The sequence below is a fragment of the Cervus elaphus genome, chromosome 28 (assembly GCF_910594005.1).
Source record: "Cervus elaphus chromosome 28, mCerEla1.1, whole genome shotgun sequence".
In the NCBI taxonomy this organism is placed as follows: domain Eukaryota; kingdom Metazoa; phylum Chordata; class Mammalia; order Artiodactyla; family Cervidae; genus Cervus; species Cervus elaphus.
In genome coordinates this window covers 63,116,118-63,260,296 of record NC_057842.1, presented here as the reverse complement: position 1 = coordinate 63,260,296, position 144,179 = coordinate 63,116,118, and the positions used below count along the sequence as shown (strand labels likewise).

The 144,179-nt window shown below is 41.8% G+C and overlaps 1 protein-coding gene across 1 annotated transcript; it reads left to right on the top strand.

The window, feature by feature from the left end:
• Window positions 1-47,093: 47,093 nt before the first annotated feature.
• Window positions 47,094-137,546, top strand: HTR1E (5-hydroxytryptamine receptor 1E). Its single transcript, XM_043890154.1, has 2 exons — window positions 47,094-47,205; window positions 136,025-137,546. Exon 2 carries the CDS (start codon window positions 136,220-136,222, stop codon window positions 137,315-137,317), a length of 1,098 nt encoding a protein of 365 aa, XP_043746089.1. The 5' UTR covers window positions 47,094-47,205; window positions 136,025-136,219; the 3' UTR covers window positions 137,318-137,546.
• The last annotated feature ends 6,633 nt before the right edge of the window (window positions 137,547-144,179 follow it).

Here is a 144,179-nt window from a genome sequence, read left to right as displayed (position 1 = left end):
CTCCTTCAGTTCTATTCAGTTCAGTCGCTCAGCTGTGTCTGACTCTTTGCGACCCCATGGACTGCAGTACCCCATGAATGTTGGTGACTGTCCATCACCAACTCCCAGAGCTTGCTCAAACTCATGTCCATCGAGTCGGTAATACCATCCAACCATCTCATCCTCTGTAATCCCCTTCTCCTCCTGCCTTCAAACTTCCCCAGCATCAGGGCCTTTTCCAATGAGTCAGTTCTTCGCATCAGGTGGCCAAAGTATTGGAGTAAATGCATTAATTCAAATAAATTCTTCTTAGGTGCATCTTTTCTAAGGATTCTTTTTGGCAAGATGCTCCAACAAAATAAGAGGACTAACCAAGAAAAAGAAATGGAAGGAGACCCAAAGTGCTGGTTTCGACCTAAAGGAAGTGGTGAATCAGAGTTCCCAAAGGGCAGATCTGGAGAACAATCAGGCCAACAATCAAGAGCAAAGAAGACAGGACACCAAGATGACTCCAAAGCCCTCAAGGAAAAAGGAGAGGGCGACAAATGGGACACAAGTACGGCAGAACATTTAGAAATTTAAACGCAACTGAGTGGAAACTGGGGAAAAGAAAAAAGAGCACTTTGAAAAATTTTAACTCTACCATAAATGAATACATTCTTACAAGCATTGATTTTTAGTCACTCAGAGTAGTACTATATCCATAGTGGGAATACTGGAGAAGAGGAGGTAGATGTCCTAAAAGATATAAACCCTCACCAATTAAAACAGGAAGTCAGTAGGTAACCTCTCAACTGGATTAATAAGACTATAATAGTATAAGCATATCACAGTAAATAAAAACAACCACTGAAAATAAAGCAAATAAAGACAATAAAAATGATAACTTCCTAAAAGTAATTTTAAAAATCAGAGAAATAATAGTAGAGAATTGCCTGAAAATGAGTGGTGGACATGTTCATACTGACAACACCCTCAAAGTGTCCAACACCTGGCAATATATATGTGCCAGTTTATAGCATTGTATAATGTTGCATCATTAAGGATTAAGGAGAAGATTCACGGATACCAAAAACTGTGTGCTGATTCCAGCTAATTTTCTAACCTACATTTTCTTTTCTTTTTCTTTTACTCAATAGGTAATTTTCCTGAGCATCTAGCAATGCCCGGCATCATCATTCTAGGTGAGTCTAGAGCAATGATCTAAAACCAAATTCTTGCTTTGTGGAGCTCTTTGCATGTAGAGAGGACAGACAATATAACTACTAAATATAGAAAGTGTCAGGCATGGTGAGTTTCAGTATGAATAAGCATGGGAGCATAATAATTTCATAGTAAATTTTGAATTAGTTATATATTTTTAATAGTTTTGTACCTTCATCAACCTGATATTTCCCAAATGTGAGATTCTAGCTATGCTTTCAGTTCAGTTCAGTCGCTCAGTTGTGTCCGACTCTTTGTGACCCCATGAATCGCAGCATGCCAGGCCTCCCTGTCCATCACCAACTCCCGGAATCCACCCAAACCCATGTCCATCGAGTCGGTGATGCCATCCAGCCATCTCATCCTCTGTCATCCCCTTCTCCTCCTGCCCTCAATCTTTCCCACATCAGGGTCTTTTCCAGTGAGTCAGCTCTTCACATCAGGTGGCCAAAGTATTTGAGTTTCAGCTTCAGCATCAGTCCTTCCAATGAACACCCAGGACTGATCTCCTTTAGGATGGACTGGTTACTTAAAAGTTGAAAGAAGAGGCCAATAATCACCACCTATATACCCTTTTCCTAAATTCAGTTGTTAAAAACATTATGCATTTGCTTGCTCTTACTTTCTCCAGGGAGGAAGGAGTGAAAAAGAGAGGGAGACAGAAACAGAAAGATTTACATTATTAACTTTTTTCTGAGCCATTGGAAACCATGTTATAAGCATCACGATCCCTACTTCATTCAGCATGTATCTCCTAAGAATAAGAATATTCTCTCACCTAACCACAATACCATTATTTCACCTAAGAAAATCAATGATGCGTGTTTGTTGCTCCTGGGATGTAACTGCCTCTGAGACATTTTAATGAAGATGGAAAGGAAAATATATACACAATTAGTTTATACCAGTATCGTCAATTCAAATCTAACATCCCAGGGTTCTACCTTAACTTTTCCCAACCCATATTTGCAGCTCCCTTCTCCCACAATGAAAATCATTTCCCCCCCCCCGCACATCTATATATTCACTCAATAGCTGTGTCCTACTACACAAAATAGTTTGAAAATTATACCACCAATATCATTAAAAATAAAAAATCTAATAAGAGTTCAAAGGTGTTTTGTAATTGTTTTAGCCCTGAAATAGTTTCTTCTAAGTGTATATGATCAAAGTACTGTATTCAAAAATTACTTGATTAATTTCTTCTGTGTAGTAGTGTGGATATCAACTTCATACAAAGTAAGGGTGCTTCTGTTCGTATTTAGTTTCAATGTTTGCTTTTTATTTCATCTGTTTTGTTTGCTTTTTTTGAGTATATAAAATATTTACATGAATATTACATCACAAAAGTCAAAACCATTTACAAGTTTATTCAGGAAATTCTAGTTCCCACATTTCTACCTTCCTCAATTCTCAGCTGCCTACTTATATAACCACTTTCATTGGTTTCTAGCTTGTCATTCCTGTGTTTCTATTTGAAAAACCAAGTTGTGTGTGTGTGTGTTCATATTTCTCCTTCTTTATTACACAAAGAGAGTGCACTATATACCCTATTTTGCACCTTGCTTTCTTTAACAATATACCCTGAAAATGATTCCATGTAGTTCCATAAAGATCTTCTTTGTCATTTTCGTGATGACAAATCACTCCATTTTGTAGCTGTTCAACTACTCTAAGAGGGGGTGTTTAGGCTGTTTGCAACATTTTACTAAGAATACAAATCATTCTGCCATGAGTAGCTTGGGGCATTTTGTTTTCTATATTTAAGATGTACCTTCAGAGGCTTAAAAATATTTTGAGAATTTGCCACATAAGATGGTTAAAGGCTAGAGATATCATTAGGTGTGGCAATTGTCTGTCCAAAATCCATTTTCTTCTCTCTACTCACAGAATCTTGGTTGAATTATAGACCTCAATGTGCCAACTAGAATACTATATTCTCCACCCACTCTTAGGCAGACTCAACAGAGAGGAGGTCCTTTGCCTTTCTGTCATCTGTTCTCTCTTTTTTTTAACTTTTTATTTTATATTAGAATATAGCTCATTAACAATGTTGCGATAGTTTCAGGTGACCAGCAAAGGGACTCAGTCACACATATATATGCATCCATTCTCCCCCAAACTCCCCTCCCTCCAGACTGCACATAACATTGAGCAGATTTCCCTGTGCTATACAGTAGGCTCTTGTTGGTTATCCATTTAAAATATATTAATAGCAGTGTGTACCCTACACTCTTCTTGTGTAAAATCTGAACAAAATGTCTGGAAGTCCAGATGCCATTTTGGACTATTTACTTAGTCACTCATCATGTCTCTTTGCAACCCTTTGGACTGTAGCCCGCCAGGGTCCTCCATCCATGAATACTTGAGTGGGTTGCTATTTCCTCCTCCAGGGGATCTTCCCAACCCAGGGATCGAACCCAAGTCTCCTGTGTCTCCTGCATTGCAGGTAGATTCTTTACCCGATGATCCATCAGGGAAGTCCCTTCGGATTATGAAGGGACTTCAAAAGCTGCAATCTACATACAAAGGATGGCATAGCAGATAAATAAGAGACCTGAGTTTCGGCCCAAAACTGCCTGCCTCTAGATTTCCTTACATGAAAGAACAATAAACTTCTCTATCGTTGGAGCTATTTGTTTGGGTTTTTCTGATAATAAGCCAAATAAAATAGTAGTGATACAGAAACCAGTACCTGATAGCAGAGTGACTTTAGGAACTTGAGTCAAAATATGCCAAGACTTAGCAGAGGCAAGCCAGCTGGAAAGCTGATGATCTTTATAGTGGGAGAGCAAAACAGGCAAATGTTTGCCTCTGCGTTGGCAGGATGTCCACATGCTGATGGACTCCAGTGACAGGTGAGATGGTTGGGATATTCATAATGATCCATGTGTTGGCTCTTTCCTGTCACTTTCAGTAAAGCCTAATAGGGAGAAATAACTCAGACCAGAGCTATCAAGTCTGCAAACTGAGATTAAAGGAAACCCTGTCTTAGTCAGGGAACTGTTCCCTGCCTGTGTTCTGTAATCTAAGTTTAATTAGAGACCCACAGTTTGAGGCGTCTGAGGTACAGGAGCAACCAGTGCTTCTGTGCTTTCAACCTATAACAGTAATAAGATGTGTCCGTACAAGTGCAGCCTTAACAAGACTTTAGATGGAAAGTGCTGCTGCTGCCAAAGGCGAGATCCAGGGTGCGCCCTCCCACTGGAGCCATTATTCCAAGTGTCCTCCAGGCTTCAGCCTTGAAGTTGAAAGGCAGCACTGGAGAGAACACCAAAGCCACAACTAAGAGATGAACCTCTCAGGCTTTAGAATTGTCTCTGTGAGAGAGCTGGAAGAGCACATCCTCTTGAGAATGGATATATCGCCACTGCTGCAGCCCAGGACCGTGACCGTGAAAACTGTCTCTGCCTCCGTGATTTCCACCTTCCACCGGAAAACCAGCTGCTCTTGATGCTCAAGTGCTGACCCTAAGGCAGTTATATCAGAAATACTGCAAGGGAGGAAATGTGTTATTGGCTTTCTTCCTCCTCAGACCAGGAGGGGACCAGGGGTTCTGACTACCATCGGATGGACTAAGGACAAGTTCGCTCAGTCAGGACATTCTTCTAGCTGGGTCCTGCTGACCACACGATGTCAACTCATAATCCCTGATTCCTTTTGAGCCAAAAGACTTGAATGCTGGTCTTTGACTCTTTCCGAGGGAAAGGGGAAAAAATCTGCAAAAAACTACACCTCTGCCAAGATTAAAGCCTCCTCTGCCTCTTTCAAACAAGTCCCCTAGGTGACAACATCATAAGATTAAATCGAAGAGATATCTCTTACAGACTTCATGAAGAAGCAAAACTTGAAAGATGGGTTGAAATATATTAACTCTGACTTACTTCAAGCAGAATAAGCAGCATGCACAAAGGATTAGGGCAGAGAAGGCTCGGGGTCCATCTAAAGAAGAATAGACTTATTTGGTTGAAGCTTCAGGCACAAAGTGAAAAGATACATTAGGACATGGCCTTGAGTGCAAAGCTAAGACACTTGAAAGTTGTCCTGTAGGTAAGAAGTGAAACGTTATGTAGGTAACATAGAAAACAATGGGGGATTTTACAAACACTGTTTTTCTACAAGCTACATAGCAATGCCCACATGTCAAGGAGTCAGCAAGGACCAATAGAAAAACAGCACAAGTTCAACTGCAAGAATGAATAAGCAAAATGAAGTGAACCCACATTAAACCAGCAAGTCCCTTTAGTGATCCCCAGCACAGGCAGCAATAGCAGAGGGGAAATGAGGTTAACTCTGCATATTTGGAAAAATTATTCCACCTGTATTTCTACGGAATGAGACTAACCAATTAGGGAACTTCGGTAGCCTATGACACATTATCTTTGCCAATTGAAACTTGGTAAGTCTTGCCTCGTTTCTCTCCATCATAATTTGATAGAGGTCAGCTTTGTTACTGAATCTAGGAGCATCAAGGGTGAGATTTATAACTCACCCATCTAGATTAAAATCTGTCTAAAGGCATGACCATTTACGAATACGTCAGAATTGCCTAAATGAAAACACAAAAGTTCTTCTAGGCTTACTAAGCAACCTTGATATTTTGCACCAATTTCTATAGTACACTCTCTACAAGCCTTAACTGAGCTAGGATACAAGATCAAAACGTCTTTCTTTGGTCTCATTTCTATCCATCGATTATGTTGCCTCCCTCTGGAAGTAGCTAAGAATTTCTCTGCATTCGAGACAACGTGGTCCTGAAAGGTGGTGTGATCTCAAGTCACTTGGTGAACAACCACTACCCTCACATCAGTGCAGTCATCTCAGCCTCTGAACTGTCAGCTCCAGACTATAAATCTGGTCTATCTACTACTCGTAAAGCTGGCTCTCGGGAGACAGATCAGGCCTTGCTTTGAAAGGGGAATGATTAGCAGCAAAGATGGATTCTAATGTAAAAGAGTATTTAAAAAATTATGAAACCAAAATACATATTATCAATGCCTCCCTACGCAACAGAATAAATCGTCCAAACTGAATGCAGCAGGAATGTTGCTATTTGAGTTTGCCTTTCTCTCTCTTTCTCTCTGGTTATCTTTTACCTCTCTCCTGTTTGGTACAGTACATTCTTTTAAATTACATGTTGCCAAGGGCAAACAGTGTTTGCTGGTAGTTTCCTATCTCTGGAGGGAAACAAGGGTGAGTGTCATTTGAAGGTAGACAGCATCTTATTTGTACTGTTGGAAACCTTGCGTCCTGCAGGCTTGATAAAAGCTCAAAAAACAAGAATCCTACTTCTACTTTCAGTGGTGCCATCAAGATAAGTGTCCTTGGTTATAATGAGAATAAAAATTTTAACTCCATACATGCAGAGACTGTGATCTCATAAACAAACAAAAATCCCTCTGTACTCAGGCACTTGACTAGCTAGATACAAGCTTATAAAGTGATAGCTCTGATGATCTTTTTCTCTCCATAAAATCATACTTTCTACTCCTAAAATGAAAGCATAACCCATCAATCAGAAGTTAACCACATATTTTTTTGCTAAAGTTTTTTTAAAAATTAATAACATTCTCTAAATTATGGAATTTTCTTCAGTGGACTAACACACTGTAGAATGGGGAGATAAAGATGATTGTCTGTCACAGAAACCTAAAGCTCTTACTGAGTTACCAGATAATGTGGTTGATTTGTGTCCCCCCAAAAGATACATTGTAGTCCCAGTCCCTTGTTCCTGTGAATGTGATTTCATTCAATAGAAACAGTTGTTTTAGATATCATTCAGTTAACATGAGGTCATTATGGTGGGCTCTAGTCTAAAATGACTGGAGTCCTTAAAAGAAGGGAGACAGATACACAGTCAGATACACAGACAGATACACACTCAGATACACAATCAGATACAGTCAGATACACAGTCAGATACACAGACAGATAGTCAGATACACAATCAGATACACAGTCAGATACACAGTCAGATACACAATCAGATACACAGACAGATACACAGACAGATACACAGACAGATACACAGACAAATACACAGTCAGATACACAGACAGATACACAGTCAGATACACAGTCAGATACACAATCAGATACACAGACAGATACACAATCAGATACACAGTCAGATACACAATCAGATACACAGACAGATACACAGTCAGATACACAGACAGATACACAGTCAGATACACAGTCAGATGCACAATCAGATACACAGACAGATACACAGTCACATACACAGTCAGATACACAGATACATACACAGTCAGATACACAATCAGATACACAGTCAGATGCACAGACAGATACACAATCAGATACACAGACAGATACACAGTCAGATACACAATCAGATACACAGACAGATACACAGTCAGATACACAGTCAGATACACAGTCAGATACACAGATACACAGTCAGATACACAATCAGATACACAGATAGATACACAGTCAGATACACAATCAGATACACAGTCAGATACACAGACAGATACACAGACAGATACACAGTCAGATACACAGTCAGATACACAGACAGATACACAGTCAGATACACAATCAGATACACAGATAGATACACAATCAGATACACAATCAGATACACAGTCAGATACACAATCAGATACACAGATAGATACACAGTCAGATACACAGTCAGATACACAGTCAGATACACAGACAGATACACAGAAAGATACACAGTCAGATACACAGTCAGATACACAATCAGATACACAGTCAGATACACAATCAGATACACAGTCAGATATACAGTCAGATACACAGTCAGATACACAGACAGATACACAGTCAGATACACAATCAGATACACAGACAGATACACAGTCAGATACACAGATACACAGTCAGATACACAGACAGATACAGTCAGATACACAATGAGATACACAGTCAGATACACAGACAGATACACAGTCAAATACACAGTCAGATACACAGTCAGATACACAGACAGATACACAGTCAGACACACAGATAGATACACAGTCAGATACACAATCAGATACACAGATAGATACACAGTCAGATACACAATCAGATACACAGTCAGATACACAGACAGATAAACAGTGAGATACACAGACAGATACACAGACAGATACACAGTCAGATACACAGATAGATACACAGTAAGATACACAATCAGATACACAGTCAGATACACAGACAGATACACGGTCAGATACACAGTCAGATACACAGTCAGATACACAATCAGATACACAGTCAGATACACAGATAGATAAACAGTCAGATACACAATCAGATACACAGATAGATACACAGTCAGATACACAATCAGATACACAGACAGATACACAGTCAGATACACAGACAGATACACAGTCAGATACACAGACAGATACACAGACAGATACACAGTCAGATACACAGATAAATACAAAGTCAGATACACAGTCAGATACACAATCAGATACACAGTCAGATACACAGTCAGATACACAGTCAGACACACAATCAGATACACAGTCAGATACACAGACAGATAGACAGACAGATACACAGTCAGATACACAATCAGATACACAGATAGATACACAGTCAGATACACAATCAGATACACAGTCAGATACACAACCAGATACATAGATAGATACACAGTCAGATACACAGATAGATACACAGTCAGATACATAATCAGATACACAGTCAGATACACAGACAGATACACAGTCAGATACACAGTCAGATACACAGTCAGATACACAGACAGATACACAGTCAGATACACAGATAGATACACAGTCAGATACACAGACAGATACACAATCAGATACACAGTCAGATACACAATCAGATACACAGTCAGATACACAATCAGATACACAGTCAGATACACAGACAGATACACAGACAGATACACAGTCAGATACACAATCAGATACACAGTCAGATACACAGACAGATACACAATCAGATACACAGTCAGATACACAGACAGATACACAGTCAGATACACAGTCAGATACACAGATAGATACACAGTCAGATACACAATCAGATACACAGATAGATACACAGTCAGATACACAATCAGATACACAGACAGATACACAGTCAGATACACAGACAGATACACAGTCAGATACACAATCAGATACACAGACAGATACACAGTCAGATACACAGACAGATACACAATCAGATACACAGTCAGATACACAGACAGATACAGAGTCAGATACACAGTCAGATACACAATCAGATACACAGTCAGATACACACACAGATACACAGACAGATACACAGTCAGATACACAGATAGATACACAGTCAGATACACAGACAGATACACAGACAGATACACAGTCAGATACACAATCAGATACACAGTCAGATACACAGACAGATACACAGACAGATACACAGTCAGATACACAGACAGATACACAATCAGATACACAGACAGATACACAGTCAGATACAGAGTCAGATACACAGTCAGATACACAATCAGATACACAGTCAGATACACACACAGATACACAGACATATACACAGTCAGATACACAGATAGATACACAGTCAGATACACAGACAGACACACAGACAGATACACAGTCAGATACACAATCAGATACACAGTCAGATACACAGACAGATACACAGTGAGATACACAGTCAGATACACAGTCAGATACACAGATAGATACACAGTCAGATACACAATCAGATACACAGACAGATACACAGTCAGATACACAATCAGATACACAGACAGATACACAGATAGATACACAATCAGATACACAGTCAGATACACAGTCAGATACACAATCAGATACACAGTCAGATACACAATCAGATACACAGATAGATACACAGTCAGATACACAATCAGATACACAGTCAGATACACAATCAGATACACAGACAGATACACAGTCAGATACACAGTCAGATACACAATCAGATACACAGTCAGATACACAGACAGATACACAGTCAGATACACAGTCAGATACACAATCAGATACACAGTCACATACACAGATAGATACACAGTCAGATACACAGTCAGATACACAGTCAGATACACAGACAGATACACAGACAGATACACAGTCAGATACACAATCAGATACACAGACAGATACACAGTCAGATACACAGACAGATACACAGTCAGATACACAATCAGATACACAGATAGATACACAGTCAGATACACAATCAGATACACAGTCAGATACAAAGACAGATACACAGTCAGATACACAATCAGATACACAGATAGATACACAATCAGATACACAGTCAGATACACAACCAGATACACAGATAGATACACAGTCAGATACACAGATAGATACACAGTCAGATACACAGTCAGATACACAGACAGATACACAGACAGATACACAATCAGATACACAGATAGATACACAGTCAGATACACAATCAGATACACAGTCATATACACAACCAGATACACAGACAGACACACAGACAGACACACAGACAGACACACAGTCAGATACACAGACAGATACACAGTCAGATACACAGACAGATACACAGTCAGATACACAGTCAGATACACAGACAGATACACAGTCAGATACACAGTCAGATACACAGATAGATACACAGTCAGATACACAGATAGATACACAGTCAGATACACAGTCAGATACAGAGTCAGATACACAGACAGATACACAGACAGATACAGAGTCAGATACACAGTCAGATACACAGTCAGATACACAGATAGATACACAGTCAGATACACAGTCAGATACACAATCAGATACACAGTCAGATACACAGATAGATACACAGTCAGATACACAATCAGATACACAGACAGATACACAGTCAGATACACAGTAAGATACACAGTCAGATACACAGACAGATACACAGTCAGATACACAGATAAATACACAGTCAGATACACAGTCAGATACACAATCAGATACACAGTCAGATACACAGTCAGATACACAGTAAGATACACAGTCAGATACACAGATAGATACACAGTCAGATACACAGTCAGATACACAATCAGATACACAGTCAGATACACAGACAGATACAGAGTCAGATACACAGTCAGATACACAGTCAGATACACAGATAGATACACAGTCAGATACACAGTAAGATACACAGTCAGATACACAGATAGATACACAGTCAGATACACAGTCAGATACACAATCAGATACACAGTCAGATACACAGACAGATACAGAGTCAGATACACAGACAGATACACAGACAGATACAGAGTCAGATACACAGTCAGATACACAGTCAGATACGCAGATAGATACACAGTCAGATACACAGTCAGATACACAATCAGATACACAGTCAGATACACAGATAGATACACAGTCAGATACACAATCAGATACACAGACAGATACACAGTCAGATACACAGTAAGATACACAGTCAGATACACAGACAGATACACAGTCAGATACACAGATAAATACACAGTCAGATACACAGTCAGATACACAGTCAGATACACAGATAGATACACAGTCAGATACACAATCAGATACACAGACAGATACACAGTCAGATACGCAGATAAATACACAGTCAGATACACAGACAGATACACAGTCAGATACACAGATAAATACACAGTCAGATACACAGTCAGATACACAATCAGATACACAGTCAGATACACAGTCAGACACACAATCAGATACACAGTCAGATACACAGACAGATACACAGTCAGATACACAATCAGATACACAGATAGATACACAGTCAGATACACAATCAGATACACAGTCAGATACACAACCAGATACATAGATAGATACACAGTCAGATACACAGATAGATACACAGTCAGATACATAATCAGATACACAGTCAGATACACAGACAGATACACAGTCAGATACACAGTCAGATACACAGTCAGATACACAGACAGATACACAGTCAGATACACAGATAGATACACAGTCAGATACACAGAGAGATACACAATCAGATACACAGTCAGATACACAATCAGATACACAGTCAGATACACAATCAGATACACAGTCAGATACACAGACAGATACACAGACAGATACACAGTCAGATACACAATCAGATACACAGTCAGATACACAGACAGATACACAATCAGATACACAGTCAGATACACAGACAGATACACAGTCAGATACACAGTCAGATACACAGATAGATACACAGTCAGATACACAATCAGATACACAGACAGATACACAGTCAGATACACAATGAGATACACAGACAGATACACAGTCAGATACACAGACAGATACACAGTCAGATACACAATCAGATACACAGACAGATACACAGTCAGATACACAGACAGATACACAATCAGATACACAGTCAGATACACAGACAGATACAGAGTCAGATACACAGTCAGATACACAATCAGATACACAGTCAGATACACACACAGATACACAGACAGATACACAGTCAGATACACAGATAGATACACAGTCAGATACACAGACAGATACACAGACAGATACACAGTCAGATACACAATCAGATACACAGTCAGATACACAGACAGATACACAGACAGATACACAGTCAGATACACAGACAGATACACAATCAGATACACAGACAGATACACAGTCAGATGCAGAGTCAGATACACAGTCAGATACACAATCAGATACACAGTCAGATACACACACAGATACACAGACATATACACAGTCAGATACACAGATAGATACACAGTCAGATACACAGACAGATACACAGACAGATACACAGTCAGATACACAATCAGATACAGAGTCAGATACACAGACAGATACACAGTCAGATACACAGTCAGATACACAGATAGATACACAGTCAGATACACAATCAGATACACAGACAGATACACAGTCAGATACACAATCAGATACACAGACAGATACACAGATAGATACACAATCAGATACACAGTCAGATACACAGTCAGATACACAGTCAGATACACAGTCAGATACACAGTCAGATACACAATCAGATACACAGATAGATACACAGTCAGATACACAATCAGATACACAGTCAGATACACAATCAGATACACAGACAGATACACAGTCAGATACACAGTCAGATACACAATCAGATACACAGTCAGATACACAGACAGATACACAGTCAGATACACAGTCAGATACACAATCAGATACACAGTCAGATACACACACAGATACACAGACAGATACACAGTCAGATACACAGATAGATACACAGTCAGATACACAGACAGATACACAGACAGATACACAGTCAGATACACAATCAGATACACAGTCAGATACACAGACAGATACACAGACAGATACACAGTCAGATACACAGACAGATACACAATCAGATACACAGACAGATACACAGTCAGATGCAGAGTCAGATACACAGTCAGATACACAATCAGATACACAGTCAGATACACACACAGATACACAGACATATACACAGTCAGATACACAGTCAGATACACAGTCAGATACACAGACAGATACACAATCAGATACACAGTCAGATACACAATCAGATACACAGTCAGATACACAGACAGATACACAGTCAGATACACAGATAGATACACAGTCAGATACACAATCAGATACACAGACAGATACACAGTCAGATACACAATCAGATACACAGACAGATACACAGACAGATACACAATCAGATACACAGTCAGATACACAGTCAGATACACAGTCAGATACACAATCAGATACACAGTCAGATACACAATCAGATACACAGATAGATACACAGTCAGATACACAATCAGATACACAGTCAGATACACAATCAGATACACAGACAGATACACAGTCAGATACACAGTCAGATACACAATCAGATACACAGTCAGATACACAGACAGATACACAGTCAGATACACAGTCAGATACACAGTCAGATACACAGTCAGATACACAGACAGATACACAGTCAGATACACAGTCAGATACACAGTCAGATACACAGACAGATACACAGACAGATACACAGTCAGATACACAATCAGATACACAGACAGATACACAGTCAGATACACAGACAGATACACAGTCAGATACACAATCAGATACACAGATAGATACACAGTCAGATACACAATCAGATACACAGTCAGATACACAGACAGATACACAGACAGATACACAATCAGATACACAGATAGATACACAGTCAGATACACAGTCAGATACACAACCAGATACACAGATAGATACACAGTCAGATACACAGATAGATACACAGTCAGATACACAGTCAGATACACAGACAGATACACAGTCAGATACACAATCAGATACACAGATAGATACACAGTCAGATACACAGTCAGATACACAGTCAGATACACAATCAGATACACAGACAGATACACAGACAGACACACAGACAGACACACAGTCAGATACACAGACAGATACACAGTCAGATACACAGACAGATACACAGTCAGATACACAGTCAGATACACAGACAGATACACAGTCAGATACACAGTCAGATACACAGTCAGATACACAGATAGATACACAGTCAGATACACAGTCAGATACAGAGTCAGATACACAGACAGATACACAGACAGATACAGAGTCAGATACACAGTCAGATACACAGTCAGATACACAGACAGATACACAGTCAGATACACAGTCAGATACACAATCAGATACACAGTCAGATACACAGATAGATACACAGTCAGATACACAATCAGATACACAGACAGATACACAGTCAGATACACAGTCAGATACACAGTCAGATACACAGTAAGACACAGAATCAGATACACAGTCAGATACACAGACAGATACACAGTCAGATACACAATCAGATACACAGATAGATACACAGTCAGATACACAGACAGATACACAGTCAGATACACAGTCAGATACACAGTCAGATACACAGTCAGATACACAGATAGATACACAGTCAGATACACAATCAGATACACAGACAGATACACAGTCAGATACGCAGATAAATACACAGTCAGATACACAGACAGATACACAGTCAGATACACAGATAAATACACAGTCAGATACACAGTCAGATACACAATCAGATACACAGTCAGATACACAGTCAGATACACAATCAGATACACAGTCAGATACACAGACAGATACACAGACAGATACACAGTCAGATACACAATCAAATACACAGATAGATACACAGTCAGATACACAATCAGATACACAGTCAGATACACAACCAGATACATAGATAGATACACAGTCAGATACACAGATAGATGCACAGTCAGATACATAATCAGATACACAGTCAGATACACAGACAGATACACAGTCAGATACACAGTCAGATACACAGTCAGATACACAGACAGATACACAGTCAGATACACAGTCAGATACACAATCAGATACACAGTCAGATACACAGACAGATACACAGTCAGATACACAGTCAGATACACAATCAGATACACAGTCAGATACACAGACAGATACACAGTCAGATACACAGTCAGATACACAGTCAGATACACAGACAGATACACAGACAGATACACAGTCAGATACACAATCAGATACACAGACAGATACACAGTCAGATACACAGACAGATACACAGTCAGATACACAATCAGATACACAGATAGATACACAGTCAGATACACAATCAGATACACAGTCAGATACACAGACAGATACACAGTCAGATACACAATCAGATACACAGATAGATACACAATCAGATACACAGTCAGATACACAACCAGATACACAGATAGATACACAGTCAGATACACAGATAGATACACAGTCAGATACACAATCAGATACACAGACAGATACACAGTCAGATACACAATCAGATACACAGACAGATACACAGTCAGATACACAGTCAGATACACAGTCATATACACAACCAGATACACAGACAGATACACAGACAGATACACAGACAGACACACAGACAGATACACAGACAGATACACAGTCAGATACACAGACAGATACACAGTCAGATACACAGTCAGATACACAGACAGATACACAGTCAGATACACAGTCAGATACACAGTCAGATACACAGATAGATACACAGTCAGATACACAGTCAGATACACAGTCAGATACACAGACAGATACACAGACAGATACAGAGTCAGATACACAGTCAGATACACAGTCAGATACACAGATAGATACACAGTCAGATACACAGTCAGATACACAGTCAGATACACAGACAGATACACAGATAGATACACAGTCAGATACACAATCAGATACACAGACAGATACACAGTCAGATACACAGTCAGATACACAGTCAGATACACAGTAAGACACAGAATCAGATACACAGTCAGATACACAGACAGATACACAGTCAGATACACAATCAGATACACAGTCAGATACACAGTCAGATACACAATCAGATACACAGATAAATACACAGTCAGATACACAGACAGATACACAGTCAGATACACAGTCAGATACACAGTCAGATACACAGATAGATACACAGTCAGATACACAATCAGATACACAGACAGATACACAGTCAGATACGCAGATAAATACACAGTCAGATACACAGACAGATACACAGTCAGATACACAGATAAATACACAGTCAGATACACAGTCAGATACACAATCAGATACACAGTCAGATACACAGTCAGACACACAATCAGATACACAGTCAGATACACAGACAGATACACAGACAGATACACAGTCAGATACACAATCAAATACACAGATAGATACACAGTCAGATACACAATCAGATACACAGTCAGATACACAACCAGATACATAGATAGATACACAGTCAGATACACAGATAGATACACAGTCAGATACATAATCAGATACACAGTCAGATACACAGACAGATACACAGTCAGATACACAGTCAGATACACAGTCAGATACACAGACAGATACACAGTCAGATACACAGTCAGATACACAGACAGATACACAATCAGATACACAGTCAGATACACAATCAGATACACAGTCAGATACACAGACAGATACACAGACAGATACACAGTCAGATACACAATCAGATACAAAGTCAGATACACAGACAGATACACAATCAGATACACAGTCAGATACACAGACAGATACACAGTCAGATACACAATCACATACACAGATAGATACACAGTCAGATACACAATCAGATACACAGATAGATACACAGTCAGATACACAATAAGATACACAGATACACAGTCAGATACACAGACAGATACACAGTCAGATACACAATCAGTTACACAGACAGATACGCAGTCAGATACACAGACAGATACACAGTCAGATACACAGTCAGATACACAGTCAGATACACAGACAGATACACAGTCAGATACACAGTCAGATACACAGATAGATACACAGTCAGATACACAATCAGATACACAGACAGATACACAGTCAGATACGCAGATAAATACACAGTCAGATACACAGACAGATACACAGTCAGATACACAGATAAATACACAGTCAGATACACAGTCAGATACACAATCAGATACACAGTCAGATACACAGTCAGACACACAATCAGATACACAGTCAGATACACAGACAGATACACAGTCAGATACACAATCAGATACACAGATAGATACACAGTCAGATACACAATCAGATACACAGTCAGATACACAACCAGATACATAGATAGATACACAGTCAGATACACAGATAGATACACAGTCAGATACATAATCAGATACACAGTCAGATACACAGACAGATACACAGTCAGATACACAGTCAGATACACAGTCAGATACACAGACAGATACACAGTCAGATACACAGATAGATACACAGTCAGATACACAGACAGATACACAATCAGATACACAGTCAGATACACAATCAGATACACAGTCAGATACACAATCAGATACACAGTCAGATACACAGACAGATACACAGACAGATACACAGTCAGATACACAATCAGATACACAGTCAGATACACAGTCAGATACACAATCAGATACACAGTCAGATACACAGACAGATACACAGTCAGATACACAGTCAGATACACAGATAGATACACAGTCAGATACACAATCAGATACACAGATAGATACACAGTCAGATACACAATGAGATACACAGACAGATACACAGTCAGATACACAGACAGATACACAGTCAGATACACAATCAGATACACAGACAGATACACAGTCAGATACACAGACAGATACACAATCAGATACACAGTCAGATACACAGACAGATACAGAGTCAGATACACAGTCAGATACACAATCAGATACACAGTCAGATACACACACAGATACACAGACAGATACACAGTCAGATACACAGATAGATACACAGTCAGATACACAGACAGATACACAGACAGATACACAGTCAGATACACAATCAGATACACAGTCAGATACACAGACAGATACACAGACAGATACACAGTCAGATACACAGTCAGATACACAGTCAGATACACAGACAGATACACAGTCAGATGCAGAGTCAGATACACAGTCAGATACACAATCAGATACACAGTCAGATACACACACAGATACACAGACATATACACAGTCAGATACACAGATAGATACACAGTCAGATACACAGACAGATACACAGACAGATACACAGTCAGATACACAATCAGATACAGAGTCAGATACACAGACAGATACACAGTCAGATACACAGTCAGATACACAGATAGATACACAGTCAGATACACAATCAGATACACAGACAGATACACAGTCAGATACACAATCAGATACACAGACAGATACACAGATAGATACACAATCAGATACACAGTCAGATACACAGTCAGATACACAGTCAGATACACAATCAGATACACAGTCAGATACACAATCAGATACACAGATAGATACACAGTCAGATACACAATCAGATACACAGTCAGATACACAATCAGATACACAGACAGATACACAGTCAGATACACAGTCAGATACACAATCAGATACACAGTCAGATACACAGACAGATACACAGTCAGATACACAGTCAGATACACAATCAGATACACAGTCAGATACACACACAGATACACAGACAGATACACAGTCAGATACACAGATAGATACACAGTCAGATACACAGACAGATACACAGACAGATACACAGTCAGATACACAATCAGATACACAGTCAGATACACAGACAGATACACAGACAGATACACAGTCAGATACACAGACAGATACACAATCAGATACACAGACAGATACACAGTCAGATGCAGAGTCAGATACACAGTCAGATACACAATCAGATACACAGTCAGATACACACACAGATACACAGACATATACACAGTCAGATACACAGATAGATACACAGTCAGATACACAGACAGATACACAATCAGATACACAGTCAGATACACAATCAGATACACAGTCAGATACACAGACAGATACACAGTCAGATACACAGACAGATACACAGTCAGATACACAATCAGATACACAGACAGATACACAGTCAGATACACAATCAGATACACAGACAGATACACAGATAGATACACAATCAGATACACAGTCAGATACACAGTCAGATACACAGTCAGATACACAATCAGATACACAGTCAGATACACAATCAGATACACAGATAGATACACAGTCAGATACACAATCAGATACACAGTCAGATACACAATCAGATACACAGACAGATACACAGTCAGATACACAGTCAGATACACAATCAGATACACAGTCAGATACACAGACAGATACACAGTCAGATACACAGTCAGATACACAATCAGATACACAGTCACATACACAGATAGATACACAGTCAGATACACAGTCAGATACACAGTCAGATACACAGACAGATACACAGACAGATACACAGTCAGATACACAATCAGATACACAGACACATACACAGATAGATACACAGTCAGATACACAGTCAGATACACAGTCAGATACACAGACAGATACACAGTCAGATACACAATCAGATACACAGATAGATACACAGTCAGATACACAATCAGATACACAGTCAGATACACAGACAGATACACAGTCAGATACACAATCAGATACACAGATAGATACACAATCAGATACACAGTCAGATACACAACCAGATACACAGATAGATACACAGTCAGATACACAGATAGATACACAGTCAGATACACAGTCAGATACACAGACAGATACACAGTCAGATACACAATCAGATACACAGATAGATACACAGTCAGATACACAGTCAGATACACAGTCATATACACAGCCAGATACACAGACAGACACACAGACAGACACACAGACAGACACACAGTCAGATACACAGACAGATACACAGTCAGATACACAGACAGATACACAGTCAGATACACAGTCAGATACACAGACAGATACACAGTCAGATACACAGTCAGATACACAGTCAGATACACAGATAGATACACAGTCAGATACACAGTCAGATACAGAGTCAGATACACAGACAGATACACAGTCAGATACAGAGTCAGATACACAGTCAGATACACAGTCAGATACACAGATAGATACACAGTCAGATACACAGTCAGATACACAGTCAGATACACAGTCAGATACACAGATAGATACACAGTCAGATACACAGTCAGATACACAGACAGATACACAGTCAGATACACAGTCAGATACACAGTCAGATACACAGTAAGACACAGAATCAGATACACAGTCAGATACACAGACAGATACACAGTCAGATACACAATCAGATACACAGATAGATACACAGTCAGATACACAGTCAGATACACAGTCAGATACACAGACAGATACACAGTCAGATACACAGTCAGATACACAGTCAGATACACAGTCAGATACACAGATAGATACACAGTCAGATACACAATCAGATACACAGACAGATACACAGTCAGATACGCAGATAAATACACAGTCAGATACACAGACAGATACACAGTCAGATACACAGATAAATACACAGTCAGATACACAGTCAGATACACAATCAGATACACAGTCAGATGCACAGTCAGACACACAATCAGATACACAGTCAGATACACAGACAGATACACAGACAGATACACAGTCAGATACACAATCAGATACACAGATAGATACACAGTCAGATACACAATCAGATACACAGTCAGATACACAACCAGATACACAGATAGATACACAGTCAGATACACAGATAGATGCACAGTCAGATACATAATCAGATACACAGTCAGATACACAGACAGATACACAGTCAGATACACAGTCAGATACACAGTCAGATACACAGACAGATACACAGTCAGATACACAGTCAGATACACAATCAGATACACAGTCAGATACACAGACAGATACACAGTCAGATACACAGTCAGATACACAATCAGATACACAGTCACATACACAGATAGATACACAGTCAGATACACAGTCAGATACACAGTCAGATACACAGACAGATACACAGACAGATACACAGTCAGATACACAATCAGATACACAGACAGATACACAGTCAGATACACAGACAGATACACAGTCAGATACACAATCAGATACACAGATAGATACACAGTCAGATACACAATCAGATACACAGTCAGATACACAGACAGATACACAGTCAGATACACAATCAGATACACAGATAGATACACAATCAGATACACAGTCAGATACACAACCAGATACACAGATAGATACACAGTCAGATACACAGATAGATACACAGTCAGATACACAGTCAGATACACAGACAGATACACAGTCAGATACACAATCAGATACACAGATAGATACACAGTCAGATACACAGTCAGATACACAGTCAGATACACAAACAGATACACAGACAGACACACAGACAGACACACAGACAGACACACAGTCAGATACACAGACAGATACACAGTCAGATACACAGACAGATACACAGTCAGATACACAGTCAGATACACAGACAGATACACAGTCAGATACACAGTCAGATACACAGTCAGATACACAGATAGATACACAGTCAGATACACAGTCAGATACACAGTCAGATACACAGACAGATACACAGACAGATACAGAGTCAGATACACAGTCAGATACACAGTCAGATACACAGATAGATACACAGTCAGATACACAGTCAGATACACAATCAGATACACAGTCAGATACACAGATAGATACACAGTCAGATACACAGTCAGATACACAGACAGATACACAGTCAGATACACAGTCAGATACACAGTCAGATACACAGTAAGACACAGAATCAGATACACAGTCAGATACACAGACAGATACACAGTCAGATACACAATCAGATACACAGATAGATACACAGTCAGATACACAATCAGATACACAGTCAGATACACAGACAGATACACAGACAGATACACAGTCAGATACACAGTCAGATACACAGTCAGATACACAGATAGATACACAGTCAGATACACAATCAGATACACAGTCAGATACACAGTCAGATACGCAGATAAATACACAGTCAGATACACAGACAGATACACAGTCAGATACACAGATAAATACACAGTCAGATACACAGTCAGATACACAATCAGATACACAGTCAGATGCACAGTCAGACACACAATCAGATACACAGTCAGATACACAGACAGATACACAGTCAGATACACAGTCAGATACACAGTCAGATACACAGATAGATACACAGTCAGATACACAATCAGATACACAGTCAGATACACAACCAGATACATAGATAGATACACAGTCAGATACACAGATAGATACACAGTCAGATACACAGTCAGATACACAGTCAGATACACAGTCAGATACACAGTCAGATACACAGTCAGATACACAGTCAGATACACAGACAGATACACAGTCAGATACACAGTCAGATACACAGACAGATACACAATCAGATACACAGTCAGATACACAATCAGATACACAGTCAGATACACAGACAGATACACAGACAGATACACAGTCAGATACACAATCAGATACAAAGTCAGATACACAGACAGATACACAATCAGATACACAGTCAGATACACAGACAGATACACAGTCAGATACACAATCACATACACAGATAGATACACAGTCAGATACACAATCAGATACACAGATAGATACACAGTCAGATACACAATAAGATACACAGATACACAGTCAGATACACAGACAGATACACAGTCAGATACACAATCAGTTACACAGACAGATACGCAGTCAGATACACAGACAGATACACAGTCAGATACACAGTCAGATACACAGTCAGATACACAGACAGATACACAGTCAGATACACAGTCAGATACACAGATAGATACACAGTCAGATACACAATCAGATACACAGACAGATACACAGTCAGATACGCAGATAAATACACAGTCAGATACACAGACAGATACACAGTCAGATACACAGATAAATACACAGTCAGATACACAGTCAGATACACAATCAGATACACAGTCAGATACACAGTCAGACACACAATCAGATACACAGTCAGATACACAGACAGATACACAGTCAGATACACAATCAGATACACAGATAGATACACAGTCAGATACACAATCAGATACACAGTCAGATACACAACCAGATACATAGATAGATACACAGTCAGATACACAGATAGATACACAGTCAGATACATAATCAGATACACAGTCAGATACACAGACAGATACACAGTCAGATACACAGTCAGATACACAGTCAGATACACAGACAGATACACAGTCAGATACACAGATAGATACACAGTCAGATACACAGAGAGATACACAATCAGATACACAGTCAGATACACAATCAGATACACAGTCAGATACACAATCAGATACACAGTCAGATACACAGACAGATACACAGACAGATACACAGTCAGATACACAATCAGATACACAGTCAGATACACAGACAGATACACAATCAGATACACAGTCAGATACACAGACAGATACACAGTCAGATACACAGTCAGATACACAGATAGATACACAGTCAGATACACAATCAGATACACAGATAGATACACAGTCAGATACACAATGAGATACACAGACAGATACACAGTCAGATACACAGACAGATACACAGTCAGATACACAATCAGATACACAGACAGATACACAGTCAGATACACAGACAGATACACAATCAGATACACAGTCAGATACACAGACAGATACAGATTCAGATACACAGTCAGATACACAATCAGATACACAGTCAGATACACACACAGATACACAGACAGATACACAGTCAGATACACAGATAGATACACAGTCAGATACACAGACAGATACACAGACAGATACACAGTCAGATACACAATCAGATACACAGTCAGATACACAGACAGATACACAGACAGATACACAGTCAGATACACAGACAGATACACAATCAGATACACAGACAGATACACAGTCAGATGCAGAGTCAGATACACAGTCAGATACACAATCAGATACACAGTCAGATACACACACAGATACACAGACATATACACAGTCAGATACACAGATAGATACACAGTCAGATACACAGACAGATACACAGACAGATACACAGTCAGATACACAATCAGATACAGAGTCAGATACACAGACAGATACACAGTCAGATACACAGTCAGATACACAGATAGATACACAGTCAGATACACAATCAGATACACAGACAGATACACAGTCAGATACACAATCAGATACACAGACAGATACACAGATAGATACACAATCAGATACACAGTCAGATACACAGTCAGATACACAATCAGATACACAGTCAGATACACAATCAGATACACAGATAGATACACAGTCAGATACACAATCAGATACACAGTCAGATACACAATCAGATACACAGACAGATACACAGTCAGATACACCGTCAGATACACAATCAGATACACAGTCAGATACACAGACAGATACACAGTCAGATACACAGTCAGATACACAATCAGATACACAGTCAGATACACACACAGATACACAGACAGATACACAGTCAGATACACAGATAGATACACAGTCAGATACACAGACAGATACACAGACAGATACACAGTCTGATACACAATCAGATACACAGTCAGATACACAGACAGATACACAGACAGATACACAGTCAGATACACAGACAGATACACAATCAGATACACAGACAGATACACAGTCAGATGCAGAGTCAGATACACAGTCAGATACACAATCAGATACACAGTCAGATACACACACAGATACACAGACATATACACAGTCAGATACACAGACAGATACACAGTCAGATACACAGACAGATACACAATCAGATACACAGTCAGATACACAATCAGATACACAGTCAGATACACAGACAGATACACAGTCAGATACACAGATAGATACACAGTCAGATACACAATCAGATACACAGACAGATACACAGTCAGATACACAATCAGATACACAGACAGATACACAGATAGATACACAATCAGATACACAGTCAGATACACAGTCAGATACACAGTCAGATACACAATCAGATACACAGTCAGATACACAATCAGATACACAGATAGATACACAGTCAGATACACAATCAGATACACAGTCAGATACACAATCAGATACACAGACAGATACACAGTCAGATACACAGTCAGATACACAATCAGATACACAGTCAGATACACAGACAGATACACAGTCAGATACACAGTCAGATACACAATCAGATACACAGTCAGATACACAGTCAGATACACAGTCAGATACACAGTCAGATACACAGTCAGATACACAGACAGATACACAGACAGATACACAGTCAGATACACAATCAGATACACAGACAGATACACAGTCAGATACACAGACAGATACACAGTCAGATACACAATCAGATACACAGATAGATACACAGTCAGATACACAATCAGATACACAGTCAGATACACAGACAGATACACAGTCAGATACACAATCAGATACACAGATAGATACACAATCAGATACACAGTCAGATACACAACCAGATACACAGATAGATACACAGTCAGATACACAGATAGATACACAGTCAGATACACAGTCAGATACACAGACAGATACACAGTCAGATACACAATCAGATACACAGTCAGATACACAGTCAGATACACAGTCAGATACACAGTCATATACACAACCAGATACACAGACAGACACACAGACAGACACACAGACAGACACACAGTCAGATACACAGACAGATACACAGTCAGATACACAGACAGATACACAGTCAGATACACAGTCAGATACACAGACAGATACACAGTCAGATACACAGTCAGATACACAGTCAGATACACAGATAGATACACAGTCAGATACACAGTCAGATACAGAGTCAGATACACAGACAGATACACAGACAGATACAGAGTCAGATACACAGTCAGATACACAGTCAGATACACAGATAGATACACAGTCAGATACACAGTCAGATACACAATCAGATACACAGTCAGATACACAGATAGATACACAGTCAGATACACAATCAGATACACAGACAGATACACAGTCAGATACACAGTCAGATACACAGTCAGATACACAGACAGATACACAGTCAGATACACAGATAAATACACAGTCAGATACACAGTCAGATACACAATCAGATACACAGTCAGATACACAGTCAGATACACAGTAAGACACAGAATCAGATACACAGTCAGATACACAGACAGATACACAGTCAGATACACAATCAGATACACAGATAGATACACAGTCAGATACACAATCAGATACACAGTTAGATACACAGACAGATACACAGTCAGATACACAGTCAGATACACAGTCAGATACACAGTCAGATACACAGATAGATACACAGTCAGATACACAATCAGATACACAGACAGATACACAGTCAGATACGCAGATAAATACACAGTCAGATACACAGACAGATACACAGTCAGATACACAGATAAATACACAGTCAGATACACAGTCAGATACACAATCAGATACACAGTCAGATGCACAGTCAGACACACAATCAGATACACAGTCAGATACACAGACAGATACACAGACAGATACACAGTCAGATACACAATCAAATACACAGATAGATACACAGTCAGATACACAATCAGATACACAGTCAGATACACAACCAGATACATAGATAGATACACAGTCAGATACACAGATAGATGCACAGTCAGATACATAATCAGATACACAGTCAGATACACAGACAGATACACAGTCAGATACACAGTCAGATACACAGTCAGATACACAGACAGATACACAGTCAGATACACAGTCAGATACACAGACAGATACACAATCAGATACACAGTCAGATACACAATCAGATACACAGTCAGATACACAGACAGATACACAGACAGATACACAGTCAGATACACAATCAGATACACAGTCAGATACACAGACAGATACACAATCAGATACACAGTCAGATACACAGACAGATACACAGTCAGATACACAATCACATACACAGATAGATACACAGTCAGATACACAATCAGATACACAGATAGATACACAGTCAGATACACAATAAGATACACAGATACACAGTCAGATACACAGACAGATACACAGTCAGATACACAATCAGTTACACAGACAGATACGCAGTCAGATACACAGACAGATACACAGTCAGATACACAGTCAGATACACAGTCAGATACACAGACAGATACACAGTCAGATACACAGTCAGATACACAGACAGATACAGAGTCAGATACACAGTCAGATACACAATCAGATACACAGTCAGATACACAGACAGATACACAGACAGATACACAGTCAGATACACAGATAGATACACAGTCAGATACACAATCAGATACACAGTCAGATACACAATCAGATACACAGTCAGATACACAGTCAGATACACAGACAGATACACAGTCAGATACACAGTCAGATACACAATCAGAAACACAGTCAGATACACAGATAGATACACAGTCAGATACACAGATAGATACACAGTCAGAAACACAGACAGATACACAATCAGATACACAGTCAGATACACAATCAGATACACAGTCAGATACACAATCAGATACAAAGTCAGATACACAGACAGATACACAGTCAGATACACAATCAGATACACAGATAGATACACAGTCAGATACACAATCAGATACACAGTCAGATACACAACCAGATACACAGATAGATACACAGTCAGATACACAGATAGATACACAGTCAGATACATAATCAGATACACAGACAGATACACAGATAGATACACAGTCAGATACACAGTCAGATACACAATCAGATACACAGATAGATACACAGTCAGAAACACAATCAGATACACAGTCAGATACACAGACAGATACACAATCAGATACACAGTCAGATACACAGACAGATACACAGTCAGATAGACAATCGGATACACAGATAGATACACAGTCAGATACACAATCAGATACACAGATAGGTACACAGTCAGATACACAATCAGATACACAGACAGATACACAGTCAGATACACAGACAGATACACAGTCAGATACACAATCAGATACACAGATAGATACACAGTCAGATACACAATCAGATACACAGACAGACACACAGTCAGACACACAGACAGACACACAGTCAGACACACAGACAGATACACAGTCAGACACACAGACAGACACACAGACAGACACACAGACACACAGTCAGATACACAGTCAGACACACAGTCAGACACACAGACAGACACACAGACAGACACACAGTCAGACACACAGTCAGACACACAGTCAGACACACAGACAGACACACAGACAGACACACAGTCAGATACACAGACAGATACACAGTCAGATACACAGACAGATACACAGTCAGATACACAGTCAGATACACAATCAGATACACAGATAGATACACAGTCAGATACACAGTCAGATACACAACCAGATACACAGACAGATACACAGTCAGATACACAGTCAGATACACAATCAGATACACAGTCAGATACACAGACAGATACACAGTCAGATACACAATCAGATACACAGATAGATACACAGTCAGATACACAATCAGATACACAGTCAGATACACAACCAGATACACAGATAGATACACAGTCAGATACACAGATAGATACACAGTCAGATACACAGTCAGATACACAGACAGATACACAGTCAGATACACAATCAGATACACAGTCAGATACACAACCAGATACACAGACAGACACACAGACAGACACACAGACAGACACACAGTCAGATACACAATCAGATACACAGATAGATACACAGTCAGATACACAATCAGATACACAGACAGATACACAGTCAGATACACAGATAGATACACAGTCAGATACACAATCAGATACACAGACAGATACACAGTCAGATACACAGACAGATACACAGTCAGATACACAGACAGATACACAGACAGATACACAGTCAGATACACAGACAGATACACAGTCAGATACACAGTCAGATATACAGTCAGATACACAGACAGATATACAGTCAGATACACATTCAGATACACAGATAGATACACAGTCAGATACACAATCAGATACACAGTCAGATACACAGACAGATACACAATCAGATACACAGACAGATACACAGATAGATACACAATCAGATACACAGACAGATACACAGTCAGATACACAGTCAGATACACAGACAGATACACAGTCAGATACACAGACAGATACAGAGTCAGATACACAGTCAGATACACAGATAGATACACAGTCAGATACACAATCAGATACACAGACAGATACACAGTCAGATACACAGACAGATACACAGTCAGATACACAGACAGATACACAGTCAGATACACAGATAGATACACAGTCAGATACACAGACAGATACACAATCAGATACACAGTCAGATACACAATCAGATACACAGTCAGATACACAATCAGATACACAGTCAGATTCACAGACAGATACACAGTCAGATACACAATCAGATACACAGATAGATACACAGTCAGATACACAATCAGATACACAGTCAGATACACAACCAGATACACAGATAGATACACAGTCAGATACACAGATAGATACACAGTCAGATACACAACCAGATACACAGATAGATACACAGTCAGATACACAGATAGATACACAGTCAGATACATAATCAGTACACAGTCAGATACACAGACAGATACACAGACAGATACACAGTCAGATACACAGTCAGATACACAATCAGATACACAGATAGATACACAGTCAGATACACAATCAGATACACAGTCAGATACATAATCAGTACACAGTCAGATACACAGACAGATACACAGACAGATACACAGTCAGATACACAGTCAGATACACAATCAGATACACAGATAGATACACAGTCAGATACACAATCAGATACACAGTCAGATACACAGACAGATACACAATCAGATACACAGTCAGATACACAGACAGATACACAGTCAGATACACAGTCAGATACACAGATAGATACACAGTCAGATACACAATCAGATACACAGATAGATACACAGTCAGATACACAATCAGATACACAGACAGATACACAGTCAGATACACAGACAGATACACAGTCAGGTACACAATCAGATACACAGACAGATACACAGTCAGATACACATATAGATACACAGTCTGATACACAATCAGATACACAGTCAGATACACAGACAGATACACAGTCAGATACACAGTCAGATACACAGACAGATACACAGTCAGATACACAGTCAGATACACAGACAGATACACAGACAGATACACAGTCAGATACACAGACAGATACACAGTCAGATACACAGACAGATACACAATCAGATACACAGTCAGATACACAATCAGATACACAGTCAGATACACAATCAGATACACAGATAGATACACAGTCAGATACACAATCAGATACACAGTCAGATACACAGTCAGATACACAGACAGATACACAATCAGATACACAGTCAGATACACAGACAGATACACAGTCAGATACACAATCACATACACAGATAGATACACAGTCAGATACACAATCAGATACACAGATAGATACACAGTCAGATACACAATAAGATACACAGACAGATACACAGTCAGATACACAGACAGATACACAGTCAGATACACAATCAGATACACAGACAGATACACAGTCAGATACACAGACAAATACACAGTCAGATACACAGTCAGATACACAGAGAGATACACAGTCAGATACACAGACAGATACACAGTCAGATACACAGTCAGATACACAGACAGATACAGAGTCAGATACACAGTCAGATACACAGACAGATACACAGACAGATACACAGTCAGATACACAGATAGATACACAGTCAGATACACAATCAGATACACAGATAGATACACAATCAGATACACAGTCAGATACACAGTCAGATACACAATCAGATACACAGTCAGATACACAGTCAGATACACAGATAGATACACAGTCAGATACACAATCAGATACACAGTCAGATACACAATCAGATACACAGACAGATACACAGTCAGATACACAGTCAGATACACAGTCAGATACACAGACAGATACACAGTCAGATACACAGTCAGATACACAGACAGATACACAGACAGATACACAGTCAGATACACAGATAGATACACAGTCAGATACACAGATAGATACACAGTCAGATACACAGTCAGATACACAGTCAGATACACAGACAGATACACAGACAGATACACAGTCAGATACACAGATAGATACACAGTCAGATACACAGACAGATACACAGTCAGATACACAATCAGATACACAGTCAGATACACAATCAGATACACAGTCAGATACACAGACAGATACACAGACAGATACACAGTCAGATACACAATCAGATACACAGATAGATACACAGTCAGATACACAATCAGATACACAGTCAGATACACAACCAGATACACAGATAGATACACAGTCAGATACACAGATAGATACACAGTCAGATACATAATCAGATACACAGTCAGATACACAGACAGATACACAGATAGATACACAGTCAGATACACAGTCAGATACACAATCAGATACACAGATAGATACACAGTCAGATACACAATCAGATACACAGTCAGATACACAGACAGATACACAATCAGATACACAGTCAGATACACAGACAGATACACAGTCAGATAGACAATCGGATACACAGATAGATACACAGTCAGATACACAATCAGATACACAGATAGATACACAGTCAGATACACAATCAGATACACAGACAGATACACAGTCAGATACACAGACAGATACACAGTCAGATACACAATCAGATACACAGATAGATACACAGTCAGATACACAATCAGATACACAGACAGACACACAGTCAGACACACAGACAGACACACAGTCAGACCCACAGACAGATACACAGTCAGACACACAGACAGATACATAGACAGACACACAGACACACAGTCAGATACACAGTCAGACACACAGTCAGACACACAGACAGACACACAGTCAGACACACAGTCAGACACACAGACAGACACACAGTCAGACACACAGACAGACACACAGTCAGACACACAGACAGACACACAGACAGACACACAGACAGACACACAGTCAGATACACAGACAGATACACAGTCAGATACACAGACAGATACACAGTCAGATACACAATCAGATACACAATCAGATACACAATCAGATACCGAGATAGATACACAGTCAGATACACAATCAGATACACAGTCAGATACACAATCAGATACACAGACAGATACACAGTCAGATACACAGTCAGATACACAGTCAGATACACAGTCAGATACACAGACAGATTCACAGATACATGTAATCACAGGGGCAACACCATGTGATGACACAGACAGAGACTATAGGGATGCAGCTATAAGCCACGGAATGTGAGGGACTGTTGGCCACCATGAGGAACTAGGAAAAGGCAAAGGAAAAATTCTACCCAGAGGTTCAGATGAAGCAATACTCTGCTAACACCTTGATTTTTAAACTTCTAGCCTCAAGAACTGTGAGGGATAAATTCCCACTGTTCTAAGTGATCTAGTTTGTTGTACTTTGTTACAATATTATAGGAGACTCATACTCTAGGGGATGAGCTAGTTGGGAGCAATGACATCCCCTTTTCCCACCTGGAGGGACTGCACCTGAACTGACGTCTCAGAGAACAGAACACCATAGAGATTCTAGGTGCTGGGCAGCTGACATTTCCCAACATGCCCTAAACAGGTGCTTGCCTCCTGTCTGTCTCACCGGGTGCTCTCACTCTCCCCTCGTTAAAAGGCTGGGCAGAGGGGGAGGAGTTCTCTGCTGCAGCACAGCCCCGTGGTGAGTGCCGCTGTGCCCAGGTCAAGCACAGAACGCTGAAGACCCAAGAGGTGAGCGTGAGCCCCTGACCTGCTCATGAGTGCCGGTCTGCAGCAAGCAGACACAGCCGGAACTTGCCCCAGGCCCTGCACAGGACACTGTATGAGTTCAGAGCAACGTGACATTCCATTTACATATCGAGTTGTAGATGGAGAGTGTGGAAATATAAAACCCATGTCCTGAGTCACGGTACTTGGCTTTGGAATTGACTCCTCTTCACTAGCATTGTAGCCTTGAGCAATGTATTAACCTCCTTGGCCTTAGTCTCCTTGGCTATGAAATGAAGATAAAGATAGGAAGAATTTCTTCTGGGTGTCCTTGAAAAGAGTAAATGAAAACAAAATCCATGTAAAGTGGTGAACACAATTAGATGCAAGTGTTCACTGCAGTGGTTGATAATTCTTTTACCTGCCCTGAGCACTGACTGAGAATTTATTTCTCATGACTGATGATGCATCTCCAGCCTCCCATTGTGCCAACCCTCTGTCTTCCTGCAAGTATCACACTGACAAATTTCACTGGCTCAGCATTTTTCCTTGCATGCAGCTGTTCTGGGGCTTCATGTCCTTAAAGACAGCCATGTTAACTGTTTCCATTATTTTTCCAAAATCAGTCAGCAAAACATTTAGTTAAATTTTGTACTGAAAAACAGCACAGTCTGAAGGACTCTGAGCTCCCTTGAATGAATGATGATTGTGAGTATCAGGTGCGTACTGTCACCACCGGCCATTCAGTTGCTTTCTCACTCAACTAAGAAGAGCGAGCCACCATACCCCAAGATGTGGTTACTTTTAATCCCATACGTGACTGGTGCTTGCTTTTAATCCCATACGTGACTGGTGCTTGCTTTTAATCCCATACCTGACTGGTGCTTGCTTTTAATCCCATACGTGACTGGTGCTTGCTTTTAATCATATACGTAACTTGCATTCTTCTAACCAAATTCCCATCAAAATGTCTATAATACAGCAAAAACTAATGTTTAAAAACTATAATATCATGATATTAGATCATTTTGGCTCCTTGTTTATTGGGAATGATGAGTCCCACCAGCACTGGGTCATTCACAGAGAAAAGGATTGCATATAACACCCCATATCCTACAACTGTGCTATAATTGCTCACTTATTCCTGGAGGATTTTTTTCTCTTCTCTTTTTCTGACTGATTGTTTTGGATTTTCTATATAGACAGTTGCATTATTTACAAAGACAGTTTTATTTCTTCCTTCCCAAATAACATATCCTTTATTTTCTTTCCTTGTCTCATTGCATTAGGAAAGACTTGCAGCACAACTTTGAAAAGGAGTGGAGAGAGGAGAGATCTCTGCGTTGTTTCTGACCTGAATGGAAAAACTTCTCTACAGGCACAGTGGGAGGGACTTCCCAGGTGGCGCTAGTGGTACAGAGCCCGCCTGCCGATGCCAGAGCCCTAAGAGACGTGGGTTTGAGCCCTGAGTCGGAAGATCCCCTGGAGGAGGGCATGGCAACCCACTCCAGTATTCTTGCCTGGAGAATCCCTTGGACAGAGGAGCCTGGTGGGCTACAGCTCATAGGGTTACAAAGAGTCGGACACAACTGAAGTGATTTAGCACAGTGGAAGGAGAAGGGCTTCAGTTTAGTTCCTCCGATTCACTTCAAATGGCCAGTCCTTTTCTTCAACCCACCTCTTTTTCACATTCTCACTGTTCTCCCCTTCCTTCACTTCCTCTTTGCTTCCCAACTGCACCCAAGGCAAATCTGTTTCCTTTTCTTCCCAACTTTCAAAGTAGGTCATGCCCATCTGGTTTCTCTTATGCATCTCTAGATGTGGCTGGAGGTAGGGGGGATGAAATGAGGGGAAAGGCCCATTAGAGTCAGGCTGGGTTATCTACAAGACCAACTGAACTTCCACATTGCCAAAGCAGACCTTTTCTTGACATACCCCCTGTTTTACTATTGTGCTACAAAACAAAATAAAGCCTCTGTCTCTTTTCTGGCACCTTTTAAGGTGCTTTCCAAGGCCCTTCTTGGTTATTTGTACTTTGGTATATTTCAAGCCTGAGAAATGGCAGGAGGTAAGAGGAGGGAGAACACAACCCTGCTATATGTATATTATGTTTATTATCACTAAAATTAAATTCATAAGAATCTTAATTATATGTTAACTAAAAATTTTTAACTTGAATTATAAAATAATTACTTTAATTACTTTAATCGCTGAACAAATTATAAATGTGTGTTATTCCAAGGAAGTGTTTCAAGAATTAAAATAATTGGACTATACATTCTGCTATTCTGAACACTAGGACTACTCTGATATGTCCTATCAAATAACTGATTGCATCACTTTGACACTTTCTAAAAAACGTTATTCCTTGATGTTACTGACCTTTTTTAATTTCTGCTTTGCAACTGAAACAGTGCAAAAGGAAAGAAAGTGGTAAAAAGCTGTAGTGGAAAGAAGCTAGAAAGCTCTGTGTTTGCATATCCTGCTGTCACTGCTCTTGGCAATGAGACCGGCTTTGCGTGCCATGCAGTGGGCCGAACTGTGACCCGCTGAAACTCACATGTTAAAGCCCTAACCCCTCACATGGCTGTGCTAGAGAAAGGGCCCCTAAGAAGTCAAATAAGGCTAAGTGGAATCATAAGGGGGAAGCCCTGATCCCACAGAACTGGAATCCTTATAGAAAGGGAGAGACACCAGAGATCTCTACCTCTCTCCACCATGTGGGGCCACACAGAAGCACGGCTGTCTGCAAGCCAGGACGGAAGCTCTCGCCAGAAACCAAACCCTGCTGGAACACTGCTCTCGGGCTTTCCAGAGCGGGGAGACACAGTCTTTGTTCCCTTGTTTAAGCCACCCAGTCTGTTATTTTGTTACGGCAGCCTGAGACAACTTAGACAATCCCTGAATAGGTGCCAGGAAAAGGAGGGCTACACAGTATGGACAGCTTGAGGAAACCTGTTCTGAGACAAAATTACCTTCATGGAAACATATTGTATCTGAGTCTCCAGCAATATTTTGGTTTTCTTTTTAACACATGAAGGAATCATCTGGAGAGGTTTCAAAAAACAGATTCCTCAGCCACAGCCTCCGAGATTTTGATTCAGTAGATCCACACACACGACACGCGTGGGATTCTCACGCTGACTCAGTCGCCCATGAATTCAAGAACTCAAAACCTACTAGAGTAGGTTTGGGGCCCTGTCAGACATACATGCTTTGTGATCCAAACTTAAAGAAAAACGGTTATGTCTCCTTCAGCTTTACTGCCCTTTCAGAATCCCTCTCTTCAATACAAGGTTACTCGTCTTCTATCTCCGAGGATCCTAAATTCCACCACATCTGGCTTTGTACGGATCTTTAAGGAAGAGGCTAATGACCAAAGGACAAATTCTGGGTTCAGGAGAACTGGGATCTAATCCAGGGTCTGCCTCTGACCAGATGTATGACTTTGGAGAAGGTCATACAGAGCTTTCTTTTTCCAGTCATGCCATCATCCGTACAAAATGAGGTGTGCTACATATTAATGTCTAAGGTGTCCAATTTTGTCTAAAATCCTCTGGGATCTAGTAAACAAATCTATAACAAACATGCCCGTGCCTGGAGGAAGAGAAACACATCCATTTATTAGCAACGGCCTTCAGTAAGCCAAGTCATCGAACTTCTCTGGGCCTCACTGTGTGTGCTTCGTCACTGAGTCGTGTCCGACTCTTTGTGACCCATGGACTGAGCCCGCCAGGCTCCTCTGTCCATGGGATCCTCCAGGCAAGAACACTGGAGTGGGTTGCCATGCCCTCCTCCAGGGGATCTTCCCGACCTAGGGATCGAACCCAGGTCTCCCGCATTGCAGGCAGATTCTTTACTGTCTAAGCCATCACGGAAGCCCTACCAGGCCTCATTACTGATGCCAAATTGTCCGATTTTAAACCCCAGTTTTACCACCTACTGGCTACAAAGATTTGGGAGTATCACTTAACCTCTTTGAACCAGTTAACCAACCTAAAAGATGAGGATAATAATGGCTCTTTCACCATAAGGCCATTGCAAAGATTAAATGAGTTAATATACTTAGCATGTTTAGAGAAGTGCTGCAAATAGTAACAGCACAATCAATGTCAGCTATTATTATCATCCTTGTCATAATAAAATGAGAATAACCACCTGCTTTGATTTCTTGCCATGATTCACAAGGACCAATTGAGGTATTGTATATCAAAGTGATTTTCAAATTTAAAAGTGCTATTTAAAGTGAAGAAATGATCCAAACGTTCAGTTACTGGTTACTGAATTTTTAAGATGTGTGCCATATACAACGACTATGGGGAACACTATGGAGGTTCCTTAAAAATATAAAAATAGAACTACCATAAGATCCAGCAGTCCCAATCCTGGGCATACATACAGAGAAAACTGTAATTCAAAAAGAAATGTGCACCCCAATTTTCACTGCAGCACTGTTTACAACTGTCAAGACATGGAAACAGTTTAAATGTCCATCAACAGATGAATGGATAAAGAAGATGTGGTACATATAGACAAAAGAATACTACTTAGCCATAAAAAATTAAATAATGACATTTGCAGCAATACAGATGGACCTAGAGATTACCATACTAAATGAAGTAAGGCAGAGAAAGACAAACATCAGATGATATTATATGTGGAATCTAAAAAAATGATACACATGAACTTATTTATAAAACAGAAACAGACACACAGCTTTCAAAAACAATCTTGTGGTAACCAAAGGGGAAACATGAAGAGAAGGCATAAATTAGGAGGTTGGGATTAACATACACACACTATTATATGTAAAACAGATGATCAACAAGGACCTACTTATAGCTCAGGGAACTTGACCCAATATCCTCTCAATGACTGATACACGACTCAGTCATGTAGCTGACACCTGAAACTAACACAACTCTAAATCAACTGTACTCCAATATAAAGTAAAAAATTAAATTTAAAATAAATGTGTGCCACATTCATACAACGGAAAAAAATTCAGCAATTGAAAGGAACTAGTGTTACATATTATATACTGACGAAGCCAAAGACATTCTGCCAAGTAAAAGAAGCCAGACACAAAATATTGCATATTTATTCTATGTACAGATCTGCAAATTTATAAAGGCAAAGCAGGTCAGTGGCTAGGACAGGTGTGGGGGGAGGGAAGTTGGCTGTAAACGGGCATGCGGGAAGTCTGGGAGTCACTGGAGATGTTCTACAGCTGGACCGTGGTGATGGCTGCACAACTCCATTAAGCTACTAAAACCACTGAGTTGTATGTTCACAGTGATTGAAAGCTACGTTGTATAAATTATACCTCAGTCAAGCTATTAAACTAATAAATACAAAGTGAAGGCATTACTGCCACTTAATACGTTGTATTGTAAACCCTGTTTCTTTCTTAACAATTGATTTGACATTGCTCAATTTTGAAGACAAAGTGCTTTGAAAGCTGTCATTCTCTACACAAAGTAATAATGTTACTTATAAAAATTAAAGTGACAAAAACATTTTAAGGCACTCTGCTATGCCCCATCCCCCACACACCCATTCCCACAGTCAAATACTCCCACAGGAGTCCCTGTTTCACAAGCCCGAGTTCCACAGTCCACTCACTCCCATAACTAAGCTTTCCTCAGAACTCCATCAGCCCATCTTGGGATCACACTCCAGTAGAATGAAAAAAGAAAAAACACCAAGCTTTAGAGTTAGTCATGGGTTCAAACCTCAGTTCAGCACATACCACTTGTACGACCCTAGGCAAAGTATTTACCCCCAAGCACCTCCTTTTCTCAAGGGCAGTAAGACAGGAACCAAAGCAGAGAGATCAGTCCTGCACTGAGAAAGCCACTCATCCTCTGCACATCTTTCCAAAACCAGCTGAGTCCTAACTCCTCCATGAGGGCTTCTCTGCTCCTTCAGCTCTTCTATGAAGTCATCCACGGAGGTTCCTTCACCAACCTTAACTCTGAGCTCCTTGAGGATAGGGATCAGGTCCTCTATATGTGCGTCAAACTTTTAGGTGGGAGATGTGCAAGATATATTCATTAAAAACCAACTACAGTATTTCTGCTCATCACTGAGTGAGCTGCTTCTCATGACCATTTTTCATAAGAAGGGGACAGACCATGAGTCCCTGTCGATATCTCTGGAGCCTGAGGTTTTATCCTTCTTAGGTTTGCCCTAACCCACCGAGTCTGCCTTTCTTATTTCTTCACGGGAACAGATATTAAGATGTACCAATATGTTAAAAATCAGAGACGTCACTTTGCTGACAAAGGTCCATATAGTCAAAGCTTTGGTTTTCCCAGTAGTCATGTATGGATATGAGAGTTGGACCGTAAAGAAGGCTGAGTGCTGAAGAACTGATGCTTTTGAACAGTGGTGCTGGAGAAAGACTTTTGAGAGTCCCTTGGACTGACAGAAGATCAAACCAGTCAATCCTAAAAGAAATCAACCCTGGATATTCATTGCAAGGACTGATGCTGAAGCTGAAACTCCAACACTTTGGCCACCTGATGTGAAGAGCCGCCTCACTGGAAAATTCCTTGATGCTGGGAAAGATTGAAGGCGGGAGGAGAAGGGGACGACAGAGGATGAGACAGTTGGATGGCATCACCAACTCAATGGACAAGAGTTTGACCAAACTCTGGGAGATGGTGAAGGACAGGGAAGCCTGGCGTGCTGCAGTCCATGAGGTCGCAGAGTCAGCTACAACTTAGTGACTGAACAACAACAACACGTGGAGAAAGAGCCAGTTTGTTGCCAGAGAGTGGAGGTTTTCCATAGTGCAAGGACAGCTCTTCCTATGATGTCTGGGTTCTGATGACACAGTCTAATCAGTTAAGTTAATCAACATATATTTACCAATTTGCTCCCCCATCCTAAGTTTGGTGAACATCATTAGCCAACAGACTCAATAAATAAAGATTTTTAAAGAGAAAAGCATGACTGGAGACTTGTCAATTGAATACTTTGTTGACAATATTTGTTACTCAGGCTCATTTACAGAGCCTTTCCCTGGAATCCCTCCCACTAAGAGGAAGTCAGTTGACATCAGACTCAGCCACGTGATTTGCTCTAGCAAATGGAATGTGAGCAGAAATGATTAACCTTATAAGTAAGCAAAAGCTTTAAGAACCATTGCAATGTTCCACCATCACCCTTCCCTCCACCTAAGAACAGTCTGGCTCCATCAGCCTGTGTCTCAGGACAAAGGTGTGCAGTGAAGCCACTAGTCCACAGTTCATATGTACTGGGGGTGAGACACAATCCTTGGCTGCAATAAGCCACTGAAATTTCAAAGTTATGCTTTGTTCACAGCGGAACCTCCTGAGAGCTGGCTAACACAGAAGCTAAGTGTACACATCTCATACTCTCTCTCTGGTTTTGTCACACCATAAATCTAGAAAGATTCAGGTGGTTGGATAGCATCACCAGCTCAATGGACATGAGTTTGAGCGAGCTCCAGGAGATAGTGAAGATCAGGGAAGCCTGGTGTGCTGCCATCTATGGGGTTGTGAAGAGCCGGACATGACTTCGCAACTGAAACACAGCAACAAATCTTGAAGGAACTGGAAGTTCATTTTTTTAAGTCAACAGCAAAAGAGAGAAGAACTGTGTCATCCAGCTGTTGGAACTGTTTGGTGGGCTAACGTATGGAAATCATCTGGGATTCTGTGAGCTCAGTCAACGTGAGCAGCTCCCCACCACAACCTGATCCCTTCTCACCTCATCCCTACTTCCACAGTAGAGGTAGGAAGTTACAGGTAAGTGTCTCCTAGGGTCTTAGCTTTCTCTGTACTGGTGAGATGAACAATGGTACACAGTCCCTACCTTAAGAAGCTTCTAGGCTAGCTTCTAGTAGGAAAATGTGCACACTTGCTTCCTCAGACACTAAAGCAAGGTTCCAGCGTCCATGTGGAAAGCTCATGGGTGCGACCGGGATGCGTCTAGGGGTCAATGCATTGTTCATCATTCTCCCACACCCCACTGCTTCAACCACCCTCCTCCTACACACACACAGCCACCACCCCCACCTCCAGCTGTCACTCAAGCGGGATTAGATTCCCCTCTGAGTTCCCACAGATCCCTGGACTTCCCTATTTGCCCAACTATTACTAAGGACTGGATTTACTTCTTTATGAATCAGTGAATGAAACTACATTCTTTAATGTATCCCCAGAAATTGGCTCAGGGGGTACAATGCTTGGAACAGGGTACTCATTCATCAACATGTTTGAATGAATAAATGTGATCAGTTGATTCCTTCATAATGACTTTTGAGCTCTCCCTACAAGTTGACCAATTTGTTATGTCATGGGCTCAGGGCGCCAACTCAGTCCTCACAGATGCTTTTTAAAATAACTTATAAGGAGTTCTCTATGTGAAATCAGTACATGATTCACATACACCTACAATGTTAAAGCACTCACAGAGCCTCGCGGAAATTCAAATGGGCAATCCACAAATTGAATTATCAGCTCCTAATTAGGCAGATGTTAACTTTCATTAAAACTGGTAAAATATATTCCAGAAGTTAATTAATCGCTTTGAAAATAACCATGAGCTTCACAAAGCTGAAATCTGCCAAAGCAGGGGTGTTCTGAGGTATGTTCAGCAGAGTTTCCAAGTGTAGGATATGTTTCCATAGTTGCCTACACTGCAATAATCAAAGAATAGATAAATTAACTTATCTAAAAAATTAAAAAATGGAATGAACTCAAATTGCCTTCATCTCCTGAAGGCCTCCAGAGTTGCCAGAGTAAGAAAGACCATGCCCTTACTTACTCCAGGGGTATCTAAAAACCTTTGCTTCTGTGAGTTCCTTTTTATAGATGAGGAAGGATTATTTTTCTGTTTATTTTTATGTAACACCTCTATCATCAACCATATTTCAAAATGATGATTTGGATTCCTGCAGCCACTGCGGAAAACAGCATGCAAGTTTCTCAAAAAACTTAAACAGACCTACCATCTGACCCAGCAATTCCACTCCTGGATATATATCCAAACAAAAACAAAGCACCTAGAGCAGGACATCCTGGAGTGCAAAGTCAATGGACCTTAGAAAGCATCACTATGAACAAAGCTAGTGGAGGTGATGGGATTCCAGTTGAGCTATTTCAGATCCTAAAAGATAATGCTATGAAAGCGCTGCACTCAATATGCCAGCAAATTTTGGAAACTCAGCAGTGGCCACAGGACTGGGAAAGGTCAGTTTTCATTCCAATCCCAAAGAAAGCCAATGCCAAAGAATGTTCAAACTACTGCACAATGACATGCATCTCACATGCTAGCAAAGTAATGCTCAAAATTCTCCAAGCTAGGCTTCAACAGTACAAGAACTGAGAACTTCCAGATGTTCAAGCTGGATTCAGAAAAGGCAGACGAACCAGAGATCAAATTGCCAACATCTGCTGGATCACAGAAAAAGCAAGAGAATTCCCGAAAAATATCTACTACTGCATCATTAACTACACTAAAGCCTTTGACTATGTGGATCACAGCAAACTGTGGGAAATTCTTAAAGAGATGGGAATACCAGACCACTTGACCTGCCCCCTGAGAAATCTGTCTGCAGGTCAAGAAGCAACAGTTAGAATCAAACACAGAACAACAGACTGGTTCCAAATTGGGAAAGGAGTATGTCAAAGCTGTATATTGTCATCCTGCTGATTTAATTTATATGCGGGGTTCAGTTCAATTCTATTCAGTCACTCAGTAATGTCCAACTCTTTGCAACCCCACGAACTACAGCACGCCAGGCTTCCCTGTCCATCACCAACTCCCAGAGCTTACTCAAACTCATGTCCATCCAGTGGGTGATGGACTCGGTGATGATGCAGTTGGTGATGATGTATCCAATTATCTCATACTCTGTAATACCCTTCTTCTCCTGCCTTCAGTCTTTCCCAGCATCAGATACATCATGTGAAATGCTAGACTGGACGACACACAAACTGGAATCAAGATTGCTGGGAGAAATATCAATAACCTCAGCTATGCAGATGATACCACCCTTACGACAGAAAGAGAAGAGGAACTAAAGAGCTTCTTGATGAAAGTGAAAGAGGAGAGTGAAAAATCTGGCTTAAATCTTGGCACTCAAATAATGAAGATCATGGCATCCAGGCCCATCACTTCATGGCAAATAGATGGGGAAACAGTGGAAACAGTGACAGACTTCATTTTCTTGGGCTCCAAAATCACTGCAGATGGTGACTGCAGCCATGAAATAAAGAGATGCATGCTCCTTGGGAGAAAAGCTATGACCAACCTAGACAGCATATTAAGAAGCAGATACACTACTTTGCAACAAAGGTCCATCTAGCCAAAGCTATGGTTTTTCCAGTAGTCACGTATGGATGTGAGAGTTGGACTATAAAGAAAGTTGAATGCCAAAGAACTGATACTTTTGAACTGTGGTGTTGGAGAAGACTCTTGAGAGTCCCTTGGACAACAAGGAGATCAAACCAGTCCACCCTAAAGGAAATCAGTCCTGAATATTCATTGGAAGGACTGATGCTGAAGCTGAAACTCCAATACTTTGGCCACCTGATGTGAAGAAGTGACTCATTGGAAAAGACCTTGATGCTGGGAAGACTGAAGGCAAAGAGGAGGACAGAGGATGAGATGGTTGGATGGTATCACCGACTCAATGGACATGAGTTTGACCAGGCTCCAGGAATTGGTCATGGACAGGGAAGCCTGGCGTGCCACAGTTCATGGGATTGCAAAGAGTTGGACACGGCTGAGCGCCTGGACTAAACTGAACTGCACTGAACTAAAAAAGATACGTGCACTCCAATGTTTACAGTAGCATTACTTATAACTTCCCGGTTATGAAAGCAACCTATGTGTTCATCAGCAGATGAATGGATGGAAACGATGTGGCACATATATACAATGGAACACTACTCAGCCATAAAATAGAATGAAATGTTGCCACTTGCAGCAACATAGATGGAGGTGGAGGACATTGTGCTGAGTGAAATAAGTCACAGAGAAAGGCAGATATTGTATATATCACTGATACGTGGAATCTACAAAATACAACACATCAGTGAAAAACACAGAAAGAGGCAAACTCACAGATAAAGAGAACGACTGGATACCAGTGGGGACAGGTTACCAGTGGGGAGGGACCATACAGTGGGGGAGGGGGGGACGAGTTATTATGGGATTATATAAAATCACGTGTGTGAAATTTTTGAACATTGTAAAGCACTACAGGATTTAAAGAATCTTTCTAATACTGTATGATATCACTTGTATGTGGAATCTAAAAAATACAACAAACTAGTGAATACAACAACAACAAAAAAGAAGCAGGCTCACAGACGCAGACAACAGCTAGTGGTTAGGGGAAGAGGGGCAGTGGCGATGCAGGGCTGGGGGAGCGGGACGTACAAATGACTGGGTATAACTGGGCTCAGGGATATGGTGTACAACATGGGAAATATAGCCAATAATTTGTAATACCTGCAAATGGAAAGCAACCTTTAAGAATTAAATAATTTTAAAAATTTAATAACGCAAAATATAAATAAAATCAAATTTTTAAAAAGAATCATTAAACTAAACAAGAAAAATGAAAAAAATTTAATTTTTAAAATGATAACTTATAAACACTATCTTCTTTGGCAGAAAAAAAAAAATCCTTCCATCCAATCCTCCTATTAGGCTTTGGTCCACTTAAGCCCTTTCTCTTAGTTTAATAGGACTGACAAAAGCAAATCACAATTCAAGACTTCAGTTTACCAACTTTCCTTTCCCCTGTTCACCGAGATTCTCCTACCTATCCATCACCGAGTCCCAGCTGATCCTGAGAGGCACTCCAGAAGGCAGGAAGAAGGGTACACATGCTTGCTTTCTGAATTGAAGATAAGGATTTCATTTGTTTTAGAAATGCCAAGCTATTGGGGGGAGGTGGGGGGTGGGGAATCGCCTTCTCCATTTAGCCATGAGGCTACACACAAGAAAGATAAGCAGTAAGGCAAGTATTTCGGGAAACACAAGGGTTGTCTGCAGAAGTTCCAATATCCTTTCAACGTGAAGATTACAGCAAGCTGTCCACAAATCATACTGTCTATGTAAAATTCTCTTTCATTTCGTGGCTTCCTTGTCTCCTCTGCCATCTGCCAGGTTCAAATAATTTGATTTTACCCCTGAAATATGGGATCAACCTATATAAAGCCTCATGGGTTCAAAGCCACCCAGGCTCCAGACAGGAGGTAACCAACTAGCCCTGGGGAAGCTTCCTTCAGCAGCAGCACCAGGATTCTATCAAGTCCCTCCCAGGTAAATTTCTCCGGCCTTGCGGCAGGTAATTACTCCTGGAACATTGCAAAGATCACGACAGCTCCTGCCAACCCGAAAAGTCAGCTCCAACCCACTCCCTTCTCCTTTTCTTCTCTGCCCCTTCAACTTTTCCCCATCCCAGTTTGCCCCCACTGCTTCCCCACCCTCTTCTTCCCATCCTTCTCCTTAAAGCATCCTGCAGATGTTGACCGGAATTTTCCCCTTGAGGACATCTGAGTAATAATTCACCTCCAGAGGGTTTGCCTGGAGGAACCGCAGAGAGACAGTGTCCAAATCTGCCAACGCCTTTCTTTTCCTCTGCCTACCAACCCAGTCTGGCCACGGGAGGGGAGAACGGGTTCTGCCTCTCCTGGCACCCACTAGCCGCCGCCAGCAAAGGGCGTAAGAGGCCGGACCCTCGCCCACTTCCCCCACCCCTACAGGCCAAGCTTATAGTGTGGCCAGCACTGCCCTCTAGCGTTGGCAAGTGGGAGCCCTGGGGCGCCATCAGCTCCAGAATTTCTCTTTTGCAGCCTAAGCAAGACCTGAAGCACCTCGGCGCTCCGAGCCCCTGGCTCTCCTCCACCACCACGCTCCGCCTTGCACGCCGGCCCACCTTTTCATCCCACCCACCGGGTTTTCGGTCCAAGGGTGTCCTGGAGGGCTGTAACCTACCGGTCGATTTAACAGACTGCCCCCTGCTCCTGCTCCTCCTCCTGGTCCTCCCAGCTCTCGCTCTCGCCGCCTCTCCCAGTCCCGGCGCCCAGAGCTGGCGGAGCACAGTGCCTGCCGCCCTGCGCGCCGCGCTCCCGGCCGGGTCTGCCGCAGCCCGGGGGCACCGCGCTGGCAAAGGGCGCCCGGGGGGCCAGCGCAGCGGCTCGGCGCGCCCGGGAGCCGGTGCGGTGAGAAGCGACGCTTTGGTAACGCTCGGGAGCAGAAAGAGCGGCTCGGAGTGAGACTTCTGGAAGCAGAGGACGCCCGGGCTCGCCCAGGGCGCGGCGGCTGCGCGCTCCGTCCACAAGGTGAGGGGCGCACGCCTTCCGAGACGCCCTCGGCTTCCCCTTGACCACGGCCCCGGGCAGGGGCTCCGTCGCGGGCTGGCGGATTTCTGCCTGGTCTTTGGTTCAAAGGCGGCGGGGGTTGGGAGGGCAGCGACCGGGGTCGCCCGGGCACCGTGCCTGCCTCCAGACTTCTTTGCACGGGACACGGTTCTCGGTCAAACAATCCCCCAAATGTGTGAAACCTGAGTGTCGACATTGTGTCGAACTGTGCTTGGAGAATTTTATCCTACTTCCTTGCAAAAGGATTTGAGCAGCTTAAAAATTAAATAATTGTGGGAAAGGGGTGCTTGGAGGGAAACACTTGTATGGGAATTCCGCGGAGAGGGCTGGCTGCGGGGGCCGCGGGACCGCCAGGGAGCTGCAGAGCCCACGCTGATGGGAGAAGCTTTGATGAGAAAGGACCGCGCGGATGCTCCCCGGCAGTCAGAAAATTAGGATGTGCTCTGTCCTGAGAGAGAAAATACCCGTGTGGGGGTGATGGGGCTGACTCATTTGCTTAAATTACCAAATACAGCTTGGAAGTGGAGACTGGGAAGTTTTGTCTTGAGCTACTTCCACCCAGTTCTGCAGGGTGAGAGACTGGCCCTCTACGTAGTGAAAACGAAAGGGAATTGAGGCTAAATGGAAGGGGCTCCTGCTCCTACCTCAAGATCAAACAACTTCGCATTGTTAAAATATCATATACTTTTTTTATGTGTTTCCGTTTGCGTCCAGTTTGGGGTAGGACCTTGTATTCAACCTAAGCCTGCTTATCCTTGGCTTAGAAGGAGGCAGGGGGTGTCGGTCTCCGAGGATGCTTCTTCCTAACCTTCCTTATTGTCCTTCCATACTTCCTGCATCAGATCTCTGGGTCTGGGAGGGAGTAATAGTCAAGTGGACTGGGGGCGGGGTGTTTTCCTAAATAGTTCAGGGTCCTCTTACCATTCTTATCTTACTCCCAGCTCCACAGTAGTATATGTTCAGGTCTGAACTTGACATTGCTCCACAATATGTACTTACCGTAGTTTCTACACTCAGATGCAAAGTGCATGACCTTAAACACCCAAGGTGGACTTGTGAATCCAGGGTTTCCCTGAATTAACCCTGTTCCAGAGGCAGGAAGTAAGGGCCTGGGTCTGGTTCCCTGTGCAGTATCTTCCATGGGAAACATATTTGGAACACAGAGGAGATTATGAGCCAGCCTTTCTTCTCTTACTGGTGTACTTGTTTTCCTGCTGAATTAAATGAGGTGACCCTGTCTTCAACAAATATATGAATGGAGGTGTCTGAGGCCAACTTAGCAAATGCAGAAACTATATCTGCCTGTCTTTTTCCTCCATTCAGAACTTCAGCCCCCAGACCACAGAAATGTGAAAATGAAGCAGGCCTCCTAAATGGGAGGCCTAAAACTAAGTATTTTGCTGGTATTGTAGTATTGCTAAGTACTGCTAATATTGCTAAGTATTTTGCTTATTTCTAAAATTGCACAGCACCTCCACTGCTAACCATTTTTCTGCATAAAAGTGGGAGAAGTACTTCTGCCCAGGTATTTCATCGCTAGAGAGCTACACAGAGAAGTTCATTCAGATTCTGATTCATTGTTGTTGATCGAACTTAACTATTATGTCATCATCACCTGATATGGGCTGTTGAAGCCCAAGGGTTGCTGCAGACCTCTGTATCGATTGAGACATCATGAAAGAGCTGAAAAGGAGCTCAAAAATAATGCAGCCAAGGCTCAGGTCCACAGAGTCTTGGCATAAACGCATGCCCAAACATTCCTTTAGGTGGTCATTGTTCCTTTTGGGAAGATTTCGAGGAATGATGACTTCACAGATTATTTTCACATTAAAAAGTGTTCAGAAATTGGTCATTTATGTCAACCAGCTGACAGATTTAAAATTCCATGTAAATCAACATAGAAAACTCAAGCTTTCCTTCTCTTCTCTTTTCCGGCCCATGGGAACTTTACACGGGGCGTATTCCCAGACCGGTGCTCCTGGCACTTTCTTCCCTTGGACTTACGTTGAAACCTGAGCCACAGACTCCTTTGCAACTGGTCCTGATGTCACTTTTGTTAACCTTTCTGGTATCTGTTCAAAACATCTGCTCACCATTTCTTCTTATTGATGCCTGGTCAGCATCAATCATGTAGATGCTGTTATATCCTTTTGAGGAAAATAACCAAGTCAGGACAATTCAGAGATTCTCAGTGATGGTACCCAGGAAAAGACAAAAATCCAGGATACATCTCTAGCCCAGGTGACATTGCACTGCTTCCATTTCCTGCTATTTGATGAGATACAGTGCAGTGAGCTGTATCACCAACAGCACTTTGTCCCCATCTGTCTCAAGCACCTCCTCACTGACATTTTAACAGCCCCCTCCATCACCACCAAGACCTCCCAAGGCTCAGATAGAAAGCAGAAAGCCTCAGGCCCTGACTTGCTGGGTTGATGTTGTTGTTTAGTCACTGAGTCATGTCCAACTCTTTTGTGACCCCCTGGATTTTAGCCCGCCAGGCTCCTCCATCCATGGGATTTCCCAAGCGAGAATACTGGAACGGATTGCCATTTCCTTCTCCAGGGGACTCTTCCCAACCCAGGGACTGAAGCTGGATCTCCTGCATTGGCAGGCAGATTCCTTACCACTGAACCACCAGGGAAGCCTCTGACCTGCTCGGCTATCTTGACACTAACCAGGCATCTGATCTCACCTTTATACATGGGCTGATTTGTCATTTTTCTGTAGTCCTTCTTGGAATTTTATTTCTATACTATCCTTTAAAAGTACAAGATCATAGTCTAATATTTTTATAGAGAGGGGACATCTCTATTTCTGAAGGCTTATTTACATGAGAAAGCAAGCTTGAGGCTACTCAAGATGTGAATTTCAACCAAATAAGGATTTACTGTTCATACCACATGTTTTCAAGGTCATCTCAAGACAAAGGTGAATTTGGGCCTCTTATGCTTTATGCTCCTTTTTGCTCCACCACCCACATTTTTATGTGTGGGAAATTATATGAACATGAAGTTCAGGGAAACACTGAAGATGAAAATGCTATAAGGGTAGGGAGGGGTATAGATGACTGGATAGGGAAGAGAAAAGGGGGGATGGGCAGTGGCTCTTTAGAGCATCCGACTTCGCCCCTGAGTTATTTTCTAAAAGTACTGGGGGTCCTGAAACGTGGGGCCAGTCATCCTTCCAAAATCTTGTCTTCCTAGGAATGAAAAGATCTTTCATCAACATATCCCATCACCTTGTCATAATTTGGTGTTCATCTCCCCATTTTGTGGATTAGGAAACTGAGAACCAGAATTTATACAGATCATTCAGTCAGTTACCACATCCTAGCTCACAATAAATTGGCAAAAATCTTTGAAAATTCTAAACCAGTTTGATTCTGATTTATTTTTCATTTTTCATTTATTTTTTTGTTTGTTTCATCCACTGGTTCACTATGGTCATTGTGCTAATAGATTTTAGTGCTTCTAGTTCTGAAAAATGCACATCAGCAGAGGAATATTCTAATAGATTTGTTGTTAGAGCTGTCTCCTGGTGACCAGTTCTCAATACATGCAGCTGTAGGATTAGGAAGACAAAATCCTTTGGAAGAAGCTATGAAATCCAGTCCTTCAACACATGAATCATTTTATGTTGTAAGAGGAATGAGCATCTCAAGATTCAAGTTATCAGTACAGACCAGATGAAAGGTCTTTTATGAAATCTGGCTTGAGAAGGAAAGCATTTTTATAGTGAGAAGGTAATATTTTGAAAAATAGCAACCAATAGCAGCAGCAGCAGTTTGAAAGCTCTCAGATCCTTCTAACAACCCCATCTACCTAAAGTGACCAGGTGAAGTAAAACCAGACCCTGGAAAATGTCTCTCCTTATCTGCAGCCATTTTTTAATCCCTTTATCATAGTGGCATGGTGATGTTTCCAAAGAAAGCATCTGACTTAAACATGAAAAAATGGGTTTGGTTGGGACAGCTTGCCCAAGAATGTCAAATTTGTGTCAAGATCTGTATTCTTGGGAATCAAAGACAAGTCAGAGTACCTTTTTGGAGTAAAGTCCACTGAATGGATAGTGAGAGTCATAGGCAATACCTTCCAGAAAATGACTTCAGCAACAATATTCTAATAATGTGCAGAGTTTTCATAAGTCCCTTCATAGATGGTAGAAGGGAGAGAGGGGAAAGGAACTATCAGGAGTATCTGCTATGCTTCAGGAACTGTGCTATGAACTGCACGTATATCCTTTTATTCAATGCTAACAAAGGCACTGCAGGGTAAGCATTATCAACCCCACAATTCATTCATTCATCTAAAAACTGCATTTGTCATCCAACTGCCAGACCTACTGTCCTTTTCAGGAAGCTGCAAAAATCCAGAGTGAGTAAAGTGAACAAGGGGAACCGCTAGAGAGAAGGTCTGAAAACTGCGCTGACCATGGAGGGGATCCAATGAATTTGGACTTGACTCTGTAGGCCTGTGGGGATCATTACAGGATTTTTAAATGAATTTATTATGAATAATATATATACAAAAAGTGTACGAATCGTAAGCATAAAGCTCAGTGACCTTTCTCAAAGTAAACATACCCAGGTAACTAACCGCCACCAAGATAAGAAACAGAACATCCCCATTACACAAATCCCCTTTCTGTCCCCGCCCCGTCACTCCTTCACCCTCCTCCCTAAATGAAGCCACTACCTGCCTTCCAGCTTCATAGATTATTTTAAGCTTTATAGACACATAAATCCCACAGGATGATTTCTTTTGCGATTTGGCTCAGTCTTACACTTGTGAGATTCATTCTTATGGATGGTGATAGCAGTATCTTGGTTACCTGTGGTTGAAATTGCATTGTATTATATGAATGCCCTGATGCTGGGAAAGACTGAAGGCAAAAGGAGAAGAGGGCAGCGAAGGATAAGACGGTTGGATAGCATCACCAACTCAGTGGACGTGAGTCTGGGCAAATTCCGAGAGATGGTGAAGGACAGGGAAGGACTGCGTGCTGCAGTCCATGGGGTCACAGAGTCAAACGCGACTTAGCGACTGACCAACGATAACCCTGGTTTGATTAATTATTCTACCATTAATGGGCATTTGAGTTGTTTCCAGGTTTCTAAACCTGGTGAATCGTGTTTCCTCTCACCAAGGCTGAGAACACAGGGGAAGAATGAGTAAGAGTGCATTTCTTGTCTCTCGGAAGATTAAAAGAATTGCCCAGACCTGAGCTTCTGCCTCAAATACTTTCTCCCCCAGCTCACCCATGTCCCTTCCTCCTGCCGCAGCACCCCTCACACCCAGAATTGTAATGAGTAGTCACCTAAAAGGGAACATGAACTGCTTCATATTTCCTGAACTGGTGACCTATGAATCACATGCTTTTTTCTCTTTAATTTTACCTCCTTTCAGCAGCACAGTTACAAAAAAAGGAAGGAGATGATGATGAATCAGCTAAAACTTTCTTTTACCTTTTACATTGCAAGACAGAATTCAGAGCAAGAGAATGGAAATAAAGGAAACAGAATGCAGAGAGCCTAGTCTTGTTCTGGTAGGTTTAGGGAGACCGACCCAGTTAACAAAATGCAGAGAGACGCCAACACTTTCTAGAAGACTAACACTCTCTGGCTATGCAGTTGGACCATGGATGGAGCGTGTGCCGTACTCTGCATCGCTAGGGGCACGTCCTAGGCGGGGTTCTCCGAGAAACGCCCCCTGAGCTGGGGCTTAGGGTATAGGATGTGTGTCAGGGAATGCCTGGGGGAAACACACCAGAGGAAGGCCAGGAAGCAGGATGAGGCAAGAGGAGAAGGTGAACTGCAGTGCGGGCCCCTGGGTGGGGTGGGGGTGGGGGTGTCTGAGCATTCTAGAATGATCTATTAGAATTGTCCCAAGCTGGGCCGTAGGAGTCAGGCTTCCCAACTCTTCTTTCAGCAGCAACCAAGAGTGGCTGCCCTGAGAAGGGCCCAACTCAGCTGTCTGCAGTGAGGTCATTCCTGAAAGGCTGACCACTCAAGCCTGCCCTGGCCCAAACCCAGCATCCAGGTCACAAGCCCTTTCTTTTTTTAATTTTTAAAATATTTTTTTTAAAAAAAGATTTTTTATTGGTGTATAGTTGATTTGCAGTGTTGTGTTAGTTTCAGATGTACAGTAAAGTGAATCAGTTACTCATATACATACATCCACTCTTCCTTAGATTCTTTTCCCATTTAGGGCATATGGAGCATTGAGTAGGGTTCCCTGTGTGAGCGTGCTAAGTCACTGCAGTCGTGTCCGATTTTCTCTGACTCCAGGGACTGTAGCCCGCCAGGCTCCTCTGTCCATGGGCTTCTCCAGGCAAGAATACTGGAGTGGTTGGCCATTTCCTTCTCCAGAGGATCTTCCTGACCCAGGGATCGAACCTGCATCTTTTATGTCTCCTGCATTGGCAGATGGGTTCCTTACCACTAGCGCCAATTATCTATTTTATATATAGTAGTATATACATGTCCATCCCGATCTCCCAATGTATCCCACCCCCCGACCCCTTACCCCCCAGTAACCATAAATTTGTTCTCTACATCTGTAACTTTGTTTTGTAGGTAAGCTCATTTGTACCCTGCTTTAGATCCCACATATAAGCAGCATCTCATGGTATTTCTCTCTCTCAGCCTGACTTGACTGCGCTCAGTATGACAATCTCCAGGTCCTACATGTTGCTGCAAATGTACAAGCCCTTTCTCAAAGGAGGGATCTGGACAGCGTGTGTCTGTATCCATTTCAGGATATTTTTTATATGGACTCTACCTATAGAGGGTTAAATGAGATAATTTTCCAGGTCCCTTCTCACTGTGAGTTCTGCATTGACCTTTTTCATTATACCCAGGCTTCTAAGCCACTGAAGAACTTCCAAAGTGTTGTAACTAATTTGCCACTTTGCCTCTCAGCTCTCCTCCCCACCATATTGGCAAGTAAATATGTCACTTAAACCACTCAAAGCAGATGGGTGGCCAGATTCCTGTAATATAAAGTTCTCCCCTTGACGCAGAAAGAAGGTGGGGAGTGTGTACTGTCAACTTTCAGATGATCGTAAAGCAGCTGTGTGTGTGCGTGCGTGTGTATGCATAATGGTGCTACCTGTATTTAATGCTTGAGAAAGACGTCGCTATAACTGCTCCTTTGTCACTGGACCTGTATGATGAAAATACAATGGAAAAATCACCCATGAGAACCTCTGCTTACTGTCTCTGCCTGTTCAACTCAGTAGCATGCTATGCTGTGAAGGGGTTTTGACGTACATCGTTGAGAAGGCGCTGGCTGACACTTGTCAGCCCGAACAACCTCTCAGAGCAGATTCTGCTGGGAAATCCCTGCTCCCACACCGGACGCGCAGCCCCTGAGCTGGACACTCTGCCTCCGACCTTGTGATGTGTTCCATCTTTGCCTTCAATGCCAAGACTGCTGCTCTCAGTTTTCCCACGGCTGTGTTTAGTGAATTCCTGGCAAGAGCCTCTCCCTGGCACGTTTTTGACCAGAAAGGGCAGAATTACAGTCTGCATCCATCCCAGCTCCTTTCCTGGGTGCTATTTGCTTTTCTTCCCTCAGGTTGGTCTCCTTTCAAAAATAGTTTTAGTGTCTGCAAAAGCATCCTGATAAAGAAACAGTCTGTTAAGAAAATGTTAATAGATTTTCTGGCCTCTGTTGCATTCGTTTTCTCTAACATTCTTACTGCAGTTCTCCAGTTTGCTTTTCTTGATGGCAATCTGATGCCTCCTCCTCCCTTACTACCTCCAATAATTTCTTGGACTACTTTAGACTTCAGTTGTCCCGTCGCTGACATGAGAATGACCCTTCCTGCCTCAGACACCTAGTGCGGGGAGAAAAGAAAGGGCAGTGAGTGTAACACAGGCTGTGAAGAGAGGGAGGTCTTCTTACAATTCCTGTTTGCACCATGATTCCTGTAGGGGGCGTTGTGGACATAGTCTTGGCCTAAATCTGGGGGAGGTTGTGGCGCTGGCCTTGTAGAAAGTAAAGCGTGGTGGATTTCTGACCGAATTCCAGGGCACAGAACCCGTGGGCGAGAATGTTTCCTCTCGGGAACAGCACTGAAGCGCGTATATTACTGTGTGTGAAGCCGATCGCCAGTCCAAGTTCAGTGCATGAAGCAGGGCACTCACAGCCGGCGCTCTGGGACAACCCAGAGGGATGGGGAGGGGAGGGAGGTGGGACGGGGTTGGGGTGGGGGACGCATGTACACCCGTGGCTGATTCATGTCGATGTATGGCGAAACCACCACAATATTGGAAAGCAATTAGCCTCCAATTAAAATAGATAAATTAATTTTTAAAAAAAGAATGTTTCCTCTCTGGACTTCACAAATGGCCCACTGAGGCAGGAACTGTCCTTCTCATGTTAGACCCCACGTATAAGTGATATCACACAGTATTTCTCTTTCTCTGACTTATTTCACTTAGCGTAATGCCCTCCAAGGCCATCCATGCATGCATGCTAAGAAGCTTCAGTTGTGTCTGACTCTTTGGGACCCCATGGACTGTAGCCCACCAGGCGCCTCTGCCCATGGGATTCTACAGGACAGAATACTGGAGTGGGTGGCCATGCCCTCCTCCAGGGGATCTTCCCGACCCAGGGATCGAACTCATGTCTCCTGCGGCTTCTGCATTGCAGGCGGATTCTTCACTGCTGAGCCACCAGCGAAGCCCCAAAGCCCATCCATGTTGCCACAAATGGCAAAACGGTTTTATTGGCTGACTGCTCCTCCCTTGTGCATTGATACCACATCTTCATCCAGTCATCTGCCGATGGACATTTAGCTTGCTTCTATATCTTGGCAATTGTAAATAATGCTGCTATGAGCATTGGGGTGCATGTATCTTTTTTTTCATTTTTTTTCCATATATATACTCAGAAGTGCAATTGCTGGGTCATATGGTAGTTCTATTTTTGATTTTTTAAGAAACCCTCATACTGTTTTACACAGTGGCTACACTGGTTTAAATTCCTACTTGCAGTTTGTATGACGGTTCCCTTTTCTTTACTTTCTCACCAATATTTGTTTTTTGAGCTCTTTTTGACGATAAGTCACTTGCATCTTAAAAGTTTATTTCATGGTGCAGATTTTAATGTTGAACTCTGCCCTCCTCAAGGAAATGGTTATCACCTGACGTGAGAGTTGCACATTTACTACTCTGTAAATACTCACCTACCATATAGTCCAGAATAGTTTAAGTAAAAATTCAAGGAAAGAAGCAGGGTTTCCTATTTCATTACGTTTTCATTTGAACTGTTTTAACTTTCAGATCAGTCTGTTGCTCTGAAGCTAATTCAGTTCCTTACAAAGATGCTTTTTAAAAAATCAAGTATTAAATATGCCATTTAATTAGCTATTAGCAAATAAATTCGCACATGCATTTATATTGGCGAGCATGTTTTATTTCATAGATTCTAAACTGATAGAGTCATGTAATCTCCTCACCCTTTCTGTGACCTGATAAGCCTGTTTCTAAGGCCATCTGAGGCCTTACCTGATGTCCAAGGCATTGGAAGACCAAAATGTGCTGAGCCCAGGGCTTAGTGGCTTAAATATAAATGAAGCGTTTTACCAAGAAGGCAGGAAAAATTGCTCTGGAGGAAACAGAAGGCTCAGAGCTCATGAGACGTGTTTAGTCTTTCAGCTGGGTGGCAGAGGCCGTGCTCCTGGTACGCGGATGGGGCAGTCTTCCCAGCACACCCAGGGCAATTTGTGGTTGTCGTCGTTCAGTCGCTCAGTCGTGTCCAACTCTTTGCAACCCCGTGGACTGCGGCACACCAGGCTCCTCTGTCCTCCACTGTCTCCCGAAGTTTGCTCCAATTCATGTCCATCGAGTCCGTGATGCCATCCAACCATCTCATCCTCTGTTGCTGGCTTCTTCTCCTGCCCTCAGTCTTTCCCGGCTTCAGGGCCTTTTCCAGTGAGTCGCCTTTTCGTATTAGGTAGCCAGAGTCTGGAGAAGGCAATGGCACCCCACTCCAGTACTCTTGCCCTGAAAATCCCATGGACGGAGGAGCCTGGTGGGCTGCAGTCCATGGGGTCGTGAAGAGTCAGACATGACTGAGCAACTTCACTTTCACTTTTCACTTTTATGCACTGGAGAAGGAAATGGCAACCCACTCCAGGGTTCTTGCCTGGAGAATCCCAGGGACGGGGTCGCACAGAGTCGGACACGACTGAAGTGACTCAGCAGCAGCAGCAGCCAGAGTCTTGAAGCTTCAGCTTCAGCATCAGCCTTTGCAGTGAACACTCAGGACTGATCTCCTTTAGGATGGACTGGTTGGATCTCCTTGCAGCCCAAGGGACTTCCAAGAGTCTTTTCTAACACCACAGTTGAAAAGCATCAGTTCTTTGGTGCCCAGCCTTCTTTGTGGTCCAGCTCTCACATGCATACATGACCACTGGAGAAACCGTAGCTTTGACTGAACAGACCTCTGTCAGCAAAAGTGACGTCTCTGCTTTTTAACCTGCTGTCTCAGTTTGTCAGAGGTTTTCTTCCAAGGAACAAGTGTCTTTTAATTCCATGACTGCAGTCACGTCATTGTCCACAATGATTTTGGAGCTCAAGAAAACAAGATCTGTTACTGTTTCCACTTTTCCCCATCTATTTGCCCTGAAGTGATGGGACCAGATGCCGTGATCTTAGTTTTTTAATGTTGACTTTTAAACCAGCTTTTTCACTCTCCTCTTTCACTTTTATCAAGAGGCTCTTTAGGTAGTCTTCACTTTCTGCCATTGGAGTGGTGTCATCTGCATATCAGAGGTTGTTGATATTTCTCCCAGCAAACATTAGCATGTATTTAATGAATAATTTATGATTCACACAGTATTATAAAATATAGTAGTAAGAAACCAAAATATTATTATATTTTATTTATTTTAGTGAATACTTTATAGTTCACAGCTTTTTATTATTGCATATTACTGTTATTAATATATATTAAAATATGTGGTATTTGTAGCATATAGTTTGCCAGTGTAGTAAAAATTAGCATGAATCTAAGGGTGAGGATGCATGGAGCAAAGACAGAGGACCTGGATTAATGTCTCAGCCTTCTGGCTTCTAAGCTTCATGGTCTATCGTCATTGCTGGTGGTGGTAGTTTAGTCACTAAGTCACGTCCAACTCTTTGCAACCCCAAGAACTGTAGCCCACCAGGCTCCTCTGTCCATGGGACTATCCAGGCAAGAATACTGGAGTGGGTTGCTATGTTCTCCTCCAGAGGATCTTCCCGACCCAGGGGTCAAACCTGCGTCTCCCCACGTCTCCTGCACTGTGGATGGATTCTTTACCACTGAGCCACCAGGGAAGCCCTTATCATCATTACCAGAGGACAATAATACCCTGCCAACTTAGCCTTTTTCTAGAAAAGTTTCCCAAATCAGCGTGTGCTGTAGGGATTCACCCTCTCCATGATCACCTGTGTTGAGTCAAACTGCGTCTTGTCTTCCTCCTAGGGAGAAATTCAGCATGGAACTCAAGCTCTGGAGTCCAGCAAGCCGGGTTCAGGTCCCAGCTCAGCCACTTATTAACTCTTTGCTTTGGGGGAAATTACTTAGCTCTTTAAATCTTAATGTCCTCACTGGTTAGGGCTGGCATAATAGACCTACTTCATAGGACTACTATGGGAATTTAAAATATGTGTTAATTATCCACTGTAGCAAAACAAATTACCCCAAACCTAATGGCTTAAAACAACAGACTTTGACTTATGTCAGGTTTTATGTGAATGAGGAATCTGGGCATGGCTCAGCTGGGTCTTCTGGTTCAGGTTTCTCAGAAGGCTGCAATCAAAGTGTCAGTCAGGTCTATAGACATCTCACGGCACAACTGAAGCAAGATCCACGTTCAGACTCACTCATGTAACTTTTGGCAAGCCTCAGATCCTGTCTGGCTGGAGACTTAGGTTCAGGATTACATGCACCTCTCAACAGGGCTATTATCAGCACAGCTTACTTCTCCCACGTGTTGCAGCTTGCTTTCCCCAAAGCGAGGGCTGAGAGTGAAAGATTCCAGGATGGAAGTCGCACCCTTTTTATAACCTAATTTCAGAAGTGTGATTCCATCACTTGGGCTGCATTCTCTTCATTACAGACAAGACACGAGCCCCAGCCTATATCAGGGGAGGGAGCTACACGGGGGCATGAGTGTCAGGAGGCACAGATCGCTGGGCCCTCTTAGGCTGCCGGCCACAATATGAGGACATATGCAAAGCTGTTTGATGAGGACTCAGGTCAGTATAAACTGCTGAGACAGCCGCACAGTACTGTTCTTGTAGCTCAGCTGGTAAAGAATCCGCCTGCAATGCAGGAGACCTGGGTTCAGTCCCTGGGTGGGGAAGATCCCGTGGAGGAGGGCATGGCAACCCACTCCAGTATTCTTGCCTGGAGAACCCCATGGACAGAGGAGCCTGGGGGGCTACGGTCCATGGGATTGCAAAGAGTCGGACACAACCGAGTGACTAAGCACAGCACAGTACTGTTCTTAGACTGAACTTAGAATGAGTGTGGTCTATTATAATATATGTAAAAGAAATTTGTAAAATGTAAATATCCATGTAAAATCAAGGTTTGATTAGCTTTATAATGTTGACAGTCTAGTTCCAGATTATAGATGGTGATATAAAAATAGCAAATCGAGGAGTAAGTGGTCTGAATTCTACACCTTTCTCTGTGAATGACCTTGGAATAACCATTTATTTATTTCATGCCTTAGTTCTCTTATAAGAGCAATACTAGTAATAGCCTTGCCAGGATAAAATGTAATAGTATATATATTGATAAAATTATGCTCAAACCTAAAGAAGATGAGCAATGATGACAATGCTGATGGTGATGATAATGATGACAACAAGTGTGAAGATGATGATACAGTTCAGCTGCTGCTTCTTGGTCCTGTGTTGACAGTTCAGCTGAGCAGATGTGACTTTTATCAGTTATGTTTTAAGTGTATGTATAAAATCCGGCTGCTCCCAATTTTTACAGTAATTTTATATGGCTTAATCTTATCCTGCTTTGCTTACGAGATAGGCTGCACTGAAAAGTGGATGCAAATAGAGTTTTTGGAATCTGACCTGCAAGTCAAATGCACAGAAAGGGGTTCCATATATCTAGGGAATATGTCATGCAAAGATGGGCACAATAAAGGACAGAAATGGTATGGACCTAACAGAAGCAGAAGATACTAAGAAGAGGTGGCAAGAATACACAGAACTGTACAAAAAAGATCTTCATGACCCAGATAACCACAATGGTGTGATCACCAACCTAGAGCCAGACATTCTGGATTGCAAAGTCAAGTGGGCCTTAGGAAGCATCACTATGAAAAAAGCTAGTGGAGGTGATGGAATTCCAGTTGAACTATATCAAATCCTAAAAGATGATGCTGTGAAAGTGCTGCACTCAATATGCCAGCAAATTTGGAAAACTCAGCAGTGGCCACAGGACTGGAAAAGGTCAGTTTTCATTCCAATCCCAAAGAAAGGCAATGCCAAAGAATGCTCAAACTACCACACAATTGCACTCATCTCACACACTAGCAAAGTAATGCTCAAAATTCTCCAATTCAGGTTTCAACAGTACATGAACCGTGAACTTCCAGATGTCCAAGCTGGATTTAGAAAAGGCAGAGGAACCAGAGACGAATTGCCAACATCTGCTGGATCATTGAAAAAGCAAGAGAATTCCAGAAAAACATCTACTTTTGCTTTATTGACTATGCCAAAGTCTTTGACTGTGTAGATCACAACAAACTGTGGAAAATTCTTCAAGAGTTGGGAATACCAGATCACCTTACCCGCCTCCTGAGAAATCTGTACGCAGGTCAAGAAGCAACAGTTAGAACTGGACATGTAACAACAGACTGGTACAAATCGGTAAAGGAGTACCTCAAAGCTATGTATTGTCACCCTGCTTATTTAACTTTTATGCAGAGTACATCATGAGAAATGCTGGGCTGGAAGAAGCACAAGCTGGAATCAAGATTGCTGGGAGAAATACCAATAACCTCAGATATGCAGATAACGCCACACTTATGGCAGAAAGTGAAGAAGAACTAAAGAGCCTCTTGATGAAAGTGAAAAAAGAGAGTGAAAATGTTGGCTTAAAACTCAACATTCAGAAAACTAAGATCATGGTATCTAGTCCCATCACTTCATGGTAAATAGATGAGGAAACAATGGAAACAGTGACAGACTTTACTTTGGGGGCGCCAAAATCATTGCAGATGGTGACTGAAGCCATGAAATTAAAAGATACTTGCTCTTTGGAAGAAAAGTTATGACCTCCTAGACAGCATATTAAAAAGCAGAGGCATTACTTTGCCAACAAAGGTCCGTCTAGCCAAGGCTATGGTTTTTCCAGTGGTCATGTATGGATCTGAGAGTTGGACTATAAAGAAAGCTGAGCACTGAAGAATTGACACTTTTGAACTGTGGGGTTGGAGAAGACTCTTGAGAGTCCCTTGGACTGCAAGGAGATCCAACCAGTCCATCCTAAAGGAGGTCAGTCCTGGGTGTTCATTGGGAGGACTGATGCTGAAGCTGAAACTCCAATACCTTGGCCACCTGATGTGAAGAGCTGACTCATTGGAAAAGACCCTGATGCTGAGAGGGATTGAAGGTGGGAGGAGAAGAGGATGACAGAGAATGAGATGATTGGATGGCATCACCGACTCAGTGGACATGAGTTTGAGTAAGGCCCGGGAGTTTGTGATGGACAGGGAGGCCTGGCGTGCTGCTGTCCATGAGGTCACAAAGAGTCAGACACGACTGAGCTGCTGAACTGAACTCAGCTGAGTTTACAGTGCAAGTGTAATGTAATTAGTATTTTTGCAATAGAAAGGATTATATTTCTCTAATTAGCTTAGTTTCTGACATATGTCAAGTACTATAGATTGGGCACATCTGGAAAAGTGCTGTGTGTTTTTTGTATCCATTAACTTTTCCAGTTAACATTATATCTTTAATATCAATAGTTTCATTTATAATTAAATAATGTTTAAAACATCTCTTCTAATAAGTATATAATATATTGTAGGATATTCTTGTAACATTTAACCAATCATTACTACAGAGTTTTAGATTGTCACTTTTTAATACTATAAAATTATAGTGTGAAGTTATATAAATTTAATACTATAACATATATATTACATATATATATAACATATATAGTGTGTGAAATCTTTTACTTAAATCGTTGCCTTTTATTATTCTGGTCATTTTAGTAAGCGATCTGTAGCAGAGGAGTTCTTGTAGTCACTACGTAGAAAATGAGATTGGGTAATTTCATTATGGATAGGACTATCATACATAGCATAGCCTTTTCTTTCCCTTCCTCCCCTCCTTTGGCAGAAATTTGTAGCCTTTTAGTGCTGGAAATTGCCAAAGCAGCAGCCTAATTGGAGTGGCGTCTGTCTTTTTATCCGTCCCCAGCATCCATCCTCCTTATTCTGTAACAGTGACCTGATTTTTCTTGAAGAACCACTCCTCTTTACAAATCTCCATTTGTATGACCTGCTCAGATCGAACTGAACGTACCCTTGATTCCGAGAGTTACACATAACCCAGACCAGTCACAGCATCCTGCACTTCTAGCCCCTGTGATTGGTTCAGGGATGCCCTGTGATCCAGGACAGACCAATCAGAACCAGTGAAACTCAGGTCAGAGGTCTACCGGTGCCGCCAAAACCCCTGCATCCACTGTGCAGATTTGAGGATTTATGCCTCGAACTGCATAAACTGCTGGGATCTGATATAAAGGCAAAGAGCCCTAAAGATAACATCTTACATGGTGGAAAGAAGAGATGAGAAAGATTCCTGATTTACTTTTTGACTTTCTTGATCCAGCTGTGCCTGAATCTCTCTTGGACATTAAAATCTCCCAAGCAGTTTCCCCCCGCCCCACCTTTTGTTTTTCTTTTGCATGAACCAGTTAAAGAGGCTTTGTGTCATGTGTGTTTGAAAGGATTCTCACTAATCCAGGGATCTTACACTCTCAACTGATGGAGAGGAGTTGTGATTAAAATAGTATAAATTCATACTTTATACATTTTTGAGTTGTGGTAAGAAGATTTCGGAGCTTAATTGTACATCCATCTCGGGAAAGGTCATGAACACAACCTTCCCCGTCACCTCAGCTTCAATGAGAAGAATGGAGAGTTAGGTGTATTAACATGTGAAAAGTGCTTAGCGCTCTGCCTGGCGCCTCCTCAGTGCCGGATAACTGTGCCCCTGCTGCTGCCGATGTTAATCTGAAAGCAGAAAGTGAAACAGGGGAGTTAGGTGACCTGTTTCACTCAGAGCTTACTGGCCAACCTAAAATTCAAACGTAGGTCTTCTCTCTTCTCCACTCAGTTAACCGTGTCATCATCTTTACAGCAGAGATTTAAGCACTAAGCTTTGAGAGGGTTTTGTGTATGTATTTGAATACTTCTGTCAAAGCATTGGAAGGAAATCTAGGATCCACAAAATAGCTTCATGTTACTAGCAGTGACCAGACCCTACCATTAGGACTGTAGGTTTTAATCTATAACTGGATATCTTTTATTAAAATAAATTTAATTAAATGTATTTAATTGTAAATATATTTCTAATTATAGTTTTATATTTGATAATATATTTGTAATGTACGTGATTATTATTTAGTTATACATATATTTAGTTAAAATTAGAATGCATTTTATTGTAATTTCTGTTACAAGTGACTGAAAAGGGAATACTTGCTCCTTTTCCCGACTTTTTATTTCTTAATAAAATATGTGTGTGTGTGCGCTCAGTAGTGTCTGACTGTGCAACCCCATGGACAATATGTAGCCCAACAGGCTCCTCTGTCCTTGGAATTTTCCAGGCAAGAACGCTGGGGTGGATTGCCATTACCTCCTGGAGGAGATCTTCCCAACCCAGGGATGGAACCTGGATCTCTTGAGTCCCCTGCATTGACAGGCAGATTCTTTACCCCTGTGCCACCTGGGAAGCCCCTAAATAGAATACACTTTCCCACTAAACCAGTTGCTCCAGCAGAATGCCCTCAGTTAGCAGGCCCCCATTACTATTGCGCGCTGGGGTGTGTGTTTGCTGGGAAGGCAGCTAGTCTCTCCCAAATGTAAATCAGATTTCATCATGTCTGGCTCAGAGAGAACGTGGCATGTGGCAAACAAATACACAGCTGCCTGGTGAATTTCTCCGCCGAGAATTAGTCTAATACCTAAATGCACAATGAATAAAACATTTTCTAAATAAGACTATTACATTCAAATTCCTTGTCACCATTAAATATTAAGAGTCAGGTCACTCCCTTGAATTATAACAAAATCCTACTCTCCTCCTTGAAAAAAGTCCGTATTACCTAGCATTTATTGTCACACTATTCAAATATGGGCTGCCTTTTAAATTTTATTATTAATTTTTTTTTCAGACAACTACACTGCCTGTTATTAAAATATAAATTCTCCTTTGAGTGGAGAACTTCTCTGTAAAGGCCTCACAAAGTTCTTTTTTTTTCTTATTTTTTAAACACTTCTCTTTATTTGGCCATACCTCAAGGCATGTGGGGCTTCCCTGGTGGCTCAGTGGAGAGGGAAGTGGGAGGGGGGATCGGGATGGGGAATACATGTAAATCCATGGCTGATTCATGTCAGTGTATGACAAAAACCACTACAATATTGTAAAGTAATTAGCCTCCAACTAATAAAAATAAATGAAAAAAAAAAATCCACCTGCAATGCAGCAGATGCAAGGATGCAGGTTCAATTTCTGGGTTGGGAAGATCCCCAGGAGTAGGAAATGGCAACCTGCTCCAGTGTTCTTGCCTGGAAAAACCTGTGGACAGAGGAACCTGGTGGGCTACAACCCATGGGATCACAAAGAGTCCAACACCCCTAAGCATACACACGTGCTCACATGCGCACACACACACACACACACACACACACAGCTCTGAGCACAGTACAGGCTGTAGATCGCCCTCAAAAACAATGCGAGCTGCTTTGTTTTTGATTCCAAAATATACAGAATTATCTTTGTAACCATGGGAAAATTATTAAAACTTCCTGGGCTTCACTTTTGTCATCTTTACAAGTAAATTGGATCAGATTCAATAGAAAATTACTTTCAGGTTTCAAATGCTGTGACAGTGTCCATAGGGATGGGGTGAATCCCAAATCTCTGACGGTGTCCGTGTTGGGGGAACTTCTGCAAATCTGTCCTTCCACAGTGAAATCAAGCATCACCCCTTCTCAACAAGGTTCACCATGGATTTTTCCACATCCAGTGGTCAGATTTTCTAGCACTTGTTTGGGAAGGGGAGTGACTCACTCATTGCAGGACTTTCCTCATCATGACAACTTTAATAGTATTATCGACTCTCAAATTCCATAACAAATTTTTTCTTTTTTTAAGATTATCTTATTATTCTTATTGTTATTTATGTTATTTTTTTTTTTTTACCATGCTGTGCGGAATGTGGGATCTTAGTTCCCCAACCAGGGATCAAACCTGTGCCTCCTACATTGAAAATGCAGAGTCTTAATCACTGGACCTCCAGGGAAGTCCCCAGCATTCCATCCTGAATCTTTATTATAATCAAAGGGCTGCATGATGTAGATAGCACAGATAAAACTGACCAATTCAAGGGTTAGCTTGGTTAACGAGGCTCACTAATACAGATTATTCCCTCCCAGTTGTTTTGGGGGGGTGGTGTTAAGCACACTGTCTAGTCATCTTCAGTGATTAAGCTAACCTGAAAATCTATCAGCCCTTAACTTTGTACTTCATCAACACAGCCTTTGAAGTGTTTTTTTCCTTCTCATGAATAGCTTTTAACTTTTTTCTTTTTTTTTTGCCTAAGCTCCAAATTAAGAAATTAAATAGTGTTACTTTCAAAGTAGACTTATGAGACCACTCACACATCGTCATTAAATCTAAACTGATGAGTATTTTTCTCTCTAAATGATGCTACTTGTAGAACTAGTGGTATTTCCTGTATGCATTACTGTAGCTATATTGATTTGTGAACTCCAGAAAGAATCACCACTAGGAGAAAAGACAGGCTAGAAGCGCGTTAGTTGTTAAGCAGATATAACATTTTAAACTGTGTTTACATTCACAGTATGTGTTTTTGTAAACTGGTATTTATGCTCATTTTCCAAAAATGAATTGTAGATTGATGCAGGATATACTCACAACTCGATTTACTGGAAGAAAAAAAACCAATAGATATAAATACACCCTATGAGATTAAAAAATGTCTTTCTTCCAATAATATAAATAGGCAAAAATGCAGATAAGAGTGTCACTGGGCTTTAAGTGGCACACACAGTATTTTTGAATCCCAGATCGACTACTGGCATAAATTATTGTTTAGTCACTGAGTCGTGTCCGACTCTTGCGACCCCGTGAGCTGGAGCCCATCAGGCTCCTCTGTCCATGGGATTTTCCAGGCAATACTGGAGTGGGTTGCCATGTCCATCTCCAACTAGCATAAGTACCAGAAAATAAAATAGAAACTAGATACAGCTAGGCATTGGCAAATATCCTTTCATGTTATTGTTAAGAGATGTAAATAACTGCCTCTTTATTGGTGTGAATTTTCCTTATTTGAGGCTTTCTTGATTACAAATAACAGATTCCCACTTCAAATTAGCTTAATCATGAAGGGAATTTATTAGAAGATGCTAGACTATAATATGGTGAAACCCCAGATCCAGAACTAGCTGTTAGGAGGTTATCCAACACCTGGAATGCAATGTATTTATGTCTCTCTTTCTCTCCCTCCTCCACCCCTTCCCTCCTCTCCTCTCTCCAGATTGACTGTTAATGCTTCTGCAGGCACGTAGGGAAATGTAGTTGTTCTGCAGCTTCCTAGCTTAAATGTCCAGATTCGGACAACTCAGAGAGAAAACCAGTAAACCTCTCTCACTCACGGGCTCAGGTTTTTAGGAGAAACTGATTGGCCCAGCTTTAGTTAAGTGTGTTGTTTTGTTATTTAGTTGCTAAGTCATGTCTGAATCTTGCCACCCCATGGACTGTAGCCCGCCAGGCTCCATGGGATTTCCCAGCCAAAAATACTGGAGTCACCATTTTCTTCTCCAGGGGATCTTCCCAACGGAGGGATCAGACCCACGTCCCTTACATCTCTTGCGTTAGCAAGTAGATTCTTTACCACTGAGCCACCAGGGAAGCCCAGTTAAGTGTGTGCCCTTGGCCTAATCAACAATGGCCAGGGAGTGAGGCTCTGGAAATGCAAACATGGTTACTGGGAATCTAGTCCTAGCAGGAGGAGAACAGTATGCAGAAAATAGAGGATATGGGTTGTATAGCGATACTCCCCCCAAAAGGTGTGTATTCTGCCTTTTGACTGGCATGCATACACACACACACACACACACACACATTCTCTCTTCCTTATTATGAGGTCTCCCTGCAATACATGATTTAAAACATCTTCCATTGGACTAGCCCACTCTCTTCCTGAGGGGAGATAATCCAATCAGTCGTCTCCAGCAACCGAAACCAAAAACGTCATCAATGGGCCCCTCTCCCCAAAGTGAATGATTTTCTGATCAGCCCATCCTCCCTCTAAACAGGACTCCATTTTGTTCAGACTATGCTCTTTTACATCGTTCAATTCAGTGGTTAGATGAAAAAGTTAGAAAGCAGTCAGAACCGCACACCACCCCCACTTAGGAAAAGGTACAGGAAGCAAAAATCTTCAAGGCAACGCCATCCATTGGTTGCCGGGTCACAGACTGTATTGCATCTCAGGAAAAAGATGATCAAAGGGAAGGCTAACAGTGTCTATGGGCATCTGTTTGTCTTGTGGTAGGTTCCTTGCTTAGTTAGCTGCTTTAGTAAAACATAATTACAAATGAGGGGTTTCTTTCTGCACACTGTCCTGAGTGACTCAGCCAATCAGTTCTTCAGTCTCTCTGTAGCCTCTTCTATTGTTACAATTTCTCTCTTATTCAAGATTCTTTGGGGTGAAAGTGAAAACATACACAGACACAAAAACACAAAGCTTAGGGGGAAGATGTTAGAAATTTATTGGAAGGATAAAGGATGTGTCAGGTAGCTTTTACCACATAACAAATAACCCCAAAAATTAAAGACATAAAACCACAGCCCTGAGGACTTCCTTGGTGGTCCAGTGGTTAAAAATCCACCTTCCTATGCAGGGGACCCAGGTTTGATCCCCGGTCAGGGAACTAAGATCCCACATGCCTCGGGGCAGCTAAGCCTGTGCACCATGACTGGAGAGCCCGTGTGCTGCAACTAAGATCTGATGCAGCCAAACAAATAATTTTTTTTAAAAAAGCACCCTTTATTTAACTCAGTTTTGGAGACTGGCTGGGTAGTTTTTCTCATGTGGTCCAACACAGCTGGTCTCTGCTGGGATTCCTTGTGCCTCTGCAGACAACTGGAAGGTAAGTGAGAAGCCTGATCGAGTGTGTTCATGCATTTATGGGAATTGGCAGGCTGCTGTCTCGTGCATCAAAGTGGGTCACTCAGGACTCTGGACAAGGTGCCCTCACGTGGTAGTCACAGGGTTCCTGGAAGAGCAGTGGGGGGAGCTCTGGAGAGCCAGAGTCAAAGCTCAGACAGTTCCATGTCTGCCATATTCTAGTGGTCACACTCACTCCTAAACTCAGCTGGATTCCAGGAAAAGGGAAAAGATCTACTCCTTGATGGGAGGAGTGCAACATCTTATGGGCTTTCTGCGGTCACCAGTAAGTGATATTTCAAAGAGGTCAAAGATAATATGAAAAGCCAGACACCACAGTGACTTGATCTGGGAACAGTAACACTTACAGAGCCTGGGAGATTTCCATCTTCATTCAGGCTGTTGTCTGCCTCTCGTCATAGCCAACTCTGCTCTTCTCAATAAGACAGCTGACTTTAATTTGTGGCTTTCTTCTCCTCTTTGGTGTGTGTATACAAGGCCGAGGGAACAGCCTCACCATTCACAAGTGTGCATGTCTTCTGTTCCCGTGACCAGGGGCAGCTGTTGACCCAGCCCATCCACCGTGTCTGGGTGGAGAGCCACAGAATAGACACGTGGAGCTGGGAGCCCACCTGTGGAAGGGAAAGTTTCGGGATCTTTCTCAAAAGACGGGACACCCAGGAGGCACTTTCTGTCACAGTGTGTAAGGAGAAAGCCTGTGTGCTATAAAAAAAGACAGATGGAGTAAGTACCTGATTACCACGCCAGTGGCAGACAAGTGCAACAAAAATTGAAAACAAGCTTGTCATTTTCTTTTATGTCTTCCGAATCTGAAGCTCCTGTAAATACTCTCTGTTCTTTTAAAAGGTTTATAAACGGTATTTAATGGAAGTCAAATTTGGTCTGCAGCATATTTTTCTCATTTGATTTTTTTTCTCCTTATCTTATCTTGGGAACATCCCCTGATGAAAGAAATATCCCAGAGTACCATCGTAGTGTCCTTGCCCTCCATCTGGGAAATGAGTGCAGCGTAAACCACGGCAAATAGACGATCTGCTTTCCGATAACAAGTGTGATTTTTAGGAGTTCCTCTGAGCCCATGTCTCATGATTGCACCACACTTTCCTATACTCCTGGCGGCCCCACACAGAATCAGTTTTCGCTGGTATACTTTTTGGGGCAAACAATAGCTCTTGCTGGCACCACTGCTTATTTTGTAGAAAGTGATTGAGAGGGATATAAAGCCCTGCAGATTATTTCCCCACTTGCACTTACTCACCACGTAACTGCCAGCAGGCCCTGGCAACCTTAGACCCGCGGGCACGGAGCAGAAGGGCGCACTGTTCACTCAGCTCGGGCTCGGAGCACAGCGAGACAGCAGCTTCTAGGCGGCCGGCTCTCCCCGCTGCCCGGCGGACAGCGCCCGGGCACGCCTCACGAGTGTGGGCTGAGCTTCAGCCTTCCCTCCTGTCCCCACAGGTCTCCTAGCAGCCTAGGAGGCCCGTCTTCTACACGTAGGACACCAGGACGGGGATGCCCACTGTGCGGCTTAAGCACGCACACTAGGCCCAGTGCGTGTGACGCTTTGCTTCCCATCCTACCCAGCGAAGTATGCATCTTCCTTACAACCTGGATGATACAGGAGTCCTTCTCCCAGGTTCCAGCTAGTTTTCCGTGAGAACTGCCCCCAGGAAGATGTATATTGATGGGTTCACAGGGGAAGATGAGCTCCACATCCTCTTACCCCACCCTTGTGATCTCCTCTGGCCTTAGACCTATATCTACATTTTGAATCAGTGTTATAAAGGCTTTTCCCTGGTTTATAAAGGCATGAATCTGTATTTTCTTCTGTTCTTATATAGTATTTTTACATTTAGAACTGTAAGCAATTTGGAATTTTGGTATGGATCTAGTTTTTTTTTTTTTTCAAATTGCAGTCCAATTGCCCCAGTACTGTTTATTTACAAGTCATCATTTTTCCAGTAATGTTAGTGGAAAGCTACTTTTATCATAATCAAAATTTCCATTTGCGTTTGAGTCTACTTGGGGAGTTTCTCTTCGGTCCCATCTGTCTGTCTATTCATGCACTAAACTCCACAATTTCAAGAACTAAGCTCAAGGATATGGGAGAAAACTGACCGTAGAGCTAAAGATTAACTGTACTTAAAACAATCAAGAGGATGCCTGTCAGACCACCACATGGCCAATCTCAGGACGACCATCAGGGCTGACTGAGCTGCTCCTGCATGGAGCCACCTCCTTCTGTCTGTAAAAGCTCTTGCCCCTCTGTCAGTGGGGAGGGGGTAGTCTGCTTTCAGATAGGAGTCCAACCTCCCCTTCTCTGGTTGTCGGCATCCGACATAAAGCAAACTTTCCTTTCCACCGAACCTGGCTCTTTTTTGGCTTTTGAATGATGGTCAGTCGGACCCCACTTTTGGTTATATGAGCAACAACCAGAAAAAAACAACACCAAACCTGAAGCTCTAGAATCTTCTCTCTCCTTCTCCCTCTCCATTGGGGTTTAAAGAGGCAAGCTGCCATGAATCCTACAGCCGTGAGAAAATTCATTTTGCCAATGATCTGAGGAAACTTGCACGTGACTCTTTCTGCATTCAGGTCTGTGACAAGAACCTGGCCCTGGCGGACACCTGAGGGCAGACTGATAAGACCTTACGCCAAAGACTCAGCTTAAGTCACGCTCAGACTTCTGATTCCAGAACCTGAGATAATGAAGAAGTGTGGCTTTAGGCTGCTGAATGTGGGGCAGTTTATTATACAGCAAGGAACAACTGATACAGTGTTCACTCTTCGGTGTAAAACAGCATTGTGAATAAAGAATCCTAAGTACATATGAGTATGTGTAGGGTTGCATGAGAGAAACTGTGTGTGTGAAAAATAAAACACATTTAAAAATTAAATACATTTTTAAGAATCAGAAAGTGCTGAGATGCTACTTGCTTAAAGCAAGTAAGTAAATAACCTTATATGTATTATTTACTTTTTTTTGAGTGTGTGTGTATGAGAGAGAGAGAAAATAAGAATACCACCTTATTTAGAGTTTTATGAGAGTGAAATGATAAAAGTATATACATATGCTTAGTGCATTGTTTGGCCAGGGTAGAAGACTATACAAATATTAGGTCTGAGCTTACACATCTGTTTGACTGTTTGTTGATGTTCAAGGGGATCCATGGCTGAGCTCCATCACATGCCAACCTTGTCTCTCAGCATATAAAACAATCCTTGTTGAAACCGTCAGTCTACAGACACCTGACAAAAAGCCTGAGACCACGTAGCAAAGCCTTCCAACAGAGCTGAGAAGCCTTGGGAGCAGGCACTGGGGGGCATCATAAAAGTTTACGCACCAATCTAGGGGTTTTTTTCGTTCAAATGGAGAAGGCATTGTGGAATTTTTCAAAAACAATAAGCAGAACACCATTGTTCTGGTTATTATTGTTGTTCATTGTTCAAGATGATTATTTCCTGTCTGCTGGGGTAATTTATTTCAAATAATCCTAATTGAAGAAGAATTTTTCACTTCAACCTTTGAAAAGATTCTTTGAAAACCTTTGAAAATATCTATCGTCTTCTCTTAATAGTTGTGTGAACAATCTCTATTTATTAGGATATTTAGAAGCTTCTTTTCATGATCAATACTGGCCAAGACCACCTGTGTTTTTATAAAGTGTAGTTAGGATTAAACCCCAGAATTCAAGGTGAGCTTGCCCTCACTGTTGCTTTTCTTCCTACTTCTTGACTCCACAAGGCCGCGTCGTGGACACATCAGCCCCATCTCCATCCTGAGCAAACACACGGTGGGGTCTGTCTCTCATCAATTGATCTGAATACTTAGCTCTTTCTGTTTGTTTTACAGTTTTTATGAAATAAATTCTTTTCCCAGTGGGGTAAAAAAGATTTATAGGTATTTGCATGGAAAGATTTCTAAGATGTATCGCTAAGAAAAAAAAAAAAAAAGCCTGTGATGGAATGAAGACTCATATGCAAAGCCAGATCCCACATGCATGGAAAAGCAGGGCAAAAGTTTGAGGGTGTTTGACAGTTCCGCTGCACACCCATGCACGGGAGTGGAATGGGAAGCGGCCGGGGTGCCTGTCGCCTTTAGCTGTGCCTATTTCTGCATCATGTAAATGTTTCACAGTAAGGGTGTACAGGCTCCCTGTTTCAGGCTTCCCGGCGGCTCGGCAATGAAGGGCATGCCTGCCAGCACAGGACACACAGGCAGCATGCGTCCAACCCCTGGGTCGGGAAGATCCCCTGGAGGAGGGCATGGCAGCCCACTCCAGTATTCCTGCCTGGAGAATCCCGTGACAGAGGAGCCTGGTGGGGTACAGCCCATGGGGTCCCGCAGATAGAGTCAGACATGACTGAAGTGACTAAGCATGCACACATACACAGACTCACTATTTCATTTTTTAAATTGTTTTCAATTAAAGAGAATACGCAGACTTTGACCAATAGAGGCACTTATCATTGACAAGCCTATGCTTAGATGTCGGCTCCTTGAAATCACTTTCTTTGACCATTATGTCTGAAGGACCCTCTCTTCCTTCACTCTGTCCCTGCGTCCCTCATCTCCCTCAAAACACTTGTCACAATCCAAAATTCAGTTTTGGGGACTTCCTTGGTGGTCCAGTGGTTAAAACTTTGTGCTTGCAATGTGGGGGGCCCAGGTTTGAGCCCTAGCCCCCTCGGCTGTGAAGCATGCCGCCCTCCAGAAAAGAAGGATAAACTAAGAACAAAACCACATGGACACAATCATTCAGTGGGTTCTTTCAGAACTCATGGTAGATCTGAAAACCCACGAGTGTGTGAGTAGCCGAACTTCCTGCTTGACTTTCTTCTAATGCCCTTGCAATGGCCAAAAAAAAAGAAAGAAGAGGTGATAAAAATAACAGTACCACATGATTGTTGTAAAGATAAAATGGAATAAATTATCTGTTATAAAAGGAAGAAAATTCAATCGAACCAAGGCTTATTGGCCTCTCCCAGCTAAAATGCAGATTTTGTAATGGCAGAAGTCTCATCAATCTTGTTCAGTTTTGATTCTCCAGTGTCTGGAAGAGAACTGGCCATAGAGTAGTCAGTCAGGAAATATTTGAATGAATGTTGGAACGAATGAGGCAGATGCCCATTTACCCTGCGTTCTCAGCTGCACAACTTCAGAGGGGCAGGAGCTGCAAGGGAGAGCTGCAGCTTGCCCAAGTTCTCTGTCTGCTTCCAAATTACCCCTCTCTTCATTGTTAGAGACGTGTATCTCAAGAGGTTCAGAGAAAATTGGCCCACAGAGGATCCCAGCAGTTGCAGATTTGTGACAAGGGAGTGTCTGCCAACCTGCTGTTGATCTGGAGCCCAAACAGTATGAGGTGGCGTGTGACTCCGGGTTCCCAGAGAAGACGACCCAACAGCGTGTGTGTATATCTCTCTCTGACTCGTTATACCTATTGTTTTTAACATACATTATAGCTCTGTTCAACGGGCTGCCCTGGTGGCTCAGATAGTAAAGAATCTGCCTTCAATGCAGCAGACCTGGTTTAATTCCTGGGTTGGGACGATCCCCTGGAGGAGGGCATGGCAACCCACTCCAGTATTCTTGCCTGGAGAATCCCTATGGACAGAGGAGCCTGGCAGGTTGAGGTCCATGGGGTCGCAAAGAGTTGGACACGACTGAGCAACTTGCATATGTATGATATATATATGTGTGTGTGTGTGTGTGTGTTTATTCTGTAAAAATGTAAGAAGTGAATGTTTTTTACATGAGGGGAGAGCACAAAAAAATAACTAAAGCCACCCTCTTGTGTACAGAGATCATCCCATATGAGACTGTGACTCTCATTACAGATTTTAAGTGAAGCAATGATACTACTGAACCCAGAATTGGGCTTAAAGTCTCTCTGTCACCTGGCCTGAAGTAGTGAATGAAATACAATTCTAGAAGAATAGAAGATGTTTGATATGGAATGACAAGAAGGCAACAAAGTGCAGTAACTCATCACTAGTAATTTTTTTAAGGTAGTGTGAATTTAAGCTTGTAGCCACCTTTTGGAGCTCGGGTGTGATAAAAGAACGGCCACACAGGGCAGACAGGTCCTGACCACTGGGAGGGTTAACATGCACAGTTCCGTAGAACCAAGCCACTTCCCACACTGTTGCTGTGATGCTTCAGGTACCACTGTGAACTTTGGGCACACTTTGAATCAGAGAGTGGTCCTTTCTCTTACTCTTTTTCTTGTCCTAGTCAATAGTTCTACTGGTTTCAGAAGCATCACTCCACATCCTGTCAACAGAGAGAGAGGGAATATGAGAGAGGGAGACTGAGTTTAAGGAATTAGCTCACAAATTTTTAGGGGCCGGCATGTCCAAATCTACAGAACAGGCCAACAGGCTTGAGACCCAGAGAAGAGTTCATGTTTCAGCTTGAGCCCAAAGTCAGTCTGCTGGCAGAATTCCCTCTTCTTTGAGGGACATCAGTCTTTTTTCATGAAAGATCTTCCACTGATTACATGAGGTCCACCTTCATTATAAAGGGTGACGTGCTTCACTCAAAGTCTACTGAATTTTAAGTGTTAATCTCATCTTAAAAAATGCCGTCAGAGGCAGGGAAAGTCTGCACCCTTTCCCCATACTTTGCCCTGTGTATCCATTCCATCTGGTTATTCCTGAGTTACAGCCGTTTATAATAAATTAGAGACACTGTAGGTTTCCCAGGTGGCACTATGGTAATGCAGAAGACCCAAGAGACATGGGTTCCATCCCTGGGGTCTGGAGGATCCGTTAGAGTCAGAAATGTCAGCCCACTCCAGTATTCTTGCCTGGAAAACTCCGTGGATGGAGGAGCCTGGCGGGCTACAATCCATGGGGTTGCAAAGAGTCAGACACGACTGAGCAACTGGGTACAGATAGCGATCGTGTAAGCAAGATGTGTCTCTGATTCTGTGAGCCGATTTAGCAAATCAGTTGAACCTGGAGAAGGGTTCACTGCAGTTTCCCATTGATGGAAGTGCAGGCGGCAGTCTGGACTCGAGACTGGCACCCAAAGTGGGGGGATCGTCCTGTGGGAGTGACCCCTCAACCTGTGGGGTCTGATGCTGGCTCAGCAAAGACAGGTCAGGACTGAGTTAGTCCGTAGTGTCAGAGAGTTTCTTGGTGCGGGGAACCACTCCCAGCCCACTACACACACACACACACACACACACACACACACACAGACATTGGCACTGGTAACCAGAACCTTTAGAGACTCACTCGTCTTGTGTGCAGTTGTGGTTAGTTTATTCTCATGGCTAGATGGTATTCCAGCATATGGATATAAAATAAATTTTAAGAAATACCAAAAAAGCCTTCACAGAAACATTTAGACTAGCATGTGATGAAATATGAGGGCAGCATGTCCTATCCAAGGTGACATGTAAAATTAATCATCCCAGGCAGGATGGCAGAGCTTCAGCTGAGACAAGTGAGTAGAGAGTCCTATGTGGAAAAGATTAGACACGAGGGCATGTGTGAGGGGAAAGAGCAAGTTTTGTGTAACTTCCTGACTGGTGGTGAACCTCTCTTAACCCTCTGTGTATGTTCTTTAACTGTGGTGAAAGTCACATAATCTGAAACATGCTGTCTTAGCCACGTTTAACTGCACACTGGAGCGCACTAAGTACATTCACACCGCTGGGCAGCTCTCACAGTCTTTCCTCTCCGGACTTTTCACCTTCCTGAACTGAGGTGCTGTCCCCATTAGACAACTCTTCACTCCCCCTCCCCACGCCCAAGCCCCCAGCCCCTGGCATCTACCAGTGTACTTTCTGACTCTATGGATTTGACTATTCTAGGTACCTTGTATAAGTAGAGTCAAACAGTACTTGTCTGCACCTAATGTGTATTGGAATGCATGTTTAAGGTCTTACCCCTCTTTTGTGCAGTGACTGGGGCTTCCCAGGTAGCGCTGGCAGCAAAGAGCCTGCCTTTTCATACAGGAGACATAAGATACCCAAGTTCGATCCCTGGGTCAGGAAGGTCCCCTGGAGAAGGGCATGGCAACCCACACCAGTATTCTTGCCTGGAGAATCCTATGGTCAGAGGAAGCTGGTGGGCTACAGTCCCCAGGTCACACAGTCAGACACGACTGAAGTGATTCAGCACGCACGCACATGCAGTGATTAGAAAGAGAATCAGAAGCTGGAGCCAAGTCCAGCAGTGGAAGCCCTGGATTCCGGCCCCATCTCAGCCAAATGTAGAGATGAAGCTGCCAGTGGAAACCACGCAAGCTCTGAGCACCCAGCTCTGACTGCAGTGACCGTCTTCCTCAGCATCACTACATTCTTGGGTACCAGCAAGAAAACCAACCAATTCTACCCAAATTACAGATATGCACGTTGAAAGGCAGACTGTCTAAACAAGCTGCTTTCAGTGGCAGGCACCCTGGAACAGTTGTCCAGACAAGTCAGGATAAGATTTTGTCAGCAAGTGTGAAAAGCTTAGGCTTGGGGATTCCCATTACTCCCGGGGGTGACGTTCACCAGTGAGACTCTCTTTAGCACATAGCTCAGTCAGTTTTCTGTTATTACAGACGTTCATCAAGCTCTGTGGAGCTGCCCGTGAGGAGAGAGGTGGGACAGGGACAACCCCGCCAGGGAGGTGTGGCTTTACTAAAGGGTGTCCGAGGGACGGGATGCTAATCCGCTTCAGCACCTCTCTGACTGGTCACTTCAGGACCAGTCACTTAACCTCGAGCCTCAGTTTCCTCTCTGATTCTCCCCCAGCCCCACAATTTCCTGGGATTTTCAATTTCAGACTCTCTGATGGCCAAAATGGCCTTGGTCCTCTCTCTTAATGCCTAATGCTAACCCCACGTGCCTTCAATATCTGCTACAAATGCTGTCGATTTTATTTCTTTTTTTTGTCTCTGCTGTGGGACATGTGACATCTTAGTTCCCTAACCACAGATAGAACCTGCACCCCCTGCATTGGAAGCGTGGAGTCTTAACCACTGGGCTGCCAGGGAAGTTCCATGTTGATTTTATTTCTGCCACTTGAGTCACAGAAAACCCATATTAAAAAACATTTCTTTTTCCCCACACTGGGGTGTCAGAATATAGGTTCTGGATTCCTTTATACAAACACTACATGTTTCTCTAATTATAATAGAGAATAAATCTGTGCCAGTGATAAAAACAAAGCGAGGAACAATTAACAGAGCCTGACTGTATTTCCAAATACCACTATATCCTTTCCTGGTTTGGTTTCCAGTACTTGGGAAGTTGGTTTTTCTTTTTTTAGTATTCCTGCTGTTCACTTGATTCAGAAAATCTCTTGTTGCTATGGAAGTCGAATGGGGTTTTTTTTTTTTTTTTCATGTTTTCAAATCCTCTCTTCATGTCTTTACAATTAGAAGTCAGACCTAATTATAATGCTAAACATTTCAATCTGAGATCACATATGAAGTAAAAGAGAAAGCTTTATCTGACTTGGTTTATTTTTCTACTTGACTTTTAACTCTTTTTCCATTCTTTCACATCCCACTTGAATGAGGCTAAGAGGTGACGAAAATCAATTATATGAGTTTAATTTGTCCAAGCTTGGGATCAAATTTTATTACTCTTTTCCTGAGCATCTGGTTATTCTAATTCATTTTCTCCTCCTTATCAGCAGATTTAATGTTTCACTTCCATGCCCTTCTTTTGCCAAGTGCGTCAGAGCGATATGGTTGGCCAGAGGTCTCCATGGCTGTTGAGAAGCTCTCACTGTGGCAGAAGAATGAGGAGCAGGATGCCGAGCAGAAGAGGAGGGTTGAGGTCACTTCACAGAGCGGTGACTGTCACCTCCATTTTGCCTGTGGGTTTTGTCATGTCCACGCATGCGTACACACAAATACGTCATTGGATGGATTCTGATGTCAGAAATGGGTAGCAAGTGGAAATAAGGGCATATTCCACACTTTTTACCTAGTCTAAATTCAGGTCCTCTGTAGCACTTCTCCTAAGTAAGCTCTTTTAAATCTGAGCCCTTTAATTACTCCAGATCCCCTTAACACGTTGCTGCCATAGCGAAGTCACAGGTTGACATGCCCAGCAGGGAAGATCAGTAACAAATGTATGAACCTGTGGCATGAGATCGGGTTCAGGCATCCATGCTCATGAATGGCATTGAGGGGAGTGTCAGACCTGCTAGAAAGTGAAGAATGTGATGTAAGTTCCTGGAATTAACAGTACACACAAATTAAATCTGAAATGGTGTGTGTGGCCCCGTCCTTGAAAGGTGTGAAAATGGCCCTGCTCCTTGTAGCCCTCAGAAGGTTCATTAAGTCCTTCCCAAAGGGAACATGGCTCAGTCCCAGACTCTGAGCATCTGCAAATACTGAAAAGCATGCAGGGAAATAAATGCATGAATATGAACACATCCATGCGGAAGGATACCATCACCATCAAAGACTACTGAGCCTGATGTCAATCACACAGAAAAAGCAAATAAACCACCCATGCCTTATGCTTCTGTTTCACCTTTAATTCCCATGACTAATCTTCTAAGTAGGAACTGCCTTCCTGAGAGCATTTTTTTTTTCATGTACCTTTTATCTGTTCACAAAGAGTAGGCAAAGAAGATAAAGCAGGGGCATTCTGTTTGCACGTGAAGAAGGATTTTGGGGGGATGAACAATGGAGCAGCTTATAAAATGTGGTGTGTGGTTTTCAACCCCGGAGCAGGTAAAGAAAAAAAAAACCCATTTATCTGATGTTGCTTGGGTCATAAATGGCAAGGATTGGATACACATTATTTTAACCTGCTATGAAACTGGTCAGATATGGATATGGAGAGATTAGTATCATCATTTGTCCTATAAACACTTGCCAAGTACCTACTATACACCAAACACTATGCCCAGCTTTGGAAATACACTGAACCAACTCTCTTTCCAAGGCACTCATAGTCTCAGGAGTGGGACAAGCAGGCAAGCAAAATCTGCTATGTAGGTCAGAACATAATTCCAGAAAACTCTAGTAGAGGGTATGCACTGGGTGCTTTGGAGTAAAAAGAGAGGTATCTTACTTGGGGCAAGGCATGCTGGGGAAGCCTTCCTGATAATCAGCCCTCTGGTTATAAAAATTAAATAATCAAGTGATTATAAAGAAAGTTCATCTGTGGGAATAAAATAATATGTATTGGAATCGTCTCTTGCAGGATGGGGTAGGTTATTAGCACACAAGACAAAAATCAAATGTATTGACAATTATTCATAAACTTCCTGCACATTGCCCACTAAGTACTATGTACATGAATTCTTGCAGTTTTATGTGATAACTATATTCAGTAACAAATATGCATAAATATGTGATCTAAACAATAAGCACAAAGATCACAGCAAGCAAGATGCTTTCCACATGAGAGACACAGAAAATGTGATATACTTATTTAGTGATAGAGCAGAACCATTTGCAGTATTTAAATTATTTCTTCCTTCCTCTGCCTTTGTATTTTTTTTTCAAGCATGGGTAGTCAGATTTGTCTAAGTTAAATGAGGACATGGTGTGATTGTGCCATATTACTTTCACTTCTCCTTACAACAATGATAAATTACAGTTGGAACAGAAGTCTTTAAAGTATCTTGAATTCTCTTAAACCAGTGATTCACAAAGCTGAGGAACTAAATGAAAACTACAGCAAAATAAACCTTTAAAAATAACAAATATTTATTAATTTTGGTATCCTTATTTTTTTAATGTCCTGCGATTAGGAAGAATTATTTCATTCGTAAGAATGATGACTTTTGAATAAAATTACAATTGCTCATTTCAAATTAACAAGTGAAACAATATAGTACCATTAAAAGAAATGAAAATGAACATCATTAGAAGCATATTCTCCAAATTTGCTGTGTTCCATCCACCCGTGGACTGTGTTGGCCCAGGTGTTGCTTCAGAAGCAAATCTGCTCAGTTAATATCACCTTCTGCCTCCTTTCCATTGCCTCTATAAGCCAAGTGAAACTGGAAAGTCGCTCAGTCCTGTCCGACTCTTTGCAATCCCATGGACTGTAGCCTGCTAGGCTCCTTTGTCCATGGAGCTCTCCAAGCAAGAATACCAGAGTGGGTAGCCAGTTCCCTTCTCCAGGGGATCTTACCATCCCAGGGATCCTACCATCCCAGGGATCCAACCCAGGTCTCCCACGTTGCAGGTGGACTCTGTACCATCTGAACCGCCAGGGAAACCCATAAGTCAAGTCCCCGATCACTGTTTCCCTCCGTGCCCCATATGCAACCTTCCAAACCAATCCTGCACTGAGGGGCTCAGCATCCCGGGCTTCTTACCCCTGTCAGGGAAGCTGTTCCAGGAGCGCCTCAGTCAATCCTGGGGCACGCGCACTGCTGCTCAGGCCCAAAATGGGAACAGAGCTCATCTCCGACGCAAGGCAGCTCTGAGTCTCCTCGCCCTCCACGGAAGGCCCCCTGTCTGATCATGATACTCCCGTTCTTGTCTTAGTATCTGCCCCCACTCTCCCACCTTCTCTGAGTCCCACTCCAGGAAGTCTCACTGATACTCAACTGAAAGCATTGTGTTGAAAATTAGAGTTAATGTATATCTTTACCTGGCACAAAATAAGTGCTCAATAAATGATATCCGTTCATGACAACAGTTATCATTATTAACTCTTGTCTCTAGGAAACCTGGCTGCTCTGTCTCATAGTTGCCTTTCAGATTTGAAGAGGCATCAGAATGTGGACAAAAAATTTTGTATGATGAATGCTCTTTCAAATCTAACTGTGCAGAAGTACCAGCCTCTTGATTTGAAGTGATGCCAGTCATTTATCCAACAACTCAATCATAAATTACTTTTTTGATTCATGTTTTTCTGAACAATTTAATAAGTTTTTATGGAACAATGTGCTATGGACAATGACACAGAAGATAGAATCTCTGCCCAAAGGGTTTAATAGTCTTAATAATAATTAAGAAAACAAAATCATCAAATAGGGCTGAGAGCTTCTAAAATATTCCTTCATTTTATTCTTGAGGAAATTGAAATCTGGACAAGTTCCATCCAGCTGCTCAGGGCCACATATGATTAGCAGCAGAGCTGAGACTAGAACGCAGAATGCCTCACTTCCAACATTTATTCATTCCTCCCTTCAGGAAATATTTGTTGAGCACATCCTATGCTCTGGCCACTGCAGACTCAAAGATGAAAGGGAAGCACTCTTGCTGACAAGGAGCTCACAGTCTGATGGGAGGTACAGTTGCAAAGACGGATAAGCACAGAGTTTGAGAGAGGAGCTGCAAGGTTGGAAGGTGGTCTGCAAGCAACGAAGGGCTGCCACCTCTTCTTTGTTGGGGAAAGATTCAGAAAGGAGATGACATTTGTGCTGATTTTTAAAGGCTGAATAGGAGTTTCCCAGGCAGGGAAAAGGCATGCCAAGTAAGAAGGACTAATTTTGTGACACCTTAGATATATGCATATGCATTTTTATTACACTAGAGTTTCAGAAACTCAGCTCCACGCACCTGTGGAGAATTTGATCCTTTTAAAGAGTTCATATTTTATTCAAGTTTGTTAAACAGACACCAATCCTGAATATTCATTGGAAAGACTGATGCTGAAGCTGAAGCTCCAATACTTTGACGACCTGATGCGAAGAGCTGACTCTTGGAAAAGACCCTGATACCGGGAAAGATTGGGGGCAGGAGAAGAAGCAGGCAACGGAGGGCGAGATGGTTGGATGGCATCACCGACTCAATGGACATGAATTTGAGCAAACTCCAAGAGATGGTGAAGGTCAGGAAAGCCTGGCATGCTGCAGTCAATGGGATCACAGAGTCAGAGATGATTTAGTGACTGAACAACAGCAGACACGATTCTTTACACACAAGAAAACAATATGAGACACATAAAAGATACATCTTTTCTAAAGAAAGATGCAGTGTCTGAATTGGAGAGACCTTCAGAGATCATTATCTCAGACCCTGTGGATTCATGGTGCATAGACATGGAGGGATACAGCTTAAAGAACAGGAAGACTATGAACCGGAGATGAAATTAAAAGCAAGAACAATTAAAGGTTAAACTTAGATTATTATTCCCCTTGACTCCCTTCCCCCATGCCATATCACAAAATATAAAAGCAAAGGGGAGAAAAAAAAACAGCCACTGGGAAGACTCCCTGCTCTAGCCAGCCTATCACAATTATAACATGGTATTTGAAAGAAGAAAAGACATTTCCAAAGGGCAACATTATTAATGCCACCAAGAAAGAATCGGAAAGTTGCAGTTTAAATCACTGGTTTTGTGCCAGCTCCCCTTTTTATATAAATATCAATTCTCACTGTGAGTTACTGCACCCTAATTTACTTAGGAATGCACTTTAAAAATGGCATGCTAGAAGGTGTGATTCAATGGAGGAAAAGGATTATCAGGTGGGGCAATGATCCATAAATAGCTGTTATTATTATTTAACATTCGTTAAACACCCACAGTGAGCTAAGCACCGTACTAAACTTTGGGAAGATATAGTTCTTTCTCTGACAAGAAGAGGCAAAACCCACAGAAAAGATGAAAGTTTAAATCTACTTAAGATCAGGGAAATTTATTTTTCTACTCCAACTTTTCCTTGCTTCACTTGTCAAATTAATATGATTCCAGATATGAGACTAGTGTTTATAGCAGTTGCTCCTCACCCGCGTTCAGTGTTTCATCCTTTTTTGTTTTTGTTGTTGTCGTTTAGTCTCTCAATTGCGTCCAAGTCTTTTGTGACCCCGTGGACTGTAGCCCACCAGGCTCCTCTGTCCATGGGATTTCCCAGACAAGAATATTTGAGTCGGTTGTTATTTCCTTTCTCTGGGGGATCTTCTCGACCCAGAGATCAAACCTGCATTTCCTGCATTGCAGGCAGATTCTTTACCGCTAAGCCACTTGGGAACCCTAAAGTTTTATACTTTATAAAGGGTCTTATATGTATATCACATTAATAGCTAGGTACATAGTCTTTGGAAGATGTGAGCATTAAGAAGAGAGAGCTTCATTTCAGGAGAAGACCAAAAAAGTTAGAGGGGTCAGCTGACCTTTCAGAGCATCAAAGGGCAGCTATACTTGGGGGAGGAGAGAGATTTTTCAAATACGTTAATATATGCACAAAGCAACTGTCCTTCCCACCTCTGTCTTCCAGGCCCCAGTTTCTTATCCTAGAGACAGAACAAAATCAATTTCTTGTGTATTCTGCCAGAGATATCAAATGCAAGTACCAGCATACAGTTTACATATGTGGTGTCACACTATATGCATGGTTATGCACCCACTTGTTTTTCATATATTTTGGACATTTTTTCATGCTGCATTATTGTTTGTAATGGTTGAATCATATTTCATGTATAAATGATCCATAACTTATTTAGTTAGTGTGGTTGTTGTTGCTTATTGCTCAGTTGATCAGTCGTGTCCAGCTCTTTGTGACCCCATGGACTGCAGCACACCAGGCCTCCCTGTCCATCACCAACTCCTGGAGCTTACTCAGACTCATGTCCATTAACTCCGTGATGCCATCCAACCATCTCATCCTCTGTCACCCCCTTCTCTTGCCTCTAGTCTTTCCCAGCATCAGGGTCTTTTCCAGTGAGTCAGCTCTTCTCATCAGGTGGCCAAAGCATTGGAGCTTCAGCTTCAGCATCAGTCCTGCCAGTGAGTATTCAGGGTTAATTTCCTTTAGGATTGGCTGGTTTGACCTCCTTGCAATCCCAGGGACTCTTAAGAGTGTTCTCCAACACCACAGTTCAAAAGCATCAATGCTTCAGCACTCAGCCGAATTAATACGGTAATAAAGGCTATATAGGTGACATATATACACTACCACATATAAAATAGATAACTAGTGGGAACCTGCTACATAGAGCAGGGAGCTCAGATCAGGGCTCTGTGATGACCTTGAGGGATGGGAGAGGAGGATGGGAGAGAGGTCCAAGAAGGAGGGGGTGTGTGTGTACATACAGCTGATTCACTTCATTGTACCGCAGAGACTAACACATTGGAGAGCAATTATACTCTAATCTTAGAAATGGGGAGAAAAATAAAGTACCATTTAAAATAAAACCGTATTTGGGAGGATTGAGTTTTTCGTTTATTTCTGCAAACTTTCTACTATTAAAATGATTCAATAATACCCTTGTAAAAACAACTTTCCTATAAGTGGATTTGTGAGTGGAAGTGTACACGAATTGGTCATTTTGATAGCTGCTGACAGATTCTTCTCTGGAACATCTATGTGAGTGGAAATTCTTGGCAGCAGCATAGAGGAGTGCCTGTTTTTCCACTATCATTGGCACAAATGTGTACTGTCAAAATTGATGGGTTTTGATAATCTGATAAGTAAAGTAAAAAATAGAATCTCACAGTAGTTTCATTTGCCCTCCTTCCGATAATGAGACTTCTTTTTTTTTTCACAGTTTAAAAAACATTAGCATTCCTTTCTGTGAACTCTGTTTATATTCTGTGTAAGATTTTCTTTGGGGGTGGTTTTTTTTTCTGATTGATTTTAGGGAACTCTTAATACATAATCTGAATTGCATGTATTTTTCATAGTGTGACATTTGTCTTTGGATTCTGTTAATGATAATTTTTGTCTTACAGAATTGTCTAGTTTTAATAAATATGTGAATTTGAGGGCATGGCAACCCACACCAGTATTCTTGCCTGGAGAACCCCATGGACAGATGAGCCTGGGAGGTTCCAGTCCAGAGGGTCACAGAGTCGGACACGACTGAGCAACTTAGCCGCAACAGGTTTTGTTTCATATTATAAGTAATTGTTCACACAAGAGTATGTTTTAAGAAACTACCTAGTTTTCATCGGGTATTATGATTTTTATATGTAAGGGATTAATCCATTTGGTATTTATTTGGTGTAAGTTAGGCATCTAACATTTTGTTTTTTCTTGATGGCCACTCAGTTCAGTTCAGTTCAGTTCAGTCGCTCAGTCGTGTCTGACTCTTTGCGACCCCATGAATCGCAGCATGCCAGGCCTCCCTGTCCATCACAAACTCCTGGAGTTTACTCAGACCCATGCCCATCAAGTCGGTGATGCCATCCAGCCATCTCATCCTCTGTCGTCCCCTCCTCCTCCTGCCCCCAATCCCTCCCAGCATCAGGGTCTTTTCCAATGAGTCAACTCTTCGCATGAGATGGCCAAAGTATTGGAGTTCCAGCTTCAGCATCAGTCCTTCCAATGAACACCCAGGACTGATCTCCTTCAGGATGGACTGGTTGGATATCCTTGCAGTCCAAGGGACTCTCAAGAGTCTTCTCCAACCCCACAGTTCAAAAGCATCAATTTTTCAGCGCTCAGCTTTCTTCACAGTCCAACTCTCACATCCATACATGACCACTGGAAAAACCATAGCCTTGACTAGACAGACCTTTGTTGGCAAAGTAATGTCTCTGCTTTTTAGTATGCTATCTAGGTTGCTCATAACTTTCCTTCCAAGAAGCAAGTGTCTTTTAATTTCTTGGCTGCAGTCACCATCTGCAGTGATTTCGGAGCCCAAAAAAATAACGTCTGACACTGTTTCCACTGTCTCCCCATCTATTTCCCATGAGGTGATGGGACCGGATGTCATGATCTTAGTTTTCTGAATGTTGAGCTTTAAGCCAACGTTTTCACTCTCCTCTTTCACTTTCATCAAGAGGCTTTATAGTTCCTTTTCGCTTTCTGCCATAAGGGTGGTGTCATCTGCATATCTGAGGTTATTGATATTTCTTCCAGCAATCTTGATTCCAGCTTGTGCTTCTTCCAGCCCAGCGTTTCTCATGATGTACTCTGCATATAAGTTAAATAAGCAGGGTGACAATATACAGCCTTGACATACTCCTTTTCCTATTTGGAACCAGTCTGTTGTTCCATGTCCAGTTCTAACTGTTTCTTCCTGACCTGCATACAGGTTTCTCAAGAGGCAGGTCAGATGGTCTGATATTCCCATCTCCTTCAGAATTTTCCACAGTTTATTGTGATCCACACAGTCGAAGGCTTTGGCATAGTCAATAAACCAGAAATAGATGTTTTTCTGGAACTCTCTTGCTTTTTCGATGATCCAGCGGATATTGGCAATTTGATCTCTAGTTCCTCCACCTTTTCTAAAACCAGCTTGAACATCTGGAAGTTCTCGGTTCATGTATTGCTGAAGCCTGGCTTGGAGAATTTTGAGCATTACTTTACTAGTGTGTGAGATGAGTGCAATGGCCACTAGGTGATCCCAACTCCTTTCATGAATAGATCACCTTTAAATGTAAAGGCCACTTCTGTCAAATATTAAATTCCTTTATGGGCAGCAATGCTTTGTTAAGGCCGTTATTCAGTTTAGGAACCTAGAAATTTCCCTCGGTCAATTCACCAGAGCTGATGCTAAGAATGAGCTCCTTAATCCAAGTAGATGTGTGTGGAATAAAACAGAAAAAGTGATATGTAGGAAACAGGCAGAGTGCCTAGCTGGCCTTGAGATAGCAAATAGGAACAGAGAAAAGTTAAGATGAAAATATGAGGGGAAATCTAGGGCAGATTCCAAAACAAATACTTTATGATACAGAAGGTGATCTGCATTCCAAGTGCCCTCCTGATAAAATAGGCAATCATCTATTCCAAATGCCTTGATGATAAAAATTCAAACTCCATCCAGGACCTGTCTGACTACCTCTGCTTACCTCTCCAGCCCAGGATAGGTTGTGACCCCTACTTGTCTTTCAGCTTTCAGCTTAAGCACTATTTCCCCAGGTCTCCTTCCCTGACCTGGCCAGGACTGAGTCAGATATTCCTCTTATGTGTCTCTGCAGGATTTTGTGCTTTGTAGGATATAAATGTCTAGTCTTTAATGCTTTCATCTCTGTTGTAAACATTTCCCCCTGCCTCCCAACTTCTATAAAATCTTTCTCCTGGTTAATAAATTTCTCCCTGGGGGACAGTCCCATCTCTTACAATAAGTTCCATATTTCTGGGGGCATTGACTCCAACTAGCCCAGAGATCTCACACTTGATCTAGAGCAAGATCATTTAGCACTTGGTCCAGGGATGGGCGTGTGCCCAAGGAAAGCTAATAGACACTTAAATGGGGGAGCCTGAATACAGACTCACGCCAAAAGTCATTGCAGAACAGGAGGCTGCAGAATGAACCAAAAATGAAGTGGAGCCAAAAAAATAGAGAGATAGAATATCACTTGAAGCCCTAGGTCAATCTGAAATCTGTCTTGTCCTCAGGCAGTTTAATGGCGTATGGGTTATTTCCTGTTTTTCCTCAGGTCACTTCAGCTTGGGTTTTCCATCACTTCCAACTGCAGTTTCTTAACTTAAAGATTATGCTTCTTCAGTTCAGTTCAGTTCAGTTCAGTCACTCAGTCATGTCCAACTCTTTGCGACCCCATGGACTGCAGCACAACAGGCTTCCCTGTCCATCACCAACTTCCGGAGCTTACTCAAACTCATGTCCATTAACTCCGTGATGCCATCCAACCATCTCATCCTCTGTCTTCTCCTCCTGCCTTCAATCTTTCCCAGCATCAGGATCTTTTCCAATGAGTCAGTTCTTCACATCAGGTGGCCAAAGTATTGGAGTTTCAGCTTCAGCATCAGTCCTTCCAATGAATAGTCAGGACTGATTTCCTTTAGGATTGACTGGTTGGATCTCCTTGCAGTCCAAGGGGCTCTCAAGAGTCTTCTCCAACACCACAGTTCAAAAGCATCAGTTCTTCAGCACTCAGTTTTCTTTATGGTCCAACTCTCACACCCATACATGACTACTGGAAAAACCATAGCTTTGACTAAATGGACCTTTGTCGACCAAGTAATGTCTCTGCTTTTTAATATGCTGTTGAGGTTGGTCATAGCTTTTCTTCCAAGGAGCAAGCCTCTTTTAATTTCATGGCAGCAGTCACCAAATCTGCAGTGATTTTGGAGCCCAAGAAAATAGTCTGTCACTGTTTTCATTGTCTCCCCATCTATTTGCCATGAAGTGATGGGACTGGATGCCATGATCTTCATTTTTTGAATGTTGAGTTTTAAGCCAGCTTTTTCACTCTCCTCTTTCACTTTCATCAAGAGGCTCTTTAGTTCTTCTTCACTTTCTGCCATAAGGGTGGTGTCATCTGTGTACCTGCTGCTGCTGCTGCTAAGTTGCTTCAGTAGTGTGGACCTGAGGTTTTTGATATTTCTCCTGGCAGTCTTGATTCCAGCTTGTGCTTTATCTAGCCTGGCATTTTGCATGATGTACTCTGCATACAAGTTAAATAAGCAGGGTGACAATATACAGCCTTGACATATTCCCTTTCTGATTTGGAACCAGTCTTTTGTTCCATGTCCAGTTCTAACTGTTGCTTCTTGACCTGCATACAGATTTCTTAGGAGGCAGGTCAGATAGTCTGGTATTCCCATCTCTTGAAGAATTTTCCACAGTTTGTTGTGATCCACACAAAGACTTGGTGTAATCAATAAAGCAGAAGTAGATGTTCTTCTGGTATTTCTCTTGCTTTTTTGATGATCCAACAGATGTTGGGAATTTGATCTCTGGTTCCTCTGCCTTTTCTAAATCCAGCTTGAACATCTAGAAGTTCATGGTTCATTTACTGTTGAAGCCTGGCTTGGAGGATTTTGAGCATTACTTTGCTAGCATGAGATGAGTGCAATTGTGCGGTAGTTTGAATATTCTTTGGCGTTGCCTTCCTTTGGGATTGGAATGAAGGCTGACCTTTTCCAGTTCTGTGGCCACTGCTGAATTTTCCAAATTTGCTTGCATATTGAGTGCAGCACTTTCACAGCATCGTCTTTTAGGATTTGAAATAGCTCAACTGGAATTCAAACACCTCCACTAATTTTGTTCATAGTTATGCTTCCTAAGGCCTTAGGGGCAGGAATTAAGCTTCTTAGGGGAAGGAATTATCTCAATGTTATTGTATTCCTATCACCTTGCCTGGAGCACAGCGACATGCAATATTGATATTCTACTTGCAAAAGATCACTGAGCCAGTGGTTGTAACCAAGCCTGGATTCATATCCAGGGCTCCCTTGGGTCAAAATCCTTGGTTTTCTCATCTATAAAATAGCAACAGTAATACCTACTTTGAAGTGTGACATAAAAATGATAATAACATATGACCTGGGAGAGCACCCCACTGCTGCTCCTGGTGAAGGGCTGGAAGACCCACCACACACCCCCACAGGCCAAGTCCAAGACCAGGCACATGGTGCTCTCCATGTGGTTGTTATTCTTCAGTCTCTAAGTTGTGTCCAAAGCATGCCAGGCTCCTCTGTCCTCCACTATCTCCCTGAGTTTGCTCAAACTCATGTCCATTGAGTCAGTGATGCTATCTAAACATCTCATCCTCTGCCACCCTGTTCTCCTTTTGCCTTCCATCTTTCCCAGCATCGGGGACTTTTCTCTGTGTGGACCCAGCATGACTCTCGGTACTGCCAGACTGTGCATATCCTCAGGCTGAAGTTAGTGCCCAAGGTGCAGGATAAGGTGAAGCAAGCCCAGGCCAGATCCTGGCAGAGTGCAAGACGCTGGAGGACAGCAGTGAGTGCTCAGAGCTGACAGCCTGGAAGCAGGTCAAGAAGCTGGAGCAGAAGAAACAGCCAGCCAAGGAGAAGGCCCCTCAGGCTGGAGAGGTGCAGGCCTGGGCATGACTCAAGGAGCCAGAGGGGCTACAGCTATAGGAGGAAATGAAAACTTCCTCACCAAGAGAACTCAGATATGCAGGTGCAAGATGCATTGGATTCCTAGAAAACTACCACCCTGGGCCATTCCCAGCCTAGGAATCTTACTTCCCCAACCAGGGATGGAACCTATGCCTCTTGCAATAGAAGCGTGGAGTCTTAACCACTGGATCACCAGGGAAGTCCCTGTAATAAAAACACTTTTTCTGAGGAAGGCTCAGCCTACTCCAGCACAGCCCTCACCTTCCAGCCTCTGCACCTACCACTTGGTCAGAAACCACATGGGCTCATCTCACAGAGGAGCAGACCAGGTCATGGTACCCCTGGGCAGCCAGGTCATCTCTGAGTATCCTTAAGGATGTTGTTGTTCAATCATCCAGTCATGTTTGACTCTTTGCAACCCCATGGACTGCAGCATGCCAGGCCTCCCTGTCCCTCACCATCTCCCAAAGTTTGCCCAAGTTCAGGTCCATTGCATTGGTGATCCCATCCAGCCATCTATGCTTTGACGCCCCGTTCTCCTTCTGCCCTCAATCTTTCCCAGCATCAGGGACTTTTCCAATGAGTCGGCTGTTCACATCAGATGACCAAAATACTAGAGCTTCAGATTCAGCATCTTCAAGGATAGTAGGTAGCAAATTACAACCCATTGGTCAAATCTGAGCTGCTGCGAATTAGCCAAGCCTTATCAGAATGTACACACACATGGTGATGATAATAAGAACAGCACATATCAAATACTTATTCTTAAACTGATTATTTTATTCTTTTTCTCCTGTAGACTTAATCCTCTTCAGAATCTTTGCAGATTATAAAAACCCATATGAGAACTCTCAAAACTCTGAAATGAAGGTATCACGGCTATAAGAGATAATCCCAACTTTGCAAATAAAATGATGTTTTTAACTCAGTTTGCAACTGTCTCTGCTGATGAGAGAATGCAAAATAGTGGATAATCAAAAGTCATTTATACATAGTTGGGGACCTTGTTCTGTGATGAGCTCAGCAGTAAATTTTCTTTCCTAATTGCATTTTGCCTACAGCGGCACGGAAATGAGTGGATTGTGTAAGCATCTGTTGACCAGGTGATAAAGAAGATAATCATTGGGTAGGACAGGAACAGAAACCATTTTTAAATGTTTTAAAATTCTCCGTGGAATCCTCAGAGCAGATAATCCAATGAAGCAGAGCAGTGAATGTCAACAAAGTATAAGACATTATTTTGTTTGACTCCATCATTATGACTTTTAACATAGCATTATATTTTTTATTTTGCAATAACTAAAAACAATTTCAGCTACTTTAGTTAGAAGAACTTTTATTAACTATAAGATTTAATACCACTTGAGGACTCTCTTGTTTCAATTACCATCTTCTTAAAATAGCACAAGAAATGTTTGAAGTATTATTCATTCTATTCATAAGTTAATGCTCTTTTAATTCTGTGAGTGAAGTGGATTAAAAATTCTTTATGGAATGCTGCTGATCCACAGATCACAGTAGGTGGAGCTGGGCTTTAGAGAACAAAATGATTCCTCTGTGCCTGTAAAATATGATTGGGGAGCCAGGATAGGACATATAAGAGCATAAACTGGTTTGCAGTGAAAGTGTAGCAGGGTCAACTGAACTGGGACCTGTCATCTGAGGTATGCCTCCTGAGATTTGCAGGTGCAAGGCATTGCTAGAGGATTCTTTTCTTAAATGTCATTAAAGGGACTTCCCTGGTGATCCAGTGGCTAAGACCGTACACTCCCAATGCAGGAGGCCCGGGTTTGATCCCTGGTCAAGGAATTCGATCCCACATGCCGCAACTAAAGATCCTGCATGCTGCAACTAAAGATCCCACATGAGCAACTAAAGATCCTGCATGCTGCAGCAAAGACCTGGCACAGCCCAAACAAATAAACAAGTTTTTAAACGTCGCCCTAGTGACATCAGCATCATGGCTTCATGATGCTCCCATGGTCACGTCCCTTCAATCTACAGCTCGTAAAACATCCGTAACTCAACGAAGGCTCCGCTGCCGGACACACCAGGATGCCAGAGAGATCCACAGGTCTGTGGCCCGCACGGGAGTGGGCTGGAACGGCACAGAGCAAGCAGAACCCAGGAACAATGGAGGCGGTGCCCACAGCCCCAGCCCCAGAGAACGCAGCAGCAGCAGCAGGGCTGCCACCGCGGCTCTGGCCTCCCCGCAGCACAGGGGTCGGGGCGGTGGCAGCGGGCCTGGCCAACCTGACAATCGGACGCGGCAGAGGCACCTGCAACCTTGGCTCACCAACCTTCCCTCTCCGCAGTAGTGGTGCCCGCGACACCGAACGCGGCACGGAGGTCAACATCCCGGGGCCCCCAGTGGCAACGCCAGCGCAGCAGGGACACTGAAAGTGGCAAGCCCGCCGCAGCCGCGGCAGCCCCAGCAGCGCAAGCAGTGATGGCAGGCTGGGGCAGAAGGCACCAGTTCAGTGTGTGGCCAGAGAAAGCGCGGGGAAGGGAAACCGAAAATTTGTGCTGTAGCGCCACCTACTGAAAAGTGAAAGAAAGGCCTCTAATTACCGACCTGTTGAATTGTTGCGAGTTTTCAAAAAAAAATTTTTTTTTTTTAAAAAAAACACATTTGTTACTTCAAATGCACTGGCAAAGGAGTAGCACATCAAGGCACCATGAAAAACCGTGGTCACAGAATCACAAAAAGAAAATGACAATTCTCCAGCAACCAAACATAAAGTCATGAAAGACTGTGATCTAACTGACAGAATGCAAGACAGCTGTCATGAAGAAACGCAGCAAGTTAGAAGAAAATTCAATAGATGCAGAGAAAGCCTTTGACAAAACTCAACATCCATTTATGATAAAAACCTTCCAGAAAACAGGAAAAGAAGGAACATAGCTCAACATAATAAAAGCCATATATGACAAACCCTCAGCAGACATTTTCCTCAATGGTGAAAAATTGAAAGCATTTCCCCTAAAGTCAGGAACAAGACAAGGGTGCCCACTCTCACCACTACTATTCAACATAGTGTTGGAAGTTTTGGCCACAGCAATCAGAGCAGAAAAAGAAATAAAAGGAATCCAGATTGGAAAAGAAGAAGTAAAACTCTCACTGTTTGCAGATGACATGATCCTCTACATAGAAAACCCTAAAGACTCCACCAGAAAATTACTAGAGCTAAACAATGAACAATGTAAACTTGCAGGATATAAAATTAACACACAGAAAGCTCTTGCATTCCTATACACTAACAATGAGAAAACAGAAAGAGAAATTAAGGAAACAATTCCATTCACCATTGCAACAAAAAGAATAAAATACTTAGGAATAAATCTACCTAAAGAAACAAAAGACCTATTTATAGAAAACTATAAAACACTGGTGAAAGAAATCAAAGAGGACGCAAGTAGATGGAGAAATATACCACATTCATGGATCAGAAGAATCAATATAGTGAAAATGAGTATACTACCCAAAGCAATCTATAGATTCATTGCAATCCCTATTAAGCTACCAACGGTATTTTTCAGAGAACTAGAACAAATAATTTCACAATTTGTATGGAAATACAAAAAACCTCAAATAACCAAAGCAATCTTGAGAAAGAAGAATGGAACTGGAGGAATCAACCTGCCTGACTTCAGTCTCTACTACAAAGCCACAGTCATCAAGACAGTGTGGTACTGGCACAAAGACAGAAATATAGATCAATGGAACAAAATAGAAAGCCCAGAGATAAATCCATGCACCTATGGACACCTTATCTTTGACAAAGGAGGCAAGAATATACAATGGAAAAAAGACAACCTCTTTAACAAGTGGTGCTGGGAAAACTGGTCAACCACTTGTAAAAGGATGAAACTAGAACACTTTCTAACATCATACACAAAAATAAACTCAAAATAGATTAAAGATCTAAACATAAGGCCAGAAACTATGAAACTCCTAGAGGAAAACACAGGCAAAACACTCTCCAACATAAACCACAGCAGGACCCTCTGTGACCCACCTCCCAGAATATTGGAAATAAAGCAAAAATAAACAAATGGGGCCTAATTAAAATTAAAAACTTCTAAACAACAAAGGAAACTATAAGCAAGGTGAAAAGACAGCCTTCAGAGTGGGAGAAAATAATAGCAAATGAAGCAACTGACAAAGAATTAATCTCAAAAATATACAAGCAACTCCTGCAGCTCAATTCCAGAAAACTAAAAGACCCAATCAAAAAGTGGGCCAAAGAACTAAACAGACATTTTTCCAAAGAAGACATATAGATGGCTAACAAACACATGAAAAGATGCTCAACATCTCTCATTATCAGAGAAATGCAAATCAAAACTACAATGAGGTACCATTACACAGCAGTCAGAATGGCTGCTATCCAAAAGCATACAAACAATAAATGCAGGAGAGGGTGTGGAGAAAAGGGAACCCTCCTACACTGTTGGTGGGAATGCAAGCTAGTACAGCCACTATGGAGAACAGTGTGGAGATTCCTTAAAAAAAGCTGTAAATAGAACTGCCATATGACCCAGCAATCCCACTACTGGGTATACACACCAAGGAAATCAGAATTGAAAGAGACACGTGCACCCCAATGTTCATCGCAGCACTGTTTATAATAGCCAGGACATGGAAGCAACATAGATGTCCATCAGCAGACAAATGGATAAGAAAGCTGTGTTACATATACATAATGGAATATTACTCAGCCATTAAAAAAATTCATTTGAATCAGTTCTAATGAGGTGGATGAAACTGGAGCCTATTATACAGAGTGAAGTAAGCCAGAAAGAAAAACACCAATACAGTATACTAATGCATATATATGGAATTTAGAAAGATGGTAACAATAACCCTGTATGCAAGACAGCAAGAGAGCCACAGATGTATAGAACAGTCTTTTGGACTCTGTGGGAGAGGGCGAGGGTGGGATGATTTGGGGGAATGGCATTGGAACATGTAAATTATCATATGTGAAATGAATTGCCAGTCCAGGTTCGATGCATGAGACAGGATGCTTGGGGCTGGTGCACTAGGATGACCCAGAGGGATGGGATGGGGAGGGTAGTGGGAGGGGGTTTCAGGATGGGGAACACATGTACACCCATGGTGGATTCAAGTCAATGTATGGCAAAACCAATATAATGTTGTAAAGTAAAATAAATTAATTCATTAATTAAAAAAATTCAACACACAAAAAATAAAACAAAACAAAAAGACAATTCAGATAGGCAGTTTAATGAGCTCAGGGATATCAACAAATAGAAATAATATTTTACCAAAGAGATTGAAACTCTGAAATAGAATAAGACAGAAATTCTGGAACTTAAGAACTCAGTGCATTAGAAATCACTGGAAATAGAGCAGATCATATGGAATTCAAAGATAGAAATCTAGAAATGATTCAGGTAGACAAGGACAGAGAACTAAATTTTTTGATGAAGAAACTCTATGAGAACTACCTGACTCCTTTAGAAAAGGCAACATAAAGATAAGGATATCCCAAAAGGAGAAGAGAGGGAGAAGGGAGCAGAGAACTTATTTGAAGAAGTAACAGCTGAGGACTTCCCAAACCTGGGGGAGTAATTGGATGTACAAGTACACAAAGCTAATACAGCACTTAATAATGCAAAATAGACCCTCTAAGGCATTCCCTGGTGATCCAGCAGTTACTCCTTACTCCCAATGCATGGAGTCCAGATTCAATCCCTGGTCAAGAAACTAGATCCTGCATGCTGCAACTAAGACTCTGTGCAGGCAAATAAATGAATAATTAAAAAATAAAAGACCTTCTCCAAGACACAGTATATTAAAATTGTCAAAAGTCAAGAATTAAAAAAGAATTTTAAAGGCAACCAGGGATATAAAGACAGTAACCTACAAAGGAATATCCATCAGGCTATCAGCATATTTCTCAGCAGAAACTCTACAGTCCAGGAGAGAGTGGAATGGCATATTCAAAATATTGAAAAATAAAAAACTGTCCACCGAAAAATTATATGCAGCAAAGTTAACTTTCCCAGACAAACAAAAGCCGAGGGAGTTCATCACCATTAGACTTACCTTATAAGAGATGTTGAAAGGAACTCTTCTACCTGAAACAAAAGACAAAAGTAAATAAAACTTTGATCAGGTGATAGAATCAAAAAATTTCAACTCTGTATCTGAATAGGTTGTTAAACACAATTATAGCATAAAGGTTAAAGTAGGGAGAAGCACTGAAAACAACTATAGCTATTTCAGTTTGATTAAGCCCATAAATAATAAGGGGTAAATTATGGAACTTATATAGACAAATGAAGATATGATGCTATTAGGAGAAAATTGACATTTTATCTGTGAGACATGGATACAAAGCTTATGGTAACCACAAAACAAAAATCTAGAGCAGAGATGCAAAATATAAAAAAGGAGAAACTGAGAAAACAAGTTGTAGAAAATCATCAAACTAAAATAGAAGACAGAAACACAAAGAAAAAAGGGAGACATAGAGCAGTCCGAAAATGAAAGGTAAAATGGCAGTACTAGACCTCGTTAATCAGTAGCCACCCTAAACATAAATGGATTGAATTCACCAATCAGAAGACGCAGAATGGCTGGCTAGATTAGAAAACAAGACCCAACTAAATGCTGCTTCTGGGAGACTCCATCAAGACATAAATTTATTAATATGTATCCCAGGTGGTACTAGTGGTAAAAGGGGAAAAAAAACAGCCTGCCAATGCAGGAGATGTAAGAAACTCGGGTTTGATCCCTGGATCGGGAAGATCCACTGGAGGAGGAAATGGCAACGCACTCCAGTATTCTTGCCTGGGAAATCCCGTGGACAGAGGGGCCTGGAGGGCTACGGTCCACAGGGTCACAAAGAGTCAGACACGACTGAAGTGACTTAGCATGAACATATGCACCTAACTTAGGAGCACCAAAATATGTAAAATAATTATTAACATACCTAAAGTGAAAAATTAACAGCAACACAATAACAGCAGGGAAATTTTGCAAGGCACTTACATCAGTGGATAGAAAGTCAATAAGGAAACATCGGCCTTAAATGAAACATTGAAACAGATAGACCTAACAGATATACATAGAACATTCCATTCAAAAGCAGCAGAATACAAGTGCATGTGGAACATTCTCAGGGACAGACTGTATGCTGGGAGACAGACCAGTCTTAGTTAATTTCAAAAGATTAAAATCATAGCAAGCATCTTTTCCAACCACAAAGATATAAAACTAGAAATCAACTATAAAAAGAAAGCTGGGAAAATCACCAATATGTGGAGGCTAAACAGTATGCTATCAAACAACTATTGGGCCAATGAAGAAATCAAAGAGAAATTTTTAAATACTTGAAGACAAGTGAAAATAAAAATATAATATGCCAATATCTATGGGAGACAGCAAAAATGATACTAAGAGGCTATTTCACAGCAATTCAGGTCTACTTCAAAATACAAGAAAAATATCTCAAAAACAATCTAAACTTACACATAAATGAAGTAGAAAACAAAGACCAATGGAGTAGAAGGAAGAAATAGTACAGATCAGTGCAGAAATAAATGAAATAAAGACCAAAAAGACAAGAGAAAGGATCAGTGAGCCTAGGAATTGTTTCTTTGGAAAGATAAACAAACTGGACAGATGTTTAGCGATACTCAGTAACGGGAAAAGAGAGAAGGCTTAGACAAATAAAATCAAAAGTGAAAGAGGGAAAAAAATTTCAGCTGCCATGTAAATGGAAAGGATTAGTAAGAGAATTAGTAAGAGAATACTTTGAATAGCTATACACCAACTAACTGGACAAGCTAGAAGAAATGGACAAATTACTTGGAACAATCATAAAATTTTCCAAGACAGAACATGAAGAAATAGAAAATCTGAATAGACCAATCACTAGAAAGAGACTTGAAACAGTAATTAAAAAAAAAAAAAAAAAACCTCTCAAAAAAGCAAATGTTCTGACCAGATGGATTCACAGGTGAATTTTACCAAACATTCAAAGACAAACTTAATACTGATCCTTCTCAAACTCTTCAAAAAATTTGAACAGGAGGGAATGTAAAAATGCTAACACGTTAAACAAGACTAACATTACCCAGATATCAGAACCAGAAAGGGAGACCATGCCAGGCGTCCCTGAGCTTACCGTCTCCTGGAGTTTGCTCAGACTAATGCCCATTGAGTCGAGAATGCCATCCAATCATCTCATCCACTCTTGCCCCCTTCTCCTCCTGCCCTCAGTGTTTCCCAGCATTAAGGTCTTTTCCAATGAGTCAGCTCTTCACATCATATGGCCAAATATTGGAGCTTCAGCTTCAGCATCAGTCCTTCCAATGAATATTCAGGGTTGATTTCCTTTAGGATGGACTGGTTTGATCTCCTCGCAGTCCAAGGGACTCTCAAGAGTCTACTCCAGCACCACAGCTTGAAAGCATCAATTCTTCAGCGCTTGGTCTTTTTTATGGTCCAGCTCTCACATCTGCACATGACTCCTCAAAAAACCATAGCTTTGACTACACAGCCCTTGTCAGCAAAGTGATGTCTCTGCTTTTAAATATGCTGTCCAGGTTCATCATAGCTTTTCTTCCAAGGAACAAGCATCTTTTAATTTCATGCCTGCAGTCACCATCTGTAGTGATTTTGGAGCTCAGGAAAATAAAATCTGTCACTATTTCCACTTTTACCCCTTATATTTGCCAGGAAGTGATGGGACCGGATGCTGTGATCTTTGTTGTTTTGCATGTTGAGTTTTAAGCCAGCTTTTTCATTCTCCTCTTTTATAGATATATATTCCACCAAAAAATAAATAAATAAATAAAAATAAAAACTATTAAAAAAATAAATGAACACAGAAAAGGTGCAGAGGACAAAATAAATATACAAAATCATGGCAACCCGCTTCAGTATTCTCACCCTAGAGAGTCCCATGGATGGAGGAGCCTGCTGGGCTATAGTCTATAGGGTCACAAAGAGTTGGATACAACTGAAGCGACTTAGCACGGTGCATTTCTACACACTAATAGTGAACAAGCAAAAAGAGAAAATATTAAGAAAGTACACTTCATATTCTTAGTTATTCAGGATGTAAAGACCAAGCAGAATATTTGAAGGTACACTTCGGGCAGTCTTTAAAAAAAAAATAACCTAAACCCGGGGAAATGACGGACTTTTACAAGGAAATCTCTAGTACCTTTCACATTATGGCCAGTAGCTGTATACATTAATATATTATTTCTATAATTCAGTTTTCCAATTTGTATAAAAATCCCTGAAGTATTTAGCATTTGGGTCAATTACACTTTAAGGAGCTATCTTAAGAAAATAAAAACACAGCGAAAACATCTCATTGCAGCACTATTGATTATAGAGTGAAAGATCTAAATTTCTAACAATAACAACATATATGTAATTTTAAAAATCATGTTTTCAAAGATTATTTCATAGCCAGACAAAATGATTACAGTGTAATTATTAAGTAAAATACTCACATAGAGAAAATTATCCCATATATCTATATGAATGTGTATAGGGGGAATAGGGGAGTATGGTAGAAAATTTGCCAGGTATTGCTAGGGTTGTGATGATGAATCATTTTTGCTTCTCATTTTCAACTTCCTGTATCATCACAAACGTCTGTAATAAACATATGTAGTCTTTAGAAGTACGGGATTTATTTCAGTAACTAGATCCAGGTTCTCAGAGTACATAGAATAAGCATACACCTCACTTTAGAGGATGGTTCCTCAAAAGAGGCTTCAAGACTGGAGCTTATTTTCCTGCAGCTATTTCTAATTATCCAGTCCCTTTTTGGAGCTACACTTTGCAACTTGGTCTATGATATACAAAGTTTAAAACTGTTAGCTTAAAAGCATATTATGTTCTGTGCTCCTTGTCTGGAGGCAAGAAGACCCATGAAGAGGCTGTTGCAATGGTCTGCATCAGAAATGATTACCCTGAACCAAGGCAGTGACTCTGTCTGTGTGTGTGTGTGTGTGTGTGTCTAAGTGGGAACTTCAGTTAGCCCACCCAGCCCAGATGTGCCCTCAGCCTGAAATGATCTTCGTCTTTGCTCAGCCAGATCTTCCTTCATGCTACCATTCAAATGCCTCCTCCATAAAACCCTTCATATTTTGTATTTTGAAGCAACCACAGATACAGAAAAGTTTCAGGTACAGTACAAAGCTCTTTCTTAAACCGTTTGAGAATAAGTTACCCAACTAATGCTCCATCACCACCCCTGAACACTTTCTCATGCATTCCCTACCAAAACAGACATTCTCTACATAACCAATTACAACCAGCAAAATCAGAACGTTAATATTGAAATATTAATGCCATCTATTCCTCATCAAGTCATGCTTTTTTTTTCCAAAGCAGAAGGATCATGTTTAGAATCAATGTCTCATTAATCTCATTCAACCTGGAGTAGCATCTGTCTTAACCTTCATGACTTCACACTTGGAAAATCACAGGCCAGTAGCTCGTTGTTCACTTGCTTTGTCGTGTCCAACTCTGTGACCACATGGACTGCAACTCTCCAGGCCTCCCTGTCCTTCACCATCTCCTGGAGTTTGCTCAGGCTCATGTCCATTGAGTCAGTGGTGCCATCCAACCATCTCATCCTCTGTCGTCCCCTTCTCCTCCCGCCTTCAATCTTTCCCAGCATCAAGGTCTTTTCCAATGACTCCACTCTTTGCATCGGGTGGCCAAAGTATTGGAGCTTCAGCTTCAGTATCAGTCCTTCCAGTGAATATTCAGGGTTAATTGCCTTTAAGATTGACTGGTTTAATCTTCTTGCTCTCCAAGGACTCCAAGCGTCTTCTCCAACACCACAGTTTGAATGCCTCAATTCTTTGGCACTCAGCCTTCTTTCTGGTCCAACTCTCACATCCATACATGACTACTGGAAAAACCATAGCTTTGACTAGATGGACCTTAGTCAGCAAAGTAATGTGTCTGCCAGTAGAATATCTATCAATTTGGGCTTGTCTGGTATTTCCTTATGACTACATCCAGGTTATATATCTTAGCAAAAATAAAATAGAAGCTATACAGTAGTCCTATTAAATAGTACATAACTGCAATTTTTACTACTATTGGTTATATTCACTTTGGCCACTTGATCAAGATGATTTCTGCCAGTCTTCTCAACTTCTCAAATCTTTTCCTCTATGTAATTAATATTATAGGGCTATACTTTGAAACTTTTAATTTATGTGTTCATTTATTTTTATATAAGTACACACTCAGTCACCATGAAGGTCTTCTTCACTCTCACTCATTCCTCTGCGGATCAAACGTTTGCAAAGGAAAATCAAATTAATATTTTTAATGGAAAGTACTGTGTATTACATTCTGTTGCTGGAAAGATACTTTTGGTGCAGCTAGAAGGATGGCAGCACCAAAGGGAACACTGGAGGATGTTATGGAAGAGAGAAGAAAGGGGATGAGAAAATAAGAAATTAAAAAGTTGGGAGTGAGGAAGATACAAGGAGGGAGATGGAAAAGATGACCTAGGTGAGAAAAGGCAGATGAGGGAGACCGGACAAGAGAAATGTAGAAAGGCGGTGGTGGAGTGACATTCGGGAGGATCTGACTTGGTCACCAAATCCCAGGTACTCCGACCATATAATCAGCTCCCAAACTGAGACAGTGTCAAAATGGAAAAGTATTGACTACCCCAGGATCACTGATATGTCTAAGTTATGCAGGAATTGTTAGTTCATATACTTCCTTTAGGGCTTCCCTAGTAGCTCAGGTGGTAAAGAATCCACCTACAATGCAGGACACCCCAGTTCAATTCCTGGGGCAGGAAGATCCCCTGGAGAAGGGATAGGCTACCCACTCTAGTATTCTTAGACCCCTCTGGTGGCTCAGACTATAAAGAATCCACCTGCAATGTGGGAGACCTGGGTTCGAGTCCTAGGTTGGGACAATCCCCTGGAGGAGAGCATGGCAACCCACTCCAGTATTCTTGCCTGGAGAATCCCATGGATAGAGGAGCCTGGCAGGCTACAGTCTGCAAAGAGTGGGGTTGCAAAGAGTGGGGTTGCAAAGAGTGGGGCACGGCTGAATGACCAAGCACAGCATAGCACATGCTTCCTTTAATGTATTGTACAACCGGGGACTTCCCTGGTTAAAACTCTGGGTTTCCACTGCAGTGGGCATGGATTTGATCCCTGGTCAGGGAACTAAGATCTCACACGTTGTGCGGTGCAGCCAATAAATAAAATAATATAACTTAAAAATATGTATATTCTGTACAACTGAATCAAACTAGCATCTGGAAGATTAGTGTAGTGAATTTCTAGATTTTGTCTGTGTTTGCTTACTGACACCTGTAAGTAATTTCTATTTTGAGAGTCACTTTTGGAAACTACACAGGCCTTGTGACATGGTCAAAACTTTAATGAGAAAAAATATTGATACTATATGTATGAATGGAACACCTGTAACTCTTAGCATCACACTGATTTCACTGCTTTGATAAAGAAACTACATATCCTGTAGCTCATGGCATCAATTTATCAGACAAAATCCCTTACCAAGGGGTTTCCCAGATGGTTCAGGGGTAAAGAATCTGTCTGCCAATAGAGGAGACACAGGAGATGTGGGTTCAATCCCTGGGTCAAGGAGATCCCCTGGAGGAGGAACTGGCAACCCACTCCAGTATCCTTGCCTAGAAAATTCTATGGACAGAGGAGCCTGGCAGGCTACAGTCCATGGGGTTGCAAAGTGTTGGACATAACTTAGCGACTAAATATGCACACATCCCCTACCAACCACCCAGAGGATCTTATTTCCAGTGCTATGGTCTTGTCAAAGCCCTGGTATTAAACCATTGCCTTTTAAACAGTTTTGGTTCAGAAAAGTTTTAGCAAAATACAAAGTTCTTTTCTAGTACACCTAAGATTGCTGGATTTCCAAAAGGTATTCTGGAAACACAACAGAACTCAAAGCAAAAGATTTAGAGAAAAGGAATACCCATTCTCTGAATAACTTGATAGTTAATTCATTTTGGTTTAATTAGCAGATATTTTTAGCTGAGGTAAGACTTTCCACATACTTCCTACAGGTGATGTTATGTATACAACTGAAAGTATTGGTAGAGAACATAAGCTGCCTTCCTAACATCTACTCTTTCTTCCTAATAGAATTCTAATTTTGTTCAGAGATCTCCCCCAACAGACTGAGCGTAAAGAGACCTCATTTTGAATTTGTTCTTGCAGTCATCACATGCATTGCTCTGGCTCCTGCTGTAGAAAGAGAAGTCGTGTGACCTCTGCTAGTCCAATCATAGATGGGGCAAAACATCCTTTCTCTATTAGGATGCGAACAGAAACATTTGTTGGATCAGATAGTGCTGATACATATCTTGCAGTCACAAGCAAAGATGGTCTAAATTCATTGCCATCACACAGAGTATCGCAGAGTAGAAGTATGGATAGAATTTGGATCTCTGATGACATCACTGAATTACTGAGTCACCAACCTGACTAAAACTAGCTCTGTTTCCAGACTCTCTGTTATGGAAGACAATAAACTTCTTTACTATATACTTCTTCATTGAATTGAGCTTTCATATTTACAGACAGAAATATCCCAGTTAATTAAACCATTTCCAAGCTCCAGTCTGAAAGCCAAAATTACATGCAAATATCCATGTCAACTTTGCAGTGCCAGGGAAAGTGCTTTTATAGGTCAGAGTCAAGAGTGACAAGGTCTTCTCAGCTTCCTGGCAGAAAGAAATCTGAAAACAATTGGAAATGCTGGAGCTCTCTTTGGAGATTCCTCCTGTTTAAACAACTTTAAGACTTCAATGTAAATTCATAATCCTTTCTTTTCTGGCATAGAGAAAAATCAATAATACCAGCTTTGCCAAGGGAAACTCATCGATTTGAGTTTTTCAACACAAAAGAAGCTTGGAAAAATTTGATGTTCTTTGACAACAATCTCCCTTTGAGTCACACTTTTTAGCCCCAGATTCCATCAAAGTAAAAATGTCACAATTAATTTAGTGCTCAAGATAACTTTCACACTGCTATGTCAAATTCTTTTTCAAGTTTAATATCAGAAGTCTTAATTTGAGCAGAGTTAATGGTTACTTTTTAGGAGGGTTTTTGTTTTGCTTTGTTTTGTTTTCACAAATTAGATTTATTTCAATTTTTCCAGAAAGTCACTATTAGATTTTACATGATTTTGTCCATGGACAAATTATTCTGGTCAAAATCAATTTCCAGTTGAGTAAAATAAATTACGTGAATTTGTTATGTATATGTTTTATGTATTTTTCTAGGGAGAAAAAAATTATGTTTTCTTCTGGTTCACAAATGAGTCATGACTCAAGAAGTTAAAACTGTTGCTGGAGAATGGATAATAATTGTAGGCAGTCAGAAAAATAACCACAACAGGGGAAAGAACAAGAAGAAATAAAATAAGATGTATCTAAAGAGTTTTGAGGGACTTCCCTGGTGGTCCAGTGGGTTAGACTCCACCCTTCCAATGCAGGGGAGCTGGGTTTGATCTCTGGTCAAGGAACTAAATCCCACATGTCTCAACTAAAGATCCTAGCACAGCCAAATAAATAAATATTTTTCAAAAATAAAAATTATTGTTTAAAGAAAGAAATGAACATATTTGGTTCTATAACAACTTTGGTACACATGTGGGGCTAAAGTATACAGTTTTGAATCCTTTCCATTTTGTTAATGTTAGCTTTTAGTCATCATACCTCTCATGTTGGCAACTTTCTGAATATAAACAAATACATATTTTATAATCATTAACTTTCTGACAGTAAATCCAATCCTTTTCCTGTCATGCAGAAGCACTCTCCTAGCTCCATAATCTTGGCAGTACTTTATTACTGTCAAAGAGCAGTGTTTATGTAAACGTGAGACCATCTGCTTTGACTCCACCTCCAAACTACGCTCATTCACATTCAATTCATACTTCTCTTTTGAGTCATTGTGAGCATAAACTGTGTCTGGAAGTGTGGGTAGGTGTGTGCAGATAATTTACTGAACTGATCAACAGGAAGGCCATGTGTCTGGACAATCTGAAAACTACCAGTAGCTCATCATGTCTGTCTTTTCAGGAACTGATTGTATAGGTTTTGTGTGTGTGTGTGTGTGTGTGTAATAGTCACTCAGTCATGTCCGACTCTTTGCAACCCCATGGACTGTAGCCTGCCAAGTTCTTCTCTCCTTGGAATTCTTGGAATGGTTGCCATTCCCTTCTCCAGGGTATCTTCCAGACCCAGGAGTGCTAGGTCTGGAAACCTGGGTCTCCTGCATTGCAGGCAGATTCTTTACCATCTGCGCTAATATGGTTCAGTGGAAAATGTTCTGGACTTTGGGTTTGGAGGCACTGGTTATCATCTGTCTTTTCACTAACAAGCTGTAGGGCTCTGCAACTCCTTTCACCCAGCCAGCTTCTCTTTTTATTTCCATAAAAAAAAAAAAGGTTGAGGCAACAGAGGCTCTTGATGTCAGTTCCAGCTGACACTTAAAATTCTGTGCTTGTCATGCAAGACTCTAATTACCATACCTAGCAGGAACCATCATTTTGCTGCTTATTGGTAGTTTTATTGTGAAAGGCCTTTTTTTTTAACTGAAGTAGAATTGATTCACGTCGTGTTAGTTTCAAGTGTACATCAAAGTGATTCAGTTATACAAATATATCCACACACACATTCTTTCTTAGGTTCTCTTCCATTACAACCTATTATAAGATATGGGATATCCTTCCCTGTGCTACACAGTGGATCCCTGATGTTTTTCTCTTTCATACATAGTCGTAACTATTAATCCTGGGGTCCCCTGGTGGCTCAGACGCAAGGACTCTGCCCGCAGTGCAGGAGACCCGGGTTTGGTCCCTGAGTTGGAAAGATCCCCGGGAGTAGGAAATGTCAACCCACTCCAGTACTCTTGCCTGGAAAACTCCATGGACAGAGGAGCCTGGTGGGCTACAGTCCATGGGGTCGCAGAGTCGACACGACTGAACGACTAACACTTTCACTTTCATCTATTAATCCTAAACCCTAATTTATCCTCCCCTACTTTCCCCTTAGCTAGTCATAAGTTTGTTTTCTATGTCTGTGAGTCTATTTCTGCTTTGTAAATAAATTCATTTGTATCACTTTTTTTAGATTCCACATATGTGATATCAAATGATATTTGTCTTTCTCTGTCTCATATCATATTTTACTTAGTATGATAATCTCTAGGGCCATCCTTGTTGTTCCAAATGGCATTATTTCATTCTTTTTTATAGGTGAATAATATTCCCATTATATATATATATATACACTTATAATATATATATATATGGCACCTTCTTTATCCATTCATCTGTCGATGGACATTTAAGTTGCTTCCCTATCTTGGCTATTGTAAATTGCGCTGCTATAAATACTGGGGTGCATGTATCTTTTCTAGTTAAAATTTTCATCTTTTCCAGATATATGCCCAGGAGTGAGATTGCTGGATCATATGGTAGCTCTATTTTTAGTTTTTCAAGGACCATCCATACTGGTTTTCATAGAGGCTACACAATTTACATTCCCATGTAAGTTGTGGGGTTCTGAAAGGGCTTCTTTTAAACAAACGTAAAGAATGTTAAATACTCTAAATTAAGATGATGATAAACAAACAGATGACATTAAAATCCTCAGTGACTTTTTGAGAGTCTAACAGCTCTAGCCTCCCAAGAGCCTTGGCATTTCCCTGAATTGCAGAAACTGTGTTTACCATTTCACAGGTAAATATTTACATGCCTAAGTAATGACTCCACAAAGCTATGAGAAATGAAGTGGATAAACTTTGTCCTCATAAATTATCATTTATGATCCATACTTTGTCATTCAGTTCCATTGAAGAAACTCTCCTTCACATCTTTTATATCTTCTCCTGTGTCCTGGAACAGAAGAAAGAGCTGTTCGGCCACTGCTGAGGCTGAAGTGTTCCATGCAAGCTGGTACTCTGTACATAGGCAAGGAAATAATCACTTTGTTTTTAACACCTACTACATGCTGTATTGTGTGTGTCACATACGCTTTTAATTCTCACAACTCTCCTCTGATATTAAGTCCAATTTCCTGATCTCAGAGAAGTCAAGTAACTTAACCAAAGACCACCTAGTAAGCAGTGGAACTGCGATTGGAACCTGATAGTCTAGACCTGCTGCCTTCGTCTTTTTGCTGGTGGAGTAGGGGGTGATGTGCATACAGTTGCTTTACAACCTTGTGCTAATTTCTGCTGCACCGTGAGGTGAATCAGCTGTGTGCAGAATTCCCTCTCCCCCCGAGCCTCCCTCCCACTCCCGCATCCGTCCCCTGAGGTCACTATGGAGCCCAAGCTGCCCTCCTCGTGTCTTACACAACTGTCCGCCGTCTCTCTGTTTCACGCAGGGCGGTGCTCACAGGCCAATCTCAAGCCCACTCCCCTCCCACACTGGGCCCAGATCTCCCTTGTCTATGTCTGTGTCTCTGTTCCTGCCCTGGAAATAGGTTCATCTGTATCATTTTTCTGGATTCGATACTTGTTTTTCTCTTTCTGACTTACTTCACCCTATATGACAGACTCAAGCTCTGTAGCAGAGGCAATTGATCCACCAAGGAGGCTTCTCTTTAGACGTTAAAAGCCTTATCTCTTTTTATTCTTAATTATAGACCACATTTTCCCCATAAGTATCTACCTCCTCTCTTCCACCATAATTACCCAATTGTCCAAATAACCTACTCCCTTCCTCTGTTCTCTCTAGAAATCACCTACCTTCTAAATATGCTTTAGAATATTTTACACCTCTACTGGTCTTGGAGGAATAAAAAAGTGTTGGAGATACTGCCCTAGACAGCTCTCTTTCTGTCTTATACGGGATCTCCTCAGAATAGACCGAGATGGAAAGTTATGTTCAGACTTTGGTTGGGGAGTCCTCTGAGGAGATTCGCCTGCAAGGAAATGAATAAAGAAGGACTGAGGAAGCGTGAACCCAGGAGCAGGTCAGCTCTCAAGAGGCGTCTGGGATGAGCCCCACAGTGCTCACTACATCCCATCAGACTGGAGAGCTGGATTTCTGTCTTCAGTATAATTACCTCTTTCTCTTCCCAACAAAGGGTTTCTCTCTTGGGAAAATAAATGGAACAAAGGAAGATGATAAAATATGAAAGTTCTAAAAATAATAGAATGAAACTGGGAGATCTGAAGGAAAGTCAAATCTATGTGGAAAAAGCATATTACTGATTCAGCATCAAGCCACACAATTATACTCCATCTACCATGAAACTTCCTGTGTGAGGTCCATGTTATCTGGTTAGAGAAAACGGAGAGGGGGCGCAAAGGAGGGCTCGCAACAAAGTTTAGTTAAGGATGACAGAAGGCATTGCAAATTCAGAAACGTCTTTAATATGTAATCAAAATGATGCAAATTCACCTTTTGGTTTTTGTAAATAAGGAGGATTTGATTATCTTAAACTATTAGCAAGAATATCCTTCCCTTTCTCTTCCCTGGACTTGGGTATTTTAAAATTTGTAACAGAGAGAACCATCTTTTTAGATCTACCTTAACATGTTGTTTCAATTGAATTTAGCCAAACCCCAAAAGAAAATCCTCTCCTAAGACATAATTAATTTACATAAAGTGTTGATTTAGCAGCTGCTTAATTAAGATCATGGGCTTCCCAGGTGGCGCAGTGGTAGAGAATTAGCCTGCCAATGCAGGAGATGCAAAAGACATGGGTTCGATCCCTGGGTAGGGAAGATCCTCTGGTAACCTGCTGCAGTATTCTTGCTTGAAAAATTCCATGAACAGAGGACCCTGGCGGGCTACAGTCTGTGAGGTCACAAAGAGTTGACCACAACTGAGTGAGCATACACACAAATTAGGAACATAGATTTCAAGATTTTCTAGGTTCTTCTGGTCAAACTTTAAAGATATACTTTCAATATATATATATACACCTCGGATTCTGTGATCAGGGGCTCTCGGTGACTAAAAGATGTTGAGGAAAATGTAAAGCTCTAAGTTAAAGGTATCAAGTCAAACACATTGGCGGTGTTATCTATGCTAAAGACAATTATTTACTTTTGTTCTAGTAAGAGATAATATAGTAAATATTGCAAATAATGCTCTTAGGCTAATATAATCAAATCCATTAATGTCTCAATAACCACTCTAAAGTTTTGAGGAATGTTTGCATATAAAAAATAAAGAGGTATGTATGTATATAGTTAAAATAGTCTTCATAATTTTTAGTGTCCTAAGAATTATATTAAAAGCACTTTCCAAGGCTGTTTCTAAAGGAGCCATCATTAATATTTCATTTTAAATAAATTATTCTAGGAATAGGAGATAAATCTTTGGAAGGCAAAGTTTTTATCTGTTTTTCACACCATGTCTCCAGCAAGTGGAAGAGTAACTGACATAGAATAGGTGCTTAATAAATATCTGTTGAATTAATAAATTAGGGCAAGTACAGTGAGGACTAGGAAAAAATACAACAAGAACTGGCGCTGGCCATTCAGTGACCGCACTTTGTCTTAGAAAGAGAACTAGCAGGTATTTAAAGCAAACGGATTCAATCCAGATTTGGATTAACACTAAAGCACTCTATTGAAATCTGTCCAAATTCTTTCCACAATCTTAGGTTTTTACATAAATGTTCTGAAATCTTTTAAAATAAAACAACAGGCATAAGCCCAGAGAGGAAGCCAGTTTATGAAATATCTTTAAAATGAATTATTCATGCTGGGAAATCAACAAATTACTTACTGGTTTAATTGTAATGCTTAACTGTGTTATCAGACCAAGAGACTGAAATGATCCTGAAAAACTCAGGAGAGACAAGAGAACTTGGCAAGTAAGGACCTGCACCCAATGCAGTCACATTAAAGACCCTAACGGCTACGTCATCATCATTGATATATAATGTGCTCTCTGGTGGCTTAGAAGGTAAAGAATCTGCCTGCAATACAAGAAACCCAGGTTTGATTCCTGGGTTGGGAAGATCCCCTGGAGAAGGGAATGGCTACCCATTCCAGTATTCTCGCCTAGAGAATTCCATGGCCAGAGGAGCCTGGCAGGTTACAGTCCATGGGGTCACAGAGTCGTAAACGATGGAGCAGCTAAGCGCAGAACGTAATCATTATAGCCAGCACCTAGAGAGCACTTCTTTCTGTGCCAAGTACTTCCTCCTCACAACAGCAGCAAGGTTCCAGGCAGGAGTCAAGACATCTGCTCTACTAAAGTTATCAAAAATTGGCAAATTAAACCTGTTGTAAAAACTACAATTTTTATCCGTCTCCCCTGAGTTGAAGATAGTCAGGGAATGACTGCCCTGACTTTTCCTCCCAGTGTCCTGCAGAACAGCTGAAACAGACAGAACCAAGGTCTGAATACAACAGGCTTGTGGGTCCTGGGGTCTTTTCTACTAACAGAACCTAAATGTGTCAACTTCAGACTTTCCCCAGTTTCACCCACCTCTAGAAAGTTTTTTCAGTGGTTGGAAAATTATTACTGAAAATGATGCTGTTTTCTCCTGGGGAGTCAAGCAGATATCCTCTGTGCCTCCATGGGACACTGCCGGGAGGAAAGAGAGTGTCCCAGTCTATCCCACCCCGAACATCTCCAACAGCCAAATGAGGAAAACTGAGGACCAAGTAGGCTCAGAAGCTTCCTCCACATCAAAGAAATGGCAAGTGGCAAAGACAGATCTTGAGTCCTAGCTCTCTGATGACTGTCCCCATCATATTCATTCTACAGTAGGGGTCCCCAACTTCAGGGATCTAATGCCTGATGATCTGAGCTGGAGCTGATGTAATAATAATAGAAATAAAGTGCACAGTTAATGTAATGCACTTGAATCATCCTAATAAACTCCCCCTCCCCTGGTCCATGGAAACATTGTCTTCTACAAAGCCCAGCCCTGATGCCAAAAAGGCTGAGGACCGCTGCTCTACAGAACACTGGAAAACTTCCACTCAGATAAGTTTGATGAGAACTGAAAGGCAAAACTCTTGAACACTCTTCTAGAAATGCTCTAATGCCTTAACCAGAGTCTCCTTTTCCCATAACTCTTTGCCACATGGTCTGAAAACATGTCATTCAAACCACTTCTTTCTGAGCCAAGTGAAGAGATGGAGTGAACAGCAAAAAAGAATAGAGAAAAGATCTAACTGTACTTCATCTTACATCAGCATATTTAAAAGTTGACTCTGTTTTGACCTTGCTACACTTGTATTACTCAATAAATACTCACTATATTGAATAATACAGGAAAGATCTTCAGTTTAGAGTTATCAATTGTGCCAAAAGCACTAATATTTTGCTTTGGCAAACATCAGACTCAGGAGCAGATGCTACATTATTCTCTTACGTGTATTTTTATCAGTCTTCATTCAACAGGTATCCAAATATGAAAGCGCTTGTTAGCTTACTTACCACTAAGTACATACACATAATTAATATGAGCTAGTTCATGCAGAATTTACCTTATTGCCTACTAACAGACTTGAACTGCAGAGTCTGAATAAATTTGACTACATGTTCCCACTAAGAAAAGGTCTTATCAGTCTAATGCCATTAAGGAAGTTCTTTCCTCTAATTTATTTTGTGGATTTCTTAGTAACCAGTTTGAATGATTCACTGTGTTTCTAAAGTTCTTTTTAAGAATTCCACTATGATAATTTAGAGTTTAGTATCTAATCTTTCATTTAGCCTTTGATCTCTTAAACTATTCTTCTGCCAATAAACTTTCCAGTCGCAATTATAGTAAGAGATTCTATAACTTATTAGAGTAGAATTTGAGATGTGGAGTGGAAACGAAATTAAAAATGTCCTTTCTTCTTCCCAAGAAGTCCTGCCAATTTTGGACACTGTTAGCATGTCTGACAGCCGAATACCTTTTGTTTCTGCTGTAATGCTTCCTAATCAAGTAAAAAATTAAAAAGGTTAAGTAACTTTAAGACCTCATAAAATCATGAGAAAAATCATTTCAGTTTTGAATAAGCCAGTAATTACTTCGATGATGACATCCAGCTCATATGTCTTCCACTTCCTGTGGACAGATTTTCCTTGGTGTCCTTTGAAATGTTACTTTTTTTAATTTGATCATCTGTTGTTAAGGTTATTGTTCAGAGACCTGATTTAAGTATATAATATTTGGTTTTAAGATCAACAGAAGTTGTTTCCACTAACTCTTCTAGAACCAGAGCATCCTTTCTGCTCACCCACCTTAATTTTGGTTTTCAGTGAGTTTGGTTAGTTTTACTGTTGTATCCGCTATTGGAGTCATATAGTTCTAAATCATTTCACTGCCCATGACAATATAACCAGTATAGTAAAAGCTTAGAAATCATCAAATAAATGCATTTCAGTAGTATGAAAAATGTTTCTAATGAAACTTTTTCTCTGTTTCTGATTGAATAAATCTATTCATCCCACTAAGTAATTAACTTTCAAAAATAACCAATAATAAAACTGTTAAAAAGTCAGAGATCATACCTTGAATTGTAACAAAAATATATTTATTTAAATATATATACTTCTAGAGTTATTTAACTTATACTTAACGAATGTTTTTCCTGATCAATCTCCCTGATTAAATTCAACTTTATATTGGCCTGTGCTCATTTTTTTTTTGAAAGGACTATAAAAATTTTCCAAATTGGGCTTATTAACATAGTCCATCCTTCCTATTGCTGTAAGAAATTCCAATCTGATCCATTTCCTGGGGTGACTGAGTCTTGGTTGCTGCAACCCTTGCTTCAGTGGCTTCAGTAGGTAAGGTAAAGCCTCACTTCCCTAACACATCCTATGTCTGAAAGTGAAAGTCACTCAGTTGTGTCTGACTCTTTGCAACTCCATGGGCTTCTCCAGGCCAGAATACTGGAGTGGGTAGCCTTTCCCGTCTCCAGAGGATCTTCCCAACTCGGGGATCGAACCCAGGTCTCCCGCAATGTGGGCGGATTCTTTACCAGCTGAGCCACAAGGGAAGCCCAAGAATACTGGAGTGGGTAGCCTACCCCTTCTTCAGGGGGTCTTCCCAACCCAGGAATGGAACCAGGGTCTCCCGCGTTGCAGGCAGATTCTTTACCAGCTGAGCTATCAGGGAAGCCCCAGGCAAACATCTTTAAGACTCAAAGGCTACATCTTTAGACTTAAGAAACAAGAGCAGAGGTGGTTTCAGTGTGTGTCTGTGTGTGTTAGTGGCTCAGTCATGTCCACTCTGTGCGACCCCGTGGACTGCAGCCCGCCAGGCTCCTCTGTCCGTGGGATTCTCCAGGCAAGAACACTGGAGTTGTTTGCCATTCCCTTCTCCAGGGGTCTTCCCGCCCCAGGGAGTGAGCACTCATCTCTGTGTCTCCTGCAGCGGCAGGTGGGCTCTTTACCCCTGTCACCACTATGGGAGAAGCCCGGCTTCAGTACACACGTGTGTAAGATATAAAACGGCCCTCCAAGGTAAAGGGTCTATAATTCTGCTCTCACCGGGAAATCCAGGGCTCTGAGATGTTTTCACAAAGTGGATAAATGAACTTGATCGACCCACAGTCTCTCAGCCAGTCTTCCTTAACCCAAAACACAGTCCCCTGAGTTTCAGCGTTTAGAGCAATTATGTGGCCTTCACAAGGAGTCCACCCATGACCTGAACTTTACTACTGTGCCCCGAACCAATGGCCAGCATGAGTCACCAACAAGAAAAGACAGGGACCCTAGTTTTAAGTACTTGATTACATGCCTTTCCAGGTCAGGGTGACCCAGATGTTATAGCACATAATCCCTGACGTGTCAGTGGCTGACACAGCAGAAATTGAATCCGTTCTCAGACAATGGTCCATCTCAGGAACCCCTGGTTGAGTGGTAGCCCTCCCTCATGTGATGGTTTTAGACAGCCTCTTGTGTCTTTGGTCCTGCCATTCAAGGCCTGATAATCTTCTACGATCACCCAATCACAAAAGAAAGCATGGAGAAACACCCCTGCTTCTTTAAAGCATGGCCCAGAAACTAACACACATCACTTTTGCCCACATTTCAGTGATGAGAGAGTATCACAAAATCAAACCCAGGAGCAGGGGGAGGGGGAGGGTTGAAAAATACAGTCTTTGATTAGATGGCAACTTGCCAGTGATAACCCTAAACTAAAGAACAAGAAACACAAGTGTGATGTATAGCTGATCACCACCACCACAAGCATCACTGAACAACAATTGACTCACACCTGTTTTGTTCTGGATACTACATTAACATCGTGGGTCGAAAAGACCCCCTGGAGGAAGGCGTGGCAACCCACTCCAGTATTCTTGCCTGGACAATTCCATGGAGAGAGGAGCCTGGAGGGCTACAGTCCATGGGGTTGCAGAGGCAGACACAACTGAAGTGATTTAGCACAAATGCACCACGTTAATAATCAACATATGTGAAGTGACAATAATTAACTACAGTAATTAACTACAATTTATTCACTCAGTCATTCAACAAATGCTTACTGAACTTCTTTTATAAGAGGATGAATTAGGAAGTTGGGATGAACATACACACCCTACTATATGTAAAATAGGTAATCAACAAGACCTGCTGACTAGCACAGGGATCTCTCCTCAGTGGTCTGTAATAACCTATAAGGGAAAAGAATAAGAAAAAGAATAGGTACATGTATAACTATCACTTTGCTGTACACCTAAATCTAACACATCACTATAAGTCAACCATACTCCAATATAAAATAAAAATAAAGAGGGGAAAAGATGAACTTCTACTGTGTGCCACTTGCTAGGCTGTGAACGAGGGGAATAGGGCAGTGTTCCGAGTCCTGCGTAGGAGAAAGGGCTCAGCAGTTCTAAATACCCCCAAAGTAAATCAAGCACATTTTTAGAGTTCCACTGCAGAAACATGAGAAAAGAGGCTTCTCCATTTCCTTTTTCTCTAAAAGAAAGCTTTTGAGATAATTTCATCCTTGCTCTGTGCCTAAAAGGCATTAAAATGCTCCTCAAAAGAAAAACAAGAACTTTGTAGTCTTCCCCACACTTGATTAGGATTTTAAAATTATACATAGAAGGAACATCAAAATACTTTTATAGGGTGAACCTATAAAAGTAGGTTCACCTTTGAAGTGATTCCTTGAACCTTTGAAGAAGGTTCAAGAGGGAGGGGACATAGCTATACTTATAGTTGATTCACGTTGATGTATGGCAGAAATCAGCACAACACTGTAAAGCAATTATCCTCCAATTTTTAAAAAAAGTCAAAAAATACTTTTACAATGCCTATTCAGTTCAGTCGGTGAGTCGTGTCCAACTCTTTGTGACCCCATGGACTGCAGCACACCAGGCTTCCCTGTCCATCACCAACTCCCGGAGCCTACTCAAACTCATGTCCATCAAGTCAGTGATGCCATCAAACCATCTCATCCTCTGTCATCCCCTTCTCCTCCCGCCTTCAGTCTTTCCCAGCATCAGGGTCTTTTCCAATGAGTCAGTTCTTTGCATCAGGTCCCCAAAGTACTGGAATTTCAGCTTTAGCATCAGTCCTTCCAATGAATAGTCAGGACTGATCTCCTTCAGGATGGACTGGTTGGATCTCCTTGCAGTCCAAGGGACTCCCAAGAGTCTTCTCCAACACCACAGTTCAAAGTGTCAGTTCTTCGGTGCTCAGCTTTCTTTATAGTCCAACTCTCACATCCATATATGACCACTGGAAAAACCATAGCTTTGACTAGACTGATCTTTGTCAGCAAAGTAATGTCTCTACTTTTTAATATGCTGTTTAGGTTGGTCATAGCTTTTCTTCCAAGGAGCAAGTGTCTTTTAATTTCACGGCTGCAGTAACCATCTGCAGTGATTTTGGAGCCCAGAAAAATTAAGTCTGTCACTGTTTTCATTGTTTCCCTATCTAATTGCAATGAAGTGATGGGACTGGAAGCCATGATCTTAGTTTTCTGAATGTTGAGCTTTAAGCCAAGTTTTTCACTCTCTTCTTTCACTTTCATCAAGAGGCTCATCAGAAAGTTCTTTGCTTTCTGCCATAAGGGTGGTGTCATCTGCATATCTGAGGTTATTGATATTTCTCCCGGCAATCTTGATTCCAGCTTAAGCTTCATCCAGCCTGGCATTTCGCATGATGTACTCTGCATATAAGTTAAATAAGCAGGGTGATGATATACAGCCTTGACATACTCCTTTCCCAATCAGGAACCAGTCTGTTGTTCCATGTCCAGTTCTAACTGTTGCTTCCTGACCTGCATACAGATTTCTCAGGATGCAGGTGAGGTGGTCTGGTATTCCCATCTCTTGAAGAATTTTCCACAGTTTGTTGTGATCCACAGAGTCTAAGGCTTTGGCATAGTCAATAAAGCAGAAGTAGATTTTTTTCTGGAACTCTCTTGATTTTTCGATGATCCAACAGATGTTGGGAATTTGATCTCTGGTTTGTCTGCCTTTTCTAAATCCAGCTTGAACATCTGGAAGTTCACATTTCACATACTGTTGAAGCCTGGCTTGGTGAATTTTGAGCATTATTTTACTAGTGAGTGAGTTGAGTGCTATTGTGTAGTAGTTTGAGCATTCTTTGGCATTGCCTTTCTTTGGGATTGGAATGAAAACTGATCTTTTCCAGTCCTGTGGCCATTGCTGAGTTTTCCAAATTTGCTGGCATATTAAGCGCAGCACTTTAACAGCATCATCTTTTAGGATTTGGAATAGCTCAACTGGAATTCCATCACCTTCACTAGGTCTGATAATGCCTAAGCCCTCTAAAATACCAACTTGGTCTTGAATATTTAAACAAATAACTTTAGAAAAGACCTCACAGATGGGATAGGATTTGGGTCCTTGAAAAAAGAAAAGGGTTCAAATGAGGAAAGTAGATGAACGAGGCAAGGAGTTCCAGGCCAAAGGAAGTTGAGTAGTGCCGGTCAGGAGATGGGCTTTAAGGGGGTGCCATTATGGCTGGGAATGATCAATTAACATGAGGGGAGGAAAGGTTGTCTTAGTCTAGGCTCGCTCAAGCTGTGTGTTAGAGAAATCGGGTCTATCTGTCCTGGTGAACAGTGAGCACCTGGAGGCAAGAACCACAGTCAGCCTTTAGCTCCAGTAGTATCCGTCCAGTTGTGTCTACCCAGCTTGGGAGAATTAAATGCAATTGAATATGTGCATCCACTCGTATATGGTGTACATGACATAACTGTGCATGTCTATGGTATACGTATCCGGGGAGACTTCTTCATCGCCTTGACTTTGAAAACCAAGTGCTGTCAGATTGAGGACTTCCCTGGTGGTCCAGTGGTTGGGAATCCACCTCCCGCACAGGGGACCCGGGTTCAATCCCTGGTCCAGGAATGTTCTACGTGCCCTGGGGAAGCTAAGCCCATGCACCACAACTGCTGCAGCCACATGCCTGTAGCCGGGGCTCTGCAGCACGGTGAAAGCCGCGCACCACGAGGAGGGAGGAGCCCCAGCTCAGCACAACGAGAGAAAGCTGGTGCCCCGCCGCTACTGAAGTCCTTGGGTCTAGAGCCCACGCTCTGCAACGAGAGAAGCCGCACAGTGAGAGCCTGTGTATTGCAACCAGAGAACAGCCCCTGCAACTAGAGAAAGCTGATGAGCAGCGGCAAAGACCCAGTATAGCCAAAAATAAATAAATACATATTTTTTAAGTAATAAAAGAAAGCAAATTAAAAAAAAAAGCATATTGTCGGATCAAGATGGGAAGAAGATGAGTGCTCTAATGTGTCTAGGATTGGAATTCTCACTTGTATCACAAATTATATTTACTGGAATCTTTTCTTTGTACATTTCACCTTCTGCCATCCCTTCTTTCTTTGTGCAGTAAATACTAGATCTGTTTTGTCACTTAATCTTCATCCCAGAAAACTATCATTATCTATTCTATTCATCCTAAACATCTGAAGTATTGGGAAAACTGTTAAAAATTCATGATGACATTCTTTTCATGTTGTAGAAGAAATTCTGGTCATGATTATTATTTCTAACATCTAGAAGGCTGTTATTCATTATTTATGCAGTTGTAGAAGGGGGAAAATTTTGATCACTATCTTGCTGTATTTCTTGGAAACAATTAAAAAGAATTAGCATGGAGGGTCACATTTCTATCACTTTTCCCATAAAAACTGGAATTCATGAACATGGCAGTTAGAAGAAATTATTTTTCTCTAGGTGGAGCTGGGATTGAAATTAGCTTGAATCAAAATGATGGTCCTCAAGACATTTGCTGCCATTTGGAAGGACAATGACTATTTTTTTTTAATTCTAGGGGGAAAAAATCTTAGCTTTTCAGATACCAATCTAGACTAGTTACTAGTGACTGATCACTAATCAGTCATAACCTTCTTTTGCTGAGTCTAGATACAAGCTCTGGATCTTCAGCCCAGCACTCCCACAGCCAGGACCCATGAGTTGGAGTTCATATGAGGTGAAACTATTTGCTTTTCCTATTAACTCTGAAGTACCTCACCTACAACAGTTTAAAAAGAAAATATATAATCCTATAATATTTGCAGAGATATCCTGCCCTTTTAAATTCTAATTAGTGCTACTAATCCCTATAAACAATTTCACCACTGCTGGAAGATAGTGAAATCTAATTAGCTGTGTTCTAGAAGGGACTGTGGCAGATAATAGCTTAGCAACTAAGAGGGTTCATCAGGGGTAAAAAGAAGCATGCAAAGTTCCCTTGGCCCCTTAGTAACCATAATATTGATGAAGGAGTAAAGAAAGGAGGCAAAAATTGACAAGTATTTTCAGTTTGGGAGTCAGACAATATAACTATGGGAAAGTCACAACACACTTCCTTTTTGAGGCAAGAATAGTCAAATACAAAGTAAACAAACAAATACAGGACCGAAAGAAGGCAAAGATACAGGACGCACGCTCTCTCGCCCCTCCGCACACCCACAGCAGACGCCACTCCCCGGTCACAGCACTCCCTCCCTGAGCAGGACGCAGCCTTAAAAGGTCCCGGTACACGGGGCGAGGCTCAGCTGTCACTCCCAGTCTTGTCTCTGTTGCCAGCTCCAGATTTTATTTGGATTTGACTATTTTTTCCATTAATGTCCTCTTTCCGTTTCAACCCAGGACATCACATTGTATTTAGCTGTCACAGTTCCCATCTCCTCTGGCCTGGGACGATTCCTCACCATTTTCTCCTTTTTCATGACCTTGATGTCCCTGAGGAGTTCTGACTAGGTGTGCTGCAGAAGAGCCCCAAGCTTGTTCGCGTTTTTAAATTTATTTATTGGGCTGTGCCAGGTCTTACTGGCAGCAGGAGTGATCTTGGACCTTCGCTGTGGCGTGTGGGCTGTAGTTCCCTGACCAGGGGTTGAGCCTGGGCCCCGGGCACTGGGAGCGTGGCGTTCCAGCCCCCGGCCCACCGGGGAAGTACCCTTCCACCACAACCTGTTGTCTGACGCTTCTCTCATAATTAAAGTGGGCTTATGGGCTCGGGGAAGACCACAACGAGGAAGTGCCCTTCTCATGACATCGTATCAGATCATGTCATGTCCGCATATCATCACTGGGAATAAACCCTCATCGCTTGGTTAAGGGAGTGTTACCAGGATTATTCTCTGCAAAGTAATATTTTTCCCTTCTCTACTCTATCTTTGGAAGTGAGTCATTAAGTATAGTCTACCCTCAAGGGTGGGGAATTAAACTCCACTTCGTGGAGGGGAGAATATGTACCTGTATTATTTGGAATTCTTCTTTAAGGAAGATTTGTCTTGTCTCCATTATTTATTCACTTATTCAGCAATTTATATGTGTATTTACTCATAAGTCAGTCCTAAAGGGACAGTAGCCTTTCATTTTGGGGAAACTGCTTTGATGCAGACGTAGAGAATGACCTGTGGACACCAGGTGGGAAGGGGAGGGTGGGACAACCCGGGAGAGGAGCGCTGACATATACACAGGACCGTTCGTGAAATGGACAGCTGGTGGGAAGCTGCTCAGCTCGGGGCTCTGCAATGACCTACAGGGGTGGGAAGGGAGCTGAGAGGGAAGGGATATATGCATACATATGCTGGTTCACTCTGTTACACAGCAGAAGCTAATACAACACTGTAAAGCAATTATACTTCAGTTTTTAATTAGATAAAAATAAATAAATATGTTGTATATATATCATATATAATAAATATATGTAATAAAAAATACTCCAACTTTTAAAAAATGCTACTGATGCTTATATACGTTATTTATTTATATCAGTATGGACCCCTGACTGTTTTTCTTCTCTTGATTATAATCTAATACTATGCTATTTGTTTTACTGCTCAAATTGTCCCAGCTCTTGCAGTCATTCTCATTAGGAGCTCTTTCAGTTAATGTCTCTTGAATCATCTCTTTTATAAGACTGTTTTCCCTTGTCCTCTATGGACTGGATACATCTCTTTGAAAGATGACAGGGAAAAACAATCTGTCTTGTGAAGTATAGATAAGGTTTTAGTTAATAGTTTATATTGTAGGCAAATAAAGCCTTTTAATATGAAGGGCACCTGTAGAAGTGTTATTTGCTTTTCAGCTGAGAATAAAAATGAATTTTATGAAGTACCTGTCATTTAACAGCTAGCTGGTGCTTGAGGTTGTATTAGCATATTTTTTTTTGAAGTGACATGACTTTTTTTGACCCAGCTTAATGACACAACTGAAGTACTCAATTCATCAGAGAAGATCTGGGCTCCTTCCTGTGCTGTGCACATATTTTTATTTTAAATCTTCTGCAGCACAATTGCCTTTGTACCAGACTCAAGGAAATGAGCATTTAAGCTGCCCCGCAGAGCTAAGATTTCCTACTGAGCGTCTACCTTGAGAAGTGTTGCTGTCTCAGACCACTTGGCTCCACTCCAGCTGCCCCCAAGGGCATGTTTGTAAGAGGGACGCTGGTAGGTACCCATGTTGGGTTTTTTTTTTTTTTTCCCTTTTTTTTTTTTTTTTTTTGCTCAACCTATTAGGTTGGCCAAAAGTTCATTCTGGTTTTTCTATAAGATACTATGGAAAAAAACTCAAGCTTTTTGGCCAACCCAATTCTTTAGGTTGAGAAGCAAGAAAGAGCGTGTTGCCTAGGTCCCATGAATGTGCCTCAGATCTATCAATGGTTGGTTGTATGGCCCTGAAAAGAGGCTCCAAGCGCTTGGGTCTCAGTTTCCCTACCCTGTCTGCAGGGCTTCCCTCGTGGCTCAGATGGTAAAGAATCTGCCTGCAAAGCAGGAGACCCTGGGTTTGAGCCCTGGGTCTGGAAGATCCCCTGAAGAAGGGAATGGTTACCCACTCCCGTATTCTTCTCTGGAAAATCCCATGGACAGAGGAGCATGGCGGGCTACAGTTCTTTTTTTGTGTGTGTGTGTACTTTATTTCTTTTTTTTTTTTTAAATTTTTTTATTAGTTGGAGGCTAATTACTTCACAACATTTCAGTGGGTTTTGTCATACATTGATATGAATCAGCCATGGATTTACACTTATTCCCCATCCCGATCCCCCCTCCCACCTCCCTCTCCACCCGATTCCTCTGGGTCTTCCCAGTGCACCAGGCCCGAGCACTTGTCTCATGCATCCCACCTGGGCTGGTGATCTGTTTCACCATAGATAGTATACATGCTGTTCTTTTGAAACATCCCACCCTCACCTTCTCCCACAGAGTTCAAAAGTCTGTTCTGTATTTCTGTGTCTCTTTTTCTGTTTTGCATATAGGGTTATCGTTATCACCTTTCTAAATTCCATATATATGTGTTAGTACGCTGTAATGTTCTTTATCTTTCTGGCTTACTTCACTCTGTATAAGGGGCTCCAGTTTCATCCATCTCATTAGGACTGGTTCAAATGAATTCTTTTTGATGGCTGAGTAAAATTCCATGGTGTATATGTACCACAGCTTCCTTATCCATTCATCTGCTGATGGGCATCTAGGTTGCTTCCATGTCCTGGCTATTATAAACAGTGCTGCGATGAACATTGGGGTGCACGTGTCTCTTTCAGATCTGGTTTCCTCAGTGTGTAACTGCGGGCTACAGTTCATGGGGTCACAAAGAGTTGGACATGATTGAGCAACTAACGCTTCCATCCACTTCCCTGTCTCTGTAATTAGTACTTAGTTATTTCTGAGCGTCTATTAGGTCTAACATCCTAGAGTTTTATGCTACAATTTTGTGGTGGCCGGAAGAAGGCTATGTGCATATATTCATGTTTCAGTTCCAAGAGAAGTAGCCTCTAGTCTGAGGGAAATTACGTTTATAAGTGTATTATTGATGCCCAATAAAAATGCCAAGGATTCCTGACGTTTACATGACACTATTATTTTTCAAATTCACTTTCACATTTTCTGGTCTCAATTTTCTATTTTTGACTTTGAACACGTGCTTTTTCTGTCGCACATGCACATTTACCCCTCGCTTGGACTCTCAGATTGATGCTTAGCATCTTTAATGGACTGATTTTCTCCCACTAGGTCACTTGCTCTGGGTGGTGTATGGTTTCTCACTTTGATGAAAGTCTTGGGGTTGCCTTTGTCCCAGACTATCATCCCAAGAATGGCTGTATAGAAAATAGCCTTGGATGATAGAGATTGGAAAAGGAAAGCATGTTTAGTCTAATATGCCTCCTTTCAGAGTAAGGGGCAGGATGCTTACTGCCCATTATAAAAGATTTGGGCTCCCTAGTTCAGTATGCAACTTATAATACACTCACTACATGTGCATCACTCTTGAGCTTAGGAAACTGGTGCAAAAAATGCTAATACAGATAGGCTTATTATATAGTGATTTTTTTAATTGAACAAGAAAACTGGAAAAGAATACTGTCTCTGCAAATGACGTGATTGTTTTCTTAGAAAAAAAATCATAAGAATCTATAAAATAGCTGCAAATTTTATGAGCATTTAGCAAGACAACAGATTCAAAATTAACATCCAAAAATTCATTGTATTTCCCTATATAAGCAATAAAAATGGAAATTGAATTACAAATACTATTTGCAAAAACATATTAAAATACATAGAGATCAAGTTAAATATGTGCAAACCTCTATACTTAAAATTACAAATAATTCAAGAGAAATTAAATATCAAAATAAATGGAGAATGCTACTTTCTTCACAGATTGGAGGATATACAATGTTGATAAATTTAAATTCTCCTTAAATTAGTCTATAATTTCTATACAATCACAACTAAAATTCCAGAAGGGTTTTTGTAGAAATTTACAATTTGATTCTAAAATTTATATGGAAAATCATAGAACCTAGAATAGTCAAAACTATCTTGAAAAAAAGAAAAAAGGTGGACTCATACCACCTGATCTGAAGACTTCTATAAATCTACAGTAGTATCAGTTCAGTTCAATTCAGTTCAATTGCTCAGTCATGTCCGACTCTTTGCAACCCCATGAATCACAGCATGCCAGGCCTCCCTGTCTATCACCAACTCCCGGAGTTTACCCAAACTCATGTCCATCGAGTCAGTGATGCCATCCAACCATCTCATCTTCTGTCATCCCCTTCTCCTCCTGCCCCCAACCCCTCCCAGCATCAGGGTCTTTTCCAATGAGTCAACTCTTTGCATCAGGTGGCCAAAGCATTGGAGTTTCAGCTTCAGCATCAGTCCTTCCAATGAACACCCAGGACGGATCTCCTTTAGGATGGACTGGTTGCATCTCCTTGCAGTCCAAGGGACTCTCAAGAGTCTTCTCCACAGTTCAAAAGCATCAATGCTTTGGTGCTCAGCTTTCTTCACAGTCTAACTCTCACATCCATACATGACCACTGGAAAAACCATAACCTTAACTAGATGGACCTTTGTTGGCAAAGTAATGTCTCTGCTTTTTTAATATGCTATCTAGGTTGGTCATAACTTTCCTTCCAAGGAGTAAGTGTCTTTTAATTTCATGGCTGCAATCACCATGAATTTGCAATCACTCCAAATCTGCAGTGATTTTGGAGCCCCAAAAAATAAAGTCTGACACTGTTTCCACTGTCTCCCCATCTATTTCCCATGAAGTGATGGGACCAGATGCCATGATCTTCGTTTTCTGAATGTTGAGTTTTAAGCCAACTTTTTCACTCTCCTCTTTCACTTTCACCAAGAGGCTCTTTAGTTCTTCACTTTCTGCCATAAGGGTGGTGTCATCTACATATCTGAGGTTATTGATATTTCTTCCAGCAATCTTGATTCCAGCTTGTGCTTCTTCCAGCCCAGCGTTTCTCATGATGTACTCTGCATATAAGTTAAATAAGCAGGGTGACAATATACAGCCTTGACGTACTCCTTTTCCTATTTGGAACCAGTCTGTTGTTCCATGTCCAGTTCTAACTGTTGCTTCCTGACCTGCATACAGGTTTCTCAAGAGGCAGGTCAAGTGGTCTGGTATTCCCATCTCTGGAAGAATTTTCCACAGTTTATTGTGATCCACACAGTCAAAGGCTTTGGCATAGTCAATAAAGCAGAAATAGATGTTTTTCTGGAATATAGTATAGATGCTGTTATATTGGCACAAATGTAGATCAGTGGACCAGAAGAGAAAGTCTTAAACAGACTGACGCATACAGAGTCAACTGTGTTTTTGGACAAAGGCACCAAAGCATTTCAAAGGGCAAAGGAAGCCTGTCCCACAAAAGGCATTGAGATAACTAGACAGCCATAAGGGAAAAAAATAATTCCCCTCTCTTTTTTCCAGTTTCTGGAAAAATATTTATCTTAGAATTAACAAAACATGCATGTAAAAGCATTAATATTAAACCCTCAATGTCCCAACTACCAAAATAGTCACTCTCAAGCCAGGTTGCACTTCAAAACCACCTTAGAACACTTGCCTAGGCCCTGTCCAAATATTCAGAAATTCCAGGGACTGGAAAGAAAGCGCCCAGGCAAGGTATTTAGGAAATGCTCTCCAAACAATCCTATAATTGGGAACTGCTTTAAGACAGACAAGCCTATTATGCTGCAATTAGAAAACAAAAATTAAGATGTGAAGGTGTTTCTATAACTTTATTTGACAACAGCAGTTAGTTCTCCTTCACATTAACTGTCTGGAGACTTCACAGGGGTGACAGGTACACAGGTCACCAGCTTTAGAGCTTGTTTGGTTAATCGTCATTACGTTTCCTGGACAACCACACACAGATAGAAGTGTGTGTGTATGTGTGTGTGTGTGTGTATTCAGTTGGTCAATCCTGTCCAACTCTTTGCGACCCCGTGGACTGTAGCCCGCCAGGCTCCTCTGTCCATGGGATTTCTCAGGCAAGAATACTGGAGTGGGTTGCCATGCCCTCCTCCAGGGGATCTTCCCCATACAGGGATAGAACCCACCTCTGTTGTATCTCCTACATTGGCAGGCGGATTCTTTATCACTGCGCCACCTGGGAAGCACATGGATCCAGCATGGGACATTCCTTTTTCCTTTGGTCCAGACAGCTTTGCTGATCCTGTTGTCAATGGATACATCTGGGGTTCCCTCTTGGCAAATTTCAGGATTTCTCTGAATGCCCTGAGGGATACGGTTCTTGGAACCCATTCCATGGATGTGCTTGTGAATGTTGATAGTGTATTCTCTGGTCACCACCTCGTTGATGGTGGACCAGCTCTTCTTCTCAGCACCCTTCTTTTCAGGAGTCAGTTCTGCCGGGCTGGGGAGCAGGATTATGGGAGAAGGAACACAATATCCTAAGCTGCCCCTTGATAGGAAGGGAAGTACTTACCACGTGTGCTAAGAGATTCTCCCTGGAAAAATAAGCATATTGCTAGGAGCTCTTGGTCTATGGAGCTATGTCAGGCTTCTGCCCCCTTTTAGAACTTGACAAATATATTAGGGGTATTTTTCCTTCTCGTCTTTGCCACAGTGCCGAGCCTCTACCTTCCAGATGTGTATGCATGTCTAACTCCAGTGGCAGGTCTGTTTGAGACACACCCAGGCTTTAATCAGCTTCACTTGCATTTTTGCCTTCTCAAGGCGGCTTGGATTTTGAGAAGCCATGTCCCATGCGTGCCCTTTCTTTATCAGGCAGTATAAGGGTGGGCACAGTGTGCCAGGTGGGGAGTAAGAGTCCTCCTGAACCCCAAGTCCCCAGGGAGACGTGAATGCCTTTCATGTTCTTAGGGATCAGCTAGGTTTGTACATCATCAGTCAAAGCTTCTGGGACAATACATATTTTACCCAAATAAATGGCTCCCAGAAACTTTATGGCAGTGCCTGGGTCTTGAATTTTCTGTGGGTTCATTGATCTACCCTCTTCTCAGAGGTTCCAGAGAAGTCTTCAGAGTGTCCTGCAGTGAGGCAAATCCTCGTATGTTAACATTGTACCATCAATGTGCTGCTCCACGCTCAGCTGCTTCAGTCATGAACATAATGTAATAGGCCCAATTCACTGATGTGGGGAGATGACCCAATTTGCAACATCAAAGGGAACTTCCTGACTATAACTGTTTGCCCTCTGCAATCATCGGTGGTGCCAAGGTGATCCCAGAGAACTTCCGAGGGTGCCCACGTGTACTAAAATACAGCTGGCTCCAGTATCAACCAGAACTGCCACCTGTAGTTCATTCTGGGGGGACCAGTGAATAGTGAGCAGAACAAGAAGCCTCCAGTGGCCCTGACCTGGCTATGATCTTGCCTGCATGCTATCCCTGCGGAGTGAGGCACCATTCCAAACAGGACCGCATCCCTGAGGCCTCTCCTGGAGCTGGCGGGGCATCCGGGCTGGTTGGGACAGGTGGGGCAGGTCTGAACTGCTGTTCAGGTTTTATGGCTTTCCATAGGCCAGCCAGGGGAGCGCTGGGTTGCTGGTCTATCCTTTTAGGTGGGGTCCTGGCAGCAAGGAGGTAAAGCCACGTTTACAGGTTACTTTTCTAGGTAACTTTCACAGCCAGCTAAGATAGCCTTTCGGCTTTCTGACCTTCCTCTCTGTCTCCAGGCTTTATTTGTTAAATAATTTTATTTATTTATTTGTTCGTTTGTTTTTGGCTCTGCTGGGTCAGGCTTTTCTCTAGTTGCTGCAAGTGGGGGCTGCTCTCTAATGCATTGTGCGGGCTTGTCTTGTTGCAAACCACGGGCTCTCAGACGCACAGGCTTCGGAAGTTGAGACACGTGGGCTGCTCGCAGGCTCACGAGCACAGGCTCAATGGCCAGAGTGCCCAGGCTTAGTTGCTCCATGGCAGGTGGAATCTTCTCAGGTCAGGGATGGAACCCATGTCTTCTACATAGGCAGGCAGATTCTTTACGAAGCCACGAAGCCACCGGGGAAGCCCTGTGTCAGGGCTTTCTTGCAGCCCAAACCTGGATCTGGGATTTGTCAGTTTCCTCCAATCAATAATGAGTTGCCCAACATCACAAATGTTTTATTTTGTGACCAGGTTTGGCATGGATATCAGTATATCATATCAGGTGCTCGGGGTGGACTGGGGTGCTTGGCTTTCATTCCTGCAGTAAATGTGGCCCAGTCAGGACTCAAAGACAGGCATGTAAGTGGCCTGTTTTACCAAACTCCCTAAGAATTTACTTACCTACTGTGTAGATCCACATGCCCAAGGAGAACCCCTTCAGTGGGCCAGGCCTCCCTGCAGGATGGAATAATCCAATCTGTAAGGGAGTAAGTGCCCTGAACCCGGGGTGCCATGCAGGCCCTGCTGGGGCAGGAGGGTGAGGCGTGTGGGAACCACGTTGCTCATTTTCTCTGGTTCCTGCCCGTTCAGAGAACCACCGTCACTGCCTGGATCTCATAGCCACACCAGCCAGGAGGCGATATTTTCCCTGGCCTTGTGTTGGACCTTGACGGCTCTATCAGTTAAGTTCAGCAGGAGTACATTCTCTCACTGTGTTTCCTGAATCAGGAGCTGACCCAGTCCTTGGAGGCGGTGGTGGTGTTTTCTTTTATCATTCGGGGTCAACAGCACAGAGCATTTCATCCATTTAATGGTCAACCATAGCATCCTCTTCTTCATTTGAATCCCTTTCCAAAAGGGATTCCACATCCGAGCAGCCCCATCAGGCTCTGTCCCGCCACTCAGACCTTAATCCTCAACAACTTGTGCTCTTCCGTCTCTGCACACTGGTGCCCGAGGTCTCTAACTTCCCCTGCTCCCCGCCTTGTCCATCAGCCCACAGGTGGAAAAGCCACGGACAACCAAACGTCCTTCTCCAGCCTCAGCTCTGCTTACAACTTCTAACTCGAGTTCCCGCCTGCCCACACTAGAGACTGGCCCACCGCCAGCCCTTCACTTCCCTTCTTCGCTGCGGTGAGCTCACTAAGCCGGCCAGGGTTCCCGGGCGTCCACAGACACACGTAGAGGACCGGGAGCGTTTAGTACATAGGTCACCCTTCCCCCGCGTAAAGGTCAACAGCCGACTCAGGATTTCTCCCACAGACATCTCTTTCCCAAAACCCACCTCTCCAATCTCCTAATTTTTTTGGTTTGCAAATTCAGAAATTTCCAGAGTGAAATCTGAAATTGGCCCTCAAACAAAGAAGAGACCAAAGAGAGAGGCAGAGCGCTCCAAATGGGTAGGTGGGAGGCTAGCTGAGCAAGGGAACCTGTGTCTGAGGCTAGTCTTGAGCAGCCACCAGATGAATAGATCTTTGCATCCGCCTGCCAGAATCTTTAAAGTTTATGTAGAGGCCTTAACTGGATGCAGCCACATATACTGTCCAGATGGTCTCAATAATACCTTAATTTCTCAAGGCTGCATCCTTGAAAATGGCTCCCACCATGGGAACTGTGAGCAGAACATATGTTCTAAAGACCGGAGGAGCCTCTCTGCCCTGCTCTAGCTCATGGGTCAACTGGCAGTCATGACCTCTGGGTGACCTCCCCAAAGATGAACATAAAACTTCAAACTATTAAGCTTCTAAAAGAAAATACAGAAAAATATCCTGGTGACTTTGAGATTATAAAAAAAATCTTCTTAGGACACAAGAAGCTCTAATCACAAAAAAAAACATGGATCACTTACACTTCCTCAAAATTAAAGCTTTCTACTTTATCGAAAGGCTTCGTACAAAGGCAAGGAATTCCCTGGTGGTCCAGTGGTTAGGACTCTGTGGTTCCACTGCAGGGGACACAGGTTTGATCCCTGGTCAGGGAACTAAGATCCCACATGCCAAGTGGTATGGCCAAAAAAAATCTTTTTTTTAAAATACAAAGGCAAACTGCAGAGTGGAAGAAAATGTTCACAAAACTTTGTTCTGACCAAAGACTTGTTTGTGTCCAGAGTATATAAACATCTCCTGAAAATACATACTGTTTTGTTTGAAATCTTACAATGATAATATTGTCCTGTTATTATGAGCATAGTAACCTCATAATGATCACATTTCATATCCCAATCACAATTTCAATCAATCAGTCAACAGATGAGAAAATGAGAACGAAGAACCCCACACTCTAGTATCTCCTCTACATCTACCTCCGCTCCCGCTAAAAGTCAGATTGAGAAACACACTGCTATTCACCCTTCCTTTCCTCTCAACAGGCAGAGAACAGTCTTTATGAAGACTGAGGAAGTGGATTTAACAAATAACTAGAGAGATAAAACTAGTAATATGAGGGCAAGCTGCCACTCCTGAAATAATGAAAAGAAGAAATTGGCACGTATTTTTAAAACAATTCAAAAAAACTTGGGCAAAATGAAAACAAAGAAAAGATTAAAGAATACAGCAAGTCCCCAACATAAAATGAGTTCTGTTCTGAGAGTATGTTCATAAGTCCAATTTGTCCATAAATCAAACAGGCTTAACCTAGGTACCCAAATAACACAACTGGCTACATGGTACTATGTATAGTGTAATAGGTTTATAATACTTGCCACAAAAATATTACATAAAAAACCAACACAAAAAATAAAACATTAAACATTTTTAATAAACATTAAACATTTTTAATCTTACAGTACAGTAACTTATAGATATCTGAATTAACCTACATGGTTGGATGTGTGAGCACATGTTCTCATCTTTGAAAGTTCACAATGTGAAGGTTTGTATGTAGGAGACTTACTGTATTTATGGCAACTTATTAATCGTTATGAAAACCAATAGGGTACTAGATAAGATGGTGAAATTAAAAACATTTGAGTATGCTCATAATCTCATCTGGTGCCTGGTGCTCTGACCATCACTGGGATAATATAAACCAGAGGCTCTGAGGCATCTTGGTAAATAGGAACAGGAGCATCATGCGCTGAGCCAGTTGGTATAGACTGAGGCTTTTCCATTGGTAATCCTGATGAAACTCATTTATTAACAGATAGGGATTTGGACTGCACGGTATTTTTGATGTCATGATTAGAGCAGAAACAAAGTTACAAAACCACCCCCAAGCTGCTCCTGCATCAACTCCTGATACATCTCTTTTTAGTTATGATTGTTGCAGTCACTTTTCTGTTCTAAAAGACTAATACAAGTTTGGTATGTCGCTATCAGTATTTGCATTGGTTCTGCAGAATGTGTTGGGTTAAGTGTTACTATGGCCCCACCTCCTCCAGGTGTGAAGCTAAAGATACTTCATAGATTTTCAGATGCTATTTAACCAGCTCTGTTCTAACTAGAAATCGTACTCCCTCCTATGGATTCAGTGCTCAGTTGCTCAGTCGTGTCTGACTCTTCGCAACCCCACAGACGATAGCCCACCAGGCTGCTCTGTCCATGGGATTTTCCAGGCAAGAATACTGGAGTGGGTTGCCATTTCCTTCTCCAGGGTGGAGTTGGTAGTGATTCTAAAACAGGTGTTATTTTCATAAGAAGGTCAAGGAAGCCAAGATGATTGAGGTTGAATCATTTCCTGAGTAAGGCTCCAGCCTCTTCACCACCCACCAACGTAACCTCTTAAATTGCTACTTACCTGCAGTCCCCAGGCCCCACTGACTTTCAACCTCCTCCATGATTGCTTTCCTGCTTCCTCTTTTACATTCCACTCAGTCCACAAACACTCCCTGTCCCAGTATAAAAGTTATTGAGTATAGCAGTAAAGGAAACTATAAACAGCCCAGTTTAAAAAGACAACCTCTCATCTTAAAGAGAGAACAACCCTGACTCCACATTTCCCTCCACAGTCACCACCTTATTTTACTGCTCCCCTTTTCAGTAAAACTCTGGAAAAAGTTGCTTTTATTGGTTGTCTCAATTTCCTCTCCTCCCATTTCCTCTTGAAACTGCTGCATTCTGCCTTTCATCTCCATCTCTGCACCTAAACACCTCTTGTCAAGGTCATGGATGTCACCCAGATTGCCCAGCCAGTATTTAGATCACACTCTCTTACTTAATACATTTTCTTTACATGGTCGTGGCATAGAATTCTCTCTCCTTCTCCTCCACCTTGGGAGCTTTTCTTGTCCTCTAATTTGCAGGTGTCTCCTGACCGATCCGACTTTTAAACAATGAACAGCTCCAAAGCCCAGTTCTCCATGCTTGTCCAATCTCTCATCACCCCCCAGGTGGTCTCCCCCTGCCATTTGAAAGAGCATATTACACATGTTCTTACGGAACAAACTTCAAGAAATATTGTTAAATGAAAATCCATGAATGATGGCAAGCTGGATGTGTGCAGCAGTTTGGGGTGACTGATGACACAGAGGTGGAGAATTTGGCTTCTACTCTGAAAGGCTTGGGCACAAATAAGCCAGGAAGTCACATTAAAGAGCTGACTATGTTCACCCACCTCTTTAGAACTGACTTAAATGTGTTCCTTTTTATGGCTGAGTAATGCATATTGAAAACCAGAGACATTACTTTGTCAACAAAGGTCCGTCTAGTCAAGGCTGTGGTTTTTCCAGTGGTCATGTATGGATGTGAGAGTTGGACCATAAAGAAAGCTGACTGCCAAAGAATTGATGCTTTTGAACTGTGGTGTTGGAGAAGACTCTTGAGAGTTCCTTGGACTGCAAGGAGTTCCAACCAGCCCATCCTAAAGGAAATCAGTCCTAAGTGTTCATTGGAAGGACTGATGCTGAAGCTGAAACTCCAATACTTTGACCACCTGATGTGAAGAGCTGACTCATTTGAAAAGACCCTGATGCTGGGAAAGATTGAGAGCAGGAGGAGAAGGGGACGACAGAGGATGAGATGGTTGGATGGCATCACTGACTCAATGGACATGGTTTGGGTGGACTCCAAGAGTTGGTGCTGGACAGGGAGGCCTGGCGTGCTGCAGTCCATGGGGTCGCAAAGAGTCGGACACGACTGAGCAGCTGAACTGAACTGAATATTCCATTGTGTATATGTACCACAGTGTCTATTATACAGAGTGAAGTAAGTCAAAAAGAGAAAGATAAATATCATATTCTAACACGTATGTACGGAATCTAGAAAAATGGCACTGAAGAACTTATTTACAGGGCAGCAATGGAGAAACAGACATAGAGAATAGACTCATGGACATGGGGAGAGGGAGGAGAGGGTGAGACGTATGGGAAGAGTAACATGGAAACTCACATCACCATGTGTAAAATAGAGAGCCAACGGGAATTTGCTCTATGGCTCAGGAAACTCAAACAGGGGCTCTGTACCAATCTAGAGGGGTGGGGTTGGGAGGGAGATGGGAGGGAGGTTCAAAATGGAGGGGATACATACTTACCTATGGCTGATTCATGCTGAGGTTTGACAGAAAACAACAAAATTCTGTAAAGCAATTATCCTTCAATTAAATAGATTTTTTAAAATTTAAATAAATAAACAGATTTTTTAAATAAAGAGCTAACAATGTAGTCCCTGAAAACTATAATGTTTCTACTCACTTAAATAGAAATTAAATTTAATTTAAAGTTAAAAAGATGAATGAGGTATACATCTTACCCTCCAGAAATGTATAGTTTTCTGCATGTGGAGAGGGGGTTGAAAAATAAATAGTTAGAAAATAAGGAGCAAATGGTGTTGCCAGAGAAATGACAGTTGGGACTTATGGAAACTCAGATAAATAGAGCAGCTTTTAAAAGTTTGATGAAGCTGAATTAGTTTTGACTTCTTTATTGCACACGTGCAAAATTAGCACATTTCCTAATTGCCTCTGAAATCAGATTGAAATTTCTAAAGTTTTCTGTTGCTTGTTCATGCTCCCAATCTTATAATTGGAATGGAAAAACCTTTTTCTTGGTCTATCTCACAGACCTCAAGAACCCAAGAAACACATATCTAAGGATAAATACTTGAAGAAAAAAACATTTTTATTTCATTAGATTTGAGAGAAAGGGGTCAAAATGGAGAGATTAACACATGGGACACTGGGAGAAATGTAGAGAGGTTGCCCCGAGCAGCTAGTAGAAGGCTCAGCTGGGATCTGAACCCAGGTCTGTCTGATTCCAGAGCCCATACTCTTTCAGTATTACAGCCTGGTCTCAAATATAAATTCATATTTAAACATTAAAAAAAGAGAAAAGGTACCCATGGGTAAGAAAACATTTGATTTACAAAAAAGAGGGAGTTATTGATGGCACAAGTGCTCTAGAAGAACTAGAGAAACACAAGACATTCACAAGTGAGCACATCCATGGACTTCCCAGGTGGTCCAGTTGTTAAGACTCCACACTCCCACTGCAGGGGATGTGGGTTTGATCCCTGGTCAGGGAATCTAAGATCCCACATGCCATGTGGCTCAGCCAAAAGAAAAAATAGGTACATCCACAGTAACACTACAAAACATTATGGAAACAGAGAGAAAGAAGGAAGATATCCTAAGAATAATTGCCCCCATTTGATTGTTAGTGAAATTATCATCATTTCCTTTTATTTTCTGTATCTAAAATATAAATGTGCTCATTTCCTCTCTTCTTGGTTTTTGTGCTATAAGCAGGAGAAGGTAAATTTAGAGCTAAATCTTATCCAAGCTGGAGATTTAGATTCCTGTTCTCTGCCTTTCAGCTCCCACTTCATCCAAAGACCTTCACCATTGCTCTTTACCTGCTCTTGCCCTCGTCCTCTGCTAAAATCATTATGTCTGTTGGGTCTAATCCACATCAATCTTCAACCCTTCTTAAAACTGCTGAAACACCAGCTTTTCTTGGACCTAATGTCATTGAGTCAAATCAGAGGATTTGATTTTTGTTCTAACCAGTATTCATCAGTTGTGAATATTCCTATGCAGATTTTGATTGACTTGTTGTCATGAGTATAAATTTATATTTAACTTTACAGCTATGTATTCAATAAATGTCACTATCTTATTCACTGCCCAGCTTAATGACAGCTATCCAGTAGACAGATGACAGATAGAAAGAGATAGCTAGAGAACACAAATGTTAACCAAAAGTGAACACGTCTTTTTAAATATAGACTTCTCTGGGCTTGGTGATAATGCTGTTTCATAGCTGATTTACTGTATTACTCTGAGAATAATTAGCCATAAACATCAAAGGACTGTTATATGTTTTTTTCTCTCTTTTCTTCAGAGAAAAGCACAGTGGGATATGTAAGATGTCAGAAATAATTAGACAAAATTGCACAATCCCATTGTGATACTAAAATATCTCTGGAGTTGAATATTTGCTGTGAAACCTTAAAATCTGGTTTGAAAGATGCTTATTATAAACAGTATAATTTTTTTCTTTAAAGGTAAAGGTTCCAGAATTTTTAAAGCATGGTATTATGTGAATATATGGTTGCAAGTGTGAAAAGAATTATAAAGATTAATGAGAAAGTCATCTGGGTGGCAAGATAGACTTAAAATTTGGTAATATCGCCCTCAGAAAGATTTTGGGAACTTAAAAAAGTAGCATTTGAAAAATAATGTAGGGATGAAGTTTATTGGTGAGCATAACATAAAAGAAACAGACTCACAGATATAGAGAACAAACTAGTGGTTACCAGTGTGGAGAAGGAAGAAAGGAGGGGCAATATAGGGGTAGAGGATTAAGAGATACGAAACCAACTGTTGTATAAGAGATAAGCTACAAGGATAGGGACTTCCCTGGCCGTCCAGCAGTTAAGACTTCGCCTTCCAGTGTAGGGGTGAGGGTTCGATCCCTGGTCAAGGAGGTAAGATCCCACATGATTTGTGGCCAGAAAACCAAAGCATACAACAGAAGCAATGTTGTAACAAATTCAATAGTTTAAAAATGGTCCATGTTTTTAAAACTCCTTTTTAGAAAAGTTACAGGGGGCTTCCCGTTGGCTCAGCAGTAAAAAAATCTACCTACCAGCGCAGGAGACACTGGTTCGATCCCTGGTCCAGGAAGACCCCACGTGCCACAGAACCACTGAGGCCGTGAGCCTCAGCTGCTGAGCCGGCGCTCCAGAGCCCGGGAGCCACAGCTACAGAGGCCCGCACGCCTGCAGCCCGTGCTCTGCACACGAGCAGCCACAGCCACGCAAAGCCCACGCGCTGCAACTAGAGAGGAGCCCCTGGTCACCGCAGCTAGGGAAGAGTCTGTGCAGCAGTGAGGACCCAGCACAGCCAAAAGCAAACAAACCAATAAAAATTTAAAATGCTGCTTGGGTGTACTGTACAGAGCAGGGAATACAGCCAATTCTTTTCAGTAACCGTACATAGAGTATAACCTTAAAACTGTGATCACCATATTGTACATTTGTAACATATAATATTACATGTCAACTACACTTCCATTTTTTAAAAAGATGGAGTTTACATTCAGAGAAGAAAATATATATATCAAAAACATGTGAAGATTTTCTGAATACTGAAATACTGTCCTTTGTCTTCCAGGTGAAAGAACATGGCTTTCTCATTCAGACTATAGCATCCAATGCTGTGGTTTTTTACATAAAATGGAACCCAAGAGGCAACACAGCTGAGGAAATTACAGAGTCCTTACCAATGAAAGACATTCAAGTCTACATAGTTTTCAGCTGAAACAAATAACCACCCGCTTCTCCACAAGATAGATTAGAACGGGGGAAAATGAACATCACTAACTGTACCCCGGAGGCCAGTGTGGCCGTGAGACCCAAGACCATCACGGAGAAGATGCTCATTTCCATGACTCTGGTGATCATCACCACCCTGACCACGCTGCTAAACTCCGCCGTGATCATGGCCATCTGCACCACCAAGAAGCTCCACCAGCCTGCCAACTACCTGATCTGCTCTCTCGCCGTGACGGATCTCCTGGTGGCCGTGCTTGTCATGCCCTTGAGCATCATGTACATCGTCATGGACAGCTGGAGGCTGGGGTACTTCATCTGCGAGGTGTGGCTGAGTGTGGATATGACCTGCTGCACCTGCTCCATCCTTCACCTCTGTGTGATCGCCCTGGACAGGTACTGGGCCATCACCAATGCCATCGAGTACGCCAGGAAGAGGACCGCCAGGAGGGCCGGGCTGATGATCCTCACGGTCTGGACCATCTCCATCTTCATCTCCATGCCCCCGCTCTTCTGGAGGAGCCGCCGCCGGCTCAGCCCCCGGGCTAGTCAGTGCGCCATCCGGCACGACCACGTCGTCTACACCATCTACTCCACGCTGGGGGCATTCTACATTCCCCTGACTCTGATACTGATTCTCTATTACCGGATTTACCACGCAGCCAAGAGCCTTTACCAGAAAAGAGGTTCAAGCCGGCATCTAAGCAACAGAAGCACAGACAGCCAAAATTCGTTCGCCAGTTGTAAACTGACACAGACGTTCTGCGTGTCTGACTTCTCCACCTCAGACCCTACCACAGAGTTTGAGAAGATCCACACCTCCATCAGGATTCCTCCCTTTGACAATGACCTGGATCACCCAGGAGAACGCCAACAAATCTCCAGCACCAGGGAGCGCAAGGCAGCACGAATCCTGGGTCTGATTCTGGGTGCGTTCATCTTGTCCTGGCTGCCATTCTTCATCAAAGAGCTCATCGTAGGTCTGAGCAGCTATGCCGTGTCCTCCGAAGTGGCCGATTTTTTGACCTGGCTCGGTTATGTGAATTCTCTGATCAACCCTCTGCTCTACACAAGTTTCAATGAAGACTTTAAGCTGGCTTTTAAAAAGCTTATTCGGTGCCGAGAACACACCTAGATTGTAAAAACTCAGAGGGCTTGACTTTTAGCAGCCTCGTGAGTGCACGGGGGTAAGGGATGCAGCTTATTAATTCTTGAACATAGTTGGTTCAGGAGAGTTTGTGAGTATGTGTGGTCTTGTTCTGTCTTTTTTTCTTTTTCTGTTTTGTTATTTCATGTGCTGTTTTCTACCTCTGGTCTTATTTGTGGTACATAATTTCAAATAAACACTATCAAACAAAAACAAATTTCATAGCAGTAATAATAAGGTGAAATAGTAAATACTTTTTATTTATTTAGCCATTTCAGTTAACCCAGCAATTAAAGAATGCCAAAATAAATCTTCATTTGCAGAATTCTTTATTACTTATGTATCAAATACATGATGACTTGCCCTGGTGTGTGGCATTAATTCTGAGGTTATGGATCCAAATGCTTAAAAATTCCATTGGGTATTGCATAACATAAAGGACTTTTTAAAAGTGGTGCGCTGTCATCTACTGCTTGCAGACCTGACCTGCAGTCATTTCTTATGGCTACATGGCGTGCACCTTTCTGGCACAAACGGTATCGCTGGCTCTTAGTGCTCTTAGCTCACTATTAAATAAGCATCTTCATTCTCTAAAAGGAACCTAGAATGAATGTACTAATACTTTCCTAGGCCTTTGACTATGAATGTGAAACATGAGCAAATAATATTATGAAACAATCATCAAAATTGGTCACTTTGTTATTGACACATTGGTCCTCCTCTAGTTCTCAGAAGCATCACAGCAAAACTTCGAATACACTCTCCCATTCTAGCAGGATTAAAGTGGGAGTACATGCCAACCTGGAGAACTTTTAAAGCAACCTTAAGCTACTGCACCCACTAAGGGTTGTATTGATCAGATGAGGGAATATATTACCTGAAGGACTTTGCTGAAGAATGTTACTCATTAAATTACCAGTTGTGCACGTGAAAAAAAAAAAATTAAATATTGAACTCTACGCTTATAGCAGAAACCACCCACCAGGAAGTGAGTATGAAATCGTGTCTCCTGGAATCCCTGTGGCTTCCATGCCAGACTGCTGCGTGGGGCCAGGAGGCTGCAGGCAGGACCCGAGGCCACACTGTGTGACCGGCCGGGACTGACGGCTCCATTCCCTTGGAGGAGCTCACCGCTAGGTCGGGAGTGCTGCAGAAGGGACTGAAAGTCTGTCAATTCTGGAACATTCCTCAGTCAGTGACTGTTGTAGACCTGGGCTCCTCACCTCTCATCCACACCCTCTCCCACTTCTTCACTGCCCCCAGACTGTGTCTCTTCTTTGCTGAGAAGACATTGGTTTCTCAACCATCTCTACCGCGTGTTTTACCCCTTAATTCCATCCCCACTCAACTTTTCTATAATCTCGCCCCTTTTCTCTTTCTCATTCTCCCCCTTTCTCTTTCGATCTCCTCCCCATCGTCGCTTCCTCTCCCCACTCTTCTCTAATCTCAGCCACCAGTTTGCTCGGGTCTTTTCAACACCAGGACGGAAGCCCTCTGGCTGTAGTGCCTCCTCATGCTCTCCTCCACCTCTCTGCCCGTTCTCCCACCTGAGTCTCCTGTTGTCCACCCATTTGTTCTGCCTCCAGCTCCCACCTTCCACTGCCTAATCTCTCTTTTGCCATCTGGGAATGACTGTCCCAATTCCCCCAAAACTGATCTCCCAAAGGTTGCAGGTGACTTGCCAATGGGCAAATCTAGTGCCCTTCCCTCTGTCCTTATCTAACTTCCTGTTCTCATGGGTTCAAACAGTTAGCCATCCCTTTCTTGTTTAAGCCCATGCCTTCTAGGATCCTTTACTTCCTCATTTCTCTAGCTGCCTTCTAATTCTTTGCCTCCTTTTCTTCATTCTGGGAGTTTATCATCAGCTCTCACTTCCTGTATATTCATACTCCATCCCAACCCCCATCATTTCCACACATAGTTCCATGCCTGAGACTCTGAAATGTGTGTCTCTGATTCTGATCTGTCTCTTTCTCACACTGTAGACCCATGAATTGAGTCTGGTGGACATCTCCTTGTGAACACTGTCAGTGCCTCAAACACAGCCCTTCTAAACTGAACTAATGATCATGCTCCTGCTCTCAAACCTTCTCCTTTCTACCTTCTCAGTCTCAGACAACAGGATTTTGTTTTATTTATTTTGGGGGCTGCACTAGGTCTTCATTATAGCATGTGGGCTTTTGGGCTTAGTCGCTCCACAGGATCTTCCCGGCCAGGGATTGAACCCATGTCCCCTGCATTGGCAGGCAGATTCCTAACCACTGGATTACTAGGGAAGTCCCAGACAACAGGATTACCATGCAGTTTGTCATTCACATTAGATTAATGAGATTCTCTCTCTTTACGGCCTGCCTCTTACATCCAGAGAGTATAAAAGTCATGTTATTCATTTACCTCTGTAGAAATGCTTGTATATGCACCCTCCTTCAATAACGTGGTCCTCTTCCCTGGACCAATCTTCTTATCTGATCCACCTACCTCTGGACTCCTCGTCTGCAGCTCTGCCCCTGCTCACCTTCCAGATACGTCTTCCTAGGGCAGTAGTTCTCAAAGCAACGTCTCCAGACCAGCAGTGTTAGTTTCACTTGGGAACTTGTTAGAAAAGCAGTCTAGGGCCCCACTGAAAACCTACCAAGTCAGAAATTTCAAGGCAAGGGGCATCCATCTCTGTCTTAATAAGCCTTCCAGGAGATTCTGGTGCACGCTAACATTTAAGAATCACTCTCCTAGAATGCCTGTTGATTTTTAATAACAGCACTCAAAATCCCCTACTATTTTCCCATCAGTATAAGATAAAGTTCCTAAATATAACGTTCAAGCCTTCTTCACCGTGTGGCCTCAAGCCACCTTTCCAAAGCTAAGTCTCAGCACTTCTTCTCATCCACATCATATTCCAGAAAAATCTGGATATTTCCTGTGTTTTCTGAGCTTTCCTAACATTTTGCCCCCACTGCTTCAGGAACCTGATCCCATAAGTTCCCATCTTTCTTCCCCCAATCCTTCATCATGGAATGCAAACGCAATCTCCTCTACAAAGTCTTCCTGAGAAGACTGTCTATCACCATGGAAGTCCTCTCTCTGGGGACTACGCTCCCTGGAACCTTGTTGGGACCACTGTTATTACAATTGCTTCCTACGTTGTCAGGCCTTTGTTTGTGAATTTCTGCTGTCTGCCCCCAGTAGATTGTGAGCTCCTTGAGGACAGGAACGGTGTCTGTTTTATCTCTGTATCCCTAAGAACTCCTACAGTGTTTTACACACAGTAGGCCCTCAATAAATATCTGTTAATGTGAATGAAATTACATCCCCAGAAAAAAATGTAAGTGTGCAATGTTCTCTCAGTGAGAAAACCAAACTAAAAATCTCTTGATGCAATACACACTTCCTTTTTCTTTAATATTTACCCTCTCATCCCAACTTTGTTCAAAAACTGCTAGGAATGCTTCCACATGAGAATAAAATGAATTTCTCATGCCACTGAACATAAATGAATGTCCTTTATTGGTTAGGATTCAAGCTAAGCTGCTCCCAAAGAGACCCGCAAATATAGCAATTTAAGCAAGACAGCTCCTCTTTTACATGACAGTCAGGAGGTAGGAGGGAATGCAGAGTGAGCAGGAAACTGCTCCACAGTGTTCTCCAAGGACTTGGGTCTTTACATTTTCTGGCTCTACCATCCTCTCAAGGCTGGTCCTCGTCTGCATGGCCGAAGCTGACTCCCCATCACATCCACATTCTAGTCCAAAGAAAAGGGGAGAGAAAAATGGAGAGCAAGCAATTTCCTTTTAAGAAAGTCACATGGAAATTATACACATCACTTTTCCTTGGATTCCATTGGAAATGACTTGGTCAAATGGGCTTTCCTGGTGGCTCAGCTGGCAAAGAATCTGCCTGCAATGAGGGAGACCTGGGCTCGATCCCTGGGTTGGGAAGATCCCCTGGAGATGGGAACGGCTACCCACTCCAGCTTTCCAGCCTGGAGAACTCCATGGGCTGTATAGTCCATGAGGTCGCAAAGAATCGGACACGACAGAGCGGCTTTCACTTTCAGTAGTCACATGGCCACACTAAACTGTAAAAGAGAATTAAGAGAGTGAATTTCTTGTTGGGCAACCATGTGCCTTGCCAAAAATGAGCACTTTGAAATAAAAGGAAGAGGAGAGAATGGATACCAGGGGCCAGTGAGCCACCCCTTCTACAAAAGAATATTGGTTTCTGCATGTGCAGCTCAAATACTACAGGGCGGGCCAGACGGCTGTCCAGTCAGTGGTGGTGTGTGTACCAGGATGTTGAGGTTTAAGGTAGGGGTGATTTAGCAAGATTGTGCCTATGCTGAAAATCTAGTATTATCATGACTGTAATGTCTATAATATCTAGAAACTCTATGGGCAACTTGCTTGTTTTTTTATCATCCTCCATAAGTTTTCATTGAAAATTCTTGGCAATTATGAGTTTAAAACTTTCACGAGTCTAAGTAAATAAAAACACAAAAATTATATGCATAACTAATTTTCACTTACTAACTCATTTCCAGTTTACTAGATAGATCCTAATTAAATATGCTTTCTCATACCTATCTCTGTTCTTAGCAAAAAAGAATCTGTGTATGTTTCCTAACATAAATCAAACCTGTTGAAAAAAATCTGTTGTTCGATTTACTCCTTTAACTGATAGTGTGATTTGCTACTGACCATTATTGCCCCCTTAAACTAAAGCTTGAGTGAAATAATAGTACCTTCTGATATGGTCGGTGCTTCTAGGGTAAACATTAGCAGATTAAAAGTAAACCCCAGGAGTCACATTTCATTCACCTCCATTAACTAATAAATTAGGACTTCGGGGCTCTGTACTTGGTAAAAGAATTCCTGGACATATCACTCCGCTGGAGACCGGGCTGATGCTCCGCTTATAACTAGTGTCAATAAGAATATGTGGGAGCAGTACTGCTTACTATCGGCTTTGGATAGCTCTATAGGCCTCCCACACTTATGAACTTTAGCTTGCAAACTGATACTTATATACCCAGAGCAACACCCAGCAACTGTGCAGATTACCAGCACAAGTCATTTATTAACAGTTTCAGCCGTCACATTGGTCTTAGTGGACTCGTGTGTTTGCAGCACTTGCTAAATTTTTAAGATCTCCTACAGATAACTTCATTCTGTAAACATTTGCAAAAACAGTGAGAACATTAGAAAAAAATAGCAAAAGGAGTATATGACTGCAATAGAAATACAAATAATGGTAATTTTTAAATTAAAATTGCTGAGACAGTGACAGTCATTGGATATGGGAATGAGATGAAATCTTGTTGAGTTTCTAGGGGCCACTACAAGCAACAGGTGAAAAGGCTCTGTGCCTAAATTGTCAACTATAATTATCAGGAAATAAGGAAAAGTGATTAATGAGATGTCTCAGCATAGCACGGTAGTTCTAAGAGGTATCAGGGAATGTGTGTGAGCACATGTAGTAATCTCAGCAGAGAAAACTAGTGACATTTTATGGTAAGAGACAAAAGAGGCTAAATCCTGCAATTAAAAAAAAAAAAAAACCACAGTCCCACTCAGTAAAGAATTGTGCCACCCAGAATACCATTATCACCACCTCCTGGAAACCCCAGGGTTTCAATCCCTGGGGCAGGAAGGTCCCCTGGAGAAAGGATTGGCTACCCACTACAGTAATCTTGCCCTAGAGAATTTCAAGGACAGAGAAGCCTGGCGGGCTACAGTCCATGGGTTCACAAAGAGTCGGACATGACTGAGAAACTAACACTTTCATTTTCACTTTTTCAATATCAAAGTGAGGGTCAGGCCAACAAATACAGACACAATGGGTAAAGAGCTTCCCATGACAATGATAGAGATCATTAAAGAGGGACACAATAAAATGTCTATCATCACAGAGGAGGTATTGTTAGTTGACAGAACTGGCTCATATCTTTATCTGATGAAAAGGTTTTTGAAGACTAACTATAGACTCACCTGAGTGCCCCAGACTTAGATGACTTCCCTAGTGGTCCAGTGGTTAAGACTCCAGACTTCCACTGCTTGGGGTGCAGGTTGGATCCCTAGTCTAGGAACAAAGATCCTCCACAGGTTTCAGATACCTGTCAGTAGGAGGAGCTAATTTTAAATGGTAGGAAGGAAGATACTGGATGTTCCTGGGACACTTAAATCACACAAGGTCCCTGAATTATCCTCCTTTCTCTCCATAAACCCCAGAAAGTACACAGCAGGTTTCAGCCTTGCCCCCCCCAAAAAAAAAAAAAAAAAAACGGTGGTGGGGGCTTGAAATTGCCCCCTTCAGAGTAGAAGGGAATCACTCTGAGACTTCTTTGCTTCAGGAAAGTAATCTGCTGCCTCTTTGGAAGCTTCCAGCACCCAGGACAGAGGGTGGTGAGTAGGAGCATTCAATTTATATGTCTGTTGAACTTAATTGAAGTGAACACATTGATTACAGACTTCAAGAAATTTAGAAGCAGAACTATGTCCTGGGTAAGGAGGGTATCTTCTCATGAGGAAGTTGGATTGTCAAACATGTATTTAAAAAAAAAAAAAGGCTTCAGGACACTGATGCTACGAGAGGAACAGTGACAAGAGGAACTGGGAAGTAACATCAGCAGAGTCCTAGGTAATCAAAAACATTGATCGACCACCTGCTATGAGTGTGAGCAGATAATGGAAACTTTTCGTTGAAAAAGAAAAAGGGACAACAGCAGTGATATGAAGAAAGCAAACCTACAGCAATAGGAAGAGCAGACGTCAGAAGATAATATTGCTGTTGGTTTGGGGTCCACAAACACCCAGTGAGACTCTGCCATGAATCTGACGTCTACCTAAGCACTGGGAGC

Coding starts and splice junctions, on each gene's coding strand:
- HTR1E (XM_043890154.1), top strand. CDS start 136,220: ATGAACATCACTAACTGTACCCCGGAGGCCAGTGTGGCCGTGAGACCC.